The sequence below is a fragment of the Tachysurus fulvidraco genome, chromosome 17 (assembly GCF_022655615.1).
Source record: "Tachysurus fulvidraco isolate hzauxx_2018 chromosome 17, HZAU_PFXX_2.0, whole genome shotgun sequence".
NCBI classification, from domain to species: Eukaryota; Metazoa; Chordata; class Actinopteri; order Siluriformes; family Bagridae; genus Tachysurus; species Tachysurus fulvidraco.
The window spans coordinates 13,015,202-13,159,380 of record NC_062534.1 but is presented as its reverse complement, the minus strand read 5'-3'; the positions used below and the strand labels follow the sequence as shown (position 1 = coordinate 13,159,380).

Below are 144,179 nucleotides of genomic sequence, written 5' to 3'. Positions count from 1 at the left end.
GACTACTTTGAGATTAACTCAAAATGAAGCATTTGAAGACAAATATTAATTAATGAATTGATTAATCATATTTAATAAGTAATTAGTTAATAATATACTTATTTAGTTAATAATATATTTATTTATTTACTTGTTTATTTAATAAAACCACAAATTATTATTATTATTATTATTATTATTATTATTATTATTATTATTATTATTATTATTATTATTATTATTATTGTTATTATTATCATCATCATCATCATTATTCATAGTACTGATAACAACAACAACAACAACAACAACAACAACAACAACAATAATAATAATAATAATAATAATAATAATAATAATAATAATAATAATAATAATAATAATAATAATAATAATAAAGTCATATTCCATTGATGCTCTGTCAATAGTGTTTAGTACCTAGATGAAGGATGCCTGCATTATATGGCTTCACTGTTTTGACATACATGCATATGTATGCACAGGCTTACAAAAAAAGCAGTCACCAGCTTTAAAAACACATTCTGGAGAAAGCATTCATGTTTCAAATAAACATTTAACCACTCTGGATAATTAAGGACATTGAATAAGCAGACATCAAAGGGCTTGGTGAATTGTGAGTCTGTCATGCCTCCTCTTGGGTGTAGAGGTCAGTCCTCTTGGATAGAGAAGTTAGGATGTCCCATGCCCAAGCCCTCCGCCTGCTAACCCCTCACCCCACAGGAGATATTAAAGCCTTGGGGGCAACGGGATATGCAGCCGCCACAAAACAAAAACAGGGGCACTACAAAGCGCCAGTTGGAAAAAGACAAGAGGGCTGAAAATTGGAGAGAGAGAGAGAGAGAGAGAGAGAGAGAGAGAGAGAGAGAGAGAGAGAGAGAGAGAGAGAGAGAGAGAGAGAGAGACTTATTATTTGTAGCACAATACAAAAGTTAGATAAATTAATCTCTCCTATGTCTGAGTTTAAGGTATCCTATGTATGAAGGGTTCTCTCTGAGTTGCATCCTCCTCAAAACACTTCAAAAGAATTATGTGATTAAACAGATCTGAGGATCCTAGACTGAGATGGAGAGAAGACTGGCTTCTCTATCATAATACCTCTAATGAAGTGGCCTTCAACAGCCTGTTTGCAATCTGTCTAAGGGTTGAGTGGGGGCTGTAGAGCCCATTGACCAAGCATCAGCCCACTGAACCTGATTCTTCTGTATTAGAAAATTAATCTGCTTCTGATTCAGAGCAGTTCATTATCTTTCATCCTGAACTCACATTTGTGAAGAATGCAATAAAGTAATTGTAAAAAAAAAAAAAAATAGTAATGGTAAAATAGGCTTCCCAAATGTTATTACACTGACACATAATTGAATGTAAAAGTTTTCATAAATTGAAAAAATGTCACCAAGCAACATACAGTTGTCTAATGATGCAGCATCCTAGTGCTTTCAGCTATTCTTTAACTCCAGCATCATAACATCTTATTTATCCACTCATTTTATTCCAAAAAGAGATGTCTGCCTTATTCCCATGCTACCCGTATTGTTCTTAAAATTCAGAATGCTACATTTACACATTAGCACTGATTCTATTACCAGATCAGTCAACTGACTTGTAGTACTCTATTATAAACCCTACTACCACAATGATGGCCAGGCAGAAAAAAAAGCAAAGCAAACAGTCCATTTTTTTCTCCTCCTTCAGTCCTTTTCTACTCATTGTTAGCAGTGTGTGTAACATGGCACTGAGGAGGAGGGGGAGAGAGGGTGCAGCAAGAAGGGGGTTAAGAACCCGATTGCTTTAATCTCAGTGTTGTGTGGCTCAGGCCTTTCATGGGGTTGTGGGACTATGTGATTCAGGGCTCGAGCCCTGGCTCTTTGCACTCATTCATTGTTCCCCACTGAAAATCAATTCCCTTTAAGTCCCTTTCTTAATCCCATTTTTCACTAGCCACAATGGTCACTTGTGTTTGTGACCCTGCTGGACTGTGGGTTGGGATGATGTGGCTGTCTGCTTGGATTCAAACCCTTTCAGGTAACGCCAGTTCGCCCCACTTTGTAGTGCCAAGTGCAGGACTCGACAGGAAGACATTTGTGATCATAATTTCCTGTTGAGCTTCAACTGGCTCCACCCACTAGTCACCCCATGCCCCCCAGAATAGTTTTAATTAGGCTCGACAGCCACAGAGAGGGGGATCAGCCTGCAACAATGACTGTCCTTTTTGAACAGGAGATGCTAGAGGGAGGTTTTACTCTATAGACTATAAGAGAATAGAATTATTCTGGACTTTATAACCAGCATCTACAGAGAAGAAATAAATAGATAAAAGGCAGAACCTATAATGTGTGAGCAGCGTGACTCTATAAATGCAAATTGAATCAGCAGATATCTGGATTTTTTAACTAAGTTTCACAATGTCGATGTGACAAAATATGAAATTGTGGCTCTCTGTATGCACTCTGTGAATGTCCAGGGATCAAACACATCAAACACACTTGAAAAATATAACAACACAAACCAACCTTTGGAATGGTCGTTAGAATTTTATATGTGTTTGTTTGTCTTTTGTAGGAAGAGAGTCTTCTGGACCTGTCAGAATTGCACTTCTGACACGGCCTGATGCCTGCTGGTCGAATTCATACATCAAAACCAGCAAGGTTTAGCAATTTCTGGGGTCTGCCAATCATATTTGATTTAGCATTGTTCCTGCTCTTCAAAGACTAGGAGGAAGCAAAGAAAACAACATTGTTGAACAATTCCTCGTAATTTCTTTAACTATTGAAAACCTTTAAAACAACCCCCAATCATGTTCAAGAAAAATAAGTAAAATTATATTAGTCTATTATATTCACCGTAACCTTGAGCTTAAGGGAAAAAAGCATAAATCTAATTAAAATTAGTAGGAGTGAACTAATGAAACATCTAATATATATATATATATATATATATATATATATATATATATATATATATATATATATATATATATATATATATATATATATATATTAGATATAATGAATAGGAAAATTAAAAGGCAAACCAAAAAGATAGAAATGAAGATATACAAATAGAGGCAGTCCATACACCACCACCTTCATTTTTCTTTTTAACCACAAATATAAAAGGTAAGGCTAGGCACCATTAAGCACCTTTACAAAACTGATAAGCATATAAGCAATAATTCATACTACACTTATTTGCAAGTGACTGTAATTTGTGTGAATCACACTCCATGGGAATTTTGTTGTGGTGTAAGAATGGTGTATTGTGATTACGGTTGACCAACTGGCTTGTGAAGTCTTCAATGACACACCAGCTAACAAGACAGCCGTCCTTTCAGGCCCCGCCTGTACTAAGTGGAAATAATCCAGAAATACTTTGCACGCCTGGTCTGCCTTGGCCCCTGTCCAAATTGAGCTCTATTCTTTTTAATCTCCTTTAATAAAAAAGGAGGGAAGAAAGAGAGTGATTAACATCTGTGCTTCCCTTTTTTACTTGGCCTCATTTGAGTGGGCAAATGTGAATGTGGGGAGGTGATGACAAGCCCTTCTTTTACGCTGGCACACTCGAGTGTTCTACACAGCTGCCGTGCTTTGGGGGATTCCACTGATAGGCGTTTGTAAAAGAAAAGTCAGTGGAGCATTGGGGTGTGTTGGAGTGTCTTCATCTGGAGCCAGAGCGTGACAAGTTTCCTCCAAATGAAGAGCTTAGCTTAGAGGTTGCACCAATCTAGAGATCTATAGCAGCAATCAAGGCCATTAAGAGTTGGGTCTCAGTAACTATCAATATCAAACCATTTCACCCAAACCTTTGCACATTATTGATATATAAAAAAAGAGTGAAAAGTTTTTTATAACTCAACTTTTATAACTTTCCTGGTTTACTGCAGCACTAGCACTAGTGTCAGTGATATACTATACCTTCTTACATAGAGAAAACCTTAAGTGTAATGTTTGAATATTAAGACATACAGTAACTGTTGCAACTGCTGGAGTTGCACATTTTTAATTTCTGAAGTTTAATTGTCTTGGTGTATCATGGACAATTTAAATGTTTTCAAAATATATCTTCACATAAAAAGACAATTAAATAATGATTTTTTAATTAATATTTTTAGAAAAATTGTATTAAAAAATTGACAGAGCAATTAGTTTTAATCACATTACATTTTAGTTTTAATCATATCACATCATACGTTTGATGATAATTACTGTTTAAGTGAACAAAACAAATCTGGAATATATATATATATATATATATATATATATATATATATATATATATATATATATATATATATATATATAATTCCAGATTTGTTGCAACAGATACTGTATGTTTTATATGTATACAAACATGAATTATATTCCTACTTTACGAATATTCTCTTCATAACCAAAATGAACTGTGATCTTATAATAAATAAAAGCTACACAATTATGGCAATTCATACAGTCAAACAATGAATTTAACTGACTATAATATCATCTTTAAATCTCACTTGTTTCTTTAGCAGGCTTCAATTGATGGATGTTACTGTTTATCACATTGTTTATCACTTTGAGCATTGTGAGAACCACTAAGTGTCCCAAAAGGCACTAGTTTACCATTTCCATAAGACTGCCACAGGCTCAGTAGTCAGTGCTACATCCATCCTGGCTTGCTGACCTTTGAACTGCTGTCCTATTGTGACGGTCCTCAAGGGACAACAGCAGTCCCCACTCACTGTTCTGACTAGAGAAACGAGTTTAGAGATATACTACACAGCACATCATGTAACATCCTCTCACAGTGGCAGGCGGTGGGTACCTCCTTAACCCCCCTCTAAGCCCCTCTTCCCCCTTGTATGCTGATAGGCACTTGCCTTGTGGCCTCAGGGGAATAAGGCCAGGAGCCTAATGAACTGTAGCGTCATGCACAGAGAGAAGGCCTGCTGCATAAGGGGAAATAGCAGGAAGCAGAGCTGCGTGGCTGGAGCTCCTGCGGTCAGGGGGGTGGGTTTCTCCTCAGGGGTCAATACGTAGGAGGCTCAGTCAGCAAAGGTTCTTAGAGACAGGTGGCCATTTTTCCTGAGATATCCACAAGTAGAAGGTCTGCTTATCAGAGGATGGTGATGCTGTATCAGCAGACCAAAAATCACATTCTCTATAAATATTAAATACTGGAAAACTTTACATAGAGTAAATGCTTTACATTTTGTCACTTCCAATTAAAACATTCTAACATTCACTTATTCCCATTTACTATACTAACAGGTTGCAGTAGCAGTTACTTGTTCCTTTTCAGTTACTAAATAGTGATATTTGTTGTTAGTGACACAGAGCTTTGATATTTTTAAACTACATCTTGCAGCTCTTACTCTTTTCCCCAGGCTACAGTCCAGCAGTAGTGTAGCTCATGCTACCATGAACAGTGTAGGTCTTTGATTGCTGTATCCTATATTCATTTTCTTACAATGAGAGATTTTGAATCTTTATCAACCCACTGTAAAATTATAAATGTCCGATTTTGTGACATTTTGAAGGCTTGGAATTTACAGTTGGAGCTCTTAAAATGGCTTTTAGTCCATTGTCTATGTAGAACAACATTGTTGGTTCCATATTTAAGCTTCACACATTTTAAACATTTAGTCAGGGTAATCTACCTTGCATTGTTGTAATAGAGCAGAGCCAAAAACCTCCTACCTAATGAAGTTGTGCTTTCACTGCTTACAGACAATCAAAAAACAAGAGCACAAAAGCGAGAGGGTGTGTGAGAGGGAGTTGTGGGCAGATGGGTCACATGCTGTCTTTTGAGTGCACAGCCTATCAACCCCATTCACTGAGCACTATAAAACCGACAGCCTGCTTAAATACCTGACATAAGAAAAGAGGCAAAAACAAAGAGGAAAAGAGGAGGGAACAACAGTTAAAATAAATAAGACGGCCCTCTGTGACTGATGTGTATAGATAGTGTCTGATGTCTTAGTGACCATTAATAAATGTGGCTGCGTCCACAAAGGAGCCAGGCAAGAAAAAGAAAAAAGAAAAACAGTGAATGTTGCCTCCAGCCCTGAATTCCACTGCTTATTCTTCGTAGTGCAGGGAGCTCACTGGGCATTTTTTTTCTTGGCCACTCTTTCTTGGACCCTCTTTGGAGCCTTTGTTTGCCTTTTCAATTCACAAGTAAAGTCAATTATGGATCAACAGCCATACTTAGTTAACACACCATAAAGATATTTAAAAGATGCCATTGCTCTTTATCACACAGGATTAGTAGCAGGCACAAGCTTTGTTTGAAATTTTGAGATGCAGTGTGAGTCAGTGCCTTTTTATTTTCTTCAAATGAGGAGAGTATGATGCTGGACACATCTGGGCCAGTGCATAAGGCAACATCAAACAGGACGAGGCACAAAAAGATAAATACTACCCAGTGATTAAAATCCATATTTATGCAGCCCCAATTCACTGTGCAAGATTAAAAAAATCAGCCCATTACTCTGAGCAGAGTGCTTAAAAAACATGCTCAAACCGTTGGGCCTGTGCACTAGACTAATGCAGTGGCAAAAACAGACAATTATTTTATAAATTGCAGGGAGAAGAGTATCAAAATATTTGAACAGTAAAGTAATTTGGATATTAACAGAGGCAGTCAGATGCATAAAATCTGAAAATAAAAAGATTGGCCAGCAATGAGGACACGTGTCTTTTGGATACAGAAATCTAGTGTGAAAGTGTCAAGCAGAAAATCCAGGAAATAAGCATTGTCAGTCTTCATTAACCTGTAACTAAAAAATTTGCTTTCAAGTGACATACACTTAAAAGGAAATACTATGTCTATACTAATATTAAAATGAAAACCTACATGATAAAAATAATACAATGCAAAGTTATAATTTCCCATCCTGATGTAGAGGATTTGTCTATCACAACACACAACTGTTTTATGACCAACAGGCAAAATAAAGTTCAAGGGTTAAAAACAAGAAGAATGAAGATTTTTCTTGTGTGCCATCCGTTTGAGGGCGTGCTATAAATCAGAGTGAAGCTTCCATACGGCCCTGCAGAGAGCCTCACGCTCAGGCTTCACAGTAAACCTTTGCAGAATCCATCTGTGTAATCTCATCTTCATTATACCCCTGCTGCTAAGGGCACCATAAATCATCCAAACAAACCTTAATGTCTGAATTTGTCTTAGAGTCCAATCTGCTCTTATGAGCACACGCAGCACATGCCTAGTGTTGTTTAAGATTTCGATGAGTTTCTTGCTGCTGAAACACTGTCTCTGCGGTCTGCTGGAGCGTTACAGTCCTGACACTGCTGTTTTTGAATAAATACTACCAAACTTTGTCACATGCAGAGCTCCAGAATATATACTGACCGAGCTGAGAACTACAGAGAGAAAAAATACCGATTATGTTTAAGAACTTGAATGAATAGTAATTCTCCTTTATGCTTAGTGTGCATTATTTCTACTGAAGAGCAATTTAGTTTCTGTGAAGTGGAAATTTGCTGTTGGATTTTACTGGATGCTGCAGCTTGCATAATGAGTGCCAAAAGCTAAATAAAGCTAATGACCTGATAAATGAAAACAATCTAATGACTCATTTGTTTATTTTTGTCATTTCACTTCTGATTGTTGACATTTTATACCTTTCACTGCTACATATATTGAAGATATTTAAACTATTTTAAAGATTATAATATTAATCGATGCATTTCCATCTTTTTCATGGTTCAGTGTGTGCGTTGTGATGGAGTGCTGAGATGGCAGACTCTTTAATCTGGTGCTCTCACTGGAAACAACTAGATTGGAGGGTTTACGATTTTGAAATGGTCTGCATCTCAAAGTAGGTTTAGTAGAAAATGGAGTTAAAAATGAACCTTTGTTGTAGGACCTTTTTACACATAAGTAGCTTAGTCACTGCAGGTTCTATACACGATTAGCTGAAAAATCTCCAGGATTGCAAAGCAATGCCTTCAGTTAACAAGTAATGCTGCATGAGTATATGCTGCTAATGCTTAAATTATTTTTTAAAGCAATAATTAATCTTCTTCAACCCACATAGTTTTAAAGTGCAGGAAATGAATTTGACATTAGCAAACAAAGCGTTTTTAAGATTTGCAGGATGTCATAAAGTCAATATTTTATAGCATAACGAATTTCTGTAATTTAATTGTCTGTAGTCTTTAAATATGGGTTCTGATAGTTTTATGAATTTATACTTGTTGAATGTAATAAGTATGAGATTGTCTTGTATGGAGCTTTATTTTAGTATGGAGCTGTATTTAATGGCTAGTGCTCAAAAACTCACATGAATCCCTGTTGAACCATTTTTTTAGTGTTACATTTGTTTTGAATTTAAATGTTAAATGTTTTTTAAACTTATAAACTTTAAACTTTAAATTTTTGCTGAATTCCAAGGGCTTCCTGTCCATTATCCAGAGAGTAGTTGTGACTCATGAGTAGTCGAGTCATGCTGAGCATGCTGATTGTCTCTGTGCATGAAAACACTGCACAGGTGTTGAGAACGCTCCGGACAGATTTGACAAGCCAAAATACCATAATAACACAGAGAACTCAGTAGGGGACAAACATGCGTTATTGTGCCCTAATCCATAGGCTCATCAGTGTGAGGAGTGTGTGGCCTTGCTGTCTGTTCACAGCACACATGGTGTGTGTAGAATGGTGCTGAGAACAGTGTGTTAAACTCAGGCTTACTCTGCTGCCCCTCATTGGCCAACTGCGCTCTCTTCTGCCAGACAGGAGGAAGGGCATGATACTGTCATCATCGATTTCCATTCCACAGGCACAATTACATTAAGGATAGATTACATGTTGGAAGATCAGGTAAACCATCATGTTTTTATTGACATACAAATAAAACCCAAGTGAGAATGGGAGTTCATTTTTTCATTAGTGACATCCTAAACCAGATAAAATGTATTGTCATATGTACATGAAACTGTCTGTTACACAATGCAATAAAAATTCTTACCCTCTGACTCTTCCCAGCAACCTCATCATTTAAACAAGACATAAGGAAGACTCAAGAAGGCAGAAATGAGAAAAAAGAAGAAAAAAACAATAAATAAATTTACAAAAAAATATGGACATGTGCAATGTAAACAAAAAATGTGTAAGACATGCATGTGCATCGATACAATTGCCATTTATATCCATTATTCAAGTTTTTATGAATTATGGCAATTTAAGGCATTTTTTCTAATTATTTTCTTTCCCAAAGCAACTGTTTATCTCACATATATTGAGGCATGTGTTTAGTACATCTATGTTCATATAAACCCATCTTTTGATTTTTCAGTATGAAAACAACACTCGCAATTGTTATGAGACGTGTGTGCTGGCTGGGTATGTGTCATGTGTAACTTCCAAGTGTGCACATCTTTCATAGTTGTTAAAAGGAAAGTTTAATGCAGAGACAAAGATATTATTCCAATGCCTTGGCCTTCTCAGGTCGTGATAAGAGCCCAGGTTTACACTTGACAGGTTAGAAAGAAAGTAGAGGTTGTGCTTTGTTCCCTGTTTCCACATTGTATGCAGTGCTTTTGGATCTTAGTCTGTTTGAACATGCAACATTTTAAAGCTGTGAGCAGCATGGGGCCCCAAAGTGTGCAAGATGAGTGAGCAAGAGGAAAACGAAGGGAGGGAGGGAATGGGAGTGTGTGTGTTTGTGTGTGTGTGTGTGTGTGTGTGTGTGTGTGTGTGTGTGTGTGTGTGTGTGTGTGTGTGTGTGTGTGTGTGTGTGTGTGTGTGTGTGAGAGAGAGAGAGAGAGAGAGGGAAAGAGTTAGAGATAGAGACAGAGAAAGAGAGAGAGTAAAGAAGGGAGGGAGGTAGAGAGGATGATAGAGTCACAGCAGTGTTTATTCAAAGATGACTTGACATAAACTGGCTCCCTTGTTCCTTGCCTGTTAATGCATGACAGCAGTGTTATAAGGAGCAGGGGAAGATGTGGGAGGAGGTTAAAAAACAACCAAAAAAAAAAAAAAAAAAGTAGAACAGGAGTCCCTTGACTTTGACACTCAAGGAGAAACTAGAGCCTTCAGTCAAACTGCTGTCTCTTCCTGTCTCATCAGGAGTGCAGCTGAATGACATGACACACTTTTCCTAAGCTCACTTCAGGTTAAATGCGCAGTGAGCCATTGTACCATCCTCAACATGTTAATGTTATTTAAATTCATGCATTTAATTTATTGGAATTAATTGGAATTAATTTGGGAGTGTGTTCATCTCCTTTATCCGGGATACACTAATGATTGATATTCAGGTCGACAGCTCTTGATAGCAAAGATTGTTATTTTAAAAAATAACACACACACACATGCACACACACACACACACACACACACACACACACACACACACACACACACACACACACACACACACACACACACACACACACACACACACACACACACACACACACACACACACACATTTTTATCATGTAAATATAAGTAAGAGATCATTTCTTATTCTTGATCATTTCTTATTCTTATGAAGACTTGTCTTACATATGTAAAAACATTATTTTAATTTGTGACTATTTTTATATTTATGCTTTTGTAAAACCTTTGTAATTGGTACCTACCACCCACCTCTCATGTTCCTTATTCAAACCTCTCCCTAAACATTTGCTATGCATTTACAGTGTGATCAAAAACCAGAAGGAACTGGTATTAATGTAAAGTATTCCACAAAAGCAGTTAAACACGTGATTCCAGATCAATACTTTAATACAGTTCTGGAATTTTAAGAATGATTTTGGTGTGTAAACTTTTTATCTTTTAGAATTGATCACTTTGGAAGTAATAATGGATTTTAATAAAAAAATGTATTATAGATTTGTATTATTTAAATGTTTAGTCAAGAGAATATTGTGACTGGACAACGATCTAGTGAAAAGCTAGCAAAACAAGCTAAATATCTAAGATAAATTTAGCTAAGCCAACATAATACCATGTTTTAAATGAACAATATGAGTGAATAATGATGGTGGAGACATGGCAAACCTGTCAGGAATTTTCTTAAAAGTCAAAAATCATGAACCTTCTGTTTCAAGTTTTATTTATAGAATGAAATTCTTATGCTAAAGTTCTTATGCTACATCCTACCCAGTGTACTGTTGAACTGGATAATAAGACAAGACTTGGCCATTCACCTTCTTAACCTAATAAATTAAACCCTATCCGAACGCATAACTAAAGAATGCCATTAGATAAAAGTGACCAATGTATTTATTTATTTTTTTTATAAATATCTTCTAGATAAAATAGTTTCATCTGATTGCTTCCATAAAGACACAGTATACAAATAAATCTGCAATCATGAACTCTTACTACAGTGTGCCATCAAACTAGGCCTTTCCTAGTTCTTATTATTATTATTGTTTTTGCATCTATTGACTGGCAATGCGTGCTCAAAATAATTGTTGAGCAGGAAGGACTGGCTGCTCAAACTGTGCTGAAAAATGTAGCTCCTGTTTACAGACCCTAGGACAATCACAGAGATATCAGTGAGGTGGATCAGTATATATTATTAACCAAAATCTATTGCAACAGTTTTAACAGATCATTTGAAAACAGGACGTGTTATCTTTTACTTTTCTATTCAGTATAATGGAATATCACAGGCTATTATATATTCAAGTACTTGATTTGAATATTGATTATTTAATATAGACATTTTGATGAATATTTACACTACCTAAGCAGATTAATGTCATTTATTATTGCAATATGTCATTTAAGGTAATAAAACTATTTGAAAACACACATTGTGACTCAGCACTAGAGGGTGCTGAGTTAACACATTTAAGCAAAGATCATGGAAAAACATTTTGGCTAAATGAGCAGGCTTTTTCTTTCAGCTTTTATTATATTATACATTTATGTGACTAAATTGCCAAAGATTTGTGACAGGCTTTGTTTCGTGGTGTAAAACTGTGCTTGTAGGGTCATTGATATGTTGCAGTCTCTTAATTTGACATGTATCTGGTTAGATGTAAGACTTTTAGGGTCATAAATAATACTTTTCTTTTAAAAATTGTACTCAGTGCACAACTTTGAACATATTTGTTATTTAGACATGGGTTTGTTTCTGTGATATATTTGCAGCATTTTAAAGTTTTTCCACAGATAAACATCACTTATATGGATATATGGGAATAGTGTATGTTTACTTAGGATCGAGTGCTCTGCTCTTTTCACTTGGCAAACACACCCTATTGAGGGTTGCTGTAATTGAGAAGTTATGTAGAGAACATACATAGATTGATTGTAAAGCAGAGGGCATGACTGCACAGCTGAATGCACATTCATATAAAGGGATCAACGATGACAGGTGAAATTGATCAGAAACATGGGGATGTCTAATCCTCTTTTAGACTAGTCTAGTCTTGCTATATTTGAGAACTGTCTTTCTCCAGACACAGTGCTCTTATGACCATTCATTTCTTAATGCACTCATTCTTGTCTTAGTCTTAGCATAAAGAGTTGTACAAAAATCCTTTTTTCAACTTGCTGAAATTTTGTCAACATAAATAATAATAATAATAATAATAATAATAATAATAATAATAATAATAATAATAATAATAATAATAATAACATATTTAAATATCTTCATTTTAACATTGAACAAGCTTTTATTATTTGCTTTAATTTGTACTGGCACACTCAAATTATGTAATTAAATAACTAACTTAAATGTATTCTTTTTTTATTACTTTATTCAATTAAAATGTACATTAATATATTTCTATCTTAGATTATTTTCATATTATTATCCTGTTATTTGTAGAATTTTTATTACTTGCAAAAATGTATTATCTTTCTTTATTATTTTTTATTAATATTAAAAACATTAATATTAATACTCTGATGTGCTAAACAAAAGAGAAATTGTATTATTCAGCATTGTATTACTGAGACGTAAAAATCAGATAGACATTTGACATACCCCCCTCAAACCTGGAGGTCAGGCTATTAAAAGGGCTTTCTGTGGAGGCAGACGGTATCTCATCCCCTGCCTGATGCCAGTAAACATCTCTAAAAGCCTTTGAGGAGCTTCTCCACTCTCATGCTAGCCAAAACAACTGGGCCAGTCTACTACTCTCTAGAAACACATACTGTATTTACATGAAAGCTTCATCATTCCAGCAAAAAACTAAACAAAAGAAGCTTGCAGTTTTAATTTAGCAGGATGAAGGTGAGCAATGCAATACGTTCTCTCTACCCATCCAAGCCCATCAAAACTTGGTCTTACCTTGAAAAAAACCAATAAATAAATAAATAAATAAATAAATAAATAAATAAATAAATAAATAAATAAATAAATAAAAGACAACTGCATAACTGTCATTAATATTGTAACTGGGAAAAAAATCCCATTAGGTCTCTACAATATACTGTTTATGAAATGTTCCAGAGTGTATGTGACACTTTAACACAACAAAAGGTGGCAGTATTGCTCACAGTATCTTCTCCATCTCAAACACACTCTCTTGCCTCCTGTTAGGCGATCCAAAATCTATAACGTTAGATTATCCGTGATTGTATCCATCTTGAAACCTATATTTATACTTTCAGCACCATCAGGGCAGGTTGACATCTTGGGACTAAAGTAGTTTCGATTTTTTGTTTGTTTGCTCTATTGACATCTTCTCAGTGTTATACTGCGATATAATTGTCAATGAATTTAATGAAAGAATAATATATAAAGTCTGTAGTTTGGTTGGAGCCTCTGTTGAATGTGCATGACCTTCAAGACTTTAGATGGAACTGCATGAGAAACGCATTGGGCTAACATTAAGCTGTTAGATAGATGACGTCATATTAGTCTCAAGAAGATTCTGGTACAATGTGATACAATGTCTTGTTGTCCTGTGGCTCTAACCATCACCCTGTCCTCAACCTTGGAGAAAAGGTATGTTTCCTATCCAACCTTCCCTGAAAGCCTTACTTGTTCTTTTTGGTCATTTTCTGATGGCGCTGTCATGAACAAAAACATTTAATGTGCTTACAGTGGCATGTCGGTCACATGATATAGCTCTTGGGTGTTTTCTTATATCTCTGAGCATTAAATGGTCTGCTTTTTACTAAATTTACTGGGATGCCCACTCTTGGGGGAAATTGGCAACTGTTTTGAAGTAAAAAATTCACAGTTTTTCACAACTTTGGTACAAGAATTTGTTCCCCTGGTAGATAATGTCAACATCAGTCCAGCACTTAGTGATATGGGACCTGTTTTAAGCTCTTATTCCAGCAAGCCAGAATGCAGCCACAAGAACCACCAGTTATCATGTAGCAGCTTAGATAACACAGCTTGTATTGCAACTTACGGTATCTGTTATGTATTTTAGCAGAAGAGACATAAGCATTTTTAAAGCTGCTTCAGCTTTGCAGCTTATCTCTTGTGGACAGTGTTGACCCCATGCATGTAATGGATCTGCCTGTCAGGCATGATTCCACTGGGAATGTTCCAAGTGATAGCCTGGGATGTAAACGTCTCTTTTTCCCTTCTCTCTCAAGAAGCAGCCTGGCACAGGATGCGGTTTTAATGTACCCAGTGGAGACAGAAAAGGAATTGTGTATGTATGTGTGTTTGTGTTTCTGTGTGTAGAGGGTTGTATCTTCATAGGGACCAAAAGTCTATACAAGTGTAGAAATATCTGACATTTTTAACTTTATGTTGTTTTTGAAGTTAATGATTGTACTGACTGTAACCTTCAATGCAACCATAGATAATGGACTACAGTTCTGAATTTGTAGATATGTTGACAATACTTTTTTCTCTGGAAGCCAGAGTATAAATTAACTCAAATGGAGTCAGCATTGTATGTTTCCCAAAAAAACGGTATGAATCGTGCTTTAGTCTTTCAATGTCCCTGTGCTTTATTCTTTCAGTTAGCAGAATTTATTTTTAGGCCTTAAAGGGAAACATATAAGTTCATAACCTATGTTATGGTTAATATAACATGATGTTAACCTGACCTAAGCATGATGGAAATCAGAAAGTACAATGGACCCTTATATCCAGCCTCCTCTCTTCTACCTCCTTGCACCACATAGGAAAATAAAACAGTCAGGTGACCTAGCACATCTGTGTATTTTCTGGCAAGCCACTAAAGATGAAACATGCCTTCTGAATCCTCTTTCCTATCCCCAGAGACACATTTTCCAGAGGCTTGAGCAGAAGCACAAAGCCATCCCAGTGTTTTGCATAAATCCATCAGCATTGCCCCTCCAGCAATGTCTCTTGGGCTGTTGACATATCCAGAAAAGCTTCCTAACAAGCAAAGGCTATTTAAAAATAAATAAATAAATAAATAAATAAATAAATAAATAAATAAATAAATAAATAAATAAATAGAAAAGAAAAGAAAAGAAAAGAAAAGAAAAGAAAAGTTTGAGTTTTGTTTACTTTCCTATTCAGAGCACTGCATAGTGCACAGCCTCATTGATGGCTAAATGCAATTTAAAGGAAATTTACCGCCAAGTTTGTACACTGAGCTTTTGCATGATTGAGATGTGTAACAGGACAGAATATTTTTTTGTGTGAGAGGAAACCACACTGGCAATAACTTGTTCATGTAGCTCTAGTGTGTGAGTCACTGCCCAAGTAAAGGCCTTTGAGCGTGCTTGGCAAAGGATTGTTTTGATTTTACCACTGTCACTTTCAGTTTAATCAACAGCACGTTACAGATAGACCTTTACAAACCACATTATTATTCTACAAACTAAAATAACAATGTTTTCTTTTCACTGCTATTATCAGAACACAAGTAAGCACTCTTTCTTTAATTAAAGAAAAACCAAGTTAATTGAGATTGTCAAAGAGAGTTAGCTAATTTCTTGTAAGTTTTCCTCAGTTTCTACTGAAGCTCTACCTTGACCATGTTTGAACTTGTATCTAATTTGCCTAAGTAGTCAGTAAATACACACAGTTTATCACAGAGCAGACAACAGCAGAAGAAATCAGTGAGTTCCACTCCTGTCAGCCATGGAAAGGAATCTGATGCTACAGTAGGCAAAGGCTTACTGAATACAGATCAGTAAGATCAGAAAAACATCACCTGCCCAATGTGATTCCAACTCCCCAGGGTGTGAGTGCAACCCAATGTGGTTTATTGCTGCTGTAGCATCAATCTTCAGTGTGTTATATGTTCTGAGATACTTTTCTTCTCACCTCAGTTGTGTTACCATAGCTGTCAAACCTTTCTGTCCTTTCTCCTCTGACCTGTCAATAAAACAAGGACTTTTCACCCACAGGACTTGCATCATTTTGTGTAATCACTACAGACTGTTGTGTGTTAAAATCAAAATGTGTCAAAATGGCACCAACAAACATGCCACTGTCAGAGTCACAGAGATGACATTTCTGCCAAGTTCGGATGATTGATGCAGACATTAACTAAAGGTTTTGACCTGTTTCTGTAAGATTTTATACATTACTTCTTAGCTTGTGCCTGGTTGTAGTTGTTTTCCTGAGTGAAAATAAATTTGGAGTAAATACAAAAAAAGTAACATAAAGACCATGAACTCTTTAGTGGCACATTAAAAACATACAGATTAATTGGACTAAAACAGTGAGCAGCTGCCAGTGAGCTAGATCACCCACTTGTTTTCTCTTATCACTATTAACAGCCTGCAATATCATAGCGCTGTTAAAGCCAGGCACACACGCAGTTACATAACGTCACTTTCCATCTTAAGACAAGGTGAGGACAGACAGAGCAGAGGTACAGGAGTGCAGCAGTGCAGAACAACACTCATTTCTCGCTGTAGCCTTTTTATATAAATATATAAATGCGACTGAATTTCACTTTTACTGCATTTTAGACTTTATGTAAAGCTTATGCAAGCTCCAGTTGTAAACTGTTCACTATTTACCAAACTCAGGATGAGTATCAGTATATTAAAAGTGAGATATTGTATTATTTGGAACCAAAAGGCTAACAATGACGTTTAAATGAAAAATTTGAAAAGCTCATCGATATAGCCAGATACCACACTCTTATTTAGAACGGTTCTCTGGTAGTCCATTTAGTTATCTATTAAGCCATCGAATGATTTCTGTTGTGTAACTAAGTAGAGTTGATATAATTCATTAATTAGGTAACTACTTATTGTACAAAGTATGTAACTAATTATTATTGTTGCTGGTATTATTTGAAATATTGTGAAAAGAGAGAAATAGAATCTGTGACTTTTCACAATATTTTTAACATGACTATGGTGGTACAATCAACCTGGTGAGTCCATGGATGTCTGTTTCTGGCTGAGAAAGAGTGGACAAAAATGGACTTCATTGATTTCCTGAACAAAGACTTGTTCTTCACCAGGCAGTGGTTCATTATTTGATTATAAACAATCTATTGATTAATTTCAATAACCTCCTTATGCAGCTGAATTAGCTAAGCTTATTGAAAAAAAAGAGAGAGATTCAGTGCTCTGGATTTACTGCATACAGTGAATATATAATTATTCATGCATACACGGTGTATCTTTTGTGGCTAAGCTAATCCATTTTATTATCATTATTTCTCTTCCATGAAGTGTATTAAAGGAGTGTGGCTTATGACTGCGTTACAAGATCTCTGTTCACAGATCTGTATATAATCATAAGAAATAATCATAGACTTCAAGTGCAAGTTTTTATCTTTCTTGTTTTGAATTGCTCCTGAACCTTTATAGATCTTTGTTTCAATATTATGTCTCACACCTCCTATCAGCACACAGTAAAGAAAGATGCAATCACAAAGGCTTGGTGCTTAAAAATCACGATCGATTCATGAAATTAACAACAAATATAACAGGATTCTTATAGTCAACATAACATTTCACAGTCAAATACTAGTTCACATTTCACAGTCAAATATAAGCACCTTTTTAGAAACATACATAGAACCGTCATAAAATAGGAACCCAAGCACTACATCCATGGTAAATTTTAAACTTACCTCAGCTATTAATCATGACTATCTGAACACAGCACACAGATCCATTCTGAAACTAGTGACTCACCTCTGAATCACACTTTTCTTCTGCTTAGCAATTAGTGATGCCACCTCAAAAGGTCAGCTAAGCTCATTCATCCAAGAAGTCTCAGACTTTATGACTATAGTGTATGTAATTGAAGATAGCAGCAGGTCAGACTGATTACAAATGAGGGACACAGTGTTCTTTGAAACTGAAAACCGATATTCAGTGCTCTAAACTTATCAAGACATATGAAACCAGCCCTCATTAGTTCTTATTAAGGCAAAGTCTACAAAATAATTGTGAGGTGCGTTTTCCTAGTTATTTATTCCAGCCTGATATGCCATGGTGCTGGAACAGTGTTGAATGCCAGATCAGGGATGCCACAGGCCATTGTTGTCTGGATGTGTTGCAGTGGAGGCTTAAGGCCACTACTGAGTTCTTGGCACTCTGCTAGTAGCTGACAGGACATCAAGCTTGTAGGGAACATTAGTGAAATTTTATTCTTTCAGTGTTAACAATAGTAATAAAAAAGATGCTGTAACCAGGGACAAAAGCTTTTGTACAAATTGTGCTGAAATGTCAGTCATATTTTCTCATACAATTCAAGAAAAAAATAAAACATGTGGTCTGAAGGAAAACGAGGCTTAGGGTTGACACATCAATTGTATGCTCTGAGTTGATTAGTTTCTGGATGATTTGTGGCATGTGGCTGCACTCTCATTTCAGGAATCTTTTGTTGATTTTGGAATTGAACAATCTGCACATATCACCAATATCATTGTTAGCTTGTTTAATGTGATGCTATCAGTGAATGCAGCTATGCTTTGAGACCATATGAACCTGAACCTGATTGGATTTGTAGAAAAATAGATTAAATAATGTAGTAATGAAATAGCTATACATAAATACTATATCTGCATATGCTTACAGGATACTTTAATAGTGCTTCCGCACTTGGTTATTCCTTGGTCATTCCCAGTCAGCCAATCATATGGCATCAGGACAATGGAAAAATATGTGACGAAAGTGAATTTTATTATAGAATGGTTGTAGGTGCCAAATGGGCTGGTTAGAGTATTCCAGAAATCATTTAAATCAGTGAATATTTTCCAGTTTTTGGAGAATGGTGGATAAAAAAAAGCCTAAAAACTGATCAGCAGTCTGCAGGGAGAAATGCCTTATTGTTGAGAGAGACTTTAGCAGAATAGGAAGACAGGTTCAAGCCTGGCAGGAACTTGAATAGTACCATAACACTCTTTACAATAGTGGTGAGCTGAAAAGCATAAAAGATACCAGACCATTCTTGTCTTGATGACAAGAATAAGAACAAAAACGTTTCAGTGGAATCTCCTACACAATACACTTTTCTGTTATCACTGCAGTCTGTAATGTGACAGCCTACCTCTTGACAATCAGATCATTCGCTTCTTCAAGATTCTTATTAATTTATCTAAATGCCAGAGATTAGAAACAAATCTGATGAAAGATGTGCTTGGCTGAGGTTTATGTACGTTCCCTGGTTTCTTGGGGAAAGAGGCACTAATGTGCCATCAGGAACAAAAGTCTGCATGCAAGTTGAGGCAGATGTCCTTATCTTTTTTGTGAATTGTTTTTTAACTTTCAGACTTTTCAGTAAATATAAGGGTTTATACTATTCAGTTTGAACTTGGAAATGAACAGCATTCTGCTAAATTGCTATTACGATCCCTACTTGGACTTTCAATATCATCTCTGGATGGAGCAGGAAGAAATCTGGCATGCAGTCCCTCATTCCTCTCCTATTATCTGTCTCATTTGAGAGGGAGGGTTGTGTAAATGAAGTGATTAGGCAAATCATAATCAATTAAGATGATGCTCCTACATCTGAATATTCTCCTCATTAGTGAGGAGCAGAAGGCAGCTGTGAGGGCTTGTACCGTGGTCTGCCCAGGCACACTCCAGGGAACAGCCGTCTGTTCGTCTCTCCAAGCACAAGTACTGCTGTGACAACCTAAACCTTTGAGCAAAATCACTGATGTTTTCATGTCTTACTTTTCCCTGTATGTAAGAGTGAACAAACATTTCATAATAATTAGTGCAGGAAACAAATGTGTTGTGTATTTAAGTTCTCAAAAGTTCTTAAGTTCTCATCTCTTTGGTCAAACAGGCATTCTTGTCCTGATACTCTGCCCTCTTGTGGCAATGTGCTCTAGTGTTAAAGCTGGCTGACAAACATTAAATTGTATTCTGTTTCAGTTTCATTTCACTTTCAGCTTATTCAAAGTAGCCTGATTTCCTAAAGTGAAAACAATATATTTATTATTTACCAACAAATAGCAATATGTTAAATGATAATAGGTTAATAATCTGCACTGATTGTCAGTATTGTCTCTGTGCCCCTCACATTGCTTGGCCACTTTTTTCAACCGGAGGAACCTAAAGCTTTCAAACATAAAGAGTGTTTCTTCACCTAGCTCAATAATGTAGCCCTGCTCAATAATGGACAAAACCCATTAACACAAACCAGTGCACTGCGGAAATACTCTACAGTATCCTCAGCGCTAGTGCATATTCGCCTACAATTTTGTACTCAAACCTGCCTGTACAGGCTACGTAGCCTTCTGCAAGATGTGTGGATTTTGTTTACAGCTCCAAATCATTATTGTAATTGTACATCATTGGAAACAACATGCATAATCCCGCCTGCTAGTGTTCCTGGGCTAGGCTCAGTTGCTGAAAATGTATAAATGAATTTTGGAGTGAAAAGAATGAATAGAAATGCTCTGAAATGGGATACACAACCTCTGTCATGTCTGAGAAGCATGTTGTATAAAGGTGACAAGGTGCGATAGTTTGACAGATTTTACTGCATTTGGCTTCAGTTCCTTCATTTGTCATGTTGTATAACAGATCCCTGACCCAAAATCATTCATTGGATTGACTTACTGGATTTAGGTCACTTTATTTCAACTTGAAAGAGAATTAGAAAATAGAGGTTTAAAACCTGTGAGAATATTTGAAAATTGATTTTAAATTTATTTGAAAATGTTGAATATGGGCGAAACCTGTAGGTTGAATCTCCATGGACTGCATTTTTGTGCATGATTGTCGTTGGTGCATCATCACACTGTACACTTTTTTTTTATATTTTCTTCACCATTCAAAAATTCTTCCATCATCTACTGCAGTAGTCTTTATTCGTGTACCCTCCAGTTTGTTCCTACTAAGCTCTACAATGGATTCTCTGTTTATGTTCCCTTCCTTGGTAATGAGAATAAGTTTTATGTTCTTTATGGGATGTCACATCAAAGCAATAATATACCAAATCTAATGCCATCAAAGTGACAAACACAATAATAATACTGTAATTCCACTAAACATATTTGTGTGATTTAGATGGCAGTAAGAGATACTGACACTGGTTTGTATCTGTGTGAATACAGTAGGAATGCAGTGACTCATTCTTTTATTATCTCACAGAAACGCACACACACACACACACACACACACACACACACACACACACACACACACACACACACACACACACACACACACACACACACACACACACACACACACACACACACACACACACACACATTTTCAATATCTGAGGCTGGGCTGGAAAAATGTTCTTTGGCTCAGAAATACATTATATGATGAAAGGTGTCCTAAAACAGTAGACACATGCACAGGCTTGCTTTTTTCATTAAGTACCATGTTACTTGGGCTTAATGAACTGCACTTGGAAGTGTATGATAATTGTGCTGCAGAACTTGAGCAACTAATTTAAACCTACCTTATCCTAATATAAAGATGCACAAAGATACACTCTTTAAGATATCCTTTTATCAACTGCATTCCCTGGTGTGATCATTAAAATGATGATTGACAGACCATGGTTTGGACCCTATTCTTACAACAGGTATTAAGAAGGCCTTGCATTCAGCTTCCTGGTTTAATTGGATGCTTATACAATAGTAATGTAAGAGGGATTGAGCCTTGCTCTACATTTCTCTTAACTACAAGAGAATTGGACTGAGGGTAAATGACAATGCTATGCTGAAAATTGTAAGGTTTATTAGGTTTTTAGGCTTATTTGTTATCAATCTTAAAATTCGGGTCTCATTTGGTTAAAATATGTTTTATAGTGTGCTTTATGGATGCTGATTAATGATAGATATTCCAGTTAAATGAATCAGTGGGTGATAAAATAAAAATTAAAAAAACGAATATTTCGATGAGTCAGCTATAATGTCATCCATGTTCTGTACTGCGTACAGTATCTTACACAAGGTCACAGGGAACCTGCAGCATATCCCAGGGGATAACTTGGGGCATGTGGGGGGCTAGTTGGGCACACTGGATGGGGTGCCCAAGTTGGGGCATGTGGGGGGCTATTTGGGCACACTGGATGGGGTGCCAGTGTATCAGAGGGCACATACAAACACTCCAGACAACTTCGAGATGCCAATCAGCCTGCAGCACATATCTTCGGCCTGGAGGAGAAAACCAGAATACCATAAACATGACAAACATATACAAGGGAATCAAACCCCTAACTTCAAAGCCACAAGGCAAATGTGCTAACCGCTAAGCCACTGTGCTCTGCTATAATGTCCACCAATAAATTGAAATCATTTTTGTTGCAGATGGGTTTTAATATTTTTCAGGGCATGTAGCAATATACTTTATTCAAGCAGATGATAGCAGATCATAGTGTAGTTTATTCATTAACATAAGATACACAAATTAACATACACTTTTCTAAATCCAGTGAATATTGTGCTCTGACACAAGCTTAAAAGCAAGCTTAAGAATCAGCCTTGATTGAAAAGCTGTGTTTCATGAAAAGGATGCTGGCATAAAAGTCTACTGTTAAAATGTCCATGAATGATTAACACATAATATTACAGTCTTCAATTCCTGCAAGATGATCTTGACAGGTTCTCTTCTCTTTTATTGTGACATGATTAGGAAAAAATAAGGCATGTATATAAACCTACTAATTCCTATATGAAGATTATACAGATTTAATTTCTGTGTATTTTTTCATTAAACGGTATTTGTAAGCTTGGATGAATGCAAACTGGCAAGAAATATCTCAGTTTCATATATTTCTTTTATTCATGGACTAGTCCATAAATAGCTTTGCGTTTGGAACAAAAGAAACAAAATGATACCGCAGAGGCAGTGAGTGGTAGTACAGTATGTGTGTCTGTGTGTGCGTGTGTGTGTGTGTGTGCATGTGTGTGTGTGTGTGTGTGTGCACGTGTGTGCTTTTGTTTGTGTCCGTGTGCATGTTTGTGTGTGCATGTGTGTGTTGTGAATGTGTGTGCATTTGTGCATGTGTGTGTGTATATGTGTGTGTGTATGTGTGTGCATGTATTTTATGTGTTTGTGCGTGTGTGTATGTGTGTGTTCATGTGTGTGTGTGCTTGCATGTGTGTATGTGTTTGTGTGTGTGTGCGTACATACGTGCGTGTGTGTGCATGCGCACGGGGGATGTGGTAGCTCAGTGGTTAAGGTGTTCGACTACTGATCGGAAGGTAATTAGTTCGAATCCCAGGTCCACCAAGTTGCCACTGCAGGGCCCCTGAGCAAGGCCCTTAACCCTCAATTGCTCATGTGTATAAACTGAAATAAAAAAAAAAAATGTAAGTCACTCTGGGTAAGAGTGTCTGCTAAATGCTGTAAATGTAAATGTAAATGTGCATGCGTGCGTGTGTGTGAGTGTGTGCAGAGCTGGTTGCTGATTTGCTCTTATGTTGTTTTTGACTCCAGACATCAGGTCCCTCTCTGTGCCTGATTGTGTGGCATCACTAGTGAACTGGACAGATTGTCTGTGCAGCATTTAAGGTTTATTTCAGGTTATAGCACTAACATCGTAGTTAGTATTAATTAGTAAGGGTTGTGGAGTAATATTCAGAGTAATTCAGGGTAAGAAAAGGAAAGTCTTGCCATTACAAGAGCTCATTTACAAGAGTAGGGGCATCAGTCATTAGATTGATGGTTTATAAAGGGTTCAGCTAGGCTAAAAACAGCAGCATGGAGACAGAGATGTACGGGCAGGCACAGATTCAATAAAATCTTCTAGAAATACATGTACGATGCTATACTTTACAACACAAAACTATAAATTTTGCTGTATACAGTTACACTCACAGATTTAGTTACACAGGATTGACCTGAACATCTATCTCTGCTGAATCACATCAAACTGAATGTTAGAAGAGCTGCACAAAACTGTACAAAAATTGGGTTAAATGGTATTTGCTAGCTTGTATGAATGTGAACTGAAAATAATTCAGCTTATTATATTTAATTTATTCCAGAACTAGTTGAGAAATAGCTTTGTGTTTGAAACAAAAGAATAAAATGATACTGCAGCTATTTTCTGGATAGAATGGTGCAGAGTTAGTGAGTGGTATGTTGATTGTATGTGGTGTGTGTGTGTGTGTGTGTGTGTGTGTGTGTGTGTGTGTGTGTGTGTGTGTGTGTGTGTGTGTGTGTGTGTGTGCAAAGCAGGGTGATGATTTGTGCTTGTGTTTGACTTCAAGTTATCAAGGCTCTCCGTATCTGGTAGTGTGGTATCATTGAGCTGGACAAAAGAATGTCATTTGTGCTGTTTTGAATATAAGTAGATTGCATTATAAAATTTACATCAGTAAACTTAAAAACTTTAAGTCGTATAATATTACCCTCTCCATTATCAGGCTTATGTGTTTCTTTAAAGCTTTTTCAGCCAAAGACAAAGAGAGAGAGGCAGAGAGACAAAGCTAATGTGTTTGTGACTTTGGGCTGTCAGTTTTATTTTCACTCAGCTAGCACTTACATCACTGATGTAGAGTATTACTGGAGTAGAGTGACAATGATTTATTCTACTCCAGCTGATTATTCCTGCATTTCTCCTTCATGTTACTACAGAATAAACCATTTATTTTGCAGTTTTCTGTTAGTTTAGTGTCATATATGTTGGTCATCTTCACACTTCAATAAAATCTATTAATATTTGCTCATTAAGCATAAAATGAAAATCCAGTTAACTACATCTCAAACTCAGTACCCAAATACTATCTCCTGTAACTTGGAGACATACAGTATTCTGTTCATACTCATTCCAAATGACATATTCATCCCAAAAGTGTTGAGGTCATGTGCAGGACACTCCTGTTCTTCACACACTTAGCAAACCATGGAATAAGTCTTCATGGAGCTCACATTTTGTAACCATTTGGATGCTTTTAGATCCATTGAAGGGAAATTGTAACATTACAGCATTCAAGAACATTCTATACAACTGTGTGCTTCTAACTTTATGGCAACAGAATAGGGGAAGACCCACACATGAGTGTGATGCTCAAGTGTCCACAAACTTTTGGCTACACGGTATAATATCAGTACCATGGAATGAAAGAAATAAGGTTTTATCAGGACAAATCTAAGAAAACATGTGAGCAGAGCGGACGAGGGCTCTCAGAACGAACGAGTGCTTATTAAAAATGCAGTGGGGAGCCTGGGAATGCTAAAACATTAATTAAAGAGGTTTCTTCTTCTTTTTTCCACCCTGCTAGTTTTGTCTTTGTTTTGCCTGCTGTGCTAGACTACTACATTCTTTCAGAGGATTGCATGTGTATTTTTACAGACTAACAGCCTGTAATTTAAAATCATTACAGTCGTACCTTTTAAGTGGTTGGTTAAACCCAGGACCTGTTCTATTATTATATTTCAATTGTGTTTCTGTCATTAAGTCAAACAGCTCATACCTGAAATGTGTGAAATTAGTGCTCATGCTTAGTTTGGGATGTTATATATTATTAGCCCTGTCTGTGCTCCTGGTTGTGTTTAGCATGAAACCATTTATGTGACTTTTTGTGAATGTTGCATCTGTAATAGATGTTTATTTTTCCCTGAAAACAATTAAATCTTTCATATGCTTCTCTGCTGATGTTTATTCATCAGCCATTGACATGAAATAGTATCTCAGGGGGAAGGCACAGGACTGTAAACAGAAAGATGGAGATGCTGTGCTTGTAGCAGGAATGGGGGACTGTGAGTGCTGGGTGAGTAATCTGTGGATTTTATTTGTCAGCTCTGAATCCACGCTCTACCCTTAGGTATATGTTGTGGCATGCTTACATGAAAACACTGAGTTTAGAAGTGGTTTTATACCCAGTGCTGGATCCGTCGTCACTGTCTGAATGAGAGATGGTCCTCCACTGTAGTGTCAGGGGACCCCTTTAAGCATCCTCTGCTTAATGCCTTAATCAGCCCCCTGCTGAGGCTCTCAGGACCCCTGGAGAGGGCTGAAAGTGTGCCGCACAACACAATGAGGCCAAGTGTGTGTGTATGCGTGTGTGTTTGAAGGCTTTTGTGGCACTGTGGAATGCTGTTGGGCTCATGGTGATTACCCTGACCAGGGGTTCCGTATTGTAGCACTGCACCCAAGCGCCTCACCTTTACAAGGCCCCCCTGCTGAGAGCCAGCAGGGTCCCAATGCAGCCCCGCCAATCATGGGCACTTAGAGTGGGCACAAACATTTATCTCAGCCACTTAAACAGTGATACGTACACTGAACACACACAGCCACACAAAAACCAACATCGCTATTCACTGCTCTTTGAGCACACAAAGACATTTATCACAGCCACTTAGCCAGTGAACACACCCTAAATGCACACACGTGCACACACACACACACACACACACACACACACACACACACACACACACACACACACACACACACACACACACACACACACACACAAAAATTACAACGAAGACATGTGATATATAAGCATTTCTATTACTGAAATGCTACCCAAAGGAAAAAAAAGGTAAAAAAGATAAATAAATAAATAAAACTAAAAGAAAAGAAAAAGATTACGGTTAACACTAGTCACAAAGTGTAGTTTATATACTCAGATCAGCTATTTTCCCTTCATTTTGTTTTAATGCTGCGGGGTTTTTTTATACATCGAGATAACAATATTACAATAATTCATGTTAAAATTCAATGATAGTGCTTAAAGTGTAATTGACAGAAGAACCAAAGAGCTAACATTACACTGCTTCATTAAACACACCCTTTCATCATATAAGTCAAACATTTACAGGTTTCCTCTGAGATTCTTGGATATCTTATAGACCTGGTTGGACTTCTTTCTCAAACTTTTAATCTCCTAGATAACTAAACATGCTATTTTTCCAGGGACTGATATTTTTACAGGTTTATTTGCTTGCTAAAGTAAAAAAAAGATTATAAATAAATAAGTAAGTAAGTAAGTAAGTAAGTAAATAAATAAATAAATAACGCAGATTTAGATTTGTCTAAAATATTATTAGCTTTTTTGGGTGAACTTTTTTAATGGATGAAGATCTTTGTTTTTTAAGTTGTGTAATAAGGCTGATAAAACCCTGAAAAGTGTCTCTTATTGTTTCATGGGTAACTTATACAGTTTCTCTGCTGATGCAACAGCAAGGCAAAATCGCTGTTGTTCTCCAGGACCTTGGCAGTGTATAACTCTGTGCTTCCGCCATTGACGCCCACGTCCTCTAGACTGCCCCTTGGCACTGGTCAAGCTGCTCACCCTCAGTGGTTTAGTTCTGGCTCAGAAATTATTCACACAGGTAGCACTAATGAGAGAAACTGGTCCTTACCAGCACAATTCCTATGTCAATATGCTCTAACGTGTGAGGAACCTGTACAACTGACAGAACAGCCCATTTTGTCTTTAAATTTCTACACAGGATTCATTTTATTTTATGTCAATGTTTATTCAGAGGTCAGATGTTCTCACATTCTTGCAGCTCCTTTTTCTTTGTTAACCTTTACATTTGCTGGCATTTTATTGAGTAAGGATTAACCCATTTTAACTAATCTCTGTAATGCAAATGTGGTAAAGTCTACCTCATGTTTTAGTTCATCAATACACATCAAACATACTGTGTAAGTGTATACATAAGCATACATATAAATATCCTGTTAAATTACATATATTACAGCTTACATAGGTAGACTAAAGAGTAGCTAGAAAGCTACTAGCTAGATATGACTGTTTTCTACTAAAATGAATGTCTGTATTTTACAATTGTTTAAAAGCATTTATTTAGAAGTAAGTGCACAAGCAAATTAACTGAAATGATAATCTTTGCTACAGAGGCAAAAAATCCAAAAAGAAGTACATTAAGTATCATAGTTTTAAATGTCATGGCCTATGGATGTCCAGAATGCAGTGAAATCCAACCGAAAAACTTAAGATCCAGTTTTCTTCTGAGTTCAAAGCAAATGCCTGCTTGGTTGTAATGTAAGAGATGTTACAAGGCTTTTACAGGTGGTCGATTTCACTTGAAATTTTGTAATACCAAAATTAGATAACTGGTGTGTATTTTACCAAAAATTACAGACTGCAATCAAATGCAAATAAGAATTTAAACGTCCATGTGGACTATATTTACTGACCGCACTATATATATATATATATATATATATATATATATATATATATATATATATATATAATTTCTACAGTGCAGGCTTTGAACATAGAAGAAACATGAAATATTATGGACATCCATCCCAGCTGGATTAGATGCCATGGTTTCTTCCTTGTTAATCATATTCCCATTATGCCCAGAACATTATCTACATTTACATTTACATTTACAGCATTTGGCAGACGCCCTTATCCAGAGCGACGTACATAAGTGCTTAAATCTCTAACATTGAATACATTAATGCTGGTTCACTAGGTTACATACTTAAGATACCATGAGTTTAAAACATTTGTTCAAAGTTACAATGAAAAAGTGTCAAAGGTTTTTTATTTTTTTTTTAAATGCAAAAGATAAGGAAAGAAGTGCTAGTTGAAATGTTTCCTGAATAAGTAAGTCTTCAACCGCCACTTGAAAATAGCCAGTGACTCAGCTGTCTGGACCTCTAGGGGAAGTTCATTCCACCACCTTGGTGCCAGAACAGAGAAGAGTCTTGTAGTATACTTGCCTCTTACCCTGAGAGATGGTGGAACCAGTCGAGCAGTGCTGGTAGATCGGAGGTTGCGGGGTGCAGTGCGAGGAATGATGAGGGCTTTGAGGTAAGAGGGAGATGGTCCATTTTTGGCTTTGTAGGCCAGCATCAGTGTTTTGAACCGGATGCGTGCAGCTACCGGAAGCCAGTGGAGGGATCGCAGCAGCGGGGTGGTATGCGAGAACTTTGGCAGGTTGAAAACAAGCCGGCAGCTGCATTTTGGATCATTTGCAGAGGACGGATTGCGTTCATAGGTAGACCTGCCAGCAGTGCATTGCAGTAATCCAGTCTAGAAATGACAAGAGACTGAACAAGTACCTGAGCAGTCTGTGTGGACAAAAATGGCCGAATCCTTCTGATGTTGTAGAGAAGAAACCGACATGAGCGAGTCACATTAGCAACATGAGAGGAAAAGGACAATTGATTGTCCATGGTTACCCCAAGGTTGCGAGCTGTGGCTGAAGGGGAGATCGGATCGTTGTGCAAGGATATAGAAAGATCATGACCTGGGGATGAATCACCTGGGATGAACAGCAGTTCAGTTTTGCTAGGATTGAGCTTTAACTGATGAGCAGTCATCCATGATGAAATTTCTGCCAGACATGCTGAGATCCAGTCAGAAGCTGTGGCATCTGAGGGTGGGAAAGAAAAGATAAGTTGTGTATCATCAGCATAGCAGTGGTAAGAGAACCCATGTGATGAAATAACTTCCCCAAGAGAGTGAGTATACAGGGAGAAAAGAAAAGGACCAAGTACTGAGCCCTGTGGGACGCCAGTGGAGAGTCTGCGTGGAGCAGATGTCACTCCCCTCCATGTTACCTGATATGAGCGTCCTTCCAGGTGGGAGGCAAACCATTCCCAAGCTGATCCGCAAATCCCAAGACTCTTGAGGGTGGATAAGAGAGTCTTGTGGTTGACCGTATCAAACGCTGCTGAAAGGTCAAGGAGAATAAGGACGGATGACAGTTTGGCTGATCTAGCAGTATGTAGCTTCTCAGAGACATCCAAAAGGGCTGTCTCTGTAGAGTGAGCTGCTTTAAAGCCAGACTGGTTGGGATCTTGGAGGTTGTTCTGTGAGAGATAGACAGACAGTTGATTATAGACAATGCGTTCAAGAATTTTTGAAAGAAATGAGAGAAGTGATACCGGTCTGTAGTTACTGATGTCTGATGGATCCAGAGCAGGTTTCTTTAGGATGGGAATAACCCTTGCTCTCTTGAAAGTAGTTGGTACCTGACCAGATGCTATGGATCTATTGACGATAGTGGAAATGAAGGGCAAGAGGTCTTGCGAGATGGTCTGGAGCATAGTGGTAGGGAGTGGATCCAATGGGCAGGTGGTAGGATTGCAGGACTGGATGAGTTGTAAAATCCCTTCTGCTGCCACAGTTAAGAAATGTGACAACGAAGGTGTAGGGGAATGCATACTCTGAGATGTAAGTGCAGTCGGGGCTGAAGTGAAGGTCCGGCAGATTTCCTCAATCCTCTCCTGGTAGAAGGAAGCAAAGTCTTCTGCAGTCAGGGAGGATGAAGAAGGTGGAGCCGGGGGGTTGAGTAGAGAAGAGATGATGTTGTGGAATTTCCGAGGGACATGTGAGGAAGCTTCAAGCTTTTCCTTGTAGAAGGAAGTCTTGGCAGAAGTCACATCTGAGGAGAACTTGACAAGAAGTGTTCAGTAAAAAATCAAGATCTGCATCAAGTTGTGATTTCTTCCACTTTCTCTCTGATGATCTTAGCTCTTCGATTGTAGCGCAGCACATCTGAAAGCCAAGGAGCAGAACAAGAAGTTTTCTTGGGTTTAGTGAACATAGGGCAGAGGAAGTCCATAGTTGAGGAAAGAGATGAGAGGAAAGTATCTGTGGCTGAGTCCAAGGGTAGTGAGGAAAAAGACTCAGGATCAGGAAGGGAAGAAAGAGTGCCAGAAGCTACAGATGAAGGGGAGACAGAGTGAAGGTTGTGGCGGGTAAGAGTGAGGGGGTGAGAGGTAGTTTTAGGTAGGATAGGTAGAGTGATGGTGAAGGATACCAGGTGATGATCAGAGACGTGTAGTGGGGTAGTAGTCACGTCTGTAGCTGGAGAAGGACGGGTGAAAACCAGGTCCAGGACATTGCCTCCTTTGTGTGTGGGGATGTAGCTGTTGAGTGTGAGGGAGAAAGAGTCGAGAAGAGACAGGAGGGAAGAAGAATGTAGCTTGTCAGATGGGAGGTTGAAGTCACCAAGCACTGTCAGGGGGGAGCTATCGGAAGGGAAAGCGCTAAGCAGTGAGTCCATTTCTTCAAGGAAGTCTCCTAGGGGACCAGGAGGGCGGTAGACAACAATGATAACAAGGTTGATAGGAGAGGTAACTGAAATGGCATGGAATTCAAAAGAAGAGATGGTTAAATGAGAGAAGAGGAGAGGTGTAAAGCATCATTTCTTTGACAACAATAAACCTGTACCACCACCCCTGCCTGTTTCTCATGGTGAGTGAGAGAAAGCATAGGCAGAGGATAAAGCAGCTGGTGTAGCAGTGTTCTGTGGGGATATCCAGGTCTCTGTTAGAGCAAGAAAATCAAAGGAGTAATGGGAAGTTAAAGCAGAGATAAAATCAGCTTTCTTTACAGCAGACTGACAATTCCAGAGCCCACCTACCACCACTGTTTGAGACTTACACAACAGAGAAGGGTAGATGAGGTTACTGGGATTGTGACCTCTGCTCTGTGGATGAGAGCTTCTGTGAGAGTAGGCCTTGAGTACAGAGATGGGTTTAATGCACATATTTGTAGTCAAACAAGAGTGAGAATTAAAGGTATGGTAGAATATATCAAGCAGTACTAGACACTAATGTGAGAGAGAGATTCTGACAAACGGACAAAGCGGAGAACCTTCAATTTAAATAGGTAAGCCCTGCCCCCAATTCACACCTTAAGGGAGACTGAAACCACTCCTGATTAATCAGCTGAGAGAACAACAAAGACCAACACTATAAAAATCAACAATGGTATAGAATATAACACAATTCAAATCACACTACTCTGGAACAAAGTGAGTTAAGCAGATAGTATACAAAAGACAGGAACCTACTTTACCAGAAGACAATATAATCAAATGTAGAGAGTTAAAGCACACTGTTGGAATTATCTCCTTGTTAATTCCAACATTATCAAACATTATCTCATTTGTTAATTCCCACCCACTAGCCAACTCTACCCATTTTCAGCAAATGGGCTGGGTGAGGGCAAACAGAGGGTTTATTCTATAAACATGAAGCAATGACCACTTTTCCAACATGTTATATCACAATTCAGGGTAACTCACCAGGAAGAAAATGTTATTTGCCCTTGCCTGCATCCATGTACTCAACAATCCTCATACAGTGTTTGGTTAGTATAACACTGATTGACTGGGGAAAGAGAAATTAATACCATCCCTCCCTCCCAGAGAGCACAGGCAAGTTTGTTCTTCAGGATATTTTTCCCCTGGAATACTTTGGTATGATGAGGATTCAATCTCACAAAAATCAAAATACTTTTTCCAATACTGGGAATTATAGACTCAAAATATAAAAAAAAAAATACTCTTTAATAACAAATAACGATTTTTTTAAGTATTTTGTTTTTCTATTTTGTTTTATTTTTTATTGCTGTTATAACTGCAAAAAGGGGACCTGGCCCAGTGTGAAGAATAAAACAATTAAATTTGTCCCAGCAGAAGTGCAACTCAACAAATATACCTAAGTTTAAGCCCCTACACACCTACAGTATGGGTATCTACCACTCAGATTTCTCTATTCTAAAGTTACTTATTAATAGTGTGCTTGATAAAATACCCTGATATCTGTTACATACAATAACACCATAACTCTGCTACACCATGCTGATTGTCCAAAACATTAAGCTTATTTTTTACACATTTAAAATACAGGTCTGAATTTCCACAACAATTTACAATGATTTTTTAATATAAATGTCAAAAACGTCATGAGAACAACACAAAATACGAGATTCCTATAGTTTTCAAAAAGCATGACTAGGGCAAACAAAGTGAGAGGGAAAAGTTTGCCTGAAATAAATAATTTCACTCTCCATGAAACTCTCCTCAAAACATTGCTTCTTTTGGTATATGGTTAGTGCACTTGACACAAGTGTAATGGGAAAAACATGGCTGTATTTGGCAGTACATCGGGGAAATTTTGGCAGAAAAACACACTTCAGGAGCCGAACTGGCAGGAGATACTTATTATGCTAATGCCAAATAAATTCCAGTCCCCCACACTGCTTCTGTAGCGACTCTGTCTACTGCCTCAGCGCCATAATGGAGGTCATCCTTCAGTGTAGCCCACTCGAGCCGCTGTCGAGCCATCTACGCAAAAGCCAATTCTCAGCTCCTAAACCCTTTTGGATGCCAAATGCCTTTATGTATCTAGTATGTTTAGTTAACTTTGAAAAACTTAATTAAGTAGAACTGTGTTGCTTCAGTGGTACGATTTTCTTTGTCCTATACACACTTTATTAGAAGAAGAAATTATAGTGGTTAATGACAGCAGTTGAAAAAATACTGAGAAAGTGAAAGTGTAGCTATTGTGCCAAAGTCTTACTCGACTTAGTGGACAAATACAGCCAAAATGTGCCAGATTTTATAGAGCTATGGCCAGAAGCAGTGTGAAGCCGGATCTCAAAAAATGTCATTTTCAACCTCTTTGGGGAAAAAAAATAATGCCTCCATGTTTGTCATTTGTCAGCAACAAGCTAGACAACTAAATGCGAAGAGTGATGTATATTGTCAAAACAGCGAACTGTATTGTCAATGTTTTAGATTTAACAAGTAGATATATCTGTATGATGGTTAGTCTAAGGCAAATGCTTGTGTAAACAACATAACTTTTCTTACTGCTAATGCTGTGTGTAGCCTTGTTGTGTGCTGTAGAACCTTCCAAAAAAACTCACCCAAATTGCAAGGTCTTCATCTGATTAAATCCTTTATCACTTGCAAGACAAAAGACAAAAGGTCTGGGGCACCTCACTAGCTCATCAGTTCCTTTATTGTCCTCTTGTGGTTTAACTGAACCTTGTGGTCCGTAGTTCATTTGTGCCTCCTTCCTTAATGATGTAGTGTCTCTGTGATCCCAAGATTTTTGTATTTGCATCTGTAATGATGCTCAGTTGTTTGGGAATTACTCCTAAGATAAAACCGAACTTATTGATGTATTTCCTGAGTTACTTGGATTTTCCCATGTTATGAAAGGCAAAAAGACACTGGCCTTCAAATATTCTCTAATTGTCATTACATAAATTTCTGGAATCTTTTTGGAATTCTTTTAGAATCCAAATTTGAGAAGAATCCAAATAATTCCATGCACTGACCTACCAGTCTAATGTGAAAGGAGGGCATAGATTTCTCAACACAGCTTTTCAAATAGTCTGACAAAGTGCCTCATTTCCACTGTCACATTTATTATAAATGTCTAATATGAAATTTTCAGGAAGCATTAATATGCAGAGTTGAACAGCTGACTGGTGTTGACAATCCATTTAGTGCCAACAGAAAAGATGGCAGAATTTGTATTAATGTATTAAGTAAAAAACAGCATTTGTTATAACAATCATTCTTTAGTTGGGTTAGAATACACCAACTTTCACTGCATGTGGGTATACAGCAGTTTAGCATTAGGTGTTTAACTTAAACTGGCTTGTGATTTATATCTCTTTTAAAGATAAATGAATTGTTAAATAAAGATGTTAGATGAATTATTTGCACATTACATTGTGATTTCAAATATTTCCTCAAAGCTCTCTGAGAGGGTTTTAGAAGCAAAAATATTGAAGATGAATTTCAAATCTACCTCATCTCTGTTTTTCCTAATCTATATGTGCATTTGATTATGAGGAAGCTATTGCTGGCAGGAAGTGGTACCATAGCAGGAAGTGGGGGGATATGTCTCTGTGCAAAATGAGCCTTATGAAAGCATGCAGGGGCAATAGCTATTCTAATGGGAATTGCTCCTCGGATCAGAGCAGGACAAGTGATGGCAATGCTTTCAGATGCATTTGCACTGCACCATCCCTCATAAATGCTGCATTATGTCCTATGTGCTGGGAGCATGCCGAGAGCAGGGGGATTGGCTGCCTGCCTCTCTTACATAACCACAGAGCTCTCTCACATTCTGGAGCAGTGCTTACACAGACTGGGATTCCCTCTAGTGAAGTGAAAGAGAAAGAGAGAGAGAGAGAGAGAGAGAGAGAGAGAGAGAGAGAGAGAGAGAGAGAGAGAGAGTTGATTAAAATGGGTAAAGGAGTAAATGAGACTGGATGATGTGGGAACAGTTGGAGTAGGATGGGAGGATGGAGAAGAAGAGGTGACGGTACTATATGGGACGACTATAATATTCTGCTATAGTGTCCATTGTAGTAAATTCACTGAGTTCCACTTTTGATATTGATTGTGCGTGTGTGTGTGTGTGTGTGTGTGTGTGTGTGTGTGTGTGTGTGTGTGTGTGTGTGTGTGTGTGTGTGTGTGTGTGTGTGTGTGTGTGTTGGAGGATGATTCATCAGTAAAGATGATGGAAACAGATGGATTGTGAATGAAGCAGGAAGGAAACAGAGCTCAAACACAGCTACACAGTATCATTACTACACTTAGAGTCTCATTCTTACATGATTAAACGGTTCAGTAATAGCACAAGAAGTTAGTCACAGCAATATTTAATTAAAAATATTGCCATTTGCATTTGAGATTCAAGCTGAATAGAAAAGCAGTGTTGTGTAACTGTCTAAAGACATTTCAGAATTTTTTGATAGCGTCCCTACATAAATAGACGTACATCACTGCCCTCAGATAAGCAAATGAGCGGAGGAGATATTTTAGGGAGAATTAGGGAGTTATTAACACTCATGACTTTGATCAAGCTACAGAAGCATACAATGCCACACCCAATGTCCAATGCAGAATAAGTTCACAATAAAAAGTAGAATGTTTGATTAGCTTTGAATAATACATTGAGAGCAGATAGTGCATTTGGTCAGCATTAAATGATAATGTTTAATTACAGTAATCAACATAGATTTAGATAGACAGCCATAGGACTCATAAGACATATCCTGCATTAAGAATGCAGCATTCTTACAGCTCAGACCAGAGGATAGCATTTGCACTATGAAACACCCACTGCAAAGCTTACATAATGTCTTAAGGTGGACGGAAATGGATGCAAGTGCAAGCCATTTTACTAAGAATGCAAATTGCTAAGCAAAAACATAGTCAGGTAAATTGGCTAACAAATCACAAGATCAGTGGTGGAATTCATTCATAAGGCTGGTTGCTAATATGTCAGTAATCAATACAAAGTTCCTCTCTTCTAGTCCACCAAGTACACTACTATAGTATATAGCTAAAAGTATATGGACACCTGATCTTTACACCATTACATTGTCCATTTATACTGTAACTTCTTGGGACAAGATTTTTTAGAATGTTTGCAATCTTATTAAGATTTACCTTTACTGGTACTGACAGTGCCCTTGAACACATAGCAAGGTCCCTAAGGACATGGTTTGCCAAAGTTGATGTGGAAGAACTTGAGTGGAGCGAGCCCCGACCTCAAACCACAGTGAACACCTTTGGGATGCATGGGAAGGCTGACTGCACCCCAGGACTTATCACTTGAAATCAAGGCCCGACCTCACTAATGCTCTTGTGGCTGGATGAGCACAAATCCATACAGCCATTCTTCAAAATCTAGTGGAATGCATTTCTAGATTCAAGGCTGTTTTTAACAGTAAGGGGGTACCACAGTATGTTGTGAAAGTCAGTGCAACCCTTTGGCAACCTGGGAAAATGTTGATAGAGATTTGACAGACACTAGTCTGCAGGTTTTTGAAAAACAATCTTCCATCACCATGATGGTCATAAACCCATTAGAGAGCAGAAGATCCATTATAAAATCAATGGCTTGGTGTGACCTGGGGTGATCTTTTGAGTGAGTCTGAGCTACAAGTATTGCTGCTCGAGTAGTTGTATGACTCCAGTAATTGTATAAAATAACTTAAAGCAACCACTTTGTAAGCCCATTCCAGTAGATAGTTCTGTAATTACTGTGGGATGCATGTCTTTCCCTCAAGTGTCCTTAGATATGTCTGATCTGCTTCTTATGTCTGACATATATCCTCATGAAACTTACAGATAATGTTAACAGTATGCATGATTATTGGAAAAATGTGTGTTTGGAAAAAGCTCTCTTATAAATGCAAGACTTATCACACTTTTCTCTTTTTAATTAAACATGTAAAAATGAGCAATGTGCAACTGCTTTGCCTCAGGTTAAGAACCTTACTTGTGCAAATGTAAAGGTGATGTAATAGAACTACAAATTGAATGGCTCCCCTTGCTAATATCTCCATTCTTCTAACACATTAGTGTTTATTGTTAATGGTTCCTGGTTTCCCATATTTTATTTACGCAGAAGACTTATGTGAATAAAAACCAGAGGGTTAACATTTTGGGCATTTTGGGAAGATTGCCTTGGTGTAAATGGCACATCTCTCATGGTTGTTGTGGCACATCTCTCTAAAATAATGAAATTCCTTCTTAAGGGTCTATCAAGCCTGTGAAACTGTAGGGTTCCAGCTTAGATTGGTTTTACCTTTAACAAAAAGTTTGGTTTGGTTATGAAACAAACATCTCTGAACCTTATGAACTGCTTACTGGAAACTTATCTTTTTTAGATTCATAAGAAGAGCCTGTCTTGTTAGTTACCGCCAAATGCAAAATAAAACAAAAGAAATAATCTCTTTTCATCTCTTTTCAAGAATTACAGGCTTAATGACTAGGTTCATGGAGCAGCAATAGTACAAATCACAGAGATATGAGGGATGACCTATGTTATTCACTGAGCTCTACAATTAGTCCCTTTTTTGCTCTCCTGTCAATAGGCTACCATGGACATTGTTGACAGGAGAGAAGAAATTGTAGCATTATAGAGAACAGCTGAAGGACAATAATAAGTACACACCTATATATTAAGTGGAAAAAAGACCTATAAACAATTTTACAATTATTATTCTTCTACTTCTTCTTCTTCTTCTTCTTCTTCTTCTTCTTATTATTATTATTACTTTAAAAAATTTTTTTATTTTTATTTTTATTACAGTGAACGTGTATGCAATGATTCATTCATTCATTCATTCATTCATTCATTCATTCATTTTCTACCGCTCATCCGAACTTCTCGGGTCACGGGGAGCCTGTGCCTATCTCAGGTGTCATCGGGCATCGAGGCAGGATACACCCTGGACGGAGTGCGGCAATTATTTACTGTTTGGAAATTTGGAGAAATGTCTGGTTGAAACACTTTGAAACAGTTTTTTTCTTCTGCCTGTGAAATATACTCATAGCATACTCATAGCCATACTGATACTAATTATATATTAACATATACACTCTTTAGAAGCTAAAGGAACTCTGAAGGAATTTATCGCACAGACATTTCTACTGGTGATTCATCTTATTCCAGGGGATACAGCAGAGTCATAGTGTATATTGTCAATAGTGTATATCAGCCAGCAGGAGAGTGCAAAAATGGAATTTTCGATCCAAATTGAATTAGTCAATGATAATATGATATGTCCAAATCTTGTTTGTTCAAAATATAAAACTTTATTGAACCTCAGAGTGGGTAAACAAAGCAAAATGCAGTTTCCAGGAAAAAGAAAGGAAGGATTGTTATCAGTGTTAGATTGTGTTTAGGAGCAGGAACCAGACATCATTAGCCATTCTGATTTACAACTCATATGGAATATTAATGACCAAATATTAAAAAAATGCAGCTATTTGAATGATATAAGCCAACATTCCATCACCTTGCTAGATGTTATACTTAGCTCTACTTAGCTTAGAGTTGTTATTGCATCTACTGGTCAAATATAAGAACAACAACAAGTGCTGAAAAGGGCAGGGATCACACTGCTCCATGTGCAGAATACTCAGTGGCTATGAACTCAGTGGCTAGGTTATCAACTATCCATTATAGGCTTACTCCAAAAATTCACTAGATAATTAAGCTTTAGCATAAGTTTAATAGCCTCATCATTAATGGTGTCCTATTAACAGTCACTATCAGCTGCTGAACACTCAGTTATTTCAATTCAGAACATTCTGTTCTGTTGAATTTTTACAATATAAATGGAGAATTAAAGAAATACATTGGAACTATAAATTAGTAATTAGACTGATAACATTTGAGTACTGTATGTCATGTGTTTGGAATTGAATAACAAAGAAATAGAATTAAAAAAAAGCAAGTACACATGTTTTAAAAGTATAGCTTAATATAAACATTTTATTCAGTGCATTTTGCGTATACAACAAATAAGAAACAACTGGAAGGTAATGGGCATAGAACCCATAGGGACATATGGTTTTCTGGTTTATCCCTGGTAGCTTAGAACATGTAATCCAACGTGGGTTTAATACACATAGCCTACATCATGCAGCTCTAATCCTCCAATTCCCAATGTGTCCCATGCAACAGATATGTTCACCTAAAAAAATACAGAAAAGCCCAGAAACAGACAGCCAAGATAGTCCCCCAAAGCGATTTTAAATAAATTATGTTTTCAGAGGGAAAGAGTACATACAGTAGCCCACAAAATGGGTCTTCATTTGTACACAACTTGGGTTTGTACATGCCCTGTACAAGAGAGTTTACTTTTTTCTTTTTTAAGATTTTTTTTCCACTTTTACAAATAAGACATATAAAATGTGAAGCCACCTAAAATTCAACAGAATTTCTTTTCTTTATATAGAAAACCATCACCACAATAAGCTACTCATACACAAAATGGAGTCTGAGGTTTGAGATGGGATAACGTCCTGGCAGTTCTAAGTACTGATGTCCAGGTTCAGACAAAAAGAGAATAGATATGAGCAGGCAAGACAAACACTATAAAGGGGCTGTAGACAAAGACAATGTAACCCAAACAGATATGAAGGTAAATGCATGTCAACAAAAGCACTTTTCCAGAATACTGCACCCTTACCTCTACAATACAAGCAGACCACCTCAAACACCCTTTTTGAAGAAAAAGGTAAATAACAAGTATTAAAGTCAATCTTTACGTTTCATGGTTAGACTTCTTAAAGGGACTTTCTTACACTTCTGTCTTTGGTGTGCTGGAATCTCCATTTACAAATAGATCCATGAACATTAATTTTTGAAAGTGGCGAGCAACACAAATGACAGAGAAGGAAGAAATGCTAAACGGCTAATTTAAACTATTATTAAACAGCATTAAGTCGCATATGCTGAATCTGACAGGCTGCACTCTACCATTTTTGTGAAGCAAGCAGAATATAGGCTTTAGGAATTCCATAGCTGAGAGGGCCAATCTTCTGATCTAGTGCATTCATATACCCCAGTGCCTGCCCTTCTGCATGGGCACTTCACACACAGGAAACACGAAGGGCAGTGGGGTATTCTCCGCTGCTGCACTGAAAGTAGTCAAAGCCCTCATTCCCTGCCTGGAACCTTTAACAAGGACATCACTTGATTGATCAGGCCCTAGATATGTCATCTAGTGATTCTCATAGACAAAACCAAAACAAAACCTGACTCAGTTTGGTGCTAGAACCAACCTGAGAGGGGCTAATGCCCTGTAATATCAAAGGCTACAATTATCAAGGTTTGCTCGTATGCAGGACGCTGTTACTGTGGTGTAAAAGTAAAAGTCTAAAAACTACAGCAGTCTAATTTCAAAACAAACCAATCAAATGTCACCCTAGGTTGAGAGAAGGTGTAGTGTTGTTATGTCAGCCATCTTTGTTCTGAACCAACAAAAGTTTGTATCTTTTTTTTACATTTATTTTTCTTTTGGAGAGAAGTCTGCGTGAAGTCACGAGCATCCGGAGGTTTTGGTGAAGGCGTAGGGTAAGCGAACAAGAGCAGCTGGGCTACGTGGACTCGTTCTGACTCACAGCCTTGCCTCCGTTAAGGACAGCTGATGCACTCCGGCTCTTAGTGGGTGTACCACTACCAGAGCGCGAGAACTCAGTCAGGTCATGCAGAGAGGGCTCCCGATACATGGTCACTGTAGAGAGACAGAAATTGGGAAAGAGAATTCTTGAATCAATCTCACAAATTTTACAGTATAACCAGAAAAAGCAGTATTTATATGGTTAACACAAACATTGCGTGTAAAGACATATGGCCACAGTGCAAGACTGCTGCCAGTACTACTGTCAGATCATGAATTTATCAGAAGCTCTCTGCCAAGAAAAGTGTGTTTAACGGTCTGTCTACATATTAACATAAACACTTGTTTTTAAAGGAACTTTGTACCACCCTTTTGGCTGGCAACATATGCTGCATAAGTCGCTGGCTTCAGAAGCGCAGTTATATCTATGGACCCCTAAAGCAGGCATGTCCAATCTTGGTTACACAACTCCACTTTACTTTATACACTTGTAGAAAGGAAAGTATTTAATCACACTTTTCAGTGTCACCCAGATAAGGATGGGTTACTTTTAGTTTGGTTCCTTTCGAGATTCCTTCTCAAATGATCTCATTGAGTTTTTCTCTGCCACTTTTGTCTCTGGATTGCTAATTAGCAATAAATATAAAACAAAACTTTGTCATTTTTAATCTGATTTTTTTAAATTTCTGTAAAGCTTTTTTGCTTTTAATGTCCTTTGTTAAAAGCTCCCCACAAATAAAACTGAATTGAATTATCCACAAAGAGCTGTTTCTGTAGGGTTTCATAAGAGTTTATCAGGAGCCACACCCTGATTCATCTGTAATCAGGGTGTGGCTCCTGACAAACTCTTATGAAATCAGGTCATCCAGGCCTTCAGTCAATTATCAGGTGTGGATCATGCATAATTGAAATATAAAAAAATGCAGCTGCAGAGGACTTTTGATGATAAGATTGGAGACCACTTTGTAGCACAGCTCTAAACTACAATAGATATGGACTGGTCTTTTAAACTACGGCTGCAGCACTAAAGGAGACTTCCTTTAACCACAGTAAAAGCTGCTTTCCTCTACAACATGCAATCAATACAGCACTTCAGTGGAAAGCTGTTAGAATCAATACTTCATGTACTAGCGGGGCTGCAGGGCAACCGTGCATGGAGCTGCTCTCCAGGGGATGTGAAGGAGACAGCGAGACTGGAGGCTCATCATTATCAGTGCACTCAGTAATGCTGTCTGTCCACCAATATGTCATTATGATTAAGCCATATATCCTACTATCGCTATGATTCTGAGCCTTAGAAAAAGGAAAAGGCCTGATAATTAATGGCTAAGGTGTGGATGGCATACTTTAAAGGCACTTTTCTGGGGGAGTTCATAGCAGGCAAATAGCTTGAACATGTAAATACAGGCATAGGGCAGAGTAGCAACAGAAAGATCATTGCATTTCCTGGAAATGAAAGGAAGTATATAAGATATCCAAGCATTTTGAACTCCACTCTCAGTGAGACTTTGTAAATATGCATACTCCTTGTAGAGAGAATTCATAATGGAGTCCATGCTGCAGCACTGAGACAGTTCCTTAATTGGTCCTCTAGAATAGCAGCTTAGTCAAAAATCATTATAAAATCCTAAATAATTGCTTTTGTTACAATTTAAAATATAAAAGTATAATGAGGAAACCTAAAGCTACAGTGGATAGGATTCTTGTTAAAACGATTCTTGAGTGAGGAGAGAAATGTACTGTACAGTATAATAGAATGTTCCTGACAATCCTGAAATAGTAATTCACAGCTGTGTTGGGACTGGTGCAAAATTTATATACAGATGTCATGACAGCTCAGATACATCAAAGCCCTGGTTTCAGACACAAAAGAATTTTGGCTGCACTGTGATGGAAGAGCTGCAGCCAATCAAGAGAAAGAAAGGCCTTGTAAACAAACATGAGTGAGAGAATCTGATATTATAGCATTATAGATCATATTATATTATATATCATATTATTAATATATGAAAAGATAAAATGATTAAGCACTGATTTAACTTTTTTTCTTGCCAAGACATCTCTTGTGAGATTTGGTGGGAAGCTAGTGAATGATAATAGAAAGCCTTTATCATAAAGAACTAGTTTTTTTTTTTCAATATTTCTGTATTGTTAACTTGGTTATATTGGGCCAGAATAAGTGATTTAAGACTTTTGCTTGCTCAAGTGTAACTTTTAACCTCTTGGTTAATCTATTTTCTCTTCAAATAGACCTTTGGTTATGGGGGTTATTGTCCTGTATATGTGCTGTTACAGCACCAGGTCAACACTGCTGTTTGATCAGTAAGACTTAACCTGACAGTAGTTAAAAATAGTCTCTTGTTGAGAGCTTTTGCTGTGTCTTTTGATACTTAATCAAACCATGCTAGAGCTATGAGCTCTACCCAAGACTGAGAAGTTACATCATTACAGTGAACACTTGCAGTTACAGTAAACACTCAATTGTAAAATGAAAATTGGGTAGTAAGACATTATTAGAAAAAATAGCAAAACCAGGACAATGTAAAGTTAAAAAGCTGCTGACCTTTCAAAGGTTTGGGCAGGAAATGTGCGGCAGGTTTGTTCTTCTTTACGTGATTGCCCTTCATGATTTCACCCTCCTTGTTCAGGCCCAGGTACCAGCCTCTGCCTGACTGCTGCTGTCTGTATATCATGGAGGAATATGTCACGTAGTAGTTCTCGAACACTGACTCTTTAAATTTGCACTCAGGTGTGAAATGTTCCTGCAGAAGAGGAGAGAGAGTAGAAGAGAAAAGAGAAGAGTGGGCGTGAGGGCTTTCAACTGGCTTCAACAGGAGGTTGAAATTACTTTTGTTAGTTCACCAGGTGAGAGAGCAGGCACTTCAGAGAAGAAGCATGTTATAGCAACACAGAGACAAAAAAATATGCATGAACACACACATGCTGACACATATACATTTCACTGATATGAATTCATGTTTGTCCCACTCAATGTTCCTTCTTGCTTTTATTTTTACACTCTTTCTGAAAAATAAAATCTTCAGTTTCTTGTAGTGATTTACCTTGCAGGATTTTAGAACCACTCTATCATCATATCGTCTTCCTAAAAAAATCAATTCCCTCTATGGAATTGTGAAAATTGGTAGCACTACCTTAAAACAACCCAGCATGGTTGAACCTGCATTACCACAGTTCCTCATTAAGACAGAGCTTCCTTCCCAACAATATTGATCTAATGTAAACTGGCTACTGCACCGAGCAACAGCCAACAGTCTGACAGATGAGAATGGTGATATGACATAAAGAGAAAAACTTTGTGTTTTATTGCTCCACATCCTCTCATTTTCTCTATAGCTATCTTGCACACACACACCCCCCCCCCCACACACACACCTCTAACTAAAGCTTAAACTAAAGCAACATTCTATATTCATAAATTAGTTGGATGCCTGCTTTTCTGCCATCAAACCTAGCAATTATTTTAAATCTTGGAATGTTCCAGTATCTGCTTCTCACAGAATAAGTATTTTCCATTTACCAAGTGTGTTACTGTGCACTAAGGCAATTGTATACGTTCTGAAAAATAAAATCTAAATTTTGCATGCCAATTATTCAAATGGTCTCCATAGAAAGTCATGTTAATAACTTGGATGGATCGAAGCAAATAAACCCATGCACATTGTGTTTTAATAACTCCAGACTTAATGGTCTACTGGTTGTTATTTATTGTTTTACTACAACAAATGGTCTAGTGTATGTTAAGCATTTCACTAAAGGATTTAGAAACATGAATTGACTTGAGGAAACGACATTAAAATATGGTTAACATGCTGTGCTTCAGTAGACAATTTAAAGCACTACAAATCAGAAGTGTGTATCCACAAGGAATTTGTCATCATGTCATCATGAATGCTCACACACATGCATTTAACCCCTAAAACAGCAGTGCAGAGGTAAGACAAATTAGAAGGAACTGCAACAAGCTTCTGATAGATTTATACAAGAGTTAATGTGATTCATATATAGTCAGAGTAATTGCTGTATATAAATACATACAGTACATAGCTAAATAAAAATATATGTATTCACTATAATGTGCTTAAAGATTGTAGAGTGTTCATTATGAATTGCTGGAAAAGCACTGTATAATACTAAGTGTCCTCGTAAGTGGAAGGTATTGAGACTGATTGATTAATGAAATCGAAGAAGAAGCTGTTCATGTGTTTTGTGGCCTTGGTGCTAATTGCCCAATTTACTGTTTCCAAGAAATGACGGCTCGAATAATATAATAGCCAAACTCAAATGGTAAGCAGTGATGTTTGTGACGATTTTACTGGAAAGTGGGTGGTAGATTATATTCTCTGTTGATAAAGAGTGTCTGCAGCAATCCTTCACTTTCATACCATATACAACTTAAAATGTTTTCCTCATTTTGAACCTTCTTTTTTTTTTTTTTTTTTTACATTGAAACCTGTTTTGTCTGTTTTTTAAGAATTCTCCTGATGTAAAATATAGACAATTGCTAAGAAGTGATAGGGATGTAATTTAGCAAACTGGTATAAAAATATTTAGAAATTTCTATTTATAATATGTTTGACTAGTGGATTATTTGTCTGAGTGATTCCACTATTACAGACAAATGATTAAACTCTATTGGACAAACAACACCAAAAAAAATTTATTAAGTATTAGGTATTATTAAGTATGTATTAAGCTTTTTGAGAACATTATCCACATTTGAATTCTCTACAAAATAAAAAAGTATTAATCTGAAGCTATGATGAAATTATTAAACAGATGTAGCTCTTCATTTGCAAAGCTACAGTACAGTATACATCCACAAACTATTTACCTTGGCAGTCAGTACACTATCTACATACCTACATATAACTGCATCATCTTCAGACATGCGAGGTGCCAACAAACAGCAAGGGGTCTACAATCAAGCCTTATGGTATAACAACTCTCTCAAATAGTATTAATATAAACAGAAGTAGGGTACTGTGCTAGTACTTAGTCAGGACTTTGTTCACTTAGACCTGGGATCTTAGAGTTAGCATACAGAGCCAGAGACAATACAGAAAATCAATAACTTGGATAGATGCCAAGAGTTGTGATCTTTTCTGGTGCTTCAGGAAGGCAGGAGTCCAGAAGTGTTGTATTTTTCTAATGCCTAAAAGCTTTGTTTACTGTACATCTCTCTCATGCACATTACTGTAGATAGATCAGCATGAAGACTGCAGTGTTGTAAAACCTACATCACATATTGTAGATGCAAAGTGCTCTGTTACTGTAGCGATCATACCCCAGGGGTTCTCGATACCTCAAGTCTGGTTTACATTTCTTCAGTGAAACAATTTTCTGCATCTGCATCTATTTTTTCAGCTTGTTTAGGGTCCACATTTTAGACCATTGATGCCAAAGAGTGAACTAACTTGCAGGTTTTTTGTGATGTCTTCTGGTCAACATGTCAATTTATGTGCAACTTTGACAATTATGTCACCATCTATTTCCATCATTTATGGATTAAATTAGTCTCATTTAAACATTAAATTATCCCAGCATTAAATTATCCTAGCATATCAACAACACCTCTTGAAACACATTTACTTTTACTGAAAGTGATCCCTCATTGCATGTCCTTAAGATGCTCATTTCTGGGAGCCTCCATTACTGTCATGTCACTACCATTGTGCTGATGAGTGTCTGTAGAGAGCACGGGCTGTTTCAAAAGATTCACACATACCCTGACAAGAACACAGCTGTAGACATTGTGCCTTGCCAGAGACAGGCTGTCACGTCTACACTGTGTTGCAAAAATCCACAGGGTTGCCTTGGACAGTGTGAAGGGACACTGACAGGAAGAGGAGGACAATAGCAATGGCTTTCCTTTAGGTTTAATATGCTACATGAAAATGATGTGCGGGATGAGTTGGCAAAAACTTCAAAACTTAATGAAAAAGATCAATTTTTCATTAATAGCTAGACACATGTGCAAGCCCGTAGATGACGAGCCAAATGCAGAGATTCATCACTAAGAAACACGTCTGTTTCTTTTTCAAATCAGTTTCTTTAACACTAACGTGAAGACCATATAATTCAAGATTCAACTCTTTCAGATAAGACAAAAATATGACCGTATAAATTATTCCTTTAGATAAAAATCTACACTTTGAAATCACTAGAGTACAGTCACTCTGCATTTATGAATAAGAATTACGTTTGAAAAGTAGAGTCAGCTATGCTTAGGGTTATTGTGTTGGTGCTGATCCTATCTGCATGCATAATTTTATCAGCAGCTGCAGTCACGCTGCTTAGAGCTTTGCAACCAGGGAAATCCTGCAATGCCCCTCCCCTCATTCTTTCTACCTCGTTACAGGGCTTCCCTACCGGGCAGAAGTAACGTCATGGCTGAGAAAGATGAGGGTTGGTGTGTTTGAGAAAGAGGTTATATACAAGCATGTGTGTAGGGGAAGGGGTGTGTGGATGTGCTGTAAGAGTGCTCATTTGATGTGAACAATGCACTTTCAACTGTCTCAATTTCCTTAATGTTGTCTTCATCCCTTCATTTTCACATATGGTGCTTAATATTTTCGGTATCTCAATCTTTTTCCCAGCCCATTAAGAAGACTCTTCTTGTTAACATATTTTTTCATACCTTATTCAATTTCTCTACGTTCTGTCCAGCAATTAGTGATTTCCTCAGAGGCAGTAAAACTGCCTATGTGTTGGTATGATAGTGTAAAGAAAACAGATAGAGATAGAGGCTTCCACCATTTGGCCCATGTCCTCATTCCCCGTTCTTCACTTTCATTGCTCTCCCCTTCCCTCCCCCTCTTTTTCTCACTGTTCTCCTGTTCCGTGCATTTGAATAGTGAAAGCTAACAGGATCTATTCCACTCAGATGCTGTACCTCTTGGTTCACGCTGGCACTACTGAGAGGCATGCCCATTTTGCTCATTTACCACTCATATACATTTTTCTGTCTACCTAACCCTGTATTTGGACTCAAACTGTCTGGACGCACACACACACACACACACACACACACACACACACACACACACACACACACACACACACACACACACACACACACACACACACACACACACACACACACACACACACACACACACAAACCATACAGTGACTTTGAATTGCAGCCCTGGCATAGTCCAGTATTTTATAGTGGTATAGCTAAGTGCTTTCAACAATATAGACAGATCTAATGATCACAGAGATATTACAGTGCAGCGTATTATAAACAAGGAATGCTGCAAACAGTCTACAAATAGCTTTCTACATCTTTTTCATTATTTGAATGTATATTGTCCATAGACCATCAGATCATATATAACGCATCAAAGATAACTGTTTGTGTGTAAACAACCTGCAGGGCTGTTAAACTTAATTTCAATAAATAAATCAAACCACTTGCTTTCACCTGTCAGAGAACACCAAACACACTAATATAGCAAACACAAATATACAGTTCCCTTAGCGTGTACTGTTTTCTAGACCTAAATCTGCCTGAGGCGATGATACTGAGCTTTGCTAATTGGTCTCACTTTCACAGAAAGATCTGCTGGTGGGTGTAGGGCTGCACATCCATGTACACATCCACACAAACACACACAGAAAGAAGGGTGCTGCACAGAGAGCATGCCCAGCTCTGTAGGGGAGGGCAGTAACTGTAATGAAAGAGCAGGAGAGAGCTAAAAAGAGAATCAGAATCATTTTAATTGATTATTTCTCTCTCCCACTTGTTGTCACACGGATAGTTGAATGCATTTGCATTGGCACATTCTGACTCACCCACACATGTACTCTGTTTCTCTTTCAATGTTTTGCTTGATTTTTTTTCAGGCTTTTTTTCACCTAAGTTCATGCAGAGAGGCTGTATAAAGAGCATATACACATGCTGCACACTTAAAAGTAAAGATTTTAAGTGTTTGCTGGTGGGATTCTGTTCAGACCCTTGGCTCACTTAATGAAACTGAATTAAATGCAAAGAATGACAAATATTGTCTTGACCAATTCCTGCTCAACAGCCTGCTCTCCCCTATTATTCAACGCATGTGGCAGCTTAACAGCCTCTGAGGAAATAACGATCTGAAATTGTTCACATATATGTGCTCACCGACACCCGGCCACTGTTGCTGTGATTGGCAGGGAAGAGAGTATGTCATTCCTCCCACACAGAGAGCACATCCAATATTGCACTCATTGTCAGAATTTGAACACATGATCTCCAGAAGACAGGGCAAACAGCACTACTCAGAAACCCTCAACAACATATTTTTGAGAGCCATCCTTTTTTGGTTAAAAAAAAAAAAGAAGTTGTTCTCAAAATTGTACTTGCTAAAATGTTAGTACACATGTGGACCACTCCTCTATACACAACATTTTTATATGGACTGCTATTGAAGGGTGCCAACATTTCTGAAGCTCCACATTTACAACAAGATCTAAGACATCTAAGATTCTCACACAAACATACACACATACCCAAACATCACTAGTTTTTTATTAGTCATCCTACTGGCCATGTGAGTCTAAAGCTTCATCGTAACAGAATCGGAAAGCTGAACAGACTCACAGAAAACACATAGACACTACAGGCTATTTTCTATATCTCAAGCCATTTGAAAGCTCTCCACCCACTGAGCAACTTATCATCTAAGACAATCCACAATAATTCATTGTCAATCTAATTCATTGTCAATTCAACACATAACTCATCAGAGTTCTTACTCATTGGCTCCATCAAGTCACTGCTTGCCAATTTACGCTAAAAATAAAAGGCACCATAGATTCTGAACACTACTTAAAATGCAAATGAGAGTGAACGTGTTCTATATATTCCCTCAGCATGAAGAATTTTCAAATCCTTGTATGTACCCTCAGACCTCGTTTTAGTGTTTAAAATCTTTAATAAAGCATAAACACGTATATAATTGTCTAATTCACATGCTTGCTCCGCAGCTGTCAGGTAAATACAGCCTGTCTGTTCCTAACACAGGGTTGTCCTGGTGGAGTGTAATGTTGTAGATGTGGAGATTAGAGTGTCTTTATTCGATTTAATGAGCATGTCTGCGCATGCAATTTAATCACCCACACGGCAACTCGCATCATTAAAAAGCACGTAGTGGGAAGAGAGGCTTGGTGGTATTCTGTGTGTATTTGTTTTATTCCATCTCTGCTTGGGAAATGTGTAGTACTGATCTTTATAGAAGCTTTGTACACTTCTGTATCATTCATTGCAATCTCACCACATGCCTTTTTTACCCCTTTTCACTAAATTCATATATGAATTACAATACACTGCATAACATATAGCATATGGAACTCAATCAAAGCATCATGAAGCATCTGCAGCTCCATTAAGGTATGTAGTAATGTTTTTAAGAGATGCACTGATGCTATAATTAGATCAGTGTAAGGAGTCTTTCCTCCTGTTCCCTTATACAGTAGTACATGAGTTGGTTATTCTCCACATTTCAATCTCATCCACCTCAAATGATTTATCATATGAAGGATGCGTATTAAATAAGAGGGAAACAATACTGTGTTTGTGTGTTAAGAACAAGCCACTGCAGTCACCTGGAGATCTTTTATTAGAAACTATCTCTCTGCTTCAGTCCTGTTAGAATCATGGTTTTCTGTCATTTTCCTCAGGTACGCCCACAACAGATACAGACGGAGGAAGCTGTTTGCAGGATGCAGGCTGCCGATTGTATTATTTATGCTGAATGTTTTAATTAGGCATGCAGTCAGTCAACTGCCTCAGTCACAAAAATTGTGACTCTAGATGGTATTTCTTATTTAAAAGTCCTCGATCTTGTTAGTGACAGTCAGCACTAGTATAGATACATGGCAATCGCTTTTTGCCATACGAGAAATAAATAGTGTGGGTAGGTCTTCATGAAAACATGGTAGGGAATGGTACGTGTTTGTATCACCATAGCAACTAGTGCTGGTGCCAGAGAGCCAACTTTTGCTCAGTTCAAAGTGTGCTTAAGATATCCGTATTTACAATACCCCCCCCCCCCCCCAAACCGGTTCCTAAGCAGACATGATTCTCATAAGCCAACCAAAAACCAGCTTTAGGGGAAGAAAAACAGGAACATGACTTAACAAACATTAGTTAATAAACGCTCACCTCCACAGATATAAAAGTGCTGTGTGTCATTTACATTAATTACCATCATAGCATAATGTATGTTTATGTCTGATGATTGCAGTAATCGAGGTTGTTATGCAGTACATCCATAATTCGGCATACTCTGATTCACAAGCCCAGCTGTACAGGCTTTGGTACTGACTGTCAGCCATATGGGGTGAAGGAGTTATCGGGAAAGAACATGCACCATGGTTTTTTACAGCAATGTAAATGCGCATGTGAAGTGAGAGCGGGAGAGGTGTTTATGAGTGTCAGCATGCGAGTACATCGGTGTTGGCATATTTGACATTTCCAGAATAATTTATGTAACCAGACATAATGTTTTCAAAGCAGAGTTACTGTGCGTGCATGTTTGTGGTGTGTGTTAACAGGTAGATGATCTATATGGCCAATGTCAGTGATGTGCATGTTGTTGTTGTTGTTGTTTTAAATCACATCCACTGAAACTAATTCATGTCTCTTAAGAGACTGATGCTACTTACTGATGTATACAAGTAGCCTTCACTATTCATAGCCAGGTACAGTTTGGTCTGGACACCCTGGATGGCTACCACTCGCAGACCCACTGGGATGAGGTTGAACATTGCTGCACAAGAGACAGAGAGATAGGTATTAACTCATTTACATAAAGAACGATTAAAAATAGTACACTTCCAACAGTACAGTTTGTCCATGCAGCTCTCAGTACAGAAGCGTTCAGGAGGCTGTAACACATAAACAGGCTGAGTAATTAGCAAATGCTGACATCCATATTGACATTCGGCTCATGGAAGGCTACATGCCCACTCATATTAACAGAAAATGAGATTTTTCCACAAACATTTCTCCTCATACCATTAACAAGCGCTTCTGTAAAGTGCAGTGGTATGTATTTTATGTTCAGTTAATCCACTATCATCTTGTACAGAGGAGAACAAACACATTTACACAGGTCAAAAATGAATTTAGAACAATAACATATTTAGTGTGTTACATTTTACAGATGATACAGTATTATCATAGTTAGCATAAATAGACAATTTATTTATTGTGTGTCCAATAAATTAATAGTAAAAAAATCTGTCAAAATGATGTAATTCTAGATATTGTCTGATACCTTGTATCCTCACGCACCTTTTTGGATGCTTCATCTCAGCTCACACTACACATATCTGTTATGTTCTAGCATTTATTCTTCCTAACATATTTGTTCTAATGCTAATGCCGTTTGGCAGGTTTTTGCATTTTTTTGTGACATCTGTTCAACTGTAACACTGACACGTCATATACCGAGCTATGGCAAGAGTGCTTTCCTGTTAATTTTGACTTCATGTAGTCTAGTAGGAGGATAGATTAACATTTCATGTATTTAAGAAACTAAAAGTCAACCTTATGATGATGTGGCTATTTTGGATCCTTCCACATGGTGTTGTGCCTTTAATATGTTCATTTGCTTTTTATTCAGAAGATATTCCTTATAACCCTAGTAAAGAATGATTACACTTAATAGAAATCTGGAAATATACTGAACTTACATTAGTTCCCAGTTCCAAGTATATTTTGATTAGATTAAATTAATTAATAAACACACAATAGATTGTTTTGCATTGTGGCTAAATTATCTAATAATTCACATAGAAACTTACAGTAAAACACCAATTCTAAAACATAGAACAACTGTTCTATTTAGATTTGATATTTACATAAATTTGTAATTGACTGATTTAGAACAGCTGGAGTTAATTTCCCAGATGTGTCCTTCAGCATTGGTGTTTGAAAAGATTACTTATAGAAGGGATATTAATTGTTAGTATGTCATTTTGTGTGGTAATTAGGTGAGGTTTTTCTGGCAGATAAATGTAAGTATTTCGCTTTTAAGTACATTTACATTACATAAAACAATACATACACCACAGTATAAACTTTAACAAAGTAGACTTAATATACTTCCATTTAGCACAAAGTCTGTACAAGTATAAATATACTTCACTCTGATTAATAATAATTGTTTTATTTTAGCAAACTTTGAGCATATTAATCATTATGTGTTTGTAAGTATGATATAGCATGATCATGTTTACTGTGCTTTGTGTACTCAAAGTGGGAACCCCAGTGGGTTTAAGAAGCATTATCATTGCATAATTTAGTTTTTGTACATGTTTAAATTTACATTGAGCCTGATATGTGAATAGCTGAATTATGTACTTTATATTTGTAATGCAGGGTCAGTGGAAGTTATTACGCACTTAAAAGAGTCCCTGCTATAGTGTGCCTTTAATATCAATTATTAATATAAATATCACAATACAAATTTATTAACAACACACGCTGGTTTTGATGATATGGCAGGTTACATTTTCAGTGCATGTATTAAATACTACAATATTGTCTATATTAAAGTTATTGTTTTTTTTTTATTTTATGGTGCAGTGTAGCTTATTACTCTGCAGCAGATCATCAACAACAACAATAACAGTTGTATGCTTAATAATTAGATAATAAAACCTCTGCTCAGTGAGGTTTACCTGCATTTAAAATGCAATTTTGTTAAGACTAACAGTTAAATGCTATGAAAAATGTAATGTATTTTGCCTGCCAAACTTGTTGAAGGTACGCATGTTATAAAACTGTCATGTGGACCAAATGCATTTCTTCTCAGATGGATGGTGCTTTATTATCTGTTATCTTTATTATAGGATCTGGCCCTTCTTTGCTGGTAAATGAATTCAAACCAATGCTGAAAAATGAACTTGGCTATTTTTCATGTTCACACTTTGACATTTCTTCTCTCTCTTTTCAAACTCAGCTGAATAGAGTTAGTGAGCCATGCTGGAGCTCTGCCTGCCTGGAATCACTGAAACTGCCAAATTGCCTTGCACCTTTGTCTGTCTCCCATGCCATACGCCAAAAAGCTAACAATCTCTCCCTTTCACGCCATCACCACGTGCCAGAGGGAAAGTAGAGCAGCCAGCTACCCAAGGATGCACTGGCATGCATATAACATTCAGAGACTAGTATTAGCTTCTGAGAGACAAGAACACATTACCATGTGTGTCTATCATGGATTATATAACATTCTAACCTATGAGCTTTATATAACACAAATAACATCTTTGCTCTGGTTTCGTGTGACATTAAATGTTAACAACCAGAGCACTGAACAATAACTGTCTTCACATATATTTAATAAATATAGTGTTTTCTGAAAAAGAGCTGTCAGTATATAATTTTATCACTAAAATTATCCGTACATAGAGCTAACAGGACAACAATGGCAGAAAAGCTCGTTCTGTAAACTCGGTGAACTCCATTATTATCAAATTCTCTGTTTGTCAAGCTTGTGTTTGTTTTTCTTTAAAACCAAATTTAGCAAACTGGCAACTTCTCAGTTTTCCTCTGTATGGTACACATCGCAAAATAAAGAACAACTCACAGCACATACTTCTTGTTCACAACAGTCTTGTCCTTGTCTGTTCACAGTTTGAAAAGGATCTTTTGTATGACAAGAGCTTAACTTACACTTAAAAAATGCTGAAACAAATTGAATAAAGAAAACATTTAGAATTCATTTCCTCTTCTGCTATAGTTCTTTTCCTGCCCTTGTATTTAATTCCAACCCTAACTTAATAGCTTGTCAGTAATGCATGTCAATCCAGAAAGGTCTGCTCTTGTACTAGCATTCAGTCACTCTGGACTACAGAGAGAACAATGGAGGGAGGGTTGGTTTTTCTCTCTCATTTCTTCTCACTTTCTGTTAAGGGCTTTAATTTATTTTAAGTTTTAACTATACACTAATCAAAGATAAGAATAATAGAGGACATTTTAGACAAATTGCAAATAATATAATCTTTTCAGGACCGTCAGTTCATCTCTTATGTCTCCTCTCTTTAGCAGCACATCATGTTGGGTTACACACAGCATTTATTTCCCCATAGCTTTCATCAGAGAGTTGAACAATATCGGGTAATATTTGATGCGGAGTGATGACTTCAGTAGTGCTGCTCATGCACACTGTCTCTTCATGCAGCAGCTCCACCCAGGTTACTGTTAGGGCAATTGGGTGGAGCTCTTCCCCTTTTCAGTCTCAACCTGCTTCACTAATCCCACATCAAGAGCCTGTCTCAGCTGTGCTGAGCTCCACCTGCAGAGATCACTCATCTGTCTAGCCTGCACTTTAGAAAAGTGAATCTCCACGGACTGGGGATGGGGGCGGGGGTTAAAGAGGATAGACATTCGCAAAAAATGAATGAGCTAAGCAGGGTGTGGCGGTTTCATATCCAGCAGAGCTGGCAGATATCTTTCTGGATTACTTATATATTTACAAATACAGCATTTGGCAGGCGACCTTATCCAGAGCAACTTACAGAAGTGATTTATAGTCTCCATCAATTGAAAATCCTCATGCTAGTACCAAAAGATCAGAGTCTTTGAAGCATCAAAGCCAGTACAAGTCAACGTTTCTACCAAAAATATAGAAAACAGAACACACACACCACACACGCACACACTCACATGACACCGCTGCATCTCATTCTACAGGGATTGTCATGGCTTGTGGGGGATTTAGAGGAGAGACTCAATTACCTGCAGCTAATGGAGCACCTGAGCACAAATACAGCAGAATCTCTAAAGAGCAAGTAGAAAGCAAAACCGCCACATGCTTCCTCCTGTACCTCAGAAATGCATCTCCACAGAATCAAACTCTAGCTCCCAGACTATATTTGAATAAATAAGAATTGGTCTGATGTCAAAATCATTCATAGCCTCATTATACATGATTACAAATAATATTGAGTCTAGAGCACTTAAAGGTTCTTGACATCATCCCTTTATTTTTTATATTTTTTAGATATCTAACTTTTAACAGCATAGATCAGACAAATACCAAAGAAGAGCTGAATAAGTACAGATGTGCATTTTTTTACACATGTACTGTATATTTGGAAAATATTGCTAATCATTTAAAAAAGATATATTAAAAAAAAAACATGAATTGAACCCTACTGTTTTTTGAATCTTTAAATCACACATTTTATTTCTTGTTGTATCTGCTAGTACTTTTTTGCTGCTTTGTTAGTAAACTTCATCAGGAACAGCAATCCTAACACGTGTGACAGAAGTGATTACAAAGAAATACAAACTGGCATTAGAAAAGGTGAAAAAGACAAGTTAACATTTATTAGAACAGAAGGAAAGGCCTCCAGTCCAGACACACTGATTGGAAATCAAATTAAGTTCTCAGTGGAAAGAGGCGTAATGCAATAAAGCAGCCAAACATGACATTTAGTGACCAAGATGAGTATTTGCTCTGCTCACAACACAAACCAAGTCAGTGCTGGATGGGCAGAGCTACACAAAAGTGCAGTGAAGTGTAACAAAACATACATTTACTCTTGGCTTCTGTTTTGGGTCAAATTGTACCTAATCTTTTAACTAAAGGTTTACAGGTAAAATCTATTAATAATAACTAAATTATGTCAATTCAGATTAACCAGTACTAATGATATGAGTACTAAGGAGAAAGGAGAAAGACTTTGAGGTTGTATCATGTAGAGGTTAATGTTACAGAGTCTGATTGGTCCATTTTGAATATGTCATGTCAACACCGGAAACAACATCCAACATCTACAGTATATCTGGAACACAATATGACCTATAAACATGGCTGCCACAGAACATTTTACTGATTACATACACCTGTGCACTTTTACAGCCACACATTATTAGTGTGAAGTACAGTATATGCTCTGTGTTTATATTAATGGATACCATGACTTGCTATTTTCAATGTCTACCTGGATATTGGATATTGTGCTGGTTTTCATGCTTTTGTCTTAGCCTAGTCTACTCCATGCTGTTTGTTCATCCTTTGACCTTGCCTGTTTTTCACCACACTCATCTCTGTCACATGTTTTGATTATCCAGCATGCGTGATAATCAAAGCTGCTGTTCAACAGCTATTATGTCCACATCTGCTATGTGACAGAGAACTATCAGAATTACACTTGTACTTCTATTTAATCCTCACTTTTATCAAAACCATATACTAATGTTTACTAGCTAAAGCAAAGAAATAGTATCCAATAAATAAGTAAATGCTAGTGCATGATAAACTATATAAGTCAGGTGCTAGCCGACTAGCTACCATTTGTAACACTAGCAAGCTATGTACACTGGTTATCAAGCAGTAACTTTAAAAAGTGTGATAGTATTTTCTGAATAATATATTCACATTGATTCTTGAAGCATCGACCTTGTCAATGTGAGACCGTTTAAATGTTATTAATGCTAAGAGCAGTCTTGTGGGCTAGGTGAATTCACCTTTAGTCTTCAAATCAGACACCCAATTGAACCAGCTTCCTGTAATGAATACAGGATAGTGGTAATTCCTCAATTCACATTTGTATCATACTTAGAAGCATCAACTCGGTTAATGTTAGCTGCCATTAGGAGGCCTTTTATGTGCTCTTTAGCTTTATAACCAGCTTTAGAGACTAGACGCTTTCACATTCAGACTTGAAACAGATACTGCAATGAACAAGCTTCCTGTAAATCATACATCATCTAAAATGGCCTTTGGCTTGCTGATCAGACTGACACTCTTCTTGCATTTCTGACCTGATATTAACTTAGATTTCTGTGAAATGTAGTTCACAATGTGAAATATACAAATTACAATCGCAATCAACAAAATGAACACTGAACATGAAAATACGAGCTAATGACAAATCTTCTTGTTTGCTAGCTAGGTAATACAGCTGAATAGTCTCAGAACACAGAAACCTAATTACAGTTATCTGGTTATTTTATTGATGCAAATATTGGCTATAGTTGACATGTTTTTAACAACTGAAGAACTGCTAGCAAAATGGCTGCAGACCAACAGCTTTGTCAGGGTTTTCTTATGGCCCAGTCGGATTAGCCTTCACTGTGCTTTCAGAGGTGATACAAAGCCATATGTTTGGCTGTGCTGTTTAGTGATGGCTTGCAGTCCCAAATGACCCACTTGCAGTAATTGCTTGTGTGTGCCCCCTGAGATCTACAAGGGTGAGAGCTGTTCTGTTTCTCATTTCGGGTTTAAAACAGTGCTGACGTGTGTCCTCTATGCCCAGATATCTCAAAGCCATACAGAATCTCAAGTAATGGAAGCAGGAAAAAGTTTAAACTCTAGGCTTCCAGTACAGAATTTAAGAACTGTGCTCATTTCACAAGTGTCTTGACTGAAACTTGTTTGATATTCACAAAAATCACTTACGGAATGGGATTAAACAGCAGAGAGTCATGTGATGGATGTGACATCAAAACTGACAGAATAAGATATGCAGATGTGTTTTATAAAAGCTTTTGTAATTAACTGATCATGCAGCAGCATTAGTGTTGCATCTGAAAAAATAGTTAATTAATTAGAGTATGATATATTACCTAATTTCATCTCTTTTGATATGCTACACCATAATATATATATATATATATATATATATATATATATATATATATATATATATATATATATATATATATATAATGTGTATAGTTCCTGTTGGTTCTTTTGGTGTTTTACCTTTTTTGTGAATAGATATTTTAGGTACCTTTAAAGGAGATTTTCTAAGTAAAAAAGATCTGGAGTTTTTTTTTATGGGCAGAGTTTTTGTAAACTGGGATGTTTGTATGCTGTCTATTTACCATCTCTCATGCGTTCATGCAGGTTTGTTGATGGTGTAGTGGCTTAACCATTGCGTAATAATAATCATATCTAATAATCGGTCTCTCTCTCTCTCTCTCTCTCTCTCTCTCTCTCTCTCTCTCTCTCTCTCTCTCTCTCTCTCTCTCTCACATGATACACATGCTTCTCCTGAGATCCTAACCCCTTATCTCTCGACCAGCCTGGTCCATCCTGATGCCTACTTCAGTGTGGTGTTCACATCTCTTGGAGGCTGCTTGCTGCTGAGGATGGCTCCACATGGACAGCCTGGAGATACATGGGATTGTTGTGGATAGTACCATTTGTAGACCATGAAGATGGCTTAGCACTGCAATTGCCATGGACAGTTTTGCACTCAAGTCTCCGTCATTGAACTGTTGATAACTTCAACAAGAAAGACTTCATGTTATATGTTGAATGAATATCCTGGTTACACAATTGCACTTTTTGTCCATAAAGTATATAGTAATAGAAGTGAAATTATTCTAATCACACTAGGTCTGGTTCATTTTAAGATTTTTTCCTCATATTGTCTCAGGGAGTCATTCCATGACAACATTTTCTCTGGCTTGCTCATTAGGGATAAATATTCCATATGTAAATATATTTATAAATAAATAGATTTAGGGTTCAATTTGGGGGAGGGCTTAGTTGCTATAGTGGGCTTATGCAGTCACTGTCCACTTTATGATTGTTTGATTGTATAACTGCATATAAGTGAAGGCATACAGTATATGAGTTCCTAATAAAGTGGACAGTGAGTATATACATGTACAGTACTGTGCAAAATTGTTGGGACACCCTATTTTTCTAAGATGTTTATTTTATGACTTCTTTAGTACTGGACATTGAAATTATTGATTTGTGAAACAAACATTTGAAATTTCTGTCATTATCTAGAACAAAAATGAAATGTTACAGGAAAAAAATGTGATCAGAGAAGATAATATGCATAATGTAGACTTTCTAGATTAAAATCTAACATGAATTCACTGGGATTACAACAAATAGAAGAAAGTATGACAGCCAAAGTCACACTAAACTGTAAGAGTTGAGGTAAGTTCTGCAAAATCCTTAGAAAATCTTACCAGTCAATGTTTTCAAAAAGTGTATGTGGATATTCTGCCTACACCTGAGAATACTGATGCAGTGTTGTCACACCAAAAATCAAGTAATTAATGTATTAATTTCATTATTTTTAAAGATTTTCAGTACATGTTCCTAAGATTATTAATATTTAATATTCATATTTAGCTGCCCCATCTGATCACGCACTAATATTTTAATGAGGATTAAGTAACAAAAACAAATACATGTGATATCTGTGCATGCGAGCAGACTCCTCTTCCTCTTGCTTCAAACACACACACACACACACACACACACACACACACACACACACACACACACACACACACACACACACACACACACACACACACACACACACACACACATACACACACAGGACTAGATTGCCGTTGCTATGGAGACAAAGGCAGCCAGCTCCTAACCATGCTATTTTGGCAGTATGAGGGATGAGAGATAGAGCTATCATTTTCCAACTTCTCCTCTCTAGCAACCACATTTCTGTATTAGCATCAGATGAGAAAAGGAAACAAGCTGTTACATAATTCAATCATTTTCAATCCAGATAAATTGCCCAAGCAAGCCAGTACTGGCATAGAAATAGGGAGTGGCTGACAATTAGGACAGACCTATAGCTCAAAAAGCTACCAAATAATGTTGCTAGACTGTCTAATAGCGGTAGTCATAATTTAAAGTAAATAATATGGGATTTATCATAAAGGCAGGTGCTGTGCAGTTTTGGTAAAGCAGATTAATTCTGGAATCCATTCAGTTTGCAATCAGTACTTAATTATAAGACAGCCATAAAACTTGATGAGTTCTACGTTTTAATGCTATGAGATTCTGCCTCCTTGTCCTGAGAGGGAAGAAATTAAATACCCCATAGAGCCATCCGGTCTACTCATGACCCATGTTCATTTACAGAAGATAAGTGTCATTATGGCTCAGGGATCAGAAAAGAAAGACTTAGCTCATTTACAGGTTGTGAAATGTCATATCCTCTTAGTGGTGATGTCATATGGCACAGATGCCAAACAGGTGCCACTTACTTTATGTCTAAGCCTGAGTGGCTCTCTGCCGTATTGCCATGTAACTTCTTCTCTGCTAGGACACATTCTGTTTTGGGGACTGACAAAGATAAAGAGGTGCAAGTGACATGACTACTGTCAATAAGAAGATAGCAGTCTTCACACTCTTCAGTACCCAACCAGTGCCTCAGAGCTGAAATCAGCATAAGGCAGAGTGAAGATAATGCTCTAGGAGATTTCTGGTTCTTTTACTGGCCAGTGACTTATGCTTGTTTTATAAGAGTTGATAAAGGACCATGGATTAGTTTTCCAAGCAAATATTTTTTTTTCACATTTGAGTCATATTTGCAAAAACAAGAGACACATGGATCAATCAAAATGTAATCCTGGGTTTCTGAGCAAATATCTCCTGATATGACATCAGCATACAGAAGTGACTGACTGACTGACTGGAATGATGATGAAAACTAATTTACAAGCTATTTTTTTTACTGTTTGGTCAGCAAGGCTAGCATTAAGCATGTATTTTAAGAGCAATAATATGCTGTATAAGGCACAATCAGTATGCATTTTTAAATAAAACCAATGTTATAGTCTATACCAATATTCTTTTAGGTTAATTCAGGTCGTGGGAGTCTAATTTTTCTAATGCATATGCTCTCCTAGTGAATATACTGTATCTATTCAATAAAATGACTCTTACTCAGCAACGTTCCAAAAAAAAAAAAAAATCAATTGTGATTATGAAATGTGTGTATACTTTGGTAATGCGGATATTTATCTGTTTTTATCTTTGGAATATTTGTCTTTTTGACATAAGCCAACAGCCAACAGCACCAGTAATAACATAATAATAATAATAATAATAATAATAATAATAATAATAATAATAATAATAATAATAATAATAATAATAATAATAATAGAGGAATTATGGCATTTTATGATAAATTTCCTTAAATATCTCGGTAAATATCTCGGTAAAAAAAATACAAAATGTTCTTTGTATTTAATCTTCCTACTTTAGTCTTATTCACACTTCAGTTCAATTCTTATTCCTTTAAATAGAGTTTATCTTGCATTCTCTCTTGTTCTGTTTCTTTTGAATAATAGCTTATGGTCATTTATATTCTTAATCATGATCTGTACAGATATATGAGTACATGCTTTTTTGTGAGTTGCCTCACAAAAGACCTTACAAAAGACCTAGAACCTCTTATATGTTTATATTGATATTATATCTCATATGTTTATATTGATATTATATCTCATATGTTTATATTGATATTATATCTCATATGTTTATACTGATATTATATCTCATATGTTTATACTGATATTATATCTCATATGTTTATACTGATATGATATCCCTAGGAAATAATATTTTTTTTCTCAGCATTTTCTCTTGCAACATAATTTAAATTTTCTCAGTACACTTTATAAATTAGGTCATGCTTTTTGTACATGGTAAGGCATGCCTTGGAAATGTGGCATATGCATGAGATGTAAATAATGAACTGTAAGAGAGCAGAAATCCACTTTATATGACTTTAAGTTTGCACATTGATTCTAGCACAAAAACATTTGCTTGTTTGTTGAATAAGGCCACAACCTCTGTTGTTCAGAGTGAAGGAAATTATATGTTATGTATTCAACTGACTGGACCATGATTTTTTTTTTTTTTTTTGTTCTCGATAGTGATACATTCACCTTCTGAAATACAATAGTGTTATACATGTGTTTGTGTATTAAGGATTGTGTGAGAGACAGATTTACAGAGAGTGAAAAAAATGCATGGAAGGGGCAGAGCTCCATTTCAGAGAAAACTTCAAAGGCAACCTCTTTCTTTTGAAGCCCCATAACATTGGTGTGTTTATGGGAGGTGACATATTATGCACATAGTATGCAATGGGTTCAAAAAGCTGAGGGAAGCCTCCAGCTGACTTACTGAAACTGCTATCCTCCTCTTTCGTTCCATCAATGGTTCCATCTGCCTGGAGTTGCAAATGGAAGCCCTGCCGACTGTACAGCTTCGTCACAATCCCCTTCAGCTGGGGCTCTGAGGGGTAGACAGAGAGAGAGAGAGAGAGAGAGAGAGAGAGAGAGAGAGAGAGAGAGAGAGAGAGAGAGAGAGAGAGAGAGAGAGAGAGAGAGAGAGAGAGAGAGAATGCTGTGAGACAGGCACTGGTGTAATTAGTGTTGAAGTGAGACTGTGTGTAGCATCGGAAACAGTAGGGTTACTCATACTTTACACAGAAAAGGTAAACCAGAGCTGGAGAACAAAACAGCACATTGTACATTGGTGCAATAGGTACCACAAATTGCAAAATCTTTAGAAAGATCCACAGCTTTAGCTTACATATTACCTGTAATCATGTCTTAGTCATATATGACTTTTACTTCTTTTCAAAATTATTAGCCAGCTTCACTTTGTTTTTCTTATTAGAATTTCCTACCATTTTATTCACCTCCTTTTATCACCTCCATCCATCTTCTGCCCTACCTTTCAGCCACTGTTTCTTTTCCAGGGATATGTCCTGGTAATTTGCATGCCCTAGCTACTTTGTGCTCCATTAGTTTTGTTCGGAATTTTGCTCCGGTTCTAAAAAGTAGGCAGATGTCTTTTTAAGCCACAAGTTTAGATTTTCATTACTGGGTGGAAGATCAGAATTCCTGTTATTCCTCTGCAGGTAGTCATCCTGGGACTAATGGAGAAAGCCAGAAGATTGTCTTTATTCTCTAAGGAGCCAACAGAATGAGTATCTTCACAATTACATCACGGTGCCTGCCTTTGATTTTGAGTAAATAGCAGGTGAAATAAATGCACAAGAAAATGTTGTGTGCTGAAGCATGTCTAAGAGACGACTGAGATTAGAACAGGTCATATAAAACAAACAAACAAAAAACCTCTCCTTTAAGAACAATAGGAAAAGTACAGTTTAAGCTGCTGTTTTTGCCAAACTCTGTGTGCATGCATCAAAACATTAAGCTATGTAAAATATTTACAACTCACTTTCTATCTGTATGATTGTATATGTTACTTTTGTTTGTTGTTGTCCATGTTTCTGATGATCGTTCTATGAATACATAGATCTAAATATCTTTTTATTTCCATGTCAAATGTATGGCTTATTCATATAGAGGCATTTAGGTTATACTAATTACCAAGTACAGTGTTTACAAAAGGTGTTTATGGAAACTGTATAAAATAACAATCACAACATTATGAAAATGTATGTGCATACAGTATGACAAAAAAAATGGTGGAATTGTGGATATACAGTATGTGGAAACAGTAAACAGCAGCAAATCTGTACTGTATCAGCAAAGGACTGTAGTAATTACCATGTTTTAAGCTACTCTAGGCTAGACTAAAAACTGAATATACAAGAAATTTACTGTCTAAAATAAACTGCTCTCCTCTCCTCCATGAGATACATATTTTTATAGCCAATATATGTTTTTGCATTTTGCTGGTGTCCAAGCTCACCTAACACTATATTAAGGTAATAATATATTTATATTGTTAGTCATTGTTCAACTGTTAAAGAGTTTAATAGTACAGACACAATGTCCATGAAAATCTTATTTTATGCTCAGATTTGATTGTATGTGACTGTGATGAGTCAAAGGTGGAATTAGAAAATCTTGAGAAGAATAGCTTGAAAATGTTGCGTGGAAAAATGGTTCATTCACACTATTATTTGGCTCTCAATTACAAATCCTAATTGGCACTATTACTACATAAGTGTGTAACAATAAAAAGGCTGTAATGAAACTAATGGCACTCGGTTTACCAAGTTGAAAAGAAAGATGAGTCACTATGAACTCTGCAGCACCCACTGACAGTACCTCAAGAAACAAGCATTTACCTCTGAAATTGTGCCTTGGTGGTTCTATATGCACGTTATCACTGAGAATTCTGTTTACTAACACTGACATCTGCCTGCGTGATTTACACTGGGAGTGTCCACAGACTGCACAGTCTAAAGACAAAAACAGGCACAGATAAACCCTCTTTACACACTAGATCATATACCAAGGCAATCACTTGTCTGGAAGAGGCATATTCATATTAGTGGGTTTTTTTTTCCTTGGACCTGATCAATGCGAAAAGAGCTGATCAAGCCATACATTTTTTTCCAAACCTATTTAACTGGGTCCTTGTTGTCTCACCATCATCTGACACACATGTATGCACACACACACACACACACACACACACACACACACACACACACACACACACACACACACACACACACACACACACACACACACAAAGCAGTACCCACTCCCTTTTTCTAGGATCCTGCATGCCACCAATGCCTGGAAGTGCACATTGTCTAAGCTGCTGCTTTTGAACAAACATTTGTATATTGATTTTTCTATTTTCCTTTATTTTCACAGAGAAATTACTGAAAGCTCTGCTTTGGTATTACATAATTTTGCTGCATGTTGTGCACACGGCAAGCACGGATTCACACTCAACCCTGATAAAGTTTATGCTGGGTAAGTTCATAAGCACAAGCGAAACACTGCTGCATAGAAAACGGATGGAGATGGAAACATGATCAGTTGACAGAGATTAGTAAAGAGAGTAGCTGATGAATGGATGGGGATTTGAGTGTGATCGCGTGTATAAATGAAAGTTTAAAAAAATCCTTATGTGGTAATGGGAGTCATGAACATGATGATGGTGATGGACACGAGTCTCTTTGAGCACCTGGTCGTCTCCTCCGGCGCTTCTTAGAACCGAAGAGCTTGACCCGGGAGAAGACGCTGAGACGGCTCGGTTTCTCGCATGCACTTTTGGCTTTGTTTGGGCTGCTGGCGCAGCGGCAGGCATTAGACTTCTCGCGCTCCCTCGCCTGCCTTTTCTGCCGAATCAGGGAGCTGGCGATCGCCGCCGCCATAGCCAGTGTGGCGACGAGCCGCCGGACAGCGCGCGCTGAGAGAGGCTGGTTTCCCCCCTCCGCTCCTCCTCAGCCGGATTTCTACACAGATTTGTTAACCCACTCACATCCGACTTCGCATATCAGAGTCACAGTCATCGTTGGTTGGGAAAAATCAGACAATGAATTCAAAGTTGCGCCAAAACTGTAAAGTCTAACTAGAGTTTACACTCCTTTCAGGCAGTTAAATGTAAACTGCGTTCAGATTAAGCGCGCGTCTCCCCAACGATGCATTTTAATCTTCTAGAAAAAAGGATCAACACGGCGTCCACAACCGACTCCCTGCAGCCTTCCACTCCAAAAGGTGTCACTGTGCTCTTGCTGTCCAAATCCCCCAAAATCCGGTTCACATGATGCCACCAAAACATTCACGGCGTCACATGGGAGGAACAGCAGCAGGAGGTAGAGTGAGTGAGTGGGAGAGTGGGAGAGAAAGTGAATAAAGTGATGGAGCTCATGCGCTGTAACGCGCAGCCACAATAAACACCTGTTAACGAGATCGGATTGGCTGCCGAGGATTGTATTCCTTATATCGATAGCAATTGTTGCCCGTTACTATGTTAAAAATGAAGGTAGGCTACATAATGCGACTGTGTTTTAACCACGTTGAATAGTTTGAGGCGCGAGAGCCCCGTGTTCGCGTTAATATGTGCTCTCGGTCGCGCGCGCTGTATGACGCTTATGTTGGCATTTGCGTTTCTCACAATTCCTCTCCAGTCTCCTCTGAGGCATATCTGACTCTTAAGGCATGCACCGGCCCTTCACAGATGCGGGCAAATGATTGAGGAATGATGAGGGGGGCCCATATATAGCCCACAAATGCCATGTAGACTTTCGTGCATTTAAAGTTCAAAGTTTAGCTGTCCGAAGTTCACTACCAAAAGGGAATCGTTTGCGTGAGGGAATTACAAAACAGGAGCTCAAATGAAGATCTCATATTGCCAGTGCTTTCTTCTAGATGCAGATCAAATCGCCAGAACAGGAAAGGAGTTGCTATTTGAAAACGCTGTTTATTGGGATGGCATGGTGGCACTGGGTTGTACTACGCACGCGTTGTTATTAGGTTAAGTCGTTTGGCACTGTTCCACTTATACTGATATTACAACAGCAGTCATTTTTATGCCTCTCCTTCCATGCTTTACTGCAGAACCAAATGTCCAGGGAGTGGAACTGGATCTGACCCAAATCCTTATCCTTAAACCATAACATGAGGTACTGTACTATAAACTCATAATAACAAATGACGGACACAAACTGTATCACACAGTGTCTACAACCCTGGACATTTGGTCAGATAGGAGAAACTGGACCAGGGCTGACTCCACCCTCTGGACTCGGTTGTGCACTGTGTGTTCCTTTGAGACTTCCTGTCTTTTGTCATGATATCATTGTGCAATATGAGGACAGGGGCTACAGCGATAGTTACAGAATGTATGTTTAAATAAAAACAAAAGAAAAACAAAACATTTTGTGTTGTCATAGTACATCAATGTCACTTTAATCTAAAAAAATCATGTTTAATTTCATATCTTTTAGCAAAGAAAACACTATGAAACACCAGTTGCTTCACATTTCAGGTGACTTTCTGTGTCCTGTGATAAGCATAAAACATATTTGATTCATGAGCTGATTTTTTTAATACAAGAAATCAGTGATCAGAAGTCATTGAGATGCTGATGGACTTTCAGTATTGTATATTACTAGGACTTACAATGCAAATACAGTGAAAGATTTCTTTCCTTAAATTTGTCCAACTAGTCTGTAAATAATCTTATATCTTATAACAAATAACACTATTTGGACCTGTTATGTCTGATTATGACTATGATTATGTTTTGAATGAGAATTAATTACATTACCCATCAGCCCCAGCACATCACATGTCTATGTCACATGTCCCACTGATCACTCACTTCTGTTACTCCTAATAAGCACCCCTATATAAGTTCACCTAGTTGTATGTTTTGTTGTCAACATTGCTCTTTGTTGTTGTGCCACAGCCTTGTTTTTGATATGAATCCAAGGATTAAGCTTTTTGATTACAGTTTGGTGGTTGTTTTGCACTTTATAAACTAAAAATCTGAAATTGCGTCCACAAATTCTACATGGCAGGGTGATAGAAATTGGAAATTTATAAGAAAGAATTTTATGCATGCTAGCAGTATCACAAAAGTGATGAAACAGAGATCTACAAAAATAAATTGCAGATATTATTGTATTATACACTATATGGCCAAATAACACTCATACATGTTTTCCTCAAACAGTTACAACAATGTTTGAAGCATACAAGATCAAAATGCATGTGTTGGTCGGGTATCCACAGCATAATTCATATAATGTGAGGTTTTCCATTCTCAACACTGATATAATGGAAATTAAATGAATACAACATTTCAGTTTATTTGTCCATAACTTAATAAGGACTTAATTTAATAATAATTTAATTTAATAATAACTTAATTTAATATCACTATAGGTGATATAGGTGTCTAGTAGATAAAGCCCTTCTCAAATTTTTATAATTAGATTCTTACTATTAGCTACAGCTTCTGTGGTGAACTTATTATCGATTGCAAAAGAAAGAAGGAGGTTCTCTTTATGAAGAAGGTGGTCTTTATTAGATGCCCTCCAAGATTCTTGTTGTAACTGTACAATATCTTAAGAATGAGTGGTTGGACAAACTGAAGGTTTGTAGGTTTCATGTGGACTTATCATTGTAACCAGAAGATGAACAGATTAGATTTTGTAATTGATCCACAGAGGTCAAGCTCACAGCAAGATCAAATATCTGTATTTTCCTTCCAGTTTGAAGTGTATTTTAAAGGTATTTGAGACATAAAATTTGTAGCATTAAGGACAAGATGTTAGGACTCAGCCCGGACTTTGGCCATGTGCATTTTGTTTATGTTCCTCGTCACGTGTCTGCCCCGCCTTTGTCTGCTCCTCCCGTTTCCACACACCTGTTCCCCATTGTCATTGTCTATTTAACTGTGCCATGTTGCCTTGTGCAGTGTGGAATCTACTGCTGTTTTGTCTTGTTGTCCTGTCTCTAGTCCGTGTCATGTTTCGTGTCTTTTGTTATTAAACCCTGTTTATTTTGCTATCCTGCATTTGGGTCTGTTTTATCCCGTGTTCATGACACTAGACCTCTGATTATCTGAGCTTGAAAGTTTTTTGTTTAGTGTGAATTTTATTTTTCTGCCATTTAATTTGAGTTAATTAATGTTAGGTGGGTTAGACTTGGTAGATGTCATGACAGGTCTGAGAAAGATCAAATCACAATTAGTCTTTTAATTCTTAATTTTTAAAAATTTATAAATAAATTAATTTTCTACATAAAATTAATTTATTTCCTTTGTGTGTGAGTGCATTTACTTATTTAACCTCTTACATGGGCTATTTTAATGCAGTAGCTTAAGTATTAGTTGTTTTTTTTATAAATGTCGAAAGGAATAATAACTAGCAGTGTCTGTATTACTAGTACTATAAAATGTAGACAATCTATATTTATGTAACACATTTGTATAATGTATAATTTACACCTGTGCAAATTTAAAAGCCTAGACTCTGCTTTCTGTGTTTGTATGATAAAATCCCTGAATGTTATAAACAGAAAAATATCAGAAACATATCCTTCAAAGCTTCACTGCTAAAACAAATAGTAAAATAATCAGAATCCAGTCACCAGAGTAAGAAAAGGGAGGTAAATCAGAGGACAGAGAAGCTCGTTTTAATCCTATATATGATAAGCGCACTGGTAGCCTAGCTGAAGAAGTTGAGGTTCTCTTTGGGAGTGACAAGACTGGACAAGATTAGGAACAAGCACATCAGAGGGACAGCTCATGTTGGACGTTTGGGGGACAAAGTTAGGGTGGTCAGATTAAGATGGTTTGGACATGTTGAGAGGAGGGAGAGTGAGTATATTTGTAGGAGAATGTTGGACATGGAGCTGCCAGGCAGGAGGCAAAGAGGAAGGCCAAAGAGGAGGTATATGGATGTAATTAATGAGGATATGAAGCTAGTGGGTGCAAATGTTGAGGATGCAGAAGATAGGGATAGGTGGAGAGAGATGATTCGCTGTGGCGACCCCTGAAGGGAAAAGCCGAAAGAAGAAGAAGATATGATGAGCGCACTGCTTCGGCATGCTGCAGTGATTTATTAAGTTGTTTAGTGTAGCTTTTTAATCTAGCAAGGCCAAAGTAGCAGTGAACTGACATTTTACATTATTTTGACAACATTCTGAGAACTGTGCCACTAGTCTTATGCACAAAACACACCATTTACACTTAGCCAGAGCAACCTATATTTTTATCTCATTTTAGCATAAGAAATTACTGTAAGTGTTAAGAGCTTTGCTCAGAGGGCCAAGCAGTGGAAGTTATTGGACCTGGGATTCAAACACACAGCCTTCTGATTGGTTGACCAACACATTAATCACTAGGCTACAACATCCCGATGTATACACCAAAAGACAATGCAATGAAGGTTGTAAACGGTTGCGATAGATTTTAAGTTCATCATTCCTTTATTGTTTAGAAACAGTGATAACTGTAGCAGGTGGAGCAGTGTTCTGGTGTGGGTGTTCATTTGAAGGGTGGTGTTTGAAGACAAACTAGAGTGGTACTGACTAACGTGGCACACCTGAGCCCTGCTCATCTCCCATATATATTCATGTGATCTCTCTCTCTCTCTCTCTCTCTCTCTCTCTCTCTCTCTCTCTCTCTCTCCCCCACTCCCTGAGATCAGTGAGCTGAATGTGTGCTTGCTTGTGAGAGAGCAAAATATAAAGCAGTGAGTGAGCTGTAAAGCTGCCAAGGTATTTGCTTTGAAAAGTTTTACGTTACTGACTGACTGCCGTGCCAAAATAAAAAAGCTCACAGGGGTCTGCTGTGTTCTCTCTACAGCACACTGCCAACATTGTTACAATAAGAAACTATCATTTGATTCTGTTTTGACAGAGATACCTGACACAGAAAAGCATTTAAACTATATAAATCAGTGCATCTTGCTTTAATGACAAAGTCATAAAGCACAACCTTTAACAACTGCCTCCAGTATAGAAAAACTTTTAACAGTTTGGAAATGAGGCCATTTCTTTACAAAGCAGTGTGAAACTATTACATCCTCTCTATAATCAGCATTATGACTTTCTAGAATTTGCATTTAAATCAAAGTAGGATACCTGAGGTCAGTATTAACTTTGTTCACCCTCCTCTGAGCATGTTCTTTAAGAGAACCCCAATGTAACCCGTGATCAGGTATTTGGTGGAGAGTGTTAGATAGATAGATATTTTATGTGGAATTTGTAGTGTTACACAAATCATGCAACTGGCTAGTTTCACAGTCAGAGATGGCTAAAGAGAAGAATCTTCAGTTGTTTGCTATTTTGGTACCACATTTTGATATTTTAGAAACGTTCCATGCTGTTGCTTCATTTCAACATAAAGTATAAAATAGACATTTGTGTGAGCATTAATTGTTAATTGTAATTTGTTTTAATTAAACAAGATAGAAAATATCGTTTTCCAGTAGCTGTTTCAGTGGTGAATATAATGATGCTGTGGCAGAGCTTATCTCATAGGCCAGATTGAAAAGAGCAGCACAACACATGTTCTCTTCATTTGTATTACAAAAGCCATCAATTATGGTACAATAAAGCCAAAGATAACAGCTGAATCAATAAATTAGTAGTTTTGCAGAGACCGTAGACATTCCCTGCTTTACCCAGTTCATCTGTTCTGTGAACAACAAGGTACTGCAATGTTGCAGTAATTACAATAGAATGATTTTCGAAAACAATCTAATCATATAATATTAAGATTTGTGATACATTCCCTAGAAATATTTCAGAAGATTATACTGTATATGGTGTTTCAAAACTTTCCTTTGTAAAACTGTAAGTACTTCTATAAATGTCAGACCTGCCGAAATCATTTGCAGTTTTATTCCAAATCCAACCTTTCCTTCCCTGGTCACTTCAATTAAACACATTCTCTAAAGATATAAATGTGTACATGAGAGAATTCTTCATCTCTAGCCAACAGTAGAGAAGTTCTGCTATAGTGCCACCTACTGTTCATATTGAATTCATTCATTTGAATGCAACTTTCCTTTAACCCTAAACCTTAGTGATGAGTCTATTTTCACCAACAAATCTGATCAAGTCTAAGATCATTTCGTGAGACTTGTTATGAGTAGTACAATTATAATTAAATTTTTTCACATTTTCATTCATGCTCCTGGAGTATTGTTGCATTACACATTTTAATTTTTAAACAAGTCCCTCGTAAGTCTGAGGTGAAGAGTTGAGCGTTAAAGCAGGAATTGAAAATTGAATTGGAAATTAAAAACCATTCTGAGCACAGAATTAACAAAAACTGCGAAATATAGCGAATAAATAAATAAGATAGGACTAAACACGGACACTCCTAGGGCCTATGCGTGTTTACACATTTCAGACATTCCACTGATTATCGCCTATTACTAAAACCACACAATTAAAGCACAATTTAAAGTGGTGAATTGATAAGAAATTCCATTTTAATTACCTTTATACTAGAGAAAGTACAGATTAAACTTATCAGTGTCCTAAATTCGGACCTTATGAAATGTGAGCGGAACTGCAGTATGTGTAGTATGTTTTCAGCACCTTGGACAGCTACACCGACTCTTCCATCTTCCATCTCACACTATTCCATCTGTTACGTGTTCATAATGTTTACAAAAAGTTATAAACAAGACACTGTTGGTAAATATATCCGCACTGTAACAGATGTATCCCTTAGAAGCCATGCAAATCTTTAGAAAGTCATATTTTCCATTTGAATATACGATTTGTGATCATCATTCATTTTCAAGGTTCATTCTTCAACTTAACATTTAAAGAATGTAAAACCAGTGAAGTAATTGCATACCTGATGTAGATTTTCTAAGTGGAAAAGTCATGTTTATCGGTCAAAATGCGAATACAAAGTGCGGAAAGGCAGGAACAGTCCAGCGATGGTTCACTGCGAGCAGGATGATGTTTTCAAAGTTTTAACCATATTAAAAGAAGTCTCAAGAGACCAAGACGAGAAGCCATTGAGGCGGAGCCTGCTGCATTCGGAGATCATTAATGGACATTAGTGACATGCCATTAAGGACTTCTAAAGCGCTCATTAAAGATTCATTGGGGAAGCGTTGAGGATGCGGCGAGCGCAAGGGCGTGCGTTCTCTAAAACTGCGGCGCTCTGGCTCAAAAATTTAAAACAGCAATCAAGCGATGCGCACAAACTGGGCTTCCGGTTCAAGAGGAGCCTCCTCTCTATCTGTTCTACTTTCCTCTCACGTTACACACAAAAGACTGTAAAGTGATCCGTTAATGCGCCGCATAAACCAGTTACGCTGGAGCGGCTACTTTGAGCTGAAACACATCAGCGCCTAACTGGCCATATGACAGCGTCCAATCCCATCTCCTCCAGTCAACTCATCCTGTCACTCAAACAACATTCCACAAGGTTTATAAAAACATGTATTATTATTATTATTATTATTATTATTATTATTATTATTATTATTATTATTATTATTATTATTATTATTATTATTATTATTATGTTTTGAAAAGCACGTCAAGTTTTGTATTACCACTAGATGGCGCAAAAGACTTCCCATATGTACAAACGCGTCACATCACATGGACAGAACAAAAATAAACATTGTCAGTTTAAAGGATACGGGGTATTGCATCGAGAACAGAAGTGAAAAGGTTAAGATTCAAGAGAGCATTAATGTTTATTAACACTTTATATGGACAAAAATGTAATAGTTAATAGGAAAAAAAAAGAAAAATGACTGTATTGTGAGGAAAAGCATAAAGTAACATCGGGGAGAAAATCTTATACATACAAATTACAAACGTACACAGAAACCAAATTATAACAATTCTAAAATTCTTTAATATGTTTGTCTATAAATTTGGACTTTGAGACACATTAATAAGGTGACACTGCAGACTCCTTATTTAAACTTCAAAGAAACTTATCCTTAAAGCTTAAAGCCGTAAAACAATAATACATATTAATCATATTATTTTACGACATGATTTTAAACCTTTAAAACATAATCTGGGATTATGTGGAGTGTCTGAAAAAAAAAATCCTGACAATGACCTGTGACTCCCGAATTATAATATATTAGAATGAGTGCATTAGTATAAACCTATGCTTTGCCAGAACTACTAAGAATGCTGTCATCCTATAGGAAATGAATCAACTTCTGACATATTCAACGGTGTTGTGGTATAAAAGAAAGTAATTTCGACGCGACATTCATTTCAGCACCAAGATGCAAGTTCACTTTGCCAGGCACCTGCACCGGATGGAGTGCCAAGAAGGCGTGATGCATCCTGCTGACACACACAGGCACACAGATGGCCATATTGATCTCTCCTACCCAGCAACCGGCCCCCCCACCACAAACCCACCCCTTTCTAACGCTCTCTTTGGGGCTATAACATTCTGGGAAAGATGACATCATGCCTGAAAGTTTAAGCGCCTGTGAGTACCCTTGCTAGTCACTAGATGGTGGCGTTGTTAATGGACGTGATGTGATGTGCTGTGACAGGATATGATGTCATAAATTTCCATTCGGTGTAGAAGAAGAAGATGATGATGATGGTGATGATGACATTTATAATTATTATTAATTGTTGTTGTCCTTCAGGTTGATGACATATTTTGGGGGATTTAGGAGTTTTGTATATGAATAAGATATATATGCAGAACAGGATTCGACCTTTCAGAGAAGGGAAATAAAAAAGCTATAGCATAGAAAGCCATTCTGGACAATTAAATGCTTCCAATTTTGATGCACCAGATTCACATAAGGGTGTCTGTTCAGGTGTTCTGGTACCTACTGTACATACCGTACATTTAGCCAAATAATATATAAGGAGATATTCTGCTGTAAAACTGAAAGGTGACTTCATTCCTCTCGAATGTGTACTATAATAGTGTACTGTGGACTGATGTAAAGAAGCAAAAAAACACATTTAAGTAAATTAATATTTGAAAATTAATCACATAAGTATCTGAATAAATGTAGTCTTGTGATTTTTATAATTAGAAGGAATCATGTGCTATACTCTTCTAGTCTCTATAAGGGATCAGTTCAATGGTAGTATTAAGGAGTTGTACACTTTAGAGCACTGGCTACCAGTGCCATGGCAATGGTGGAGGTTGTCATAGAGACTGTGTCCATACGCAAAATGGGAGAGCATGTGTATGTGAGCATGTCAGCTGGTGTAGCGGTACTGGGACTGGAGAGATAAAGATCAACACTCTGATTTGAAGCCAAGACTAAAATGAGATTATCAGACATCCTACTGTTACATTACAATAGAATAGTAGGAATTAAGGCAGGAGAATAAATGAGCCAGAAATAAAAGGACAAAAATAAAAATATTAAAGTAAAAGCTTGATGAAAAGGGGAAATAAGATGAAGAACAAAAGAAAACAATGAAGTAAGGAGGTGCATCAGAAAAATATGTTTTCCACTATTCACATAATTGGTTTGCTGGTTCTGGAAATCATAAGCATAACAGAGTTAACACAATCTGGCTCTGTTATCAAGGATTGAAGAGGTGAACTTGACTGCACAGTAAAACTGGCAGATGGATCTAAAACCTTCCTTAGTCAGACAACAGCGGCTATTTCCATATCTCAACAGACCTCTTGGTTTCAGCTTTACCTTGAAGTAAAGTACCTTTTGAAGTTGTTTCCCCAGTGGCATCTCAGACGCACTAAGAATAATTATAGCAGCTGCTGTCACACAGAGAAGGCAACAAGACTTAAACCCTCTTAAACACTTTCTTCCACACTTGTTCTTACTGCAAGTTCCTTACTGAATGGCTCGTGCTTTTATTGACCTGGATCTAGTGTGCCATTTGGAACCCCTGCTCTGTGGGATCGATTCATACACCTGTGCTTTCTTTCATGAGTCTGCATCTGTGACTGTGAAATGGTCTCTACAGTGCAGCTCCATGATGGAGCCCACATGAGCAGTATGAGTAATACAAGAGCTGCTCTTATTTCAGATATCAGTGTAAGCCACAGTTCTCCACAGGGACTTTCTCCCAAAATGGTTTACACTTAGATGGTTGATGCACTGGACCTTTGCCCATTGTAGCTTTGAGCTTTAGCCAATATATATTTATATATTTTTGTACTATGACATTTACTGTATATATTACATTATATGACCTGATGGAAGACTTCCATAGCATATTAGGCTAAAATAACCAAGACATATGTAATGTTATGTTCTGTTTTGATTAAAAGGCAAAAGTGTTAATGAGCCTGATGATTGCTATATGAATTGGTCAGTTGGTATCTTCAGTAATGAGGGCCTGTGAATGGGGCCACAAGCTTGGTGCGCAAAAGCTAGCCCAGATGCTGCCTGTTTCTGGGTTGCCAGTATACCCTACTTTACCTTTATGGGCCAAGTGAAGCACAGGAATATTGAGCTACACATCTCACAGAGAATGACCCACTTACCAAGTCTCAACCTTATGGACTGTGGAATGGCCAAATAAGTGTAATGCAATGATCTACTATTGCTGAGTCCTACTTAAGAGACTTTCTTACTGATTAAGAATAAGAATAAATGTCAGAGAAGTGCTCCATATCCATGAAGTACCATGAGATGTTAAGTGAAACATTCATGTTCAAGAATCATTAGCCTGACAGTTGCTTGACCTGTATAATTCACTTTGTGGTCCATCACTGGAGTGAAATTCACACTGGCTTTAATACACTATGAATCACATTAAGCCATTTCTCCATCCAAGAAGATCACACAGAGGCTAACATGATGATCTCCAACTTTGAAAATGAGCATTTATATTTATAATGTTATATTATTCCATCATTTAGTTGATGAGATATTAGGCTTTGAAGCTTTTAGTTAGCCGTGTACAGTATTTCTTGTACAGTATATATCACTAGAAAAATGCACCACCATCCAACACTAAATTTTTTTCTTACAGCTCCAGAGTTTGGATTCTGAGTCATTGTCTTTGCTTATTTCATGTTTTAAAATGTTTATATGGTATCCTTAAGATTCTCAGGTTTCGTCCCCCCTACAAGGTGTGTATGTGTGTGCATATTTTATTACTGCTTTGTGTCTAGGATTCCCAGCATATGCTCAGGACCCATCACGTCCCTAACCAGGATAAAACAATTACTGAAGATGAATGACTGATTGAACCTGCAATGCATAGAGATTTAAAATATGTAGTACCCTTGTACTGCTATAAATTTTAATGAGAATGTTCAATGAGACAGAACATTTTGGCACATAATACTGATACTAAGAGGGCACGGTGGTTTGCCTTACACCACCTGGAGGTTTTGATTCACACCGCTGCTCTTTTTGCATGGAGTGTGAATTTTCTCCCCATGCTTGTGGGGTTTACTCTGGATTTCTCCCTCGTGCAAAGAATGACTTGCCTTGTAGGCTGAATGAAAATGTGAGTGTGATGGGTTGGCACTCTCTCTAGGGTGTGCCCCACCTTGTGCTTCAAGTCTCCTGGGATAGGTTCTAGGCTCCCCATGACCGTGTGTAAAATAAGCAGTAAATAAAATGCATAAATGAATACTAATATTAGTCAAAGAATTTGTGGAAGAAGTATAACCTGTCTGTAATGTTATTATCAGGCCACTCATCATGCACACTTGAGTCAAATTAACATTAAACACTTCCCTGTAAGAGGTTTGAAACATGAAAGACACAAAGCTGTATAAATGATTCTGCAAGTGCTAGAATGTGAAGAGAAGAGAGAGAGAAGCAGCGCTAATTTTATAATACACTCAGTAGCCTTATCTCAAAGTGACAGCCATTAACACAGCCAACAGTCAACACATTTAGCATAAACTAGGTGGACTGCAGCATGGTTGCTACTACACTTAGCAACTGCAGTGTCACCTATCCAAAAATAACTCAAATCACGACCACGTTGCCCTTAGCACAAATAGATGCTGAGATTTTGCAAGCTGATTAGCTTGAACAGTGTTACAGAGTGATCAGAGGCACTTAAATCTTCATGTTGATGTGACTGTCATCAACAGACTTTATTTCTTTTTTTTTTGGCAACGTCTCATGGTGATTAATCTTACAGAGAGCCACCTGCTTCTGAATTATAAGGAAAGAGAAGGGGCTGTGAAGGGGTAATGGGTCACCATGGAACAACACAGTGCCGGAATAAATTTAGATTCACTTTTTCATTCTCTAACATTCCTATATATATATATATATTCTATATATTCTATATATATTCTAAATATAAAGGGAGGTAGCAGAGCAACACAAACAGTATCATTTGATGTTAAGTAGCCTTTATTTTATAAGAATAATGGCACTATAATTCTTCCATGGGATTTGCTGATTTCTCCCTGCTATCTTACTCTGCAGTCCCTACAGAGTCTCATTGTACTTAGTGAAGCCATTATATATAGTTTTGGGTTTATATTACTGCACCTTTCCCTGCTTTTATATTCTCAGTTCTTCCATTTATGCATTTTTTAAATCCCCTCACTGTGTGAAGAGAGGAATTTCACCCAAACGTTGAAATCCTTTTTTGTTCAGCCACTATGACTTCTGAAACCAATAAAGTACTAATAGTCTTTGCCTAGTCTTTGATGAAGGAGAAAGAGAGAAAAAAATTACCAAGGATGTCACTCATTTAGCACATAAATCACTGTGGCCTTTCAAGTGAAAGACTTTGATGGCCTAAACCTCGTCTGAAGCCGCATGCCTTTCCATGTCTTTTTTAAGCATACTGCATCCTGAGCTGGACTCTAGTCAGGCTACTGGAGCCATTCTGAGGTTTAGGATATTGTATCTCTACTAGTTCAAGAAGATGGCAGGATTAAGGCAAAAATGATATTGCATTAGTTAACTTGCATACTTGTTTACAAGAGCAAGTCACATACAGCTCATCACAAACAAACTACAGTTATTATGATGTCCCTGTTAAATCAGTAGATTTAATGGTGCAAAAGTCAACCAGTGAGACACTGGTGGTGGTTAATGCACTCGGCTACTGTTTCAGAGACGTCTGATGAACTCAATACATTATATTAGCAACTATAGGAACTAACAGAAGACTCACACACACACACACACACACACACACACACACACACACACACACACACACACACACACACACACACACACACACACACACACACACACACAAACCTTCTTACTATCATTGTAAGGACATTTATTATTAATGCAGTGAATTAATGCTATGCCTACACCCAAAACGGTTGTCTTTTTTATAGGGACCAGCTGAGACCCAACGAAGTCAAAACAGTTCTTGGGGTGACATTTGGTCTTTACAAAGTTTTTAAAAAAAAAATACTGAATGAATGTATGCTCTCTCTCTCTCTCTCTCTCTCTCTCTCTCTCTCTCTCTCTCTCTCTCTCACACACACACACACACACACACACACACACACACACACACACACACACACACACACACACACAAAGCATTTTAACATTTATGTAACTCTGTGCCAGCATTGTCACTGGCTTTGTTCGCTAACAAATGACTACAGTATTGAAGCTGTCTGAGTATGTTACTGTATGTCCTTCCTCAGTGCGTTGATATGTGAAGTTTGAAAAGTTGCTCAAACTATATTTATCTGTGCTTTTGGAATCAAGGGAGTGTTCTTATAATAACTCACAGAGAAAAAGCTGATTTTAGATCCATCTATTTGCGTAACCACTTCTGCATTTCAAAAATGATTCAAAATGACAAAATGATTTATACAACAGTTACATTCTGGGTGAAATGCAAAATATAAAATAAATTAATCATTCCGTTAGCAAAAAACAAAACAGCACTAATCAAAACAATATGATTTGACTTTGAAGATTATTTTTTGTGTACTATTTCTGAGTATCATGTCAATATTTTAATCATAGTTACAGTATATGCAGTATATGTTTTAATAAAATTTAACAAAGAAATGTTATGGAGTATCCTCTTCAGTGCACCCCACAGGTTTTTAGTGATGTTAAGGTCGACAAGGATGGGCATGACAAAAGGTTTGAAAATTTCCAGATCCCATAGCATCCATGAAGCTACTTACATGAACAAGGTTATCAGGGCAGTTGGAGACCCTTTAAAAACAATGATACAGAGATAGAAAAATAGACTCTCTCTCTATTTAGGGTTCTACATAGGAAGCTTTGTAGTTCTAGTGGTATAATCTAGGTTGCTTTTTCCAATTCTCTCCTTGAACCAGTCAGCCATGCAGCGGCTAGCTCTTACGTCTCCTCTCATTTGTCTGTCTTTATGTCTCATTCTCCTTCTGTGTCACTCATTTAGTTACAGACTCAGTCATGTTCTTTCGCTTCACTTGCAAATCATGAAATAGTAAAATAGGATGTTGCAAACATTCAGCTGCAGAAGCTTACCCACTTGGACTTCAGCCAAAGTTTGTGCTCGGATAAATGTTCCTTTAATGGAGTTCAGCACTTGCAGTTATGCTTTTACACAATCTCTTATTCACACATCATAATAATGATGACTATCCTGACATAAAAATGTACTGCGATTACCACAGATTTGGTAGTAGGTAAATAATGACAATGTGGTTTGTAACTGACATCCTTTGACTTTATCTGTCATATTCCTCCTCTACCAAGTGGCCCCTGTATCTTCTGGAGTCAGAGAGCCCTATAATGCTATATATAGCATTCTGAGAATTATTTAGCATAATTAAAAATGATTGTCTTAACCTATGGCAAAAGGCAGATTCACTCTTTTACTTTGAGATGGAAAGAGCACATTTTAATGTAGGATGTTTAAGTAAATTCAGACAGACAGCTGAAAAGACAGACAGACAGACAGACAGACAGACAGACAGACAGACAGGCATACAGACAGAAAGGCAGCACTGCTGAGCACATTGCATACTCTGAACACTGGGAGGCAAAGTGACGATATGCTAGATATTTCTAACAGCAGACAATAGAATATTAGAGCACAGCAGTCTCTGAAAGCAGTGGATAGAGTCAACCATGTCAGTCAACTATGTGAATTAATTAGAGATATTAAAGTTATCATAAAATTCAGTATTAATATAGTTCATATTAATTTGAAGCATCTAACAACTAAAAGCTAAAACACACTTGCTGACTTTAAAAAATTGCTTAAATCTGCCACATACAGTATAGCCATTAAAGGATTCACACTCCCACTCACCGGTTCCACTCTCTCCATATGAAACTTTCTTCAAAGTACCTCCCTCCAAAGATATTTATGTATATATGAACAACATAATGCTATCAAAAAGTAGCATCATGCTGAGGTACAGACAGACTTTCCACAGATCCTTAAACAAGTAAATAAATAAATACATTTTAATTTTTATTGAGGTTTTACGATGATCGTGGAACAGTAGAAGGGGGAAAGGTCAGAGGCGTTAGTGTAGCATGTAGCTAGCCTTAGAAATGTTTTATATCTTTATCAAATTATTATCCAACTATTACACTCATTTTCTGAATATTCTCATCTCATTATTATTTTAAGAAAAGTTTCTGAAGCTGTGCTCATTTGTTTTCAGATTCAGTTTAACCATCAGGCTCTATTAGGATTCACTTTTTGTGATTAGACAAAACTTAAAACAAAATTTTCACGCACAAAATAAAACTGAGGAAAAGAGGACTACTTTCTTGCAAAGAAACAACTAATTGGTTAATACAGCAACCTGTGGTAAAACGTCTAATTGTTATGTACAAAGTCTGAGTCAGCCACAGAAACATTTTTCTATTTTAGTGAGAACTTTAAATACCTTTGATAACTTTATATCATTAGTCACTATTTGATTGAAGGCAGTATAATCACTAATGTATAGCTGTGAAACTGGCAGAAAGATGTTAATTTCTTTTCTGCCTCCTGACATTCCTCATGTATTCCTCCCACAGGCTATCAGAGGTAATGCTCAATGGTGACAAGGGCCCAGTGTAGCCCTAACCTAACTGTCAAGTGCAGCATCAGATACAGCCTTACATGAGCCCCTGAACTCTGAGCCCATATGAGTGAAGCATGTGTTTGTGTATATGATATTGAGCCTGTTTTATGCAGACCATGCCCTTGAATATTTGTTCATGTATGAATAGATGGATATGGATGTTTTTGTGAGAGCAGTGGTATTATTATGTCTCCACAGTATCTAGAAAGTGCTTATACATACACTATACTTTACACAATGCAAAGAGTCTTATGAGACCCGCTGACCACAAAGATGCACAAAAGACATGTGTCAACAGCTCCCATGGCCGAAAAGACTTTCAAATGAACACTTAAGATTAAGAGAAAGCAGCAGAGGAAGTGGCACTGCTTAGACAGGATCTAAAATGGATCTGCCAAGCTCTTAAGCATCGATCTTCACTCGATGATGTGTCGCTTCCACTCTCTTTGGTTGCTCAGTCTGGCTTTTTTTGGAACTACTCAAACCAAGTTCAGAGAGGAATTTAACAGCAGTTTCCAGCCCCTATTTCTCTTTCTTTCTTTCTTTCTTTCTTTCTTTCTTTCTTTCTTTCTTTCTTTCTTTCTTTCTTTCTTTCTTTCTTTCTTTCTTTCTTTCTCTCTCACACACACACACACACACACACACACACACACACACACACACACACACACACACACACACACACACACACACACGCACGCACACACACACACACACACCAGGGACAAGGAGTTTGAAACAGATTGACGAATAAGGGGACCAGCTGAGAACATTATGGAGATGACTCAGGGTAACAGACTAAATAGATATCTGGAACACAATGGTGCACGTGGGAGGAGGAGACTGACTGAAAGAGAAATGAGAAAGAAGGGAAAAGAAAAGTGAGAGGAAAAAGAGGGAAATGTTTTGCACTGCTTTTTCGTTTGACCATGTTCAAATCTCAGAACTGATAATTGCATACTGCTATCACTACCATTACAAACTGTAATAATGATGGAGGCTAAGAACTATTCTACTTTTAACAATACTACGAGTTGTTTTCCTGGGATGCATGATTTGATTTTTTGCCAGTAATACTCCACCGCTACACAGTGTGAGAACACTATCTTTCCTTTTTGACAGTTATCTGGGGAAATTTATCATTTAAACACTTTAAACTTGTTCCATCCAGTGTGTATTCCCATCTTACACCCACTGATATCTGGATCCACTGTATATTTCTCCTGCTCTTCTAATTTATTAAAAACTCAAATATTTTTACATGTGAATACAACAGCAATTAATCATGCAGCTTTTGAGTATTAACTGGATAGGCGATCTATTCTGAGACTATAGCTTATTAGTAGCCTGTATTCTGGAACGGTAGCATTGTGTGTGTATGTGTGCAGGTGAAGCCAAAACCCAGACTTAATTAACTCATTGCAGATAACATTATTTACACACCAGCTAATGTATCACCAGCTAAGTAAAGATCTGTCACTTGAAACTCCTAAAACTTCAATAAGCTGCAGTACAACACAGTGTTGGACCTGAGGGAGGCTAACTGGCACTGGCACTGATTCGGCACATTAAAAATGAGTGTTAAATGATGCCATATGGGTTATTTAAGATATAGGGACTGGTAGTGCACTGGAAAGGATGTGTATATCATCTTTTCAGGATGGTAAGTGTCTGTGTGTTAGAAAGTGGGTCAGTCTACTGGTGGGCAAATTCTCTGGCACCAAAGAGGCTTCATAGGCTCCTTGGGGAAATAAAACAGGGCTTCTCAGTTTCCCCCATAATTATAGACAAACTCGTGATACTTCTGCAGATGTTTCTGCATTATGTATAACTCTATAATATATCTAAGATACTAGGATTTTTAATACAGGTTTTGCAAAAGATCTTCTTTCGTTAACAGAACATGTTTTTCACTGTCCTTCTAGCTACCTCATGTAATACTGTACATGAAGGCAAACCTTTAAAATGTGATGACTTCTAAATATCCCTTAAAGTAAGATCTGGTCTTTCTCTGTGTGTGTCTGCGTGTGTGGGTGTGTTCAACTGAGGGTACGATTGAAGAGTTAAGTGAAACGTGCCTATGAACTACAATTGACAGAACATGATAGCTACAGCACATACTGCTATGAATTGCAACAATAGCTTATAAACTGCACTGTGTGACACACTACAGGGGACATGCTTGTATCTCAGCTTCTTGCTTGTACCGAATCTGCTGACATGACTCAGAGTCTCTGTCCCTATTCCACTACCATCTGGCCTTCCACTGATCTCATGTAGCTTACACATATTACCAGAGCCATAACATTTCCCTACTAGCGTTTACACTAAACAGAGTCTGGTCCAGGAGGTTTGATAACAACATCATGACAGTTAAAAGAGATGAGAGTGGTAGGTGAGAGTGACAGGAGTGGTGACTGATAAAAAAAGAACCTCCACTGTGTACTGTCATCACTCGCTTTACAGAAAATAATACAGAGTATTGAGTTTTAACATATGGCTATCAGTTTTAATGATTGATCTCTCTCTCTCTCTTCTGAGACAGCCTTGTTGTGTCTAGTAATGTGTTTGTTTACACTGTGTCTATGTCTGTGTTTGTGTCACCACTAAATTCATTTTTAAGTTAGCTGTTGACTACAAACACCTATAATGAAAACAGGACAGAATGTTTTGTCTAGTGATTGTAATGAAAAAGTTGCTAACAGGGGATGAAGGTGTAACTGGATTGAAAGCAAAGATGCTGAGCTCAGTGCAGCTGTTACAGTAGGTGTAAACAGAGAAGAAGATAAAGAAGTCTGAGTGTAATTTAACAATAGACTCCATGATCAGAATAATTTTGCTTACACAAAAGGCTGCAAAACTGTGGAAGAAGTTAAATGTATCATGAAATACTACTTAATAGGTAGCATTGTCACTGTAACAAAGAGAGTGTGTGTGATGGAGTACAGGCCGTGCTGCTCCCATGCTGATCTAAGCAACATGTGATTAACATTATGATAAAGTTTAATTGAATTAGTTGTATGTTATATAGCTTGGTCAGCCGCATACTGTAGGAGAATACCATCGTACTTGATAGCATAGAACTTGATCTTTTCATTAAATGACTACATAAAAGCTTGAATGAATGAAGAAGAAGAAGCAATGTAGAGGATGTTATATGGGTTGACATTTATGATCAAGACATCATGGTGAGTTTAGGATGCAGGTCTGAAGGAATCTTGCTTTAAGGCCCTTTTTGGTGGTGGGGGTCTCATAAAAACATGAAGTAAAATAAATCAGGTGCAACTTGGAAAAAAATAATTTTCTGAACATTTAACTTAATTTATTATGTAGTTGTCATTTAATAGACATTATGTAGAAAAAAACTTTTTCAATGTGTGGTTTCATAGTCAATGTTAGTCTGCTTTTAGAAAATGCACTTAATAAGATTATTTAAAGGGAAATTGTCCCAACCGGGAGAGAAAGACAGACCCAGATACAGGATAGCATTAACTAAATAGGGTTTAATAAATAAATACAAAGGACAGGAACACAGACGAAAACTACACAGGACAAAGGAAGAGGAAGAACAACATACACTGACTATGACACACGGTTAAATAGACATGACATAGGGAACAGGTGTGCAGAGACGGGGAGGAGTAAACAAAGGCGGGGCAGACACGTGACATGGAACATAAACAGAAGCACATGGCCAAAAGTCCGGGCTGAACCGTAACAGTACCCCTCCCTCGAGGTGCGGCTCCCGAAGCGCCAATCCCATATTAATGACCATATCCAAGGGAACCATGATCCCGACGAGATCCAGGAGGGGGGGCGAGGCACATGACGAGGTAGATGGGGGGATCAAGGCACACTTCGAGGCAGATGGGGGCAAGGCACACAGCAAGGCAGATTGGGGGAGCAAGGCACATGGCGAGGCAGCCAGAGAGGGCCGAGCAATGTCCACAGCCGAGCAGAAGGGCCGGGTGATGTCCACAGCCGAGCAGAAGGGCCGGGCGATGTCCACCACCAAGCAGAAGGGCCGGGTGATGTCCACAGCTGAGCAGAAGGGCCGGGCGATGTCCACCACCAAGCAGAAGGGCCGGGTGACGTCCACCGCTGAGCAGAAGGGCCAAACGACATCCACCGCCGAGCAGAAGGGCCAAGCGACGTCCACCGCCGCGCAGAAGGGCAGAGCGACATCCACCGCCAAGCAGACACATTGCGGCCAGACCATGTCTCGAAGACCAGAATAGGAGGGATGGAGGGTGGGAAAGATCATCCACCATGGGCCTGCAACACCCCCCGCTGACAGAAGTGACATCCTCCGCGGAATAGAAGTGAGAGAACACGGAGAACCAGAAGTGGAGCCGTATCCCTCACTGAATAAAAAGGAAAAAGTCCTGGGGAAAAAAATATGCTCCCAATAAGCCGGTCCAGGCTGGAAGCTATCCTGCTGGGTCCGAGTTTGCACGGAATAATTCTGTCACACCAGCAAGACAGACCCATATGCAGGATAGCTTCAAATAAATATGTTTAATAACTAAAAGAACAGGAACAAAGACTACAAAACTACACAGGACAAAGGATGAGGAAGAGCAACATACACTGACGATGATTCCGGCATGGTTAAATAGAAATGACAATGAACACATAGGGAACAGGTGCGCAGAGACAGGGAGGAGTAAAAAAAGGCAGGGCAGACACGTGACACGTGACACAGACACGTGACATGTGTAGAAAGGTTGTTTGGTTAATAGTGCCATATGTGGGCATGCATTTCATGTCTTATAGCTTGACCCCTCTCTCATGATTTTATTCCATCATGGCATTGCATTGGTGAAACATAAAGTTTTCTGTCAGATTAAATAATTATATTACCGTTATTCCCAAACATGCACCTCTCTGTTTTGACAGTGCAAATTTACTTCAATGCAGAAATTTCAAATGCCAACTTAAGCACTTCAAGTGAGCACTCCTCCAACTCAGCACTTTTGTGATATCAGGGAAATGAAGACTTCTAATGTGTGAGTGATCGAGGTGTGGGGATTTTAAAAGGACTTTTGGGACAGTCCTTGAGGCTTCATTTCATTCCAAGTGTCTTTGCTTTGGCAGTGGTAGTGGAGAATGAGAAACTCAGTGTCATTACTCACGGAAATTCTTGAGCTGGTTAGATGCTAGACAGAGATAATGGTTGCAAAGAAATAAGAAATAAATCTTCAAGCTTCATTTTCCAGTCTGACACAAATGTAGTTCATAATCATCACCAAAATCAAATTAGATAAGAACACACTGACAAGGTAAAATGAGGTACTGTGGTTTTTGCACTGCATATTAAATGATGTAAAGTATATAAACAGAAATCAGGTAACTGATTAAACTCGGTTTACAGGATATGCTGTGCTTTAAAGCTGCTTGATGACAAGCTCACTGGATAACAAACAAAATTTAAGATTTCTAAATTCATCTGAATATATTTTTTGCTAGAGAATAAGATGGCAGGTGAAAAGGTTAGATGACATGGTGAAGTCGGAGGAGCTACTGTATGGTTTTGATCAAACTGATATGACCCTTAGATCTGTGAGGAGCTAGATGAACAGTCATTGTGTGTCAATATGTGTTTATCTGTGTTTGTAGAAGAAATATATTAAGGAATCAGTAAAAGACATATTCTATTGTGGTAGCGCAATCTGATGCCTTTATGTACCCATACCCACTGTAAATATACTGTACTGCTGGGTTTCCTGAGGTTTAGCAGCTGCACAGAGACCCCATGCTAAGACATGCATCAGTCTCCACAATCTTAATGACACCCTCAAGAACGTTACACAAGACGCACACGTTGGAAATTTAGTCACGTCTTAGCAGAGCCACAGTTAAACTGAATAATAGATATGTAGTCTCTCACTGACTTGCAGCCTCATCCACAGAATAATCTGTTTTAAACATCTTAACTGAACACTGAAGAAAACACTGACAGAATAACACGTGCATCAGTGATTGCCTGACAGGCATAATCACCAACTGAAATAAGGGCAAACTCATTAAATGTGTAATATACAGAATTGTTTTTTTTTTAAGCTAAATGACTTATCATTCTATATTTCCAGTCTACATAATGACAACTGTATTTGCGTGTGATTTCATTCATAAACTGTGATGGCTTACCCAGAGGCCTGAAATGTCTGAAAAGGAAAACACTTTCACACTCAGTCTTAAACTCTACAGGTCTCCAAAGCACACAAAGGTAACACACAAAGCAAAGCTCACCTTCTCTGATTATCTGCGAACATGCATGAACTCAGCCACATGCCTACCCTGTGTTTTAAGCCATCACGCTAAGACATGAACAAACACCGATGCACTGTGAGTGAAATGGTACAGGGAGAGGAATTACAAAAATCCTCCTTTCTTTCAGAACTTCAAAAGGCAAGCATGGATTTGCTAGATTGCATTGTTTGTGTCTCCTGTAAGAGAGACTGAGAGCCATAGCCGAAAGGAATGGGTTATTTCATGGCAGAGGGAAGAAGCAGCCATCAGGCAAGCTAATAGCACATTGGAGAAGACGAGCAACATCAGCAGGAAGAGAAAAATCAGGGTCATGACGGAAAAAACTGTCACCGTCAGTATAAAACTTTTAAAATCTAACTTTAAGCATAGGGTGTCTGCATGTACCCTTGAGTTTAAAATTTTTGAAGATGTCATCAAACGGTCAGAGTCAGCTAATCTTAAAAACCCTGTTTGCTTTTTATTTCCTTAAACTGACAAGGTGTCAAAGGATCCAGGGTCATATTCTTTTCTTACATAGTAGTCTCTTAATAATATGATTTAAAGTATAGATGTATAGTGTATACATTTATATTGCAAAAATCTGTCAGTTTTGTTTTTATAGTTTTAATAAATTAATTGATTGATTAATACTAATACTAATACTAATACTAATACTAGTATAATAACAACAACAACAACAACAACAACAACAACAACAACAACAATAATAATAATAATAATAATAATAATAATAATAATAATAATAATAATAATAATAATAATAATAATATAGTTTAAATAAATATTAGGTTTCATAAAAAAGACATGACTGATGTCAAATTCGTTCACAGCATTCGTTTAATTGGACTGAATAGGCAGTGTACAATATCAAGATAGGGCATTTGTAAAACAAAACTAAATAAACCTTAAGCACCTGCAGACACCCTGAACGCAGCTATTTTTATTTTTTAATTGATAGCTGTTCATCAGCAGTAGCAGATTGGGAGAGCATTGGGAGAGCTTTTTTTCTGGTGCATGCATTTCATAAAAACCACAAACCTGAGGCCTACATTTGCCTGAGGGAATGTGGCTGCAAGGGACATACAGTACGTGCATACACACAGTAGACAAGGCAGCCTTCCAGACACTACAGGACTGAAGCCCTTGCTACACAAAAAGCATAAATATGCAACACAGAGGGCTTTAAAATGTGTGTTCTTGTTTTGTTTGTTTATTTGTTAAGGTTGAAGAAAAAGGAGAAACATATACTGTATGAGAAGCATAAAAGAAGAAAACAAAAAATCCATGGATGAGTTACAGACAAACCTTCAGGCTCTGCGCTTTCTTTGAGGACAGCTTGCTTCAGCGGGCAGCAGAAGATTTCGTGACACTTAGCACGAAAGGGGGAGCCTTTACTCCTTATATCCGCTGAATGGATGGAATCCTGCCGCAACATAATGTACTCCTGGGTACCTGGGGCAGCGTCATCCTGGACTGCGGCCGGGCCACAACAAAATGAACGCAGGGTTAGAGAAGGGGAAAGAAAGCGCTCAAAGCAACAAAACCAATCTCAACACAACAAAAGAAAACAAACAAAAATAAACAGAAAAAGTATGAGAAAGAAGCAAACAAGGTAAACACAGTATCATAAGCAACAACAATAAGTACAGCAAAACACACAGTAGCTTGCTATTTAGAGAGAGAGAGAGAGAGAGAGAGAGAGAGAGAGCACAGAAGAGTGTGTGTGTGTGTGTGTGTGTGTGTGTGTGTGTGTGTGTGTGTGTGTGTGTGTGTGTGTGAGAGAGAGAGAGAGAGAGAGAGAGAGAGAGAGAGAGAGAGAGAGAGAGAGAGAGAGAGAGAGAGAGAGAGAATAAAGAATTAAAAAGAGAAATAAATAAAGAAAGAGATATCATTAGTGTTAATACACAGTAAATCACAAATGAATGAACCCAAAGTGAGAGCAGATAAGCAATGCGGGAAAAGACGGAGAGGGAGAAATCTGAGCTCAGGACAAGGATTTGTTCCATCATCGAGCCCCACATTACTGAGCATCATCCTGTGGGTCACGAGCATGGCTATGAGCAAGGCAGTGCAGAGATGTACACCTCCCCACACACACACCTTCTCCTGTTCAAGGAAGTCTGTACATTCATCACCTTGCAGAGGCAAAATAGAAGCAAGTGCAGGCCATGCATCAGCTACTATATACAATCAAATAGAGTTGCATATAATACTTTAGGAGCATCTCACATGCACATTCTATATTGAGCAATACATTTTTTTGCATGATGCAGTTTTTCATGCACAAACAGACAGTCGTCATTGTCGTAATGGATTCATGCAAGGCTTTCACTTCTTAAGCTTCTTTATAAATGTAACCAATCTTCCTTTTGCTGTGTGATTTAGTAATTGTTCAAAGCCTTCTATGATATCGTTCATGTAGTTCTTAAGGGGCTGATTGATTCGATGTGTGTTTTGGAAATACAGAAAAAAATGGTATTCAGAATTGTGAATGTATGTGGTTATTTAAGTCCAGATGACTAAAGTAGGTTAGCTGACTGATTGCCACTGCCTACATGTCCAAACAAGAACGGTGAAGAACACTGCATCCATTAAAAGAGTATAATGCTGGGCACAAGACTGATTACTTTCTTCTACACACAAAAACAGAGATCTAAAATTGGGTTCTGTTGGGACTGATAACAACTAATTAACACAGACACTGACTTTTGAACTTTAATAGACCTTTAAAGCAGGTCACATTATTACTTAGAAATGGAGGCTATAAGAGATCTTTACGAGGGGTACCTAGCACAGTGCCATTTTCTCTGAGATTATATGTATTCATTACTAAATCTACACACACAGCCAGTACCAATTTTTGAAAGAAAACATCTTTGGTACATAGCATATTTTAAAAAAGACCCTCCATTAATGTAAATGTACTAAATCATCTGTTACCAATTTTATACAAAATAAAGTAAAAAGTCTCATTTATTGAGCATCTGCTTGTTGAGGCTTGCAGTGAAACTAGATGTGATTTTTTTTAACTATTTTTATAAACTGTTTGTGATGAACCAGGAGCCTTTACTGAAGATGATGCAAACTAAAACAAGCTTTATAAGGATCCAGCAGAGTCAGCATCACTGACACACCGAGACCACTGACCACCCTCCTCAGGTCAGCTGGGTCTTAGCCTTCTCTTAGAAATGCCTCAACCTGATCCCATAAGGCAGCAACAGTTAATGTCTTTCTTTCATTTGTTCTATCTTTAAAAAAAGAAAAAAGAAAAGAAAGAAGTTTTTTAAAGTTCATGTCACATGACTGCTACTGCTAAACAAGCTCCACCCTAACAGCTGAGATGTATGACGTGATTTAAGACAATTCCCACATTATGTGGTAAGTAACTCGATGAGCAAACTACTCTTCATCTACTATAGTACCGCTAACAAATCATAACAAGAGGTTAAAATGGACATAGACTGACCCCTACTGTTCAGTTCCTCCCACCAGGCTAACTGGATTTACTTTTAACTCCATATTCTCACAAATAGCACGTGTTTGGTGACATTTGGTGGGATTTTATAACGCATCATCCTCTATACTCCCTGGAAAAATCATCTTTGTTTCTTCTCTGAATCTTCTTCTGAATCTTTGTAAGTCCAGCCATGGTTATTAATGACCGTGTTAACTGAAAGCCCATCAGCAGCAATAAAAATGATATACAGCCAGACAGGATCTTTATAGCCTGGCAGGGAGATGGAGAGTAGCAGTCTGTGTCAAGACTGGAGAGAATATGGTTTAGCCATTGGGGAACTTGATGGATAGATGATTCACAGGAGGTCTGTGCTCCTACATCAGCCGTTTCTCCTACAGTTAGTTGTCAACCTGTAGCCTGATGGGTTTTGATCTAGTTTTTGGCCCTGCCATATCAGTCAAATGTGGACAAATGGCCTTGTCCTTGTGACCTCTTAATATTATTACTTATGAAGATTGTGGAAAAGTTGAAATAGCAGACAGACACAACAAAAATTCACTTCCCATCACAAACTCAAAACAATCCTACAGAGAATTTAGTAATGATAAATGATGTTTTACTTTACAGTTCAATGTGGTATATGATCTATCAAAGTGTAACAAAAAAGCAAATTGTGGTGGCTTCAAAGAACAAGCTTCAGAGATCCAAATGACACCCATGTTAAACCTCAGAAGAGTGAATAAGTATTACTCATTATTGTCTTGCAAATGAAAAAATTCAGTGGCATAAAGTAATTCACTTTGTACAATCTACCCAAGCCATGCTGTTTTCCATTGTAGAAATTTCTGTGACTCAGTTATAATGTAAGACAGAGTATCAAAACGCATATATGCTTTTGAGATTCTGCCCCATGTGGACTCAGTTCTCAGTGCTGTTGCAGTGCCTGACAGATGAGCATGTGGGTTATGCTTTCAAGAACTTTCAAAGCCTTTTTCTTCTTCTCTACACTAGGAATCCTCTGCTTGCATGGTTTCTCTTGCCTACACACCAAGGAACTGAGTGACAACAGCAGCTGTACACATCCACTCCACATTCATACATATAGAACAAAAGCATTAGGTGATGACATGATGACGTGCTGTTTGGGTTTGGTGCAAATTTGCTGCACTAACAAACTAAGCATTCTTATGAAGACCTTCTGACTGGTAAACTACGATTTAAATTTAAATTTCAATAGCCATCCTTCGAAGGCTCATTACATTGACACATGATTGGCTCATCACCACCTCATCACATTGACACAAATGCACACATAGCTCATCCTATAGAAACTGTGTCTGTTCCCAGAGTAGTGAGATCAATAAGTAGATGCATCTTAATGTAATTCAAAATAATCTTAATGTAATTAGACCAGAAAAATGCCAAAGAAACAAACAAAAACAGTTCCTAAAGGTTGGGCTTCTGACCATTAGACCACTTGCATCCAAAGCACTTATTGTAAATTAAATCATCTCAGAAAGTAGCCTTACTGCACTCTGCCTTACTGAAACTTGGAATAAACCAAATGATTACATCGGTCTAAATGAGTCTACACCATCAGGATATATCTATAAGCATGAGCCTCATCAGACTGCTCGTGGAGGTGGTGTTGCCACTATCCTTAGTGATTTCCTTACCGTTTCTAAGAGAACACAGTATAGATTTAATTCTTTTGAAGTGCTTGTTCTTAATGATGCACTCTCGCACATACACACGAAAAAATTAGTTACCCTGTATAGACCCCCAGGGCCCTACACTGATTCTCTTTCAGACCTATTGGTTAACTTTGACAAAGCATTAATTGTAGGAGATTTTAACATTCACGTTGACGATACAAACAATGCTTTGGGACTTACATTTATGGACTTTCTAAACTCATTTGGGCTTAAACAAAACATCACTAGAGCAACTCATCGTCTTAATCATACGCTAGATTTAATAATATCACACGGAATAGATGTCAATGATATAGATATCATACCTCAAAGTGATGACATCACAGACCATTACCTCATAATGTACACACTACCTGTAGAACAGACTAACCGTGTCTCATCACGTTATCGACTCGGTATAACTATTATTCCGACCACTAAAGACAGATTCACAAATAACCTGCCTGATCTATCTGGACTTCTTACTGTACCCTTAAACGCAAACGATCTAGATGTAATGACTAACAGCATAGATGCTATATTCACTCGCACATTAGACACTGTTGCCCCCATCCGATTAAAGAAATTTAGAGACAAAACACATGCACCATGGTATAATATTCATATTCACACCCAATAGAGAGAAACCGGTAACCTTGAGCAAAAGTGGAGAAAAACTAAATTAGGGGTTTTTAGAATTGTGTGTAATGACAGTATGTCCAGCTATAGACAGGCTCTAAAAGCTGCTAGGGCTGAGCACCAGAGCAAACTCATAGAAAATAACCGGAACAATCCCAGGTTCTAGCACAGTGGCTAGATCAACAACAACAAAAAAAAAAAAACAGAAATCTGAACACACTTTTCCATCACAGTCCATTTTTCTAAGGACTTTATGAGATTCTTCACTGACCCAGTCTCACCAAAAGCTCTACACACAACTATAGTGCTCTACAAGTACAGGACAGGAAGAGTTAGGTAAGGTTATTACTATTATAAATCAACAACTTGTTCACTAGACCCCATCCCAACTAAATTACTGGAAGAGGTGTTACATAAAGCTGGTGAGCCACTTCTTAACATTATTAACTCCTTGCTATCTTTGGGTTATGTACCTAAATGTTTCAAGTTGGCAGTTATTTGGCACCTCATTAAGAAACCTAATTTAGATCCTAATGAACTATCAAATTATAGACCTATTTCACATCTTCCGTTTATGTCGAAAATACTAGGAAAGGTTGTGTTTGTTCAACTGAGCTCCTTCTTACAGGAGAACAATATCTTTGAAGAGTTTCAGGCACCATCATAGCACAGAAACTGCACTTGTGAAAGTTACAAATGACTTGTTCCTAGCTTCGGACCAAGACTGTATGTCCTTACTAGTTCTATTTGACCATAGTGCTGCATTCGACACTATCGATCACAACATTCTTCTAGATCACTTACAAAATTACACAGGTATTCATGGACAGGCTTTAAGTTGGTTTAGATCCTACCTGTTTGATCGATACCATTTTGTAGAATTTAATGGTGAATCCTCCATTTTATTTCCAGTTAATTATGGGGTCCCTCAAGGATCAGTTCTAGGCCCTCTGCTTTTCTCGATATACATACTTCGATTAGGGAACATTATTAGAAGACATGGGATTAATTTCCAGCAACAGCAACTTGTCTTTTGAAAATCATATCACCCATATTACAAATACAGCCTTCTTCCACCTTAGAAATATTGCCAAGCTGAGAAACATCTTGTCTGCATCTGATGCTGAGAAGCTAGTTCATGCATTCATGACCTCTAGACTGGACTATATATACCTGCATCTTTAATAAATAGGCTACAGTTAGTCCAAAATGCAGCTGCCAGAGTTCTCACTAGGACAAGAAAGTATGATCATATAACCCCAATTTTATCATCTCTACACTGGCGCCCTGTTAAGTTTAGAATTCATTACAAACTGCTACTACTTACATACAAGGCTCTTAATGGTTCAGCTCCAATGTATCTAACTAGTCTTCTAGCATGTTACAATCCTTCACGCTCCCTGAGATCAAAGAACTCAGGGCTCCTGGTAGTTCCCAGAATATCTACTAATATTGATATATACGAAAGTCTACTAAAGGTGGTAGAGCATTTTCATATTTAGCTCCCAAACTTTGAAATAGTCTTCCTGATAGTGTTCGGTGGTCAGACACACTTTCCCAGTTTAAATGTAAATTAAAAACTCATCTCTTTAGTCAAGCGTACACATAATACATCCCATAATATTGTGCACTATTACATAGACTTGCACATTTTATGAATAGCAGATATGTTAATCCCTCTCCACTGCTTCTCCACTCTCCACTGTAGAAACCCATCCCGAGAAACCCATCCCGAGGCATCCAGAAATTGTACCAGCTCCAATCGTCTTCTGTGAGATGAAGATTTTGGACCTCCACTGAGATGAGGCCGACTCTGAGAATCCTGAGGCATCTAGGGATCTACCAGCTCCAGTTGTACTCTGCATAACTAAAGAGGAGACGTAAACTCTACAGTATGTGATCTTTTGCATCAATACAACATTTGTTTGACTGTATATTTATAATCACACCCTCCAGTGTCACGCATACTGTATGAGGGTGAGATTCCCCTTTGAGTCTGGTTCCTCTCAAGGTTTCTTCCTTTACCATCTAAGGGAGTTTTTCCTTGACACTGCTGCCTGAGTCACCTCAGACTTGCTCATTGGAGATAAATACATGCGCACTGTGAACTAAATATATCTAATATTAATCTTGAATTTTGTATTCTATTAATCTTTATATTATTCTTTATATTGACCTTTTGTTCTATGTTTATGTTCTGTAAAGCTGCTTTGAGACAATGTCAATTGTGAAAAGCACTATACAAATAAACTTGAATTGAATTGAATTGAATTGAATTGAATTGAATTGAAAGATCTGGAACACTTTGTATTGAAAATGTAAACTTTACAAAGTTGCACTGCCAGTCACTATGCCAACTTATTAATTTTTGTACGGGTGGCTCCTTACACACAATACTTCATGTGACACACAATACTTCAGCTAAACAAACATGTCATTTTAGCAGGAACTCTTTTCCTCCCACCCCTATGATATTAACTCCTTTTTATAGCTTCAGTCCCAAACCTTAGCCTTCACGTTCACACTTCCCTCATAAATCCAATCAGAATAGCTCCCTTAGGAATGTATGCTCATACTGTAAAAATTCCTTTAGGATGTACAGTAAATACCTGACAAATTAAAGCACATGAGTTTACCTTACTTTAAAATATAAAGTCTTCATAAAAATTTTACTACACCGCAAAACGCTATTAAAAATTCCCTTTTCAGGAAACTATGCTAATTTTACATGAGAATCAGTTCAGTTAAAATAATTTGCCCATTTTATAGCATTATTCATTCCATCCTGGATTTCACAGGTGCAGAAATGAACAGAAAAAACAGTGAATTTTTGGCCATGACAAACAGAAAAAACTCCTGGAAGGTTCTGATTATATTGGCTTCTGATTCTGATTCTGATTATATTATATAAGATGGGGTATTACTGTAAATTCTTGATATAAAAATGGCTTAAAAATAGGAGCATTGAAGGATAAACATGCCAGCTGGGGAAGAGGCAACAAAAGGTTTTTTACCAAGTGAGAAGTGGAAAGCTGTTTGGTGTGAAAAGGGCAATTACAAATCTCAGCTGTGGTTAAGCAGCTAACACTAAGGAGAGCACATCGATGACCCATTACATTGAGAATGCAGCATAGAACAAAAGCAATTAGTTCTCTGCTGACTCGCCGCAGGCTCTTCATAGATAGAATCCAGCTCTACCATATGCTCATAAGTGAAAAACATATTTTCTAACTTCACTGAAGTGTTGAATGGTACAAAGGAGAAGGTGGGCAGTGCAGACTCAGTAACTCAGTATACTTATAATAATGAATAAAATAATTTTCATTATAACACAAAGTTTTGTACTTAAGGGGACCAACATAAATAAGATGAAATAAACATGCTAATGCATGATTAGCACTAGCATTAGTCCTGGTGGCCTTCAAAGGATTACCGTGCACTAATTTATTACCATGAGAGTATCATATTGCCTACAGCATTGCTCCCTTAAGACTCGCCTGCTTTTGTATATGTGTGTGTGTGTGTGTGTGTGTGTGTGTGTGTGTGTGTGTGTGTGTGTGTGTGTGTGTGTGTGTGTGTGTGTGTGTGAGAGAATCACAAAATCAGTTTCTCTCTTCCAATCTTATAGTCATTTGAGGTCAAATGATGATCATGGGCACACAATATGAATCAGGCAATAAAACATGTTTTTTTTCTCTGTGTGTTTGTAACATTGTGTTTTTGCAAACTCCACACAAACAAGGTGGAGACGGGAATCGAACACCCAATCCTGGAGGTGTGAGGCGAAAGTCCTAACCACTAAGCCACTGTGCCCCCATGCCAAAACTTTTGAATTACATATTTTAAAAGGCCAATAAAGCATACCATGTTAGGCAGAGAAATGAGCTTAACTGCATTTAATCGTTCATTAAATCCAGGTGGAATATTGTACTGGCACATCTAATCTAATGTACCAAAATAATTTAATATAATGTTTCCCTTATACATTTACTACTGGTCATATTTCAGGCAGAGGTAAATTATATCACAACCCACTGTGCACTGCAAATTTATGTGCTGAAGGATATAAATGAGTTGCCCCTGCTCCAGTGCCAGAAGATACGGAAGAGTAGCATTTAGATCTTAGAGTCACTGCTGAGGCCTCAGTAGTCCAAGACAGACTCCAAGCCTTTCTCCAGCACGCACTAATGTAGTGTTAGACAAGCTACTTTAAAAATATACTTAGCTAAGTAAGGGAGTTGTATGGTAATACAAATCCAGATGACCTAGATGTAGATGAGCTGGCAATGGTGGTTGTTTTTCAGATGCAGCCAGTAACCTTGACTGTGTTTTTAACTGCTACACATATGATAACTTTTTAAAAAGACTTCATTCATTAATTCATTAGTTTATTCATTCATTCATATTTAGTAACTAACTTATTTAACCTCTTCAGAGTCTCAGTGAATCCTGAGGAGGCACTGTTGCTCTTTTTCTCTGTAGACAATATACAATATCTTGACAATATGCTATCTTATCTTAAGAAAATAGAAGTGCATATAATTTATCATTACAAGCTATTTAATGTTAAAAGTTAGCAATACTGTTAGCAATTTACTGTTAGAATGCAGTGTTGTTAAGAACCTACTATACAACATTGTTAGCATGCTTCCTCCTGTGTGTACAGTATGTGCGTCTTTTTCATCAAAATGCTCACTTAATTACCCTTTTGAACAAAATTTATTTTCAAACCGATATGTGCGATATGTGGTAATTACCGCATGTAATTGTTGTGTTGTTATATTACACATTGTACATTGGACAACTGGGAACTTCCTTATAGCCCAAAGCAAAATAAATAAATAAATAAATAATTGCATGATCTACTGACACAACATGATTATAATGACTCCTGTGGCATGAAACATGCCACAGAGAAAACAAATTAAAACAGTAGCTCTGGATCCAATTTTTGGATCATGGGGACAAGGTTATTATAGACCCATGCAAAGATAAATGGGCTAAAAGCAGTGCAATTATCATTGAGTAATATGGCTTTTATTTAACTGGGTTATTCTAACTGCCAAGTGTCAAAACTCAATATTCAACTAGAAAGATGATAAGGTTCATAATCTAAAGCTAAGCGTATAAGGAGATTAAATGGTAAGACAATAAAGATCACTGAAAGCTGAATCTCACTTTCTGTATGTTCTTTGCTGTGTAGATATGGATAGTTCCTCCAGACCACCTTCCACATGATGCATTAATGAGTTGCCTATTAAGCCCACATTATGGCTTCTTTATAGACAGCATCAAACCCTGTTAAGGAAAAATGGCCACCAGCCTACATGACCACATATTACATTAGTGTCTTTTTATTAAAATTTTAATAAAGTCTCAAATTTATTGGTTGCTTCATAAAAGCTAATTCGAGTAAAAGACCTATTCTTTTCACAGTGCTGATTTAGGTTTACGGATTACTGTCTGGGACAGTATTTACTGTTTAATCAACAGATGATTAGAGCTAATGGGATTCTGTACAGTTAAAGCCTGATTAATCCATTTGTGTCCTGACGTGAACAAATCAAACATTGGCCTGAAACGGTGCTGGACAGTGTTGGAAGCTAATCTTTCACCCACATTTTTTATACAGTGGATATTACAACCATATTAAAAATATTGAATCAAATTAAAACACAGTTCAGTTTGTTTGGTGAGAAATGTATTCCTAAACATGTGATGAGGGAGCATGTTTCAACAGGCCTTCACAGATTTTTAATACAGCAATAAATAATAAGCAGCTAAAAAAAAAGCAAAAAGGAACACTGACTGGATAGATGGCTGACATTTTTTCTCCAGTCTCTTTATCTGTCTTATGTTGTTTTTGTGCTCCTATAATACATCATGGAGGCACATCCTCTCATGTTTGAATGGGCATGAGGAGTATGAATGAGTGATCTCTTACATAGAGTACTTAGCAACAGCACACCAGCTCTCAATAACCCACTCCGAGATGCCCTGCTCTTCCGCATAACTTTAGTCTATTCATCGAGTAGAACAATAAAAGAACACCTTCTGAAACCTACCCATCAATTGACTCTAACCATGAGCTGACGAACCAGATACAATTGGCAATGACCATTTACTCACTCTTTTTTTTTTTTTTTTTTTTTTACAGCATGCTAATTATAGTAAGAGCATGTGGCTTCTTATAAATAAAAAAATTCTAAAAACCAAATGAATGTGTGCAAAGAAGTGTAGAGGCAGAAGATAATAAAGATCCGGACCATAAGGCAACTGCAAATCAAACAGATAATAAAGCAGCGTAGTAGTTTACCAGCTGCACAAGTTGTACAAATAAATTCCATGCTAAGTGGAATGATTAATGTGTATATATTCTTGTTTCTTGTTTAATAAGCAGGAATGGGGGTTGGGGGGTTACAGGTTCAATCAATACAAATACTGAAGAACTGAAAAATAAAATTCAATGAAAAATAAAACTAGCAGGCTTTCCATTTAGAACTAAGCCACAAACTCCATGAGTGGTACAAAACTCCAAACTCCAGGTTATTTCAAAGCACAAATTTGTTCTCAATAATGACAATACACAAATTACTTACAATAATTAATGTGATCCGATTTAACTAAGGTTAATGTGAAAATAGTCAAAGACACTAAGGTTTATGGCCTCATCAAAAAGACATACTGTATTAGGTACAGAGATAATATAGAAAATATAAAGCCTGAAAATTGCTTGATTCCTTTACGGTATAATGAACTGAACAGAATATACTGATAGTGAGCAGTGAGGGGGGAAATTTGTCTTCATTCTGTTTCATTCTTGAGGTTAACAAAAGTGTAGCAATAATTAGTGCTGTAAAGCTGTCTTTGGGCAAGATTTGTGGTTTGTGAAAAATATATACTGAGTAAAACTCTTGTCTTTAAAGCTGCAGAATATATGTTGCATGCAATACAAGTATTCTGAAATAAAACAACAACACTATATATAGTCATGGGAGGCAGTGACCACTGGAGAGTTGAGAAAAGTTCAACTTTTTGCAAATACTGTATGGTTGTAGAGCACTAACCATGGACCTTCTCTGCCCTCTGTCTACTAAAGCCAAGAAGACCTCCTGTCCTGCTTCTTGGCTAATAGATGGGTTAGCAATCAGAGAGAACTTTCCAACACCTCATTAACCACATCCTTTTATTTATCATCAGATAATGTCTATAAAATACATTCACTGGAAGGAAACCTTCACAGGCTGGTTGGTGGGATGGTTAGATCAGGATGAACTGAACTTACAGAAACAGCAGAATACTATTCCCAAAATAATTTGAGGAGCTTTAAATTTAGGCATGTTTCCTATTCACCAACAGAAGAAGCCACTATTACTTCCATTTTATGGAATTGTCATATTATCAGTTCACTTACATAACTAAATATATTATTGAAGTGAAATGGTCAGTGGAGAAGACTTTAATTATAGCACATTAATTATATATAAGAAACCTTAATTTGTCACATACAGTAGTGTATACATTACTGCATGGTGAAGTTCTTTTCTTTACTGGGCACAGGGTCAGCTATGATACAAAGCAGAGATGGCTAAAGGCCTTCAGGTTTCAACAATGATGGCTGGATGCTACTTGAACCCTTGACCTTTTAATCAGTAATACAGAGCCTTATCCATTGAACCACCACTGCCTTGTATACGAATATAAGAAGTAATTCAAAAGCATATTCACAACTATTTACATTCTTTGTATGCAAACAGTGTAAACTCCTTAGCTTCACTTGAACAACTAATCAGTATCAAGTAAAAATACTTAAAAAAAAAAAAGCCTCAGATCGCAGTGTCTGAAACTATTTAACTAATTGCAAAAAATTGGAAGCCCAACAGAAGAAATTATATCTGCATAATTACATTACTATTATAGGTGAGTCTAGGCCTAACTCAATAAACATACATTTTCAGAGGACTGAAACAAGGTTACTCTAATTAGCTCACCTTTGTTGTGCAATTTCTTGCACTTAGCACAATGAAAAATTCATCTCGCCTGGTAGCCTGCATAGCTAAAGACCTACAAATACATCTACTTGTTTGCAGGCATAAAAAGCACTCTTTTACTAGTGGTACCAAATGAATCAATAAGACCGTAACCCTAACCCTGTATTTTTAGAAGTTGTCCACATAGTAGGATCACCAAAGCATAGCTTTATTTATCCCGCTTGTCTCATTCCCAAACTAAGATAAATGTGATGTTGCTGTATGATCCCTCAAACATGAACTCCAACAACAGTATAAAGAGGAAATTTTGTATTAATAGAGAAGACTGTATTGAGCAACACAAGCTTGGGTGCTTATGTAGCTGAATCCCCCGTGGTTATAGATTCTTGCTTAATGAAGGGGACTTGGCCTGTTGTCAGACCCCGCTGTGTGTGTCTGTTTGGGAATGTATATTTGCTACTCAGGCAGCAGTCTCATAACAGTTATGTGACAACATGCAGGCAACTGAGGCAGCTCATCTCTGCTCTGCTTGTGCTCCTCAGCCTGCAGCCTTTAACAGCTCTGTTTATGCTGTCTGGAAATTTTCTTGTCACTATAGACCAGAAAGGATAGACTGAGGGTGGACGATTGATCATGTGCACATTTTCTTTTTTCCTGTATGACAAACAATGTAAACAAAATAAACCTACCACTTATCCTTAACTTCTCACATTTGCAGGCAAGAATTTTGACTACAATCTTTGTGTTGGTTTATTGCAAATATCAGGGATTTTTTACACTGTGGTCTATATTAAATTTCATTTTGATTTGTGGCCCAAAAGAAAAAGCATAATATATTTGTACAGTTTTGGAGGTCCAATTTATGTTTCATATTCTTATGGGTTCTTTGGCTTTTCCCTATGGGGAAATCTTTGCCACCAGTTTTTAAATAATCTAATGAAGAATGAATTGCTGGAAGCTGAGCAGGAGGCTTTGATTTTGAGTAGTTTCAGACTCAGGCAATTGTTCTGTAACATGCCATTTGCTACCTTGCCCCAGTAGACTTTAGGTTTCTTGGTCACACTACCATTCTCTGGGATGTTCTTTGGTTTTAGGGGTTTGGGTTCTGGGATGTTCTCTGGTTTTATTTTCCTTACAGCTATTAATTTATGCACTGGACTTAAGGGACTGGAAGAAAAAGGCGTGGCATCACCCAACATTAAGATCTATATAGATTTTATATAGATATGGATATATGGAGCCTTTTAACTACTCTTATTTCAGTGGTAGTAAATTCAAAGCCTGAATCGAAACCAACAGAAAGAAATTTTGACAGTTGCTGCACTGAGTTCTATTTTGTGAGCTAAAGTAACACCTTTGTTTTACACAGTGTTAGTGTCTGCATATAAAAATCAGTGTGAAATAAGCCTTATGTGCCGCACACTTTCAGGCCAAGAGTGTTCCAGCTTTAATCTTGATTTTAAAGAAAAAGAATTATGGCATCTTAACAAAGAAAAACCAAAATAATAATCTCTTAAACTTCATTTTAGATATGTTTTATCAGTACGAACGTGTCTTTTTGCCACTTATTATGGAAATGCTGGTAACTGTTTATCACAGAAGGACCTCTTGTGCAGTCAAGCTTGGAGAAAGCTGGAATGTTTCCATCTTATTATGTCTTCAGGAAAAGTCCTAGCATCAAACCATGTTAAAGTTTGAGGTCAGTTCATCTCTTCCAACAACCTGCCAATCAGACTCAACACCTAAATTTCATCAAAGTGAGTCAGCTTTAAATAAAATGCATGCAGAAACAGGAATACATAAGCTTTGCTGGAACAGTGTGCCAAAGTGATTACCAGTGGCTTTACAGGATTTAAGTTTCAGGTCTGTGTATTCAGGATCTGGTTTGTCTCAGCAATAGATTTAGAGTAGTTTGGAGGTGCATATAAAAAAGGTCAATGGTGCTCCAGGGAGGAAAATCATTGATTGGTGTTTAGCATCAAATTATGACTGGACACAAATGTGCATTTTACAACATGGAACTATGGCGACTGTGAGCAAACTAAACCCAGCACCAGATGCGTACCATTCAACACAAACAATCTGGGATGGACATAGCATTCATGCTGTTCCAAACTCTTTTCCTAGCAGGAAGATATGCCAAAGACAAGAGACAAAAAAAATAGAACTGAATTTGTATTTTGAATCTTGTTAAGTCATGCTGGCTTGGAGGCTCAGCAGGGTGCACAGAATGTTGCTTTACAGCTTGAGGTTCCTGGTTTCACTTTTGAACGTTTTGCTGTCTGTGCTTTGTGAGTTTTGTATTTTAAACCCAGTGTCCACAAGGGTTTATTACTAGCTCCCAAAATAAGAATGCAGGTGGATTGGTTACAAATAATTCACCAGAGACTTGAATGATTATGTGAATGTGCAAGTTGACTTTCAGTGGACTGACATCCCATATAACTGGTTTGTGCTTAGTGTTCACCATGATCCTGGCTAGGACAAAGAAATTGAATGAATTAAATTGTTGTAAGAGCCATAACAATACATTGATTTGTACCACTTGTAACATATTCATGACCATACATAACCCACACTTATACACACTCAAATTTACCAAAATAGGGAGAAATGTCTTGTACTGTCTAGATTTGTCTTGACTTCCCTTCTAGTTTATTGCTACAATCCTCATAAGACACTTGAGATATATGATGATCTGTTTCTCTGTCTACTCTAATGTGTACTCACAAAAAGAACATCTATTTTGGTACAAATTCTGATTCAGACACCAAACTTAAGAGGTGTCCAACACCTCCTCTGTGTTTCCGATTGAAGATATACTTTCGAAGCAGCTCATCTATTTTACTTTCAATCCCAGCACAATTAGCTGTCGGAAGCTGTAAGATAGCAGCATTCTGTCTGGAAACAGTCATATGAAATGAGATGTGAATGAAATTCAGAACATGGTTGAAAGTGGGTTGAAACTCTGTCCAACATCCTTCAAAAACTTCAACAATTCTGCTTTGTTCTGTAGTAGAGCTGGAAAATTTGTGCAGATACAGTAGCTCTTAAGCTAAGTTCTAATATGCAGTAATTTTGTCACTACAAGTCAGCAGTCGTTGTTCTATGAAGTCACCAGTAGGTGTTCCTATTACAGGCTGCCATACTAAGTGGGTGGTACAACAAACATGCCATTTGAATACAAATCAGTTTCCTTAACGCTAAAATGAAACCTTCTGGATAGAGAGTGTTTGACATAATGAGGAGAAATATTAAGTATTATGTATATCTTTTGTCATGCATCACATGCGCTCTACTGACTTCATTTATATTTACATTTATGGCATTTGGTAGATGAGCTATTTCAGAGTGACATACAAGAGTGCTTTGAAATCTCTATCAGTGAATACAAAAAACATTGGTTCACTAGGTTACAGACTTAGGATAACATCAGCCTAAAACACAAATGTGTCTTCCAATGACACAAGTTTGAACAAGCACCTCTGTACTGTAGATAAAAATGGCCTAGTCGTTCTGATGTACAGTAAAGAAGAAACAGACATGTGCGTGCCACATTATCAACATGTGAGGAAAAGGACAGTTGATTGCCCATGGTTGCGACATGGATGGTCTTCAAGGTTATCAAGGGAAATCAGAGAGTTGTGAAGGGATATTGGAAAATTATTATCTGGGGATGGATCATCTGGGATGACCAGAAGTTTGGCTGGGATTGAGTTTCAACTGATGAGCCAACATCCACGATGTAATGACCACCAGACATGCTGACATGGAGCAGTTGATCCCCTCCATGATATTAGCAACCTTCCAGGTAGGAAGCAAAGGTTTTTTCAGGATAGGAATTGCACTTGCACTCTTGAAGGTAGTGACAAGATGCTATGGATCTATTGATGATTGTGGTGATGATGGGCAGGAGAACTTGCAAGATGGTCCGGAGCGGGATTGTATCCAGTGGGCATAATGAAGAAGATTGGATGTAGTGCGCATGTGGTTGGATTGCTAGACTGGATGACTTGTATAATTTTCTGCTGCTATGGTTGAGAGATATGACAATGAATCAGTAGGGGAATCCTGGCTGTGTAAAGTACAGTATGTTTAGTCTGGGCAGAAGTGAAGGTTAGGCAGATTTTCGCAATTTTCTTATTGTAAAAGGAGGTGAAGTCTTCAGCAGTCAGGAACGATGAAGCAGGTGGAGCCAGGGGGTGAATATTTAAGAGACGATGTGGAGCTTATGATGATCTTATAAGAACCTTCAGTCTTTTCCTTGTAGAAGGCAGTCTTAACAAGAGTATTTGGCCAGGAGTGCAAGTGAGTTGTAATTTCTTTCACTTTTTCTCTGTTGAACTTAGTTTTGTATGTGGTATCTGAGTCTCATGGACATACACATATTACCCAACATGAACCTAAATCTCTTGAGAGTAGTAAAGCTTCTCTTCAGTAGCAAAGCTGTGTGTTGTTCTGCTGTAGCAGAAATGCCAGTGGATAGTTCTCTGCAGTTTTTCTGGTATGTTGCTCATTTTCTTTATGTTTTGGTGTACTAATATCATAACTAGCAAACCAACATGAATCACTAAAGTGAAATTAAAATTGACTGTATAAACATAGAAAACACTTGAAATATCTTGGTAGCTCTTTTATAAACAAGCTGTACTAACAGAACGTGTACTTCTCAACTCAGATAGTATCATAGTAAATCAAGATAGTAACATAATGCTGGTGTCTGACGTTAGATGAAAATTAGGAAACTAGGAAACCAATCAGTCATGAATCAAAGCCTTAAACCACTTTACGCACAATAGTCAAAGCAATACACCTGTGCATACAGTATTATGTAGCAATCTAGCATTATATGTAGCATTTTATATAGTCACTGATAATGTTGTTCTCACCACTTTGAGATAAGTGTCCATTTCTAATATGGGTGGGTGGGAGTTGAACCCACTGCCTATCTGTCTGTATCTGGTTGCAAGATAGTGACTCACATTTTGACCCAAAAAAGGCTTCAAAGATGCACACATGGAGTGAAGGGTGCCATATTGTCTACTCATGTATACAGTCATTGTGCAGACTGCATCAGGGTTTAGTTGAAGTGAGTCACAAATAATGCTTATCACGAGAACTGGGACTGCTCTGCAGCTCAAAAACAGTTTACACACTCCATCAAATATAGCAGATCTGAAGAGAAAAACTCACCTGCTCCACCTTCCTTCATCTAACCTCTTTGTATGGAGATGGACAGTCATGGTGGAATTACCTGACTGCATTGAAGCATTCAGGACTTGATTCATTAGACACTGTGTGGCAAGGAGACAATGAATGCTAACGATGAATACCTTAGCAGCCAAGAGATCATGCTTCGAGTCCAATTCAGCATTGTGTGTGCTTTTCATCTTGAGTGTCAGAGACATGCACAGCCCACATGGGAGGTGATATAAGAATAAAGCAGCTGCTTAGGGAAACTGTCAAAAACCAATCAGGGGAATAGTGGAATGGGTGTTTTTAATATGCATGCAGAAAGAACAATGGATATCAATAGCACATTCTGTAGAGGTTGCCCTATACATTGACCTTATAAAAAGACTTTAAAATTCTTTTCAGCATTTCGATTTCCCTTCAAACAAAAAATTGTTTGACTTTAGGCACATATTAATGTTTAGTCTGGTAGGAAACTGGATCAACAAGTATCAAATGTACCAACTGTAATCCAGTTGCAAAATAAAAACTCAAATTATTTGTCACATCTTTGCAAAACCATCTAATTGCAAAAATGTACCAACTTAGCACTCTTATTAATAGCCCCATTCTGTCAGCCACTGTGTACTAATAACAGAAATAGTACATAATGTGTTGTCCCAGACACAACCACACTCTCACTCTGTGCTGCTAACCTCATAGATGATGTACAGAAAAAAAAAATGTTTTTTTAGAGCATTTATGGTAAATTTACCTATTTTAAAAATACCTATTTTAAACCTTAGTCATAATTTGTCTATATCAGAAATATACAATCATATTAAGGCACATGGCAATCTTATTAAGACAAAAGGCCAAAGTCTTATTACAGTAAGTCATCTGTTGAACTGTTTCACTATGCCCTACATATTCATCCAGTGATTGTTATAGAATCTATTACAAGCAGTATTAATAATGTACAGCATGCTTTCAAAGAAAATTCCTCTAAAGGCAGCTCTATCTTGACCACTAACATGAAATTATACAAGCTCAAGTATATTTTCATGTTTTATTTTTTGTAGATAAAATACATAAGTAACACTCATGATTTTTGTCTTAAAATTGACAAGTGGCTAAATGTAACTACATAGGTTGTTGTGGATATCACGCTTAACAGGAAAACTCCTGGAAACAGGAAAAAACTAGTTATGTTGAAAATTCCCATTAGAAGGAAAAACTAGCTGGCTAACTAGAAATGACAAACTAATGACAAGGTAACTAGCAAAGATTCTCAACTCCAGTCCTACATATTTCATACAACTACATCTTTCTCTACAGTCTGCACCTGATCCAATGCTTGGTTATGGTGTCTGTGTTTAGCTGGTCAGTTTTAACTCCCTGATGTATCCTAAGCTGATTTTTTGTTTTATTTGTTATTTAAACTGGAAATGTCTATGAAATACACTATTACTAGTCTCTCAAGGCATCTGTTGATCATATGAAGGATCTTCAAATTTAGAGCATGTCCAAAGGAAATGTATGTAAGATAAAATAAGTAATGATGTTTACAAGTATTTTCTTGCTTATTTAAAGTAATAAGTGAAGCACTCACGCAGTAAACAACTAAATGCAGGAGAGAGAGAGAGAGAGAGAGAGAGAGAGAGAGAGAGAGAGAGAGAGAGAGAGAGAGAGAGAGAGAGAGAGAGAGAGAGAGAGAGTGGGATGCCATGCGGGAAACATCAGGTATGTGCTGGATAGTGGAACACAGGTGGTGGAGGTACTGTTAGCAGTGATAGAGCATGTCAGCTGTGAATACATTTACTCTGACTCCCAAATGCCTTGTCAATGAACTGATCCCTACTGGAATATGGGTGAAAGGAACCCTGATACATGTCTGCATACTGCAATGTGAGTTTTCATTTCTAATGTGCCCCATTCATTCAAAAGGAGGTGATTCTGAAGGAGCTGGCCCACTTCAAGAAGTTCACCAGGCCCATGGGAATGATTCCACTCAGCTGCACAAACTCGGCAGTGAACCGTGTCTTATTTGCAACACATTTGTGTGTCTCTGAATAGTCACAAAAATATGCTTAATGTGAATTTCAAATGCAAACATTGAGAAAGACATTGCACTGTGTTTGCAAGAGGTTCACATATAACATTTATAACAGCAGCAGCAGAAAGGCAGGGACAGGCAGAATGAGAGCTCACCAACAGAACCTGGAGCGAAGGATACACAAAGAACATACAGGGTGCAACAGATCCTGAGACAGAAGAGGTCAAGAGATCTCCTTAGCCAAAGTTAACACTAACAATGCTGTTGACTCAGATTGCTGTAATCAACTTCACAGACACCATACTGTAGATTGTGTTAGCACGAAACGATAAGCCACTAGAAAGGCATAATAAAAAACATCTCTCTCTCTCTCACACAAATTTGAAATATTGAAAATGATAAAGATTATTTGATATACTGTAATACTCAGAATAGATTTGCACTTATCCCAACAACAACATAGTTGTATATGTTCACTTATCCTCTCAGAAGATTTTTCTGAACAAACAGAATATCAAGTAATATTCCAGATGACAAAATTAACTTGTGATAATTCCATTATAAAGCTAATCTACAAGCATCAATGAGTGTTATTACAGTCATCTGATATTTATGCTCAGACTGTTTTGTTACCTCTAACTTTTATATTTCTATCTTATTCAGAATAAGTCAGTTCCAAGCCTTTATGATGCAGTCGATATCTTGGTAAGCATCACCAATGGAACTGATAGCTAGACACGTACAAGTGAAACAGAGACTCGAGAAGGTCAACACACACTCGGTTTTCATAGTTTGGAAGCAGAAACTCAGTGCACATGCCAAGTGTTCTGATATTAAACGTTCTCTCTTAACATTGCACAGATCACATTCATACTCAAAATAGAATAAGACACAGACTGTTTACGTTACTTAATTCAGTGAGACAAGATGCAGGGTGTGTGTATTTGTGTGTGAGAGAGGGGGGGGGTAGAAGGGGAAAGACAGAGAAATATAGAGAGAGCTAGAAGGAGGGAGAAAGAGCTAGAAGCAACCAGGGAGAGAGAGAGACAGGAGAGACAGACAGAGAGAGAGAGAGAGAGAGAGAGAGAGAGAGAGAGAGAGAGAGAGAGAGAGAAAGATGGCGATAGCTAGGGGGAGAGAGAGAGGTAAAAGAAGAGGGAGAAGGAGAACTCCTGCAGGCAGGGCTAAAGGCAGCACTTCTGATCATTGTGTGAAAGTGGTAAGGGACGCCAGTGGACCTGCCCTGCCCACATCTCTCTAGAACAATCCAGCACCAATCACTAGTGCCAAGAAATAAACTTAGAAACAGACTCTAAAATATAGAGGACGGTAAAACTTTGTATGCATCGTCATGCCATACAAATTTTATTTTTATAATAATAATAATAATAATAATAATAATAATAATAATAATAATAATAATAATAATAATAAACATGTATTGATGTATGTTTCACTGATGTATGTTACCTCTGTTTCACTGTCATATCTTTCACTCCAGCCAGAAAGAGCAGGTCACTGAGGACTTTTGTTGTTTTATATACCAATCATCACATTTGGCACAAGAGGACTTCAAACAAGCACATGATGCCAGTCTACAACACAGTGTTGCAAGGATCAATAACCATTTAGTTGAAACCAAACATATCAATCCAATGTTAATTACTACATCGCCACTTTCTGGCTGACTGCAGAAGGTGATAAAAAGCTTATAGTCCATTCATTAAAAGAGATGCTTTACAAAAGTAAAGTATTCACAGAGAGGCCCAGTGGGACCTAAGCCTCATGTCTGTTAACCCGGATGTATGTGTGTAATACACATAGAAGGTGGTCAGGCTATTTTAAAGAGCATATCAACATCTATAGCTAAATTTATATATAACTATCTAAATGAGAAATTAGTAGAAACATGATGAAGCTTAAGCCTAACAAAGTGTTCTCTTTCTGTTAGTTAAGCAAAATAAGGAAATGGTTCCATAAGGAGAACTAAGTTTGCAGCAGTATGATTAAAACATGCTGAATTCAGTCTTTAATTTCACCCAAAACTCCAGTATCCCAGTTCTGGGCAGTAGAGAGCCAAAATCTGTGATGCAACTATATGTAAAATTTTCCATCCACTTGCTTCAAATCAAACTGTTAAAATACATGAGTTACATTTTAACAAAATAATTTTAATTCAAATTTGAAACACATATCATTATGACTGAGTTTTCTGTTACAATTTGTTCTGAATCGACACTTCATCCATCTCTTGTCTCTTGTGACTATAAAGAATGAAAATACACAGTGAAGGTTTAGTTTACATACTTACTGAGTCTGAGCTCAATTAGTGTTCAGGACTCACAGTCCCTGTCTTTAAGTCTGGCTGAGAAACTATTTGTTTATTCACACCTTTTGTTTAATAGTGTTAATAATGGCTTATCAGAGCTCAACAGGCTGAGGAGAAGCTTTTCAGTGATGTTTGGTGCAGGAGGGTCATAGAGGCAGTAAATTGTTTGTCAGAGGTAAAGAAATTGTGTGCCAGACATGGGTGAAGACTTCATCAGATTTATTAAATGTCAGCTCTATGGACGCAAAGTCATTTATAAAAAAGACCCTAAACAGAGATAGGCATGCACATACATATACAAAGGAAGATTAGACTAGATTACTGTTTGCACCAAACAAGACAGCAAAACTACACATTATCAAGACAAACAACTGTTTAGGGAATTAGGCCAACCTCTGCATGAGACGATTACTCTGTAAAGAAATACTTCACAAAATCACAAAGTGTTGCAGTTCTATGCTCTAGAGCAATAGAAAAGCAGTACTGAAATGACACCACTGATGTATAATGTATAGTTATTTGACAATATTTGTATAATTGAGAATTTGCTGATCTTTAATTGACGTATTTTCAGAATTTGGGGTTTAGCTTTCTTTTCTTTATATTTACAATATCCTTGCTGAAAAATAAGCCTCAACAGGAACTCAAGTCTTACACTGCAATCTGAACGTGGGCCACATCGAACTGCCAGAGACCTCTGCAATAAATCCAGAGATAATTTTATAATCTAGCAAAGGCCTTGTACTGGGACAAGGGCATATACTGCTGGAGATGTATAGTTACAGCCAAGATAAATAAATACATGAATGAAAGGGCTTGCAGACGACCTCTGCAGCGAGACTGCCTCAGGCATCGCACTGCACAGGGGACATAAACTGAACAGAGAGATATACTGTATAGAGACAGAAAGAGAAGGAAGCAAAGACAAAGATAGAAAGCAAATGAGCAAGAAATAATCTGATAAAGCAGGGATTTAGGTTTAGTCAGACATGTAGGTTAAAGAGAGCAGTAGATAGAGATTGAAAGAACTTGAAAATGGAACAGGGGACAGAAAGAGGGGGTAGGAGGGCAAATCTCTTCTATACCTGATTACTGTTTTAGGGTGAATTACAAGTCATGTTTAAAAGGAGGGCCTCCAGAATGTATTGGGCTTTTCGTAAAACAAGAAATAAACATTAAGTGGAACATTTCACCTAAGGGGAATATTTGAATTATTGTGTGCAATGTTTACTTCTTGTTTTAGGAACAGCCCAATCAATTCTGGAACGTTAAACAGAGTTGCCTTTGCCAGGATTGATAGAGTCTTTAACAAGATAAACATCAAACTCAATATAAGAATGGTTAAGACCAAAATGTACATATTTCTGGAGGGTATGTACTTAATATAAAATGACAAACTAATCATGGTTAGGATAGGATATACATTGTTGTTTACAGAAACCAGGACAGATGTGATATTAGAATTATGTATCTGTGCATACTTTGCTTTATTCAATCCTTGTCCTGTACATCTATCTGTGTGCTAGTGAACACTCTCACATGCACACACACACACACACACACACACACACACACACACACACACAGAGAGAGAGAGAGAGATAGAGAGAGAGAGAGAGAGAGAGAGAGAGAGAGAGAGAGAGAGAGAGAGAGAGAGAGAGAGAGAGAGAGAGAGAGACAGAGACAGAGACAGAGAGACAGAGAAAGAGAGACAGAGAACAGAGTTCCTGGGTCACAGGAACAGGCCATAAAAGAGAGTGATCTGCAGAGTGAGTACAGGTTCATTGTGCACATCACCCTCATATTAAGCTTTAAGCAAGCCAGTTTTTATCATTCATTAGCAGCAGGCAAAACAACACTGGAAAGCACTGCCAAATCTCCCTCAGAGCTACAGTATTCATACCATACCATCATGCTAAGACATCAAGACATGTCTGTATGACTAAGAATGTACTTGGGTCCTGTCTAGATGATAAATAAATCTGGGCGACTGTAACTTCAACAAGACAGATGAGTGGTTCCAGACATATCATTGACCTTTAGTTACTTACAAGGAGGCTGAGAGCAGTTACGTTTGCTGATCATAAACCTTTTTTTTAGAGGTTAAGTAATTACAGACAAGTGCGAGAGACATTTGCACAAAGTCCAGCATGATGACTAAATCTCATGAGTTGACTCATGAGCCATAGGCCTATAGGTGTTAGGTTCAATCATACACTTGAGCATTGATGTACTAGCATATCAGGGAGCAACGCTTTATGCATGTTTAATGCCTGACATTTTCCAATGCACAAATGAACACATATTGTTCCACTGTAACACTAATGGTATAGGTAAGTATCTCTAATTATAGTGGAACAATCTTGGACATGAGCATATTTAATCAGATAAATTTGACTATTTATGGACCTTTACTGGATAATATTTTCGATGCCAGTGATTACACTCTTTCATTTAGTGTAATTTACTGAGGGTGTATAAAAAGTGACATGAAAGCTGTTACAACGTTAATAATAAAGTGATCTTTTTTCTTCTATTTGTTTTATTTGCTTTAAGCACTAAAGTAAAAATGTAGAATTCTACATAAAAGTTTACACTAGTAAAGAAAGTACAGAGCCTGCCTAAAAAGTGAGTTTGACCTGCTTTAATCTGCTGGTAAGTATAGTCTATTCCTCTGCATCAATATTGGTAATCCAGATAAGATTTGAGCCCAACTATTCAACTGTTCAGTTAATTATTTTAGTGGGTTCAAGAGTGTGCAGTTAAGAGCTATCTCAAACAAAGCAGACTGTCTTTGTTAACGCATAGAGAATTAAATTTAAGGCCAACAGCTGAGTAGGAAGATAAAGAAGAACTAGAAAAAAAAAACAGAAGAAAAGCACACTGAATAGTGTTGTGGCCATCATATAATCTTATGTTCTTCTAATACAAAATTAAATTTTATAATGTAATATAGCTAGTCAAATTAAGTATTTACTGAACAGATCAAAAAGTCCAATGTCTAACTCCTCTGATAAAGACATCGATTTTCCCTCAAACAATGTAAAGTTTTTGATCAGTAAAAATTATATTTAATTTATATACAACTAGCACATATTCTCATGCACATAGCTTTAATTATTTGTTGTACATATATTTATATATTTATCTGCATTTGTTGCCTCATAAACTAACAAGACACTTTAATGGTAACTCTAAAGGTACCACATCTATACTCTCAGATCACAGCATCTAAACATGTCTTCAGAAACAGTAATGGCCATCCTTATATGAGTGTAACAAACTATTTTGTCAGAAAGACAATAAATGTAAACAATTACAACATAACAGAATAAAAGGAGACAATAGGGACTTCTGTCTAAGGGCTCTGACACATCAAGCTGACTGTTTGCCATCTTATGCCTTGTGATTGTAGTGCTCGAATCAGCATTAGAGGCAGTATGAGACAAAAGCTTTTAGACTGCCTGTGAAATGATCCAGGCACAGAGACACAACATGAAGCTAATGTGCAGGTTATGTGTAGACTGTCCATGAATGAAACCATTAATTAGGGACCATGAATTCTGGGAAGGATGCAGTTCAGGTGCAGGATAAGAGCTGAGCCTTTACATAGTCTAGCTATAAAATTGTAAAAACCAGGAGACCAAAAGGAACGTGTTGATCTAGAGGAGAAGTAACCCTAGATAGAAGGCAGCCAATACATTATCACAATATATACTTTTATACATACTGAATAAATCAAACATATTTGGCCAATAGGCATCTGACAGGGAGGTGTCTCACTCTCCAGATGGTTCATTTTCTACTCCATTTTGCAACAAACCCCTGTCCTCACAGCTATTCAGCCTAGCAACTCATTGGTTCTGAAACAAATAGTGAGAAAAGCAAATGATAATGGCAAGAACAATGAGCAAATAAACATCAAACTAAAGAAAGAACACTTAGTGCATTTTGTTTTTCTAGCATCTACTCAGCTGTGCCAGATATCCCCAGCTTTGTTTATCTCCAGTAGATGATGTGTATTTAGGCAGCAAAACAGCTAATAAACTGCACTCAGATCATTTAAACCAGCTGACAATTGTGCAAAAATAATAGGTGGCTAGTTTATTTGGCTACACTCCATAATGCATACTACTCCAATAATGTAGTCCCTCTGTAGCTAACAGAGTATTATAATAATAACTATAATAACAAAGTATTTGTTATTGATGAATCCCTCCAATTTCTTGTGTCACTTAATATAATGGTCATGGGGAACCTGGAGACTATTCCATGGGTAGATGACAGGAAACACATAAATACACTTGCATACTACGGACAATTTAGAGATGCCAATCAGCCTGCAATGCATGTCTTTGCACTGGTGAGTGAAACCGGAGTATCTTTCTGAAATCTCTGAAGCTCAGGGAGAACATGTAAACTCAACCCTTCTAACCCTGCTAATGTTGTAAGGTTGTAATGTAATAGAAATTTACTGAAAACATACATTGAAAAATGTATCTATAATAATAGGTTATTTAATAAACCAATTGACAGGTTAGACAATACATTAAGAAAACATTGATAACATTGTAGGAATTTTTTGAAATGTTCACAACTGTTATGTTTAAGTGTTCTAGGAACACCTAGAAAACCTGACAGGATATTGGACACTGGATTTCTCTGTGTCTATTGGCTTTCTGCCAGCTTTTTTATGTAAACCTATTGCCAATTACAGTACAGAGTAGAAGAATGTACAGGTATGTGCATGCCATCTGTTAGCTGAGTGCAACCTGTAGTAGAAGATGAGAAATGATTGTCAATCATCAGTAATCAATGAATGGTGCAGGTTTAACATCCACTTGGCATCAAACAATACTGTTCATTCTGTTAAATGTCACAGTGGTATGGAGTTTGTGTAAGTCTGCATTTCCATGGGCGGACTGCAGATGTTGAGAACGGCAGCTGACTCCTTTTTTAGCAACCGTCTCACACGCCCTCAGACACAAATCAGCCTGCAAAATCAACAAGCATCAGTTCTTACACAGGTGTACATTGTGTGCAATACAACTAAGACTGATTTGCAAAAATCTCATACACTGCACACTATAAGCAGTAAATGTATTCTGAATAATATGGATGGCACTCAGGCTAAATTCACACCATCGGTTTACTATTTAAGCAATATTGCTTTTTATCTATATGTTTTGGCAGTGAGCTTAGTTCATGTGTGTATTCACACAGAAGGTTTATTGTAGCTAAAGGCAAGGTAAGTGTGTATGAGAGAAAAGAAGCATTAAAAGTGGATGGTGTTGCCCACTGTGCCCCCAAACCCTCTTCATTGAGGACAGAGCTAAAAATAAACATTTAGGTTCTGCATTGAAATGTTGCTCACCTCTCTACTAGAGGTGACTGAGCAATATGAGAAGTTATTGATCATTATTTCAAAGCAAGCATTGGTGAAAGTGTAATCGATAATATCAGTATTTAAAGTTAAACTACTACATTGTCACTCACAGTTACCACCAGCTGAGTGAATCTAGTTTTTTACTAGTTTGCATTTTTCCCCCTTTTACTTGTTGACAGTATGATGTTTAATCCAATACACAAGCTGTAATTTTTCTTAAGACAGACTTTGACCCATAACAGTTACATATAGAATACTATTATGTTAGAAAATCACGTATCCACATAATCCACACAATACAATGTGACATAACAACAAATTGCTGCTGATATTACTGCTGGACTTTTTGGCCATACAACCTAGTACTTTTTATTGACATGCTTCTTTGTGGACAGCTTTTACAGACTGGTGTTTCAGACATATTCTATATAAATATGGCTAAATAAATAAAAAACAACAACAAAATATTGTGGTACAGTACAATGAGGTTACTAATCCAATATTTATTCCTGGTAAAGTATCTGTATACATGTTTCCTTTGAATTTCCACTTCATCCCGAGAGTAACCTCGGAAAGTTTTATATACAGTAGGTTGCATTGTGTTGCATTTCCTACACAATTTTGGTAGGGATTTATAGCAGTTATAGAGTTACTGTAGTAATGTGAATGTTACTCTGCATTTTATTTATGTGAAGACAAAAGACCAACATTTATATTGTACTTGATGGGCCTGTTGTCAGCTGTACAGTGTGTCACCAACAGTATGTGTATTTAGTTATGTCTTTCTACAGTGGATGAATGTCTTATTAATCCTGAATCACTTCCTGGACACAAATTAATAGTAGTGTTTGAACCTATTTTAGTGTTAATAATGTGTTTTGCTAAGCTGCTGAAATGTCAAATTAGAAAAGAGCCAAACCTATATAATTAAAAGTCTCTGTTGCTGGGTCTGCATTACAATTGTGATGACACTTGACTCTGTTGTGTAAACACAATGCATTCGTACTACAAATGAAGTTTGTCACATTTGTGATATTTCTTCTCTCACAAATAATTTTATACCACAGATGAATAGTCCCAACACATAAGAGTTTTAACTCTTATAAGTAGTTTTAAACTACTTAGCAGTTTATAGTTACAAACAAATTTGTACAAACCCTTTTATTATGGTAACCATTTACATTAAAACAGCTAGAAGCTTTTCTTCCTTCAAAAGCCTCTTAAGTTTTATTTCTCCAGAAGGTACTAAAAAAACAATCAAAACACACAATAATAATGTAAATGTATCATTACAGATAAGTTCACCATATGAATGATTAAATGTTTTTCTATGTTAAATAAAAGCACATTATTTTAGGAAATACAAACCAGCATGTTACTGGTTACAACAGAAACACTATCATGTTAGAATAAATGCATTAATATTAACCTTTGATTTGCCTCGCAGCCATAGAGCTGTGTTGTTATAGAAAATTAATCAATACTTTATTCACACACTCAGTGTGTTTTGTTGCCACTATCTTTAGTGATTTACTTACTGTTACTCAGAGAACATGGTATAGATTTAGTACTTGTTCTTAATGTTGCACTCTCGCACATGCGCACGAAAAAATCCCTGATGTCTCTTGCTCTAGCAACTGTGTACAGACCCCCAGGGCCCTACACTGATTTTCTTAGAGAATTTGCAGATTTTCTTTCAAACCTATTGGTTCATTTTGATAAAGCATTAATTGTAGGAGACTTTACCATTCACGTTCACTTTCACTTTTCCATCACAGTCCATTGGTGAGGACTTTATGAGATTCTTCACTGATAAAACTGAAAACATCAGGAACAAAACAGTTGATGTTCATCCTATGAGAGCACCTTGTGACCCAGTCTCACCTAAAGCTCTACACTCACAACTACAGTGCTTTACTTGTACAGGACAGGAAGAGTTAGATAAGCTTATTACTACAGCTAAACCAACAACCTGTTCACTAGATCCCATTCCAGCTAATTACTGAAAGAAGTGTTAAATAAAGCTGGCAAGCCTCATCTTAATATTATTAAGTCCTCACTATCTTTAGGTTACGTCCCTAAATCTTTCAAGTTGGCAGTTATTAGGCCACTCATTAAGAAACAGAATTTAGATCCTAATGAACTAAGAAATTACAGACCATCACATCTTTTGTTTATGTCTATAATACTAGGAAAGGTCAACTGAGCTCCTTCTTACAGTAGAACATTATATTTGAAGAGTTTCTGTCAGGTTTCAGGACCCATCATCAGAATCAGAATCTGCACTTGTGAAAGTGACTTGTTCCTAGCTTCGGACCAAGACTGTATCTCCCTATTAGTTCTACTTGACCTTAGTGCTGCATTCGACACTATAGATCACAACATTCTCCTGGATTGCTTACAAAATTACACAGGTATTCATGGACAAGCTTTAAGTCAGTTTAGATCCCACCTGTCTGTTCAATACCATTTTGTAGAATTAAATAGTGAATCCTCCAGTTTATTGCCATTTAACTATAGGGTCCCTCAAGGATCAGTCCTAGGACCTCTGCTTTTCTTGATACACATGCTTCCATTACTGTTATGCTGACAATACACAGTTATATATCTCATCAAAACCAGATGAAATAGCTAAATTGCCCAAATTAACTCAGTGCCTTAGAGAGATTAAAAATTGGATGAGCTGTGATTTTCTGTTGTTAAACTCCGATAAGACAGAGATACTACTTATCGGTCCAAAAACCAGTACACAGAAACTCTCACAATTCAACTTCCATTTAGAGGGATGTACTGTTACTAGTAGCTCGACAGTGAAAGACCTGGGTGTTCTATTAGACAGCAACTTGTCTTTTGAAAATCATATCACCCATATTACAAAAACAGCCTTCTTCCACCTTAGAAACATTGCCAAGCTGAGAAACATCCTGTCTGCATCTAATGCTGAGAAGCTAGTTCATGCATTCATGACCTCTAGACTGGACTATTGTAATGCATTACTAGGTGGTTGTCCTGCATCTTTAATAAATAGGCTACAGTTAGTCCAAAATGCAGCTGCCAGAGTTCTCACTAGGACAAGAAAGTATGATCATATAACCCCCAATTTTATCATCTCTACACTGGGTACCTGTTAAGTTTAGAATTCATTACAAACTGCTGCTACTTATGTACAAAGCTCTTAATGGTTCATGTCCAATGTATCTACAGTAACTAGTCTTCTAGCATGTTACAATCCTTCATGCTCCCTGAGATCAAAGAACTCAGGGCTCCTGGTAGTTCCCAGAATATCTAAGTCTACTAAAGGTGGTAGAGCATTTTCTTATTTAGCTCCCAAACTTTGGAATAGTCTTCCTGACAGTGTTCGGTGCTCAAACACACTTTCCCAGTTTAAATGTAGATTAAAAACTTAGCTCTTTAGTCAGGCATACAGTACACATAATACATCCCATAATATTGTGCACTATTACATCAGACTTGCAAATATTATGAACAGCAGATATGATAATCCCTCTCCACTGCTTCTCTCTTTCTACCCATCCCGAGGCATCCAGAAATTGTACCAGCTCCAATCGTCTTCTGTGCAATGAAGATTTTGGACCTCCACTGAGATGAGGCTGACTCTGTGAGTCCTGAGGCATCTACAGATCTACCAGCTCCAGCTGGACTCTGTGATACTATAGAGGAGATGTGAACTGCATGTGATATTTTACATCAATACAAATTGTCAGACTGTATATTTATAACACCCTCCAGTGTCACCCATATGAGGATGAGGTTCCCCTTTGAGTCTGGTTCCTCTCAAGGTTTCTTCCTTACCATCTAAGGGAGTTTTTCCTTGCACTGCTGCCTGAGTCACCTCAGACTTGCTCATACATACAAATTTAAATATATCTAATATTACTCTTGAATTTTGTATTCTATTAATCTTTATATTATTGTTTATATTAACCATTTGTTCTATGTTTATGTTCTGTAAAGCTGCTTTGAGACAATGTCCATTGTAAAAAGCGCTATACAAATAAACTTGAATTGAATTGAATTGAACTCACACCCTTCCAGTAGAACATAAAAGGTGCTGCTGGAGGTGACTCTCTTTCAAACAGATCTAGAAAGGCATAGAGCCCAGGCCTGTAGGTGAGCATGACCTGAGTCAGGACATCAACAGGACTGCATTCAGTTCGCCTACTGAACCTCCTTTAATAAACAAACTGAGATGGTGTTTTATAAAAACATAATTAATGACAATGCAGTCTTTAATAAGTTTGCCACCAAATTTAGAACATTAAGACAGCACTGCTGTAATTGCATCTTATTTGAATTTAAGGCACATACTTATTTTGTAGAGATAATGGGGGGCGTAATTAAGCATCACGGAGCAATATGGACTAAAGCACTGATACTAGGAGCCATGTTTCCTTTGGTCACTGTGATTAAACAGACAGCAGACACTTGATCAAGGCTGCTGTGAGGACAATTACCCATTTGGCGAACCAATCGTAGTATGTGCCAGTGATCAGGTGCAATTACAGGAACATGAGCGCAAGTTGTCCCTTGTTCATTACTGTGGAAAGCAATAATGAACGATCCATGAGGAATTAACTTTTTTCTTTTTGATGCTATGCATATTTTAAACTTAGCTGGTTCCTAGCTGAACTGATTTTCAGTACGTGCTCAAGAGCTGGTCTCATGGCACAAATTTTGGACAAACAATCACATCTGGTCCATTCTCAATGCAGCGTTCACAAACACACTGTAGCAAGACAAAGAGAGACAGAAGACAGTTAATAGAGAAAGATGTTAATGAGAGACAAAGCAATGAGCTGAATGCCACTAATCCTGCTCCTCCTCTCACTTGCACTGTCCTGTAGTTTGTTGTTGTATATAAGCTTGAGGTTTCATCTACTGTAGCTCTAGTCAGTGAAGCAAGAATGAGTCGTAGTCATCAATTCATGTGCAGCCTGGGAACACAAGCTTTCCTCACTCATTGCAGCCCAGTGCTTCGGCATCTGAATAAATCATGAACCTCCTGTCTCGGTGAGTGTGTCCATATTGCCTCACTATATATACACTCTTCCCAAATCAACATGTGTGTCACAGCTGGATCAAAGAGTATTTGATAGTAGAGGCAGATGATAGAAAATACTTCTTCTTAAAAAAAATTTTCATTTCTGAATCTCTGTACAGTATAGTCTTTGGTTACTTGTATAACTCAATGTTGACATGAAATAATAATATAAATAAAGGTAACAATATTTTACACTATGAATGGGTTAATTAATTCAAGAATGTTCACATGACTGTCCCATTTCAGTAGATAAATGTATGTGGGCCTTAATAGTTTATATAATAACGTTATACTCGGGAAAAAAACATGAATTTATTACAAATGGGAAGACAATGTTAGCTTTAGATTTTAGAAACTGAAATTATTTACCTCATAACCACATAGTAAATTCATCATGAAATACATTTACATATACAATATTAGATGAACTGCAATGTGTTGCAGCTGTTTGAAAAGTGTATGACCTTGGGTTACAATTACACTTATTTGTGTACATGAAAAGAAAGACTTTTTCTTGACTTCCTCTAACCTGCTAGTCTCCAAAGGCAATGTATAACATACAATACTAAGGTTGTCACTGTGGTTTGAGGCCTTAAACAAGGTGATAAGGAGAAGGGATGTGACTATATTTATCCATTTAGACTGTACCTATTTCCACTGCTTTTTGTTCGCTGTAATGTAGCATAACAAATCAATTTGAGAATCACTCCAGATATACAGTATAAGGTTGTCAGTCCCAAGCACTGACTGGATAAAATATGCAGAAACTAGTTTGTGTCAGACAAGAGGCTACACTAACTCCCTATGATAGCTATTTCTATAGTTATCAAAGCTGTATCTTAAGATTTATCAGTAGTGTTTCTCTTTATACCAGATTGCGGCAGCTACCTTACTGACAGCGTCTTAACGCTACACTACAGAAATACTGTGTTCAGGGTAGTGCTGGGAGATACAATTCACTACCCTTCCATTTTTTATGCTTGTATCTGAAGATCTCTCCCATGTCAGTATATACCTGAGATGCATAAAGTGTGAGAAATTGTACTGATCATTTGTGTAGCCAGTAGCCTTCTGATGTAAATTACAGGAATAATTTATTAATTCATATTTATTAGTCTAGTTCATATGTTAGGTTAGCATTAGTGGCAGGAGCCTGTGACTGTGGGTCAGGCCATCTGGAGCAGTGTTGTGTGGGAATGTATGAAGTTAGGAAGCTCAGAAATGAGAGAAGAGCTTGAATTAATGTGTGCCAGGGCAGGATGAACACAAAGCCAAGAAGCAGAAAGAGCTGCAGGGGAGCAGAAGGGCCATCTGTCCTCAGAGTATGCATAGAACAGGGATGGAAAATAATTATTATTATTATATGTCTTTATATCAGCAGCTCATTATATTCTTACACCCAAGAATGGCTTACAAAGCAGAATGTTATTGAAATATATACAGTATGTATGTGTTTGTCTTGTGAGGAGGTCCTATTGGCTAAAGTGGGCAACAGATATGAAGTATTTTATAATAACTGGATTTAAACAGTTATAGTTGTTTATTCAAGTCTGTGATTTTAAAAAGTTCTACTCAATAACCAATGGACTGATTTTAATAAACTGTAACTTCTTTAGTAACAGCTTGCACATTGACAAACTATAATGGTTGATATGGTTAAAAAAAGGAAAATCTGTAGGGAGATGTTTATATTATTACCAATAATAATCTGTGACAGTGTAATTTCTTTAGGTCAGAAGGCTTCACAATTTTGTAGTATGTGGTGGAAATTTCTACTCTAAAGATGTTTATAAGGCCTTGCCCTTCTATGCTTTTACCTTGTACCTTTTGTGACCAGAGACTGACATTGTCATCGGTTGTTTTCTTAAGATTATGACAAGGGCAGTAGGGACTGGAGACGAGTTGTCAGGAATTAGGCATAAACAACGTATAGTAAATCTTCTAGCAGACCTTGACCCGATCCAGATCAGCTTGATCAGGAGATGAGCATGTGGCGATTTTGAGCCATATTTTGATGATGTTTTGCTTTTACATATCTTCTTTACTTGAGTTCTGTCTATAAAATCTTGATGTAATCAATAATCAGGGCCCTTCATCTTTCATGCTATATGTGGAGTGTTGGTCCTGCTGTGCAGCTGAGCACAATAAATTGTGAAAACTATTTTACTCTTGCCTGTGCCTACCAGTGTGATACTTTATACTTTACATCTCTCAAAACCCAAAGTTCCATGACAAGTAACATGACAAATATTTGTGTTTTAAGAAAAGAAGCTAGAGAGGAGGTTTATAGCATTTATAGCTGTTGAATGGTAAGTGATAACAGAAACTAACTTTGCAACTACTAAGACTTGCTGTTGTTGTAAAAAATAACCTCTGTGGTGATAACGGTCCTCTGCTTTGCATTCAGCTGTGAAATAGTGAAAACGTACAATAGTTTATGTTAAAGCAACATGTAAGTTTAATTCTATTTTTCATATCTATTGAAGTGGAAATGCAATTGTACTGTTAGACCCTGGATAAGCATTTATATGAATCTATTTTCTGAACTGCTTGTCTTACACAGGATTGCAGGTGGCCTGGAGCCTACCCATTATACACAGTATATATATATATATATATATATATATATATATATATATATATATATATATATATATATATATATATATATACATATATATATATATATATACACATATATATGTATATGTATATATATATGTATATATATATATATATATATATATATATATATATATATATATATATATATATATATATATATATATATATGTGTGTGTATCAGAGTGTGAGTGCACCATGCTATGAAGCAATACACTTGGAATAGTGAGGATAAGAATAGAAATTTTCTCGAAGATCGGTATTTGTGGATGAAAGTGTGTACATGTGGGTGCACAGACTGGGGGCTGGTGTGCATTAATGAGGATCTCCAGCAGAGACATGTGCTGGACCACAGTGTGAAGCTCAAAGAAAGGACACCCACACCATAAAGAAAACCATCAGTCATTAAACCATAAACAGCTCCTACTGGCCTCCAGACCAGCAGGCACATCAAAACGTGTAGGCTTAAAGAGCCACACTTTTTCTCTGTTCTTAGCACTATTTATATGTGATGTTTTTATATCACTGTCTTAATTCAAAATATAACAGTCTGTGCATGTGACTTGCTTGCCATACATGCAAACATTTTGCTTTACAAGTTAAGATACATACAGTATAATATTATAGTGCTGGCTTATGGTTTAAGGCTTTGAACTAATGAACGTAAAAGTTTTCAGTTCAAATCTTCAGAAATATATCAGTTCACCAAGCAATGCTTTTAACCCTCAACTGATCAGTAAATGAGCATACAGTATGAAATGTCAGTTCACCACAAAGCAGTATTTTACTTTCCAATTAGTTAATCATAAACAAAACAGAATTAGATTATATTTCAAAAAGATTACAATTCAAAAATGTTCATTAGGACACATTCCTAAGTCAAAATCTCTGTAGCATACATACATTAGCTTTGGAATTAAATATATAATGTCAGCACAACTACACTACAACCAGTTCAGATAGGATATTCAGATGTTTATTGAATATTACTTAAGAGGTAATAAATAAATAAATAAATAAATAAATAAATAAATAAATAAATAAATAAATAAATAAATAATTCATGGACCTTTATGAATTTATGAATCCTACAAATGTGCATGTGTGTACCCCATGCCAGCTACAAGCCTTTAAATATTTACATCCCCCTTCCACTCCTCACCCCCACCCTACCCTCTAGAATAAGGGATGCTTTTTACGTGAATGTCAACCACGCTGAAAGATGGTCGGTTCCTCAGATTGGCCAAGCAGAAGCATCCTTTCCACCTGAGCTCTTCTCACAAACAGAGAGGATTCACACAGTGAGAACTCAATTATAAAAACCCGTGGGGTTAGTAAACAGCTTTGTGTGACCATGGTGCCACTATAACAACAAAAGACAGCATAACATTAAAGCCACCATGGAAACATTTTCCTCAAGCATACATAAAACAAGAAAAAGAATATAAAGTGCAAAAAAGAAAAGTAGACACTACAGAAAAGCAAAAGCATTGATGATTACACCACCAAACTTCTGTTCTTCTTTAAGGGCCAGCCACAGCTGTACAGGAAATCACTTCCCTCTCACACACACAAATAGATCAGCTATTAAATCCAACACTTAAAAATGAATAAGTCTGGCTTACTGCCTTTTTGCCACTGATCATTTCTTAGCAACACTAAATGCCATGCTTCCATACTGAAGAAGCTTTAATAACAACATAGCTTATTGACAAAACTCAGGAAACTCAATTCAAATATGGGAAACTTATTACAGTGCAGTTTTCTGTATTACAGTAAGTAGTTTGTATTTGAAGTCTATGTTTGACTGCTTTCTTTAGTATGTGACTGTCACCAAGCTTACAAGAAAGCATCTTATAATCACAAGAAAATAAAATTGCAAAAAGTGTGGCCAAAACATATTTTTGATGCTGATTCACAGTCATTGCTTTTTGTTTCATGTTTTGGATTTTTACATGTACGAGCTGTGTTTTATCTTCTAAAATTTGACACCATCTGCAAGATGCAGTTTCACAGAAGAGTAGACAAACGATTCTTCTTAATTTTATCTGGCAAACAACTGCAATTATGGCTGAAATTTCAGCAATACCAAATTTTGTTCCTTTTCAAAGATAAATTGAAATCAAGTGTTTATAAGAACGCAGAGGGTCAGGGCAGATTGTACAATGTCTGGTGCAGACACCAAGATGGTATTGCATTCCAGTGGAATTCTTAGGTTAAAATTTACAAATGATATTTTGTGAAAAACTTCATTTCAATGTTCATTCAAGTCTGAAGTTGTAACAGAAGTAACAGTAAAGAAGATCCATTTGTTGCCAGGTCTGTTTCACAAAATGCTCAAAAAAATCCAGTGCTTAATAACCAGCCCAATTTCAAACTATTTAAATAAATAAATAAATAAATAAATAAATAAATAAATAAATAAATAAATAAATAAATAAATAGCACTCTCAAATATACTGCTGTATTTGAAAAGTAATGCTAATTTTTGAAGCGGTAGTACTAAAAATTTGCAGTCTATTTTTAATAATATTTTCAAGGTCTTACAAACTCATACATACACACAAATACTGCAGATTTTCTATTTATTATTTATATGTTACTTGATTACTGTAATATGTATATGCAAACCGCCATCTAATGACTAGCACCAATCAATCCAGGCAAACGTGACTCAGCTGTGTCTCGTAGCCAATAGATTGAAATATTTTCAGTAGCAAATACAATAAGACAAAATGTTTTTTCATTCATGTCTCATGTGTTCAGGGTCAAGCTAGGGTGAGTATGATTTAACTCCATATGGGCAACTCCATAGGGGCAATGTAAGTCATCATGTATGGCTTATTCTTGCTTGGCTACATCTCATTGTGAAAATGATTTACTCTCCTGAGTACAATACTGGAGGACTGCGGCACCTGTCATGTGTATCACTGTAGACCATGTGAAATCATCTTTAAAGAATTGGATGCTGGACCACTATTTATAGTAACCGTTCCTCACACAATGCCTCATTCCCTGCTGACAAACACATGGTCTCATCACAGTTAACGCTCCAGTGGAGAGCCACATGCACACACCAATAGCATTGAAACACATGGACTCTTGTACAGAAATATCTATACATGTCCAGTGTCAAATACTGAATGTGAAAGCTTTAATGTTCTTATTATTAACACTTATATCAATGATGCAATCAGTGAACTGTTTTTGTATCATTAAAACTATATCTAAACCAATTTCTTGACAGTTCTTGCACTAAATGCACGACTACATACTAGTTTTGTAGTAACATTAAGTAAATAATTTGGACTGACAATCATAGTATATGTGACAAATATCAGGAGTCGAATATTACACATTACAAAAACCACAACAAAAAGAAGGTTCGATTAAAAAAAGGTTACTTAGTTGCTTCCATCCAGCTAGTGCTCCGAACCTTTCTGCTTTTAATGGTGATTTCTAGAGGCATTTTTTCAGGATTAAACAAATTAGCAATTTGAAGTGAGTGAGTCACAGACCAATGTGATTATGAGCAATTTACCCTTTGAGTAACGTCCAGTGTAGACAAAGCAAGACCAATCCTATGCTTTAATTAGTATTCCTAGTCAAGGCATTAAGCTCACAACCTTGGTAAATGATGGCAGAGGTCAATAACCTGGGCATAATACTCTAAATATTTGCTGCTCTTAGATGGCTGAAAAGAAAGATAGACAGTAAGTATTGATCTGCATGGAGGTGCAAATGTCTCTGACACTTGTTTGAAGCTGTTACAAGAACTATAATATAAATTTACACAGGCTTTGCTTCATCCAGGTGTGTCAGGATAAGTACTGATGGGATTCAAGACATTAAATCAATTTCTGGAATACATTCTGGTCCATTTTATGTCAGGTAATTCCACTGGGCATCATATGGGGCGAACATGGCTTCTGCTCATTAGACTAAGCAGACAACTGGAGACAATATCTAAGCTTCCTTTCACCTTCATTGAACAGCCTTTCACACAATGTTCACCTACTCTCCTGACCAACAAACACAGCCTTTTGTTTATGAATACTGGTTGTGCTTTATCTTCTGACTTAGTTACTTTATGCTAATCATCTTCATAGTTTAGAAAACTTTAATTAGTTCATTTTCAGAACAGGAAATTAATTCCTGCATAGCAACACAGTGTTCTGTGGAGCACAAAAAAATGTATTATAGATTTCCTCTCACACACACACACACACACACACACACACACACACACACACACACACACACACACACACACACACACACACACACACACACACACAATGACCTACTGCTGCAATCGTAAGGTTGACAAATTTCTAGATTCCTCATAATTACTTGTGTGACCTCAGCTTAGCCTTTTTGCAGGTGGAAGAACATTTCCAGTGAATCTTTAGACCACAAATAAAGTGAGAATTGGCTTTTAAGGCACAGGAGTAATTTATTGATCACTTTATTGAACTCTAGTCCGAAGGAGTGAAAGAGATCTATGTAGCAGACAGTATGGCCTGAGGAATTAAAGAGTTATTTGCTGTCCTGTACATTAGTTCAGTATGTCATTTAAGAATAAAAAGTCTATGCTAGCTGTTAAATTGGCTGGAGCTGTTTAAGCAACACTGAAGGAACCTTTCAACCTCAAACTGTCCTCATTCATTAGAAGGATCACAGTGGATCTGAAGCGCACAAGTCTAGCAATTTAGAGCTGCAAATTCACTTATCTGCATGTTTTTGGGAGACGGAAAGGAAACTGGAGAACCCAGGGGAACTCCACATGGGCATAAAATGAACATGTGAAACTCCACCAAGACTAAGCCAAGCTCAGGATCGAAGCATGTGCCGTAGAGCTGTTACTCACTGCACCACCATGCCATATTCTTCTAATGTCCTATAAGGCAAGTTTCATAGTTTTTCAAAATACACCCTTCTCCCTACAGTATATACTGCACTGTTTGTGGAACATATGCCTATAATACACCAGAGGTGATCCTGCACACATTATGTACCCTAGCTTTTGGATACCCATAATGCACTGCAGTATTTGGTTTGATTCATGTGCACCTTCATTGAGGAAGACTGTGATCATTCCTTCAAATTTTTCTACTTGATTTATTTGTTTTGAAAAGTCATTTCTACAGTCACATATATCTAAATTTTATTTTACTTTTACCTTAATGTCTGGTTTGCATGGATACTAAATTGTGCAGAACACCATGACCATTGTAATGGATCAACCCATTTTAAATAGCAAAATATTTTACTTTATACTACAATCAGGAATTCTGTTTCCTATAGGTATGTAGTGCATGTAAGTATGTAGAAGTATCATTTTAATTATTGGGTTCATTTCCATAGATATTAGCAGTTAGTTCTGTATGTACAAACAGTAAGAAGAAATTAAACTTTAGTCACACTGAAAATACTGGAGGGCAACAGCTGAAATAAAGGGCAATGAGCCTATTCATGATGCAATCTTCATGCTTATTGGACACTAAATTATCATCTTGACCAGCCTTTCATAAACAGTTTGCGTCATTATACTGTAGTTTTGCTGTACAGACTATAATCCAGTTATGCTGTGTAATACTAATCCCTGTGGGCACTGCAATTATAGAAATACAATCCTAGCATCATCCTACAGGAGGGAACAATAGGCACAGCATCATCACTGCTAGAGAGATGACAAGCAACAAGCTTGCTATGTCATAACTGATGTAAATTTCACATTTAATACCAAGAAAGATTTGGAGCAGGAAGTTATTTAGGCACTGGGAAAAACGTAACAAATGTTATATCGGCTAAATGTAGTCTATGACAATCAGAGATAACTTAACATACAGTACCATGCCACGAACTCCAACATTTTAATAGCAGTGAAACAGCTGCTTTATTATGAATTCTTTATGATTGTTTATTCTCTGACCTGCATGTGTATTAATGGAATTAACATTTACATGCAATTACTTTTATGTTCCTGATGATTTGCTATTTATTTAGAGCAATTCAATGTATTTTGTATTTCTAATTCTGCACTAACTTAATGAAGATCTCACCTGCAGTGTTTTCTCCTTGTTTCCTAGAAACCTGCTAGACACCTAATATTGCAAGTGAAAGCACATGAAACATGAACATGAAGATGCATGGAAACCTGAATGAAGCTTTTCCAGAATTATGCTGAATTTAAAATCTATTACTTTGATGTAGCCTCTAGGTTTTACTCTATTTGATATCAGTCACCTATATGTTATATATTTTAAGTTCAAAAAGATCAACTACTTTGTAATGTTGGTAAAATAGGAGTGTAAGAATCCAAATATTTGGATTGATGTATTGAATTAAAAGGCAGTGATTAAAATTAATTGATGCAATCAGAAATAAATTGTAAGTGTAAATAATTCATATGTTTTTGCCGATAGGTAAATAATTTAATGGGCTTGTCATTGATTTGCCCATAACTTAGTCCCATAGTCTTTCTCTACTTAATCATTGTTTGCAAATTAATGGTAGACCTACATCAAATTCTGTACAAAATTTGATCACATTATCAACTGAAGGCTGCTAAACCAATTCAAAACAAAAGGTTGGAAAACAATGGAATAGTCTACAACCTACAATGTTGTGGTGAAATACTTCTTTTCAGCTTAAACAAGAAAAAAAAAGGCCAGATTGGTAGCACTATGCATGATTGCTCTGATTGCATCTGACATGAGATATTATACACCATCGACACCTCATTGCTCGTTCCCGTGTTCCCTGAGATTTTGTCTTCTAATGTCATTTAAACTGGGCAATATAAATAATGATGTCTTAACACTATGTAAACAAATGCTCTCTAAAATCGAAACAGTCATTTAATCAGGTTACCAATCACTAAGAAACAGATATTCACTACTACTAATTGGTGAGTATTGAAATGCACATGTGAAATCCATTATCGTGATTATCTGAATATCCTGTAATCCTCTCAAAGTAACAGTTCATACTGTTCTGTTCTGTGGAAAAGCCTTCAGCACATGGACAAATCTGTGAAATGAAGATGCTATTAAACATCCAGATTAAAAAGTATATTTTTGTATGAAAAAAAGAAAAAGAAACTGTGAAAAGCTGAATTATCTTTAGCTTATCAGAGTTAAGGTTAGTGCAATATTAGTAACTCGATGGATGACATTTCTTTCTTTCAATTCATTTCCTTTTTTTCTTTCGATACATTAATGCTGAAGATATATTTGTGAATGGAAGCTTGTGACGAATTTCAAGATCTTTAAATAATCATTTAATCCAAAAAATGGGGTTGTCAACATAACTGCTGTCACTGCTAGTAACATGTATTTGGGATAAAAGAGCTTTTGTAAAACTTGTAGATGTGGCTGAAGACATTAGTCATGTTTTCTGGCTCATTTGGCATTAAATGAAGTCCACATATCTTAAGTATTGTAGAGCCTGCAGGAACAAAAGGAAGCTGAGAGGGACAGATGAAGAGAATATCAGGTGGTGATCTTTTAAGATGAGGGATGTGGCCTAGTAAATTGTGCTGTGCCTCATCAAGCTTCTCTGAGAATGAGAGCAGAGACTGAGTCCAGGGCCGCTTACATCACTGTTCCCAGCAGAAGACATAGAGAGCTGTTCAGATTACGACACCCACATCACCAGGTAGGTCATGTCAGAGTTTATGTATAAGCCACTGGAATTTCTGACAGATAGCAAAAAAAATGTAACTTTCTCACAAAAAAGCAGGCACTGATTCTACATACTATTAAGTTTAACTCAGCACAAAGACAGACTTTAAAGAGCACCACATTAACCCATACAGCTGCAGCTCACCATAAAAAATGTTAAACAACCACACGTTATTTAAGCAGCTTTGTGCAAAGAGAGCTGTTATACTGCTGTAGGCCTAAAGCCAAAGGAAATCACAGCTGTGCCTATATCAGTATAACAGAATGATATAGGCCAATATTGCTTTTACACAGAATTTAATATTGAGTAACTGACATATTGGACACACACTGTCCAAATAATTTATTTTATTTTTGAACTAAAATATATATCCAAAAGAAACCACACTCACTGCCCTTCAGACTAGCTAATTTACAATGTTTGGTATGTTCCTGTTAAATGAATCGGCTGAATTGTCTTCCTTTCTTCCTTTACACTTACATCTTATGATTATCCACATTTAAGTCAGTAGTTGCGTTCATGAAAAATGCAAACATGGACAATTAGTAATAAATGTCCTTGTTATTCAAAATATAAGCATATAATTGGACAGCTGCTAAAAAAATGTAAATCAGAACTAACTGTTGTGAATAAAGAGTATAAATTACCTTATGGAGCATAATCATGGCTCATTGTCGATCTTTACAGGTGTAATAGCTTTATGTTATAAGGTATATACACTATATAGCCAAAGGTATGTGGACATCTGAGTATTAATTATCCATTTTAAACAATTATGGTAATTTATATTGTGTCCACATTGCTGTTATAACAGCCTCCATTCCTCTGGGAAGGCTTTTCACTAGATTTTCGAATGAGGCTATGGATTTGCATATTTACCGTTGGTGCAAAAGGTCAGGCACTAATATCAAGTGAGAAGGTCTAGTGGTCCATCATTCCAATTCATACTAAAGGTGTTCAGTGGAGCTGAGGTCAGGGCTCTGTGCAGGACATTTGTGTTCTTCCACACAAATCATGATAAACCATGCCTTCATTGAGCTCATTTTGTGCACATGGGCATCGTCATGCTGGAACATGTAGTATTCTAAGACAATTGGCTAGAAGGTTGTTTCAGTTTGATTTGAACTTATAGAGAAATAGCTTTTCTCTCTCTGCAGGTACAATCCAAAACAGCCTCTGTAACGTCATTAACATCATGCAGATTTGCAAAGCAATATCAAGGCAAAGTAAAAGTTAAATGACACCTTTGTGTTACTGTACATGACCTTAGAAATTTATAATAAATACAACTGCAACCATAGGGGCATTGTAGAGCAGCTCCAGATATTATGGACTTCAACTTCAAAAGAAATTCTCTGTAGCACTGATTAGTTTAAAAAAAAAAAGATTATCTTAAATAAGCCACCAGTTGTTGAACTTGTGGACATGCCATATTGTGTAATTATTTAATATGATGTAAATAAATGATGCTAAATAATAAGGGTCCTTGCTGACTGGCTGTAAGTTACTTGGCTAAAACTAATGGCAAATATTTAAATAAGAGGGATGTATTTGCTCTGTCAAAAATTTAATGCCTGTCATTTGTGAACATGTACTGGGGCTTGAGAATAGGCAAATTAAGGACATAGGCTACTGACAGACATGAACTTGTAATACAACTTCACCTCCACTGATGACAGGGTCTAGTGATGTGAAAAACTGACAGGCCCAGAAAATTTCCTAAACATTTCAGTAAGCAGGGTGCTGATGCAAAGTGGCAGGTTTATGAAGCAGATGGAGCCTTCCTTAAGGGCTACACAGTCAGATGTACATCAGTTCTGATGTGGTTTTGCAGTGTAAGTGTTTATCATGGTTTGATATTTATAGAGTCACTTCCAAGGCTAAAATTTGTTTCCAGGTTATTTTGTCAAATGTAAATGGCATAAAAGAACAATTAATGAATGAGCTCTCGGCAGTGCTTTTCTGTAGTAATATGGACTTAAGGTCCAGCATTTTACCCTCAGGTGTTTCTTACATACCCACAGCAGGAATTAAGTTCCTCTAGCAGCAGCCAGCCACTCAGCATGGTAGATTAGAGCAGGTGTCAGAACAGAATATAAAGCATCTCTGCTGCTTTATGATTAATAAAGCTTCTCTAAATTGTGCTAGGAATATCTATTGCTTTGGCTCTGTGTCTGGATCAATTCATCAACCTGAAAATATGTGACACTTAAGTGTCCCCATGTGCTGTCAACCCAGATAATTATATATCCACTGACTGATTCCATAGCAATCCACTCTAGTGCATGCAGGTTTCTGTGGGATATTATGAATGACTGCAGGTAACAAATTTGTCAAACTTCTGACTTCCATGGTTTTAATTTATCTTAGTAATGTAACTTAAAATACAGTATGTACTATAACTGTGTTTGAACATATACCCTTAAGAAATTTACTTATAAAGGACATCTACACTAAAAACTATTGCAAAGGTTTCAAAGGTCATAGTTGTTGATGTTTTTATTGTTTGTTTGTTTGTTTGTTTGTTTTGTTTATTTTTTTGTGGAATAGAAACATTGATTATTTCAGCAGTTCAAAATAAACCGTTTTTTTGTTGTTGTTGTTGTTGTAGTTTGTTTTGACCTGGGGATACATTTCTATGTGCCAGAACAAGATGGATAAAAATACCAAAGTATTAGTGTTTTCCACACGTCCACAGAAATTCCATAATTATATTATTCCTTCAAAAATGTGTGCTGGCCTGCAAGCATGAGAGTTTGTGTTATTTGTATTCCACATTTTAAAACCCTTTTAAAACATGACTAATTTTCTGTTAATGGTTTTAACCCAACTGTTGGATTAGTGGTGTCCTTGTATTTATAAACGCTTTTGATGAACGCGTGAGGTCGAAAAAGAGGCTTGGTTTCTCTGGCAACCCCGCAGCCTCCCCGTCTCCATGGCAATGGCGGGCCAGTTTACGGTCTGCTCGCGCGACGCGAAGATCGCTTTTACGCAATGGCTCATTGCGCAGTAAACACACAGCGTCATCGCACATCAGCGCGAATGTGATCTGAATTTTTATTGATCAGCCTGGTTACCAAAACCTGCGACTAGGTGCGTAAAAAGGTTTGCTCGGGGAATTCCACAGGGTCGTCAACCTGTGACATTATAGGCGTTCGATTAAAGCGATGCTATCATCTTCCTGCATGCTACAGAATGGATGAGTATTTTTGGTTGTGTGTTTTAAATAAATCTAGCTAAATACAGAAAGCCAATAGGTATTCAATTAGCCACCGTTTACAACTTAACAAAAAATTATCGCCGAGTACAAAAAGCCATAAAGCATAGATATCAAAAGCCTGTATTGATCTAGTGTGTGTTCAGAAGCCTGGAAGGACAATGCAATGAAGTTGGGGTGGGGGGCGGGGGGTGTGAAAAACCACGGTCGCTTTAAACCGAAGGATGTAGAGGCAGCGCTCGAGCATCGCAAGCCTCGCCTCTTACCCTTGGAAGCATCCTTTTCTTCTTTAGGTTTCGCCACTTTTGCGCTCATAGATCCCAGTTTGGACGCGTAATTCCCCGATTTAAACTGGAATCGAAATCCCCCCGTTGTTTGAGCTCTTTCTTCTATCAGATCCTTGCCAAATCCAAAACAAAGGTACCAGGTAATGAGATAAAGGCTCTGCAAAACAGATTGGGAGATTATACAAGTCATTCATTTGTTGACATTTAAAAAAAGAAGCCCAATGTAGCTGATCATCGACCCGTAGCATGGTATATTCGTGAATACAGCTTTTGCATGCACAAAAACGGCGAGTTTCAAAAGCGCGCTCTGTTTTCAAGTCAACACTAAACACCTCGTATGTATATTAACCTCGTTTTTTTACGTGTCAGAATCTTACCTTATCCCGTCCACATTGCCTCCTACATCAATGCACATTCGCATAAAAAAGACGCATCCGCCGCGCACGTCGCTCTGTTCCATCTAAAATCGCGACCCCCCTCTCCAGCTTTGCTAGGAGCGAACAAAAAGCGAGGAGAGGAGGAAAGAGGGGGGTTCCACCGAGTGTCCGCAGACGTAAGCTGTGACACACGAACCAAAAAGCAGAGGAACCACCTACTGAATTTACAGAAAAGATGATATCATAGCCTTTACGCGGAATGTAATATAGTCTACTACCGGGGGCAAATTTGCTCTGACCTATGGACCTATGGTATTGCACAAGCTCACAAGAAAATCCAGACAATGCAACAGGGTATGAATGTACATCCTCCCAGGTGATATCTGCGCCGGCTACAGTAGGGCAATGAAGACGAGAATGAAAGAAGAGATGCGAAATGTAAGGTCATTAGTGGAATTTCTATATGATGCGCTCTGGGATTTGAGGATGGGGTCTGCATAGCGCTCTGCAGGATCCCGAAGCTAATACTCCAAACCAGATGTGCTGTATAACTAACAACAAGAACAACACAGAGTAATCTGTTCTATACACGACTCACAGTGGTCTTGATAAATAAATGCGCAACATGTGTCCTTTCCATTTGCGTGTGGAATAACAAATGCATAACAAAGCGCAGCCACTAAAACACTTAAAGAGTAAATAACAAATAATGCAACGTGAGCATCTTTCTCACAGACCTCCGTTTTTACCAACATGTAGAAAAATATTTGCATTCTTATTTCAGACTTTCCATGTGTTAAAGAAATTATTAAACACATACATGTGAGACTTATAAAAGAAGTAGTAATTTATTTGTATCCCAGTGCATAACTGTACATTTTCACCCAAACCCATGGGTCCTTAAAACTTGACTTTGCCTGCTTACCTTTTGACTTTGAGGAAACTGCTGCAAATCTTTTGATGGTCTTTATAAAAAATATATATAAAAAAAAGGCACATGGAAAGACAGACGGATGTCCCTGTTCTTTCTTCTAAAACTGGTAACGGCTGCCACTGAACGAAATACTCAGCTTTCTACTCTGTCAGCATTTGATAACTACAGGACAATGTAATGACTTGATAAAATCCGGCTGAAAACTACTGTGCTTTCATCACCTGACCGGATTGGTGTTTTTTCCCCTTCGGGTGTGAGGAAACGGTGCAGGATCCGCATGCTCCTATTTTTAGGAGTAACTAGACGCCTGCTTAAGGCTTTTCCCCAAGGAGCCTTTAGGATTTAAACCGGCAGCATTAGTCCAGAAACTGCATTTCCAGATAATATCTGAAACATGACCACCCTGGAAGAGTTGCCAGGGTGGTTTGCTTTAATGGTAGGTTGTATCGTATTTGTATACACAGTGAGTATTTTTCAGGACTACACATTGTAAAGCAAAAACCATCATTTCAATTTCAGTAAATCTCAGTAATATGTGTAAAATAAAAAAATAAATAAATAATAAAAAAAACACGTTAATTTTTTGGTACATTTTAAATAAACTTGAAAGAGTTACACATCTTAACAAAAGAATCAGACTTGTTTATTAATCATTTTCTTTAACTTTAAATAAAATTTCCTTATTCTGTAAAATTATACTATTAAAAATGGAATAATCGCAAAAAATGACATAGTCTGTTTTTAGAACATGAGTATATAGATAAGTATATGCACAAATTCATCCTACATATACATACTGCTCAGCCTGCTACTGTTGTCTCACAACAAATGCAAAATCCAGGGATGGATCTTGTATTGCTCCACCAACTTTGCTGATCTCCCTTTCAGATATCTCCTCCACAAACTTTTCCCAGTGCACAATCAGGTACCATTAATGTTGCAGCAGTTACAGTATACAGTCTGGAAACCTCAGCTTGCCTAGATCTACTCCCAGCTGTAATTGTCAGCTCATGCAAGGAGACCTATTGTCTGTCTTGGCTGTGAAGAGGGCTTCTCTTCAGACTTGATAAAAGTGATGTTACTCTCTGGTGTTCTCTACAGCCAGTTTATACCTGAGGCTATTTTAGCAACTGTTTTGTACACATGGCCCCAGTGGTCTTCACCAAAGTCCTTTGCACAGCAGCTTAGGTTGTGCTCTTGTGACCCTTAATCTAGTGATATTTTGCTCTTTCCTCTGACACAGAAGGTAGCAGGACTTGGCAAACCATCATAAACAGTCTGTATTACAAACCAGACACAATACTTGTCTGCTGGCAATATGATGACCTCGTCTGTGCTGTAATGCAGATTTCCATATTGTCCATGCTCTCTGCTGTCTAAAGTCCTCCATCCTGCTAGCACGAGCTTCCTCAGCACCTGCGAGAACCTCCCCTTGGATCAGGTGGTGTCAACAATATTGCCAAGGATTTTTATTGACTGCTCAGAGATAATAGTGAGAAGTAACATTTTGCACCAGCTGACCCTTCAGCATCAAGGACATAGATCTAAGGGTTGGAAGATCATTGTTTCCCATGAGATGGGCCTTGGACAATCCATCTGGTGCCAGTTATGATGCTGCTGCAATGGTCAGACTTAAAAGTGTTTTCCCTTGCACTCCACTTCAGCAGATTTGACCATCATTTTCATCTCAAGCCTGTTATGACTTGTAACCTGAAATTACTGAATAAATCTAGAATAAGGTCCTTGGTGTCACTGTAAAGCTTCTGTCCATTTCAACTAGTCTGTCTGGTATGGACCAAGAGGAAGTCCAACTATAGGTTGACAAGATCTCCTCTTCCCTCACATGCTTTTCACCTTGGTACACTGCTCCATGGACCAGGTCTGATGTTCACTTTTTGAAGTAGACAGGGGTTAACATGGGTACTCTGACAGGTCAATAGCTATGCAGCCCCATACATAGCAAGCTGTGATGCACTGCATGTTCTGACATCTTTCTATCATAGACAACGTTATTTGTACTACAGTAATTCTTCTGTAGTGTTGGCCTAGATGGGCTAGTCTTTGCTCTTATGAGCCTTGAATATCCATAGGCCTGTCAATGGTTCACCAGATGTCCATCCTTGGACCACGTTTAGTACTCACTAACAAATTTTATAATGTAATGTAAGCAAATTTGTGATAATGAGCATGTTAACTTCTTTATACAAAAGTTTAGATTTTCAATGAGCCTCCATTCCAATGAAAGCACATGTTCAGCAGACACACCTATGGATCAACTCTAACATGGATTGTCAGGTATTACACAAACTCGTGGAGCCTGTCTTAGCTTAACTGCAAAAAATTGGACATACCAAATACTAAGAAACACTGGAATTCATGTAAAATTTCAAAGATTCTACTTTTAATTCAGTATCATTTTTAGTTATCCTGCATGATCATGAAACTATATCTATAGTGGAGTCAGCAGTTGTCAATATTTTTTCCATGAATATAATTTTAAACATATATTTAACTTAAATATATAACTTATAAGATGAGGAGGAAAAAGGAATCAAAGACAGTTTCAACAGATTATTAGCCTTAATGTACAAATCAGTGTGGGCCAAATGAGCAGCAAGCTAGCCAGCTAATCAACAGGCAGTCAATAAGTACAGTTTCTCAGGATCTTTTTCCATTAGCAGTAGTGTATTATAATGTAATTACATAATGATTATATAAGATAAATGATGATGTTCTTACAGCTATTTTCTGTCCTTATTTTCTAGAAATGTACTGAAAAGCAAGCTGACATATTGAGGTCACATACTGTACACTGTGTAGTCACCTTGGGCAATTGGGGTAGATAGGAGATGAAAAGGAGGTCATAGCAGAGGTGCAGGTACAATAGAACAGAGTGGGGTTTAAAAGTATGTCTCCTCTTTCAAGGATTCACGAAATCAGATACCAGAGTCCTTGAGCAAGAGGTTGTTATTGTTTACCACTGCCCTTTCTTAAGTGTATTCAGCTTTTCCTTAGAGGTCATGCCCTAGTCAATCATGCCCTGACAGCATACTTAAACAGAGAAGGCTAGTTGCCTGGTAATCACCAAAATTTGCATTATATCTTTCTTGGTTTGTTTAGAGGAATTTCTTGAATCATTAAGATCAAAAATGAAAAAAAAAAAAGAAAGAATTTAATAACAGCATAGTCACAATCCTCAGTGTTTTCAAATGTACTAATCTCATTTAACTATGACATTCTGGATAAAACATATGCTGTGGAATTAATAATGCATAATACACTAGGCCATTTCATCAACCATCATTAAGCATCATCGGGCTTATGAGGGGGTAAACAAAAACAGGGAAATCAGTACTGTTGGAGATTGTGTTGTAGATCACATTTCCTTGCTTAGAATTCGTATCATTGGTATATAATTTTACATATAGTGTCTTATGCATACATACACACATCTGTACACTACATAATGTACCATTGCTGCTTCACATCTCCAGGGTCGTCAGTTTGATGAGCTCCGGTTACAATCTTTGCAGATTTCCATGGTCCCCTAGGTTTTCCTGTTTCTTCCCAAAAACACACAAGTACGTGGAAATATTATACTGTGTATATGAGAGTGTGTGTATGTATGGCATGCTGTGATGTTCCAATTTAGTGGGTATTTACACCACAAACCCAGAGTTACGAGGATAGGACCCTAATCTACTGTAAACAAGAACAGAATAGAGAGCTACTGAAGATTAATTGAGGTATGTTAATTTTCATGGAGGGTGCCAACAGTTCTGGATTTACTGCTGATTGAATTCACATATATAAGGATACAAAGCTTATTTATCCAGTAGATAAATAGCATGAGAGGAGCATGACATCAGCAGCCTTTACCAACATACCAGCAACATCTGTACAAACATGACCATCATGGAAATACTGTATGAGTCATCAGGAAAAAACTTTTCCTGTGTTTTCACAAAAAATAAGTGACAGAAGTTAGCAAATGAACACCTAAACAAAATTAATGTACTTTCAAAACAAGTCTGTTAGACTAATGAAGCACAATAAGCAACGGTATGTTTGGATGCTTTGGGCTTGTGTTGCAGCCAATAGCATGGGGAACATTTCACTTATAGTGAGAAGAATGGATTTAATTAAACACTAGCTAATTCTCAAAGCAAACATCACACAGTCTTTTAAAAAGCTGAAGATTCTAAATGAAGATAATGATTTTAAACACACCTCAAACCCCACAATGGTTTACCTCAAGAGACTCAATCCGAAAGTTTTAGCATGGCCCTAAAAGTACCTCAAACTAAACATCAAGTCAACTGATAGACCCCAAAAGAGTAGTGCATGCCCATGCTACAGAATCTCACACAACTTAATGCATTGGGAGAAGAAGGGGGGGGGGGGGGGGGTTAAAGAATCATAGCAAGCATCCAAAAGCATTTTCATGTCGTGATAGCCAGTAATCTTGATTAGTTTAAGCTAGATTACTTTTTTATTTACATATTTTATAGTTTCAAAATCATAAAAAATTAAGTGTGTGTGTATACTTTTGCTTATATGTACACACACAATTTCTGTTACCTGTTACGTGTGTGTACATATAAGCAAAAGTATACATACACATTATATCATGTATATATAGTGTACAAACACAAACACATACAGTATGTGAGTGTGTGTGTGTGTGGGGGGGGGTGTTTGTACACTTTTGCTTTTATAAGCAGTAAAGCATCAAGCTCAATATTTAGATATGCACATGAGTCAGACTCTGAATAGCTTATGGTGACCTTAGGTCTTACATAATATATTGGACTGATGCTGAGATGTCAATCAATATGGCTGAGCATGTTTAGTAGCTTGAGGTCATGCAGGTCATCCTGCTCTAAATAAATGAACTGTAGTGTCAGCAGCCAGGTGACACACCAAATGAGTCTTCCAGAACAGAAATGTCAATTTTGCAGATGTCATGGTGTACACAGTTTGGTGTACAAAGTTACAGTTTGTCTGGTAACAACTTGAGTCTATTGACGGACACAGGAATAAAGGCTTCCTTTCATATAAATGAAGACAAATTGAATGATCAAGGAAAATAAAAATGTGTTCTATGTGGTAGTGTTCGAACGTCAAGGCCACTAATTTGTCTGCATCTGTTATTTGCTTTTAAATTAGTCAAAAAAAAACCCACTAACCTCCAGGACATTTAATTTCTTTGTGTGTGTGTGTGTGTGTGTGTGTGTGTGTGTGTGTGTGTGTGTGTGTGTGTGTGTGTGTGTGTGTGTGTGTGTGTGTGTGTGTGTGTGTGTGTGTGTGTGTGTGTGTGCTAATGAACATGTCAGCTATGACACTGCACTGTGATTCACTGTAGCAAATAAATTCATCCAACAGGCCAATCATAAAGGCCACTTGTTCATTTACATTTACATTTACAGCATTTGGCAGACGCCCTTATCCAGAGCGACGTACATAAGTGCTTAAATCTCTAACATTGAATACATTAATGCTGGTTCACTAGGTTACATACTTAAGATACCATGAGTTTAAAACATTTGTTCAAAGTTACAATGAAAGGTCAAAGGTTTTTTTTTTGTTTTTTTGTTTTTTTTTTATAAATGCAAAAGATAAGGAAAGAAGTGCTAGTTTAAGTGTTTCCTGAATAAGTAGGTCTTCAACCGCCGCTTGAAAATAGCCAGTGCCTCAGCTGTCCGGACCTCTAGGGGAAGTTCATTCCACCACCTTGGTGCCAGAACAGTATAGTTGTAGTATACTTGCCTCTTACCCTGAGAGATGGTGGAACCAGTCGAGCAGTGCTGGTAGATCGGAGGTTGCGGGGTGCAGTGCGAGGAATGATGAGGGCTTTGAGGTAAGAGGGAGCTTGTCCATTTTTGGCTTTGTAGGCCAGCATCAGTGTTTTGAATCGGATTTGTGCAGCTACTGGAAGCCAGTGGAGGGATCGCAGCAGCGGGGTGGTATGCAAGAACTTTGGCAGGTTGAAAACAAGCCGGGCAGCTGCATTTTGGATCATTTGCAGAGGACGGATTGCGTTCATAGGTAGACCTGCCAGCAGTGCATTGCAGTAATCCAGTCTAGAAATGACAAGAGACTGAACAAGTACCTGAGCAGCCTGTGTGGACAAAAATGGCCGAATCCTAATGTTGTAGAGAAGAAACCGACAAGAGCGAGTCACATTAAACATGAGATGAAAAGGACAGTTGATTGTCCATGGTTACCCCAAGGTTGCGAGCTGTGGCTGAAGGGGAGATCAGATCGTTGTGCAAGGATATAGCAAGATCATGACCTGGGGATGAATCACCTGGGATGAACAGAAGTTCAGTTTTGCTAGGATTGAGCTTTAACTGATGAGCAGTCATCCATGATGAAATTTCTGCCAGACATGCTGAGATCCGGTCAGAAGCTGTGGCATCTGAGGGTGTTCGCCTTCTTTCTGTTTATATAAAACTACTTGTTCACCTGCTTTCTGTTCGTCTAATGTTTAAAAGTGAACAGATTCAACCAAATATCCAAACAATTCTAATATATATGTATTAAAGCAAGCTAAGCTGCTGTATGTGGGCATGTGAGCATGAAAACTTGGCTATCATGTGTACATCCAGGTGTGTGTGCATCGCTTACCTTGATTTGGCCTCGAATTTCCCAATATTTCTATCGAGCATCTGTGTAATGTGCTGGAGAAACAAAATTGATCCCTAGAGGCCCAAGGATTAAAGGATCTAATGCCAACACATGGGTGCAAGATTCGACAACACACATTCATAGGTCTTGTGGAGTCATGCTTTGACAGGTCAGAGCTGTTGGGTAGGCCAAATGGGGATCTACACAATATAAGGCTGATGGTGTTAATGTTATGGCTGATTGGTGTTTTAACTGTATGGGCTGCATAGTTTGGGACCTCTGGTGTTCAAACAGTGCAATTGCATGACATTAATAATCAACAGAATGCAGATATTGCACATAATTTAATTTTTTTTTATCATCTAGTAACAAAGCATTGTTAAACCCCATTTCCCTATTCAGGCAGATAGCAGATGGAAGTATTGACAATATTCTATGGACTCACACGGGGTTA

General features: G+C 37.3%; 1 protein-coding gene across 4 annotated transcripts; it reads right to left on the bottom strand.

The window, feature by feature from the left end:
* Positions 1 to 39,281: 39,281 nt before the first annotated feature.
* On the bottom strand, positions 39,282 to 136,453 carry fgf13a (fibroblast growth factor 13a). Of its 4 annotated transcripts, XM_027135817.2 has the most exons (7): positions 136,162 to 136,453; positions 135,764 to 135,941; positions 89,489 to 89,656; positions 62,870 to 62,980; positions 51,603 to 51,706; positions 43,498 to 43,696; positions 39,282 to 41,048 (listed from the first exon to the last, which is right to left on the bottom strand). In XM_027135817.2, the coding sequence occupies exons 2-7, from the start codon at positions 135,810 to 135,812 to the stop codon at positions 40,912 to 40,914; spliced, it is 768 nt and encodes a 255-aa protein (XP_026991618.1). In that variant the 5' UTR covers positions 135,813 to 135,941; positions 136,162 to 136,453; the 3' UTR covers positions 39,282 to 40,911. The 4 variants fall into 4 exon arrangements, with proteins under 4 accessions (XP_026991618.1, XP_026991620.1, XP_047658606.1 ...); XM_027135819.2 differs by lacking the exon at positions 89,489 to 89,656 and having other exon boundaries at positions 136,162 to 136,435; XM_047802650.1 differs by lacking the exon at positions 136,162 to 136,453 and having other exon boundaries at positions 89,489 to 89,651; positions 135,764 to 135,911.
* Positions 136,454 to 144,179: the final 7,726 nt, after the last annotated feature.

Excerpts from the sequence above, each read along its gene's own strand:
- fgf13a (XM_027135817.2), bottom strand. The coding sequence starts at position 135,812 with ATGAGCGCAAAAGTGGCGAAACCTAAAGAAGAAAAGGATGCTTCCAAG. Across the intron at positions 62,981-89,488 it reads AGAAAGCGCAGAGCCTGAAG|AGCCCCAGCTGAAGGGGATT; the intron begins GTTTGTCTGTAA and ends TCTACCCCTCAG. Across the intron at positions 43,697-51,602 it reads AAGGCTACTTGTATACATCA|GAACATTTCACACCTGAGTG; the intron begins GTAAGTAGCATC and ends CCTCTTCTGCAG.